The sequence below is a fragment of the Hyperolius riggenbachi genome, chromosome 5 (genome assembly GCF_040937935.1).
Source record: "Hyperolius riggenbachi isolate aHypRig1 chromosome 5, aHypRig1.pri, whole genome shotgun sequence".
NCBI classification, from domain to species: Eukaryota; Metazoa; Chordata; class Amphibia; order Anura; family Hyperoliidae; genus Hyperolius; species Hyperolius riggenbachi.
The window spans coordinates 378,241,817-378,385,995 of NC_090650.1; the positions used below are offsets into that span (position 1 = coordinate 378,241,817).

Here is a 144,179-nt window from a genome sequence, read left to right on the forward strand (position 1 = left end):
CTTCTTCAGGCACATATTTAAATATGCAAGTGACGCTTCTGCCAATAAAAATCCTCTCCTGAAATTTTGATTAAATAACCAAAAGCCGCAGAACCCATCAGAGCATTGAACAAGACTTTGGACATTTACCTCTATTACAATATGGCATAAAATAAAATAACAGGTTATATACATAAAACTAGGAAGCGGATACAGCAATAGTATGTAGAACTCCATTAAAGGCGTTAAAAGAAATCTGAGCATGTATACTTACCTGGGGCTTCCTCCACCTCCCTGTAGGACACGGGGCTTCCTTACCATTCTCTGCTCTGTTCTTTCATAGTCAGCTGCGGCAGATGTCGACTACTGCGCATGTGTAGCCGTGGCCGCACTTCCATGGCCAGGAGCATCCTGCGCCTGTGCAGTTACAGTCTTAATGAACTGCGCATGTACTGAACGCTATGCGAGTGCAATCATGGGGCATGTGCAGCCGGGACCCCGCGTGCACCGCAGAAGACTGCAGGAGAACAGAAAGGCCCGGGAGGACTGCGAGAGAGCCCACGGCCTACAGGGCGCAGGAGGAAGCGCCATATAAGTATAAACTCTTATACTTCTATCGTCTCAGGTACACTTCATCCTCTCAGGAACACTTTAAGAGGAGGGCTGTCATTTCTAATTCCTTTAAAAAATACCAGTTTCCTGGTTTCAGTGGTGTTTAGAGCCCATCTCCAGACAGATTTAGAGCGCATTCACACTAGCAATCGCAAAGCGCTAGCGTTTTGCGCAGGAAATTTTCTGCGATTAGCTCAGTAAAATCACCATACACTCTTGCGATTACCGAGTGATCACGTTCAGCACTTTTTAAAGCACTGAATCACGATTGCTCCAGAATCGCAGTAAAATGCTGCATGCAATGCGTTTTGCGACTGCCGCTAATTGCCCGTGATCGGTGGGAATCGATGTGCCCCCAGTATTGGTAGCCCCCCTCTCACTCTCTAGATCTGCAGCGAAATGCCAGACCACATCTAGGAAAACATTTGTGGCTGGAGAGGGACTTAAAAGCCAGAACAAAACACAACGGCCAGGAGAAATCAGCAGCGACAACCTCCATATTCTTCTCAATCCCATGGGCTTATGTAGTCCACCCAAAACAGATACTTCAATTCTGATGCCTCCTCATCAATGTTATCTTTGTACCCCTACTCCTTTTTTACATTATTACCAGCCATGTGGGGTGATCTTCGTCCTCCTTCCTCCTCCAAATATAACAAGAACTGAAAATCCATGGGACAGACCGATCATCCACCGATAATAGCGATGGAAGCTGAATGGAGCTGAGAACTTACTACTAAGCTCTATCATGTAGACGATGGACAGAACATTAAAAAATTAAGGTGTTAATCAGGTTGATTTCGAAGCCAAGAAACAGTCTGAAGGAGTTCTTCCACCTATGCCACAGAAGAAGGTAAGGCTATTCAGTACCAGATAAAATATTTATGCACCTTGTCTTCTGGGGTTCAACTAGTCTAAAGATGCAGGTGCAACAAGACAGAAGTGTTGGCAAACATCTAATACTGAAATACAAATTTTGGTGGCCTGAACTTTTAACGGAGGGCTTTTTATTTGGCTGCTGGGTTGTTGGGTGGTTTCAGCTTGTACATGCTGAAGTAGGAGACGACTTGCTGGGGAACCTCAGCCAGGACACTCTGGGCAAGGGCTTCTTTTGGAGCCTGAAATGAGAAAAAAGACAAGTTATTGGTTGAAAGGATGAGAACATAAAATGTATTCAGTAAATCATCATGGTAAACAGATACTTAAAACAAGGTACTATCTCAGTGTGAGAATTGAATGTTCGGGGCACAGTTTTGTGGTCACAAAGGAAAGATTAATGCAGTGGTGAAAATGGGAAACTGTCTTGAGAAAAGAAGTGTGTTAAAGTGTACCTTCGATAAATACAACAAAAAGATTTAAACTTACCTGGGGTTTCCTCCAGCCCCCTGTAGTCTGTTGGCTCCCTCTGTGTCCATCCGGTTCTGTCCATTCCACTGCAGTCAGTCCCGGTAAAGTACCTGACTGAGCCAGTTGGGGACTAATGTGCTTGTGTGGCCCTGGCCTCAGTCCTGTAGCATTCTGCATCTGCGCAGCCTCAACTAACTGCACAGGCGCAGAACAAGCCCAGTCACAGGAACGTGACCAATGAAGCTCACGACCAAAGCCGCGCATGCACAGTAGCCATCGACTACTGGGGCTGACAGCGGAAGAAGGACTGGACCAAAACGGACACCGAATGAGTCCACAGAGTTCAGGGGGCTGGAGGTAGCCCCAGGTAAGTATAAGTCCTCCTGTTGTATTTATTTCAAGTTTATTTTAAGTTTCCCTCAAAGAGACCCTAAAACTATTAAAAGAGGGAGGCACTTGGAGAAGTAACCAATGCAATTGTAATGCTTATGCAGAGTGATGCTGAATTTGTCACCAGTGGCTGGCATGGGCTCTAACGACCCAGTTCTTTAGTTCTCTCTAGAAGGTTGGGCAGCACCACACATACAGCTCTCTATGCTCTGGAGTGGTGACATCAGCACGGCTTGAGAATGGGAAGCACAGGTACTCTGGTCAGGGGAAGAGGGGAACCAGGACCAGCCAGCAACCTTGCGATGCGAGTTCAGTGGAAGGTGGAGTTTAGGGCACTAGAACTTCTGTGCCTATAGGCTCCCAAGATATAATTCTAGCCCTTTCTCTCATTAATCTAACAAGCAGATTTTTTTCCCAATGCATAGACCACACATGGCCAGACTAGGTGACAAATATGTCATCTCTATACTCATTCTCATCTCTCTGCATGGCTGCCACCAAACAAAGAGGCACAGAGGAAAGTGATTCATGAACTTAATTAACTTTCAGGTGTAAATGTTAGATAATTGTTAGATGATTGTGAATTGCTTTACAATTTGATGGGGTATGTGAGCACCACATTTAATTCTGTTAGTAATAAAATATTTCATTGACCTGTGCAAACTTCCTGAATGGCACAAACTGCACAATGTCTCGTACAGCCATCTCCCCGGTGGGGGACCGGAGACCTCCATTGTCACCATCCAGAAACTCCATGGCACTAAAGTCTGCTCCTCCAACGCCAATTATGATGATGGACATCGGAAGCTTGGCAGCATTAACGATGGATTGTCGGGTCTGATCGAGATCGGTGATCACCCCATCGGTGATGATGAGCAGCACAAAGTATTGCTACAAAACACAGTAAGAAATTAAAGGTGAGAAACAGATCAATTTACAGAACAAAAAGTAATACCATTCAGACACTACAGGTGGCCATACATCAGGCGACTTGGTGGCCGATCGACCATCCGATTCGATATTTATAATCGGTCCCGCCAAGTGTATGCTCAATCGACAATGCAACCAATTTCAGGCTGAAATTGGTCGCATTAATCGGTCACACAAGCTGCAAGATGTAGGGCTGACTTGCTCAATCGGGTGCACGACAGTAGCGTGAGCGATATCGGGACGAGCAACCACACTCCTGGCGCTGTTCCCGCAACGTATATAAGAGTGCTGTAGGTGTGTGTTTATACATTACCTGTCCTGTGTCGCGGTGCCCGTCTGGTTTCCCCCGCTCTTCTATTAGCCGCATACTTGCTATACGGGGTACAGAATGCTGGCGTGTGACGTTACACACGTGCCACGCCGGCAGCATGTATGCAGCTAACAGAAGCGCGGCGGAAGACAGACTGGCACCGCGAAGCAGGACAGGTAATTTATAAAATGCACACTAAGGGCTCAGCCACACTATAAGCGCTTTTCTGAGCGCTTGTGGTTGATTAGCTTTTTAAAAATCGCTCCCATTCACTTTCATAAAAATCATGGTAAAAATCAGGTACGCCGTGATCGCGTACGCATAAAATCGCTGCAATTTTTACCACGATTTTAATGAAAGTGAATGGGAGCGATTTTTAAAAAGCGCTCATCAATCACAAGTGCTCAGAAAAGCGCTTATAGTGTGGCTGAGCTCTAACAGCACATTTATACATCAGGGAACAGCAGCAAGGTGGCAGATGCATCTGATTCCCAAGAGATGAAATTGATCGGGAATCAGCCTGCAGTGTTTGGGCAGCCGACAGATCTTTCTCTAATCAGATTCGATTAAAGAGAGATTTGTCTCTTAGTCGAATCTGCCAATGTCTCAGCACTGCTTATGTCTGCCCATGTCTCAGTACTGCCTATGTCTGCCCATGTCTCAGCACTGCTCATGTCTGCCCATGTCTCAGCACTGCCCATGTCGCAGCACTGCCCATGTCTCAGCACTGCCCATGTCTCAGCACTGCCCATGTCTCAGCACTGCCCATGTCTCAGCACTGCCCATGTCTCAGCACTGCCCATGTCTCAGCACTGCCCATGTCTGAGTACTGCCCATGTCTCAGTACTGCCCATGTCTCAGTACTGCCTATGTCTGCCCATGTCTCAGCACTGCTCATGTCTGCCCATGTCTCAGCACTGCTCATGTCTGCCCATGTCTCAGCACTGCTCATGTCTGCCCATGTCTCAGCACTGCTCATGTCTGCCCATGTCTCAGCACTGCTCATGTCTGCCCATGTCTCAGCACTGCTCATGTCTGCCCATGTCTCAGCACTGCTCATGTCTGCCCATGTCTCAGCACTGCCCATGTCTCAGCACTGCCCATGTCTCAGCACTGCCCATGTCTCAGCACTGCCCATGTCTCAGCACTGCCCATGTCTCAGCACTGCCCATGTCTCAGCACTGCCCATGTCTCAGCACTGCCCATGTCTCAGCACTGCCCATGTCTCAGCACTGCCCATGTCTCAGCACTGCCCATGTCTCAGCACTGCCCATGTCTCAGCACTGCCCATGTCTCAGCACTGCCCATGTCTCAGCACTGCCCATGTCTCAGCACTGCCTATGTCTCAGCACTGCCCATGTCTCAGCACTGCCCATGTCTCAGTACTGCCTATGTCTCAGTACTGCCTATGTCTGCCCATGTCTCAGCACTGCCCATGTCTCAGCACTGCCCATGTCTCAGTACTGCCCATGTCTCAGTACTGCCCATGTCTCAGTACTGCCCATGTCTCAGTACTGCCCATGTCTCAGTACTGCCCATGTCTCAGTACTGCCCATGTCTCAGTACTGCCCATGTCTCAGTACTGCCCATGTCTCAGTACTACCTATGTCTAAGTACTACCTATGTCTCAGTACTACCTATGTCTGCCCATGTCTCAGTACTACCTATGTCTGCCCATGTCTCAGCACTGCCCATGTCTCAGTACTGAGATAAAGGTTTCCATTGAAACAGCCAGTGTTTAGACCAGTCGAGATGATGTGCTCCTGAAACCTTTTTGTTTTTTTAGCAAGTTAGGTGTCTTTATAAATGGCCACACACTGCAAGTCTTGTTAAATGGTAACAAGTACCCCGATTGTGGGGGAATCCCAGGAAAAAGCCTGTTTTTACGGGCGAAGCATGTGTGAGGTGGTCAGGTGTTCAATAAATTTTTTTCCAGCTCAAAGAGTGGAGCAATTCTCAAGGTCACGGGGTCACAGAACTTTGCCTGGGAGATAATGAATTGTATGTGTAGCACAGATAGGAAATACAACATTAGTAGCAAAGAAAATAAATTTTAGATAAGGTTCTAGTGCAGAATAGTTGAAAGGGTCATTATTTCTACTTTATTTTATAGTTTAAAGTGACACCGAAGTGAAAACATAAAACGTGATGTGATGAATTATATGTGCAGTACTGATAATTAACAATATTAGTAGCAAAGAAATAGTCTCATATTTTAATTTTTAGATATGTAGCTTTTTTTTATAGCATTACAAAGTTCTGTCATATTTGCAATTACAAACCACACTGTATTTTAAACTACAAAACAGGCAAGAGCTAATGACCCTTTCAACTTCCCTGCAGTAAAAAAAATCTTATCTAAATCAGTCTGACTGTTTCTTTGATGCATAAGTGCTCCAGAAAACAGGGATCCAAGTCTTTTGCATAGATAACAACTAAGGTTTCGTAGCTCTTCCTGTACTGGAAACAATATCAGACTCCTATCTCTGCTACTAATGTTCTGTTTCTTAGCTGTACTACACATAGAATTCATTATCTCATAAGTTTATTTCCACTTCAGATTGCCTTTAAAAGACAGAATGTGCTTTTAAAACTGCAACGGAGACAGAATGATGCAATGTTATAAAATAAAGCTATATAACTGAAAATAAAATATGAGACTCTTTGGAGTTGATTCACTATAACAAATAGCATGCCTTACCAGAGTTAGCGTGCCTTATCAGAGTAGCATAGCAAGCTCTACGAACTTATGCCTGCTAATTGGCAATGACGAGAGCTCCACTCGTCCTGCCCTGAGCCCCTGCGGGTCCAATCACTTTAAAGGACATTATCCCCGCACTTTGATTGGCCCAATAGGCGTGTTAACTCTGATAAGGCATGTTAACTCCGATAAGGCATGCTAACTCCGATAAGGCATGTCAACTCTGATAAGGCACTCTTTTTGTTATAGTGAATCAACCCCTTTATTTGCTAAAAATGTTCTATTCCTCATCTATCCTAAAGGTGGCCATACATTAGAACAAATATGGGCAGATTTGACCAAGAGACAAATTTATCTCTAATCAAATCTGATTAGAGATACATTTGTCTGTAATCGAATCTGCCCATACACTACAAGCCGATTTCAGCATGAAATCATCAGGGAATCGGCTGAGCCGTCGCTGCCCCCAAAATGTATAAATGTAGGTTGTGTAGTGCATTTATACATTACCTGTCCTGTAGCAGATTGCCGGGTCCATCCGTCCATCTCGCCGGGTAAGCCGCGTACACGCTAGCAGCGCATAGCGTCTGACGTCAGCCGCTATGTGCCTTTGTGACGTCAGAGCGCCGCCGGTGTGTATGCGGAACCCGGCAAGATGGACGGAAACCACGTGGAAGCTGACACCGGACAGGTAATGTATAAATACACTGCACACATTTATACATTGCGGCAGCAGCGATGGGGGTTTCGTCGTCGCGTCGCAATTCAGCCGCCATACCGCAGCGCACCCGACCAACTAACCTCAGGCCAACATTTTCCAACATGCGCGATCGACTGTGCGGCGAATTTCTGTCCTGAAATTGGTCCCTTTGTCGGTGGGGCATGCACTTGGCAGCACCAATTTTCATCCAATTCGATTATAATAATCGAATTTCATGGTCGGCTGGTTGGTCGACTAGTGTATGGCCCCCTTTACTATGCATACAATCCATGATATACTTTTTTTTCCGCTTCAAGTTTGCTTTAAAGCAATAAAATGGTGCCCATGCTCCCCTTCATGCACGAGTGCAGGTGTACTGTGCGAGAGTATGGCCACCGCTGCACAGGAGCTCATGAGTGGGCGGCTCCCCTTCATGCATGAGTGCAGGTGTACTGTGCGAGAGTACGGCCACCGCTGCACAGGAGCTCATGAGTGGGCGGCTCACCTTCATGCAAGAGTGCAGGTGTACTGTGCGAGAGTACGGTCACCGCTGCATAGAAGCTCATGAGTGGGCGGGTCCCCTTCATGCAAGAGTGCAGGTGTACTGTGCGAGAGTATGGCCACCGCTGCATAGGAGCTCATGAGTGGACGGGTCCCCTTCATGCATGAGTGCAGGTGTACTGTGCGAGAATAAGGCCACCCCTGCACAGGAGCCTATGAGTGGGCGGCTTCAGCTTACTTACACATGTGCAGTTCGGCCGCTCTCATACATAAAGGGGAGCATGGCCACAAGGACATATCTTGTCGGGTATGTTCAGAGGGGACAATGGTGGGGATGAAGAGGAGATGTGAAGCCTCTGGACTAGCTTCTTCTTAGTTAAGTATCTATCAGCTCAAGTACTGGAACAGCAATTCTCACAGAAGCATCTTCCATAAGACAGCAGAGTATATGGATGAATGAATCAACAAACCAATGAACTATCCCCATTAGGAATGCATCACAGCGCACTTACAGAAGCGGTCTTTTGCTGTGTGGCGGCTGCTGCGAATCTGGCGACATGGTTAATGATGGGCGAAAAGTTGGTGGGTCCATACAGCCGAACCTGAGGGAGACAGCTGCGGTATGCATCCACAATCCCATTAATCCCTGCAAGAGTGAGAGGAGGAAGGTTTAAAGAAACACATCTCTGGAACAGAGGAAGACAGGAGATTTCGGCGCCAGAAGTGCAGTTGAAGTATGGATGCCACCATAGGCGTTATACTAATATTGGCTAACTTGCACTTTGGCAATTAGTAGCTGCAGTTTGCATATTGGACGGCCCCGACGCACAGAACCCCATATTTCTTGTTGTTTTTTTTTGAGGCGTGGTGTGTGTGTGTGTGTGTGTAAAGTTGAGTGTTGGTGGGGGAAACAGAGATAAGATTAGGTGTCAGGGGGGTTTAAGGTTAGGGATCTGTGAGGGGTTGGTTAGGGTTAGGCATTGGCAGGGGGTAGTTAGTGTTAGCCATCGGAGGGGTGGTGGTTAGGGTTAAGCATTAGATGGGGGGTGATTAGGGTTAGACATTGGCAGGCGGTGGTTAGGCACTGGAGGGCTGTTGGTTATGCATCGGATAAAGGGTGGTTAGGATTTAACATTGTCAGGGGGTAGTTAGGAGTAGGCATCGGGTGGGTATGTTAGAATTAGAAACTGGCACAGGGGTGGAAAGGGTTAGGCATTGGCAGGGGGGTAGTTAGTATTAGCCATCAGAGGGGGGGTGGTTAGGGTTAAGCATTAGATGGGGGGTGATTAGGGTTAGACATTGGCAGGCGGTGATTAGGCACTGAAGGGGGGATGGTTATAAATCGGATAAGGGGTGGTTAGGATTAGACATTGTCAAGGGGTAGTTAGGAGTAGGCATCGGGTGGGTATGTTAGAATTAGAAACTGGCACAGGGGTGGTTAGGATTAAGCATCGGAGAGTGGTGGAGGTAGTTAGGATTAGGTATAGGGTGGTTAGGGTTAGGCTTTGGATGGGGGAGTATTTAGGTTAAGGCACTGGATGGTAGGTGGTTAGGGTTAGACAGAGGGGGTGTGGTTAGAGTTAGACATTGGCAGGGGGGTGGTTAGGGTTAGGCACTGGAGGGGGTGGTTGTGGTTAGGCATCGGTAGAGGGAGGGTTCTGTGTGAGAATAGGGTTAGGTTTAGCTGTAGTAAAATATAGGTATCATTTACTATTGTAATTTGCACTGCAAAATAGTAGAATATCAGTAAATGTACTAATAAAAGTGTGTAAGGGAATCACAATGGAATAGGCATAACTAGCGCTGCTTGACCTCCTCTATGCGTCACAGATGTCAAATGCTGCATCAGAAACAACAGGGAAATCTCATAAAGTGGATGTCTCAACATAAAAATATTGATCAATACTCAGATTAACCACTTCACCACTGAGGGGGTTTTACCTAGTGAGCACCAGAGCAATTTTCACCTTTCAGCGCTCCTTCCATTCATTTGTCTATAACTTTATCTTTACTTATCACAATGAAATGAACTATATCTTGTTTTTTCCGTCACCAATTAGGCTTTCTTTAGGTGGGACATTATGCCAAGAATTATTTTATTCTAAATGTGTTTTAATGGGAAAATAGGAAAAATGTGGGAAAAAATTAATTATTTTTCAGTTTTCGGCCATTATAGTTTTTAAATAATGCATGCTACTGTAATTAAAACCCATGAAATTTATTTGCCCTTTTGTCCCGGTTATAAAACCGTTTAAATTATGTCCCTATCACGATGTTTGGCGCCAATATTTTATTTGGAAATAAAGGTGCATTTTTTTCAGTTTTGCGTCCATCCCTAATTACAAGCCCATAGGCAAAGTAACAGTGTTGTACCCTCCTGACATAAATATTTAAAAAGTTCAGTACCTAAGGTAACTATTTATGGATTTTTTTTTATTGTAAATTTTAAATGTTTTTTTTAATTACAAAAATAAAATAAAATGGGGAGTGTGGGAGGTAATGAGTTAATTTTTTGTGTATAAGTAATTCATTTGTATGTGAAAAATGTTTAGGGTGTAGTTTTACTATTTGGCCACAAGATGGCAACAGTAACTTTTTGTTTAATGCGACCTCCAAGCGTCCCTCCGAAACACTGCAATTGAGCAGAGACTTTGAAACATTAAATCTGTGTTATAAATGTATTTTCACTCTGGGACTCTTGAAACACTGCAATTGAGCAGAGACTTTGAAACATTAAATCTGTGTTATAAATGTTTATACATAAAATAAAACCTTGAGATATCTCAAAGAGTAATTTTTAGGAATAGAAGGACAAATCCAATTGTATATCTGTTTATTTTCGTCTCTGGTTTTGTCGAAACATTGTGCAATCTCTGTCCCCTGTACCTCCTCTGTGGCTCTGTGTGCCTCCATCTGTGTCACCTGTTTCCCTGTGCATTCAGTGTCCCCCCACTGAGTCACCTCTGTCCCCATGATGCCCGCAGAGTACTGCAGCAAAATATCATTTTAACCAATTAAAACCCATTTTTCTAAGAATGTTTTTAAAATTAATTTTCTCAAAAATGAAAAGGACATATTTCATTTCAAAGAACATATTTTAACCATGTTGTTTGTAAGTCAGGTGTTCATAAGTCAGGGACCACCTGTATAGGGGCAGCTATAAAGAATAAGCAATTACCAGAATACTGACACCACCGATACAGGGAATGCTGTACATGAAAGCCAGTTAATATTTAAAAGGGGGGGATCTACATAAATATACAAACTCCATGCAGATAGTCTATCTATTGTCTGACCTGAGGCTTTAGTACTGCAAGGTAAGACTGCTGGCCACTTAGCTATAATACCCCATCAAAGATACTGCAATGGGCTGTGGTGGGGAGAGTACTGCGACGCTATAAAACACGGTAATTGTGAAAATAGCCTATAATACAGGATTTGCTTCTTCTAAGACACCATAGGTTTTTATAAATTACTCACAATGGTCACAAGGGTGGGGTGAGAGTGACATGGGATACACAGATCATTCCTTACCTGCACAGAATGGGTTTGCTGGGTTAAAGTTTAGTGGGAACTCGTGTGAAACCTAAAATACAAAAAAACACCTTCTGTTATTCACACCATGGCTGCAAGTATAAATCAGATATTATTTGATTACATTATTTTAAAACAGACTATCAGAAATGATGATATTTAATTCCTTAAAAGACCACTATCGCGAAAAATTGCAAAATGTAAAATATTTGTACACATACTTATATATATATATATATATAAAAAAAAATATATATATATATATATATATATATATATATATATACACATATATATATATACATATACACACATATATATATATATATATATATATACATACATATACATATACTGTATATATATATATACACACACACACACATACACACACACAGAGTATATTTATATATTAAGTGTACATCTCATGGGGGATTCTCAAGGGCTTTTTTTAATTTGTAAAAGCACTGAGGCCTCGTTCACATTGCGTTCTGATTGCATTAGTGTTCAACATCACTACTTAACTACTTGGGCATCTCCTCTCGCCACCCATCCGTGTGGGCTCAGCCATTTTCTCCACAGACTGACTACATCTGCCGCATTTTGTAGTTTCTGGTGAAGTCTTGAGTGCGGCCAGCACAATGAACAATGGTAGATGTAGTCCGTGGATGCGAGAGCATATCTGCATCCACAGACTACATCTCCCAGCATTAATTGCGGCAGGCATGTGCATGCTCGAGTTATGTTGGGGGCTACAAAATGTGTCATAGGAGGTCGGTCCATGAAGATGATGGCAGATGCCATACAGATTGGCGGCCAGAGAAGCAGCACCCCAGATGTAAGTAGTGCCGATCACCTCAACCCCCCTAATGGCACACTCTATCACATACCTCTATTATGAACAGGTTCCTTTAAAAAAATGAATTTCAGGTGCAGTTCCCTTTCAGGGATGACTAAATAAAAAAACAGTGCTTTTATCTTTGCAAACGAGGCACTCAAAATAGCAATGGAATGCAACAGCATCTATCCAGAAAAGTAAACAAAAGCCAAACACTTCTATCTGCCTGAACAAAGATTACATATGAGATTACAGATAACAGAATACTGCTGAAAAGTTCAAAAGGTTCATTGGGGGCCACTATACACACACATTAGGTTCTAGACAAAAGCAGCCTAGACCGGCTGATGTGAGAAAGAAGCATCTAGCATGCAGGAGGTGCTTTCATAAACTGCGGAGTCGGAGTCAGATTATTTTTTTCACCCACTGCATAGTCCTACAAGGGCCGTGGAGTCGGTGTCCAGATCGAGGAGTCAGAGTAATTTTTGTCCTGACTCCACAGCCCTGCTAGCGTGTATACAAGGTTTTACAGTTCCACTTTAGTCTTTACAACCCCAGCCCACGGAAACGATTTTAATTGTTACAAATACTGAAGAAAATATGTTATTACCTGTCCCGTTGGTGGAATTTGTGCTCCAAAACCAAAGGCAGGGAACATCTTATCTCTGCAAAAAAATAAAATAATAATTATACACACATATATTGAACAAAACAGTGTACACAAATTAAATAAACATGTATGTATGTACAGTGCCTAGCACAAAAATAACTATGCTGCCTGAAAAAGTTAAACATCAGGTATGCAAGTCGGGACTGGGTCAGACTACAGCATAACTCTCACCGATAAGTAATTACACCCATAAAATAATTTTCTGTCTGTAATGGCCCATACTCACGGGCAGCAAATGTTGCCTGTCGCCAGCACACGTGAGCGTGTGGGCGACAGCTCCTCGCCAGGTCCCTCCGCGTACACACGCGGAAGAGGGACCAGCGGCATGACGGAAGCTGTCGCCGATGTTCCTCCTCCCCCCGCCGGAAGCTCTGTGTACCTCAATGGAGGTTGCTGTCGCTAGTCCGCGTACTCACGCGGACTAGCGACAGCTGCGGCGGAGTTGCGGCGGCGACTGTCGCCAGGCGATTGAACTTTTCAATCGCCTGGCGACATCAGCGACGGGCGACAGTTCGGGGTGCGCGCCCGTTGCGGGCGACAGTTCGGGGTGCGCGCGGCCCATACTCACGGGCGACCTGTCGCCGCAACACGCGCGCGCCGCGTGTTGAGGCGACAAAAGTCCCTCGTGAGTATGGGCCATAAATGGCTTGAGAGCAGGAAAGAGATAACAAGGGTCAATAATTCATAGATTTGAGCTCTAGCATACTTCAATAAAGGTGTCATTGAGCAAAGCCAATTAAACAGCGTACGAGAGAGACCGGCACTGGAGACTTGGGCGCAGGACACAGCCGGTATATGGCTGATCCTGCTGCGGCACAAGTCCCGGCCGTGCTAAATACTATTCCCCCTCCAGGCCGACATGGATAGTGGGGAATGAAATACGCTGGAAGTCGAATTATTGTGTTTTAAAAGCAACTTCAGCTCCGTCTTCTGACGCCGCTGAAGTTACTCCCTGTGCCTGCGATAGCCGTAGTTACGGCCTATGGTAGCGCCGGCTGCGCCAAAGTGTCCAGCACTGGATTTACAGTGTTCGATTAAACAGTATAAACTTAAAAACTAGATTTAAATATAAAATAAAACCATGGAATATCTAAAAAAAAAGTCATTTTTAGGAGAAGAAGGATGGATACAATTGTTTTTCTCATCAGTTTTTTTTTCACCTCAGATGTCCTTTAAAGAGACTCCGTAACAAAAATTGCATCCTGTTTTTTATCATCCTACAAGTTCCAAAAGCTATTCTAATGTGTTCTGGCTTACTGCAGCACTTTGTACTATCACAGTCTCTGTAATAAATCAACTTATCTCTCTCTTGTCAGACTTGTCAGCCTGTGTCTGGAAGGCTGCCAAGTTCTTCAGTGTTGTGGTTCTGTGATGCATCTCCCCCCTCCAGGCCCCTCTCTGCACACTGCCTGTGTATTATTTAGATTAGGACAGCTTCTCTCTTCTCTCTTATCTTTTACAAGCTGGATAAATCCTCCTCTGAGCTGACTGGGCTTTCACATACTGAGGAATTACATACAGGCAGAGCTGTCTGCACTCTGCAGGAAGAAACAGCCTGACACTTCAGTGGAAGATAGCTGCAGGGGGAAAGAAACACACAAATGATCTCTTGAGATTCAAAAGGAAGGGTGTATACAGCCTGCTTGTGTATGGGTGTATTTTCTATGTGTGGACATGCTGTACATCAACCTACTTCCTGTTTTGGTGGCCATTTTGTTTGTTTATAAACAAACTTTTTAAAACTGTTTTTAACCACTTTTAATGCGGCGAGGAGCAGCGAAATTGTGACAGAGGGTAATAGGAGATGTCCCCTAACGCACTGGTATGTTTACTTTTGTGCGATTTTAACAATACAGATTCTCTTTAAGAATCATAGTTAATATTTCTGCCATTGCCCTCCCTGCTTAATCCAAAGAAACGTGAAATGTGGTTGTTTTTGTGGACTGCTACACATCTCACTACATTAGCATCCCTAATATGTACTCTGAATCATAGGCCTAATCTCAGCAGCATAAAGAAGAAAGGAAAAAGTGCTTACGAGTCATAATCCTGGATGACCTGGCCTACAGACCAGATGGCATGCAGATACTCATTGACACCATTAGGACTGATGTAGTGCAGAGATTCAGGGGAGCGAGGGTCACCATTGGATCCGGTGAAGTCGATGCCAACCTACGATAGACACAGGGAAAAGCTGAATTTATACCAGTGGAATAGTTTGATTAAATGGGCAGTATTTATTAGAGATGGCAAATGCATAATTATCCCTTAACTTAGCCACTAATATCTTTTCAATTGCAATGACCTCATAGGGGGACACAGGAACAGCCATTGGCTGTTCCTGTGTCCCTCTATGTGGTCAGTGTAATGATTGGCTGTTCCCATGTCGCCTGCCTGTGTCCCCTATGTGGTCAGTGTAATGATTGGCTGTTCCCACGTCGCCTGCCTGTGTCCCCTATGTGGTCAGTGTAATGATTGGCTGTTCCCACGTCGCCTGCCTGTGTCCCCTATGTGGTCAGTGTAATGATTGGTTGTGCCTGTGTCCCCTATGTGGTCAGTGTAATGATTGGCTGTTCCCATGTCGCCTGCCTGTGTCCCCTATGTGGTCAGTGTAAGGATTGGCTGTTCCCACGTCGCCTGCCTGTGTCCCCTATGTGGTCAGTGTAATGATTGGCTGTTCCCACGTCGCCTGCCTGTGTCCCCTATGTGGTCAGTGTAATGATTGGCTGTTCCCACGTCGCCTGCCTGTGTCCCCTATGTGGTCAGTGTAATGATTGGCTGTTCCCACGTCGCCTGCCTGTGTCCCCTATGTGGTCAGTGTAATGATTGGCTGTTCCCACGTCGCCTGCCTGTGTCCCCTATGTGGTCAGTGTAATGATTGGCTGTTCCCACGTCGCCTGCCAGTGTCCCCTATGTGGTCAGTGTAATGATTGGCTGTTCCCATGTCGCCTGCCTGTGTCCCCCTATGAGGTCAGTGTAATGATTGGCTGTTCCCACGTCGCCTGCCTGTGTCCCCTATGTGGTCAGTGTAATGATTGGCTGTTCCCATGTCGCCTGCCTGTGTCCCCCTATGAGGTCAGTGTAATGATTGGCTGTTCCCACGTCGCCTGCCTGTGTCCCCTATGTGGTCAGTGTAATGATTGGCTGTTCCCATGTCGCCTGCCTGTGTCCCCCTATGAGGTCAGTGTAATGATTGGCTGTTCCCACGTCGCCTGCCTGTGTCCCCTATGTGGTCAGTGTAATGACTGGTTGTTTCTGTGTATCCCTACATCCTCAGTGTAATGATTGGTTGTCCCTGTGTCCCCCTATGTGGTCGATGTAATGATTCACTGTGCATACAGTTCTACTGGCCAGTTCACAGTACTACATTGTAACGGATTGCGTTATTCTAACTTGCTGCATGCAGGCTTTGCTTTAAAGTGAACCAGAGATGGTACACTAGGCCTAATTTATATCTACCCGGGGCTTCCTTCAGCCCCATGAGCAGCGCTGAATCCCTGGCCGTCCTCCTCGGCCCCTCCGTTCTGTCGCTACGACTGCTGGTAATCCGGCTAGTCACTGCCAGTCGAGGGCTTCTATGCATGTGTGGCTCGGCTGTATATGCGCCCCTTGTCGTGCTCCCATCCCCTGGAGCATTCTGCACCTGCGTACTAGTACTGTGCAGATGCAGAACGCTCTGGGGACGGAAGCACGGCGACAGGCATGCGCGTGGCTGAGCCGCGCATGCGCAGAAGGCCGCGACTACCCGGATTACTGGGAGACATAGTGGCTTAACGGAGAGGGTGCAGAGGACGGCGAGGGATTCAGCGCTGCTCATGGGGCTAAAGGAAGCCCCAGGTAAGTATAAATTAAACCTAGTGAACCACTTTGAAGTTCATATCCAGTCTCCATTGCAGTTCACACTTATAACGTGTGCCTCATGCAACTGACCACTGTGAACATAGCCTTAGTAGTTGCTATGAGCGAAAAGAGTGGGCTTCATTTATCAGTCAGACTAAAATGTAAAGAACTGCTCTGTAAAAAAAAAAAAAAAAAACAAGGAAACTCGATGTCCACTGATTCATTTTCCAGTGCTGGTTGTAATCTACTTATTGGCTCTGAAGTGTAATGGGCAGTTCATGTGCAAGATATTTTGCCCGAGGTCCATTTTCTGCCTTTTGTGAGTGTTCAATATAGTTTGAAGTTTTCCAGGTCCAGCTTATTGCTATGCAATGTGAAGAATGACTGCAGGGAATTTTATATTTGTCAAATGTAGCTGAGAGACTCCTGTGAGTGCAGCACAAAAGAATAATCTTATGACTCAGAGTTTGCAGAAGCACACTGGCTGGAGACATCAGAAAATAGTGATTCCCAGCAACAGATACATGTCAGTGACAGCAGGGAGACGGGCGGGGCTCTACTGGTGCCCAGTAATGATGCAATCCTTTCTGTACAGTCTTACCAAATCTATGTAGTAGAAGGGTATATACTTTGAATGCATAATTTAGGTAGTCCCTCATATATGGTAAGATTGCATTAAAAAGATTGTGACATTAGTGGGCACCTTAAAGGGAACCTAAACTGAGAGGGATATGAATGTTTCCTTTTTAACAATACCAGTTGCCTGGCAGTCCTGCTGATCTCTGACTGCAGTAGTGGCTGAATTATAGACCTGAAACAAGCATGCAGCTAATCCAGTCTGACATCAGTCAGGGCACCTGACTGCATGCTCGTTCAGGGGCTGTGGCTGAAAGTATTAGAGACATAGGAACAGCAGGAGAGTCAGGCAACTGGTATTATTTTAAAAGGAAAAAGCCATAACCTTCTCAGTTTAGGTTCCCTTTAAGGTGGGATTACACTCACAATTACATTTCCCCCCAATGTATTAAAGAGAAACAGTAACCAAGAATTGAACTTCCCCACAATCAGTAGCTGATAACCCCTTTTACATGAGAAATCTATTCCTTTTCACAAACAGATCATCAGGGGGCTCTGTATGGCTAATATTGTGGTGAACCCCTCCCACAGTGTGATGTCAGCGCCTCACAGCTCTGAGGTCCTGACATCACACTGTGGGAGCTTTGTTGCATTGTGGTAAATAAAAGCTGTTTCCAACTGCAAAAAAACCCAGCAACATCTCCTTCCACTGACATCACCTGCCAGCAGTAAAATGTCACCATGTGATAAATGTCTGAAAGTAAATCAGGGAGAGGAAATATTTTACAATGGGAAAACCCTGACTAAATCATTTATACATAATTATTGTAAAAATTAAGTACTTTTTATTACATTATTTTCACTGGAGTTCCACTTTAAACAGTAAAAATTAATATGAAACACTATAAAGGTGCCCATACATCAGGCAACTTTGGCGGCCGATCGACTAACCAATTAAATAATTGTCATCAAATTGGTTGAAAATCAGTGCCGCCAAGTGCAGGCCCGATTGATGATGCGACCAATTTCGGGCCCAAATTGGTCGCATTTGTTGAACGTGCCAGGTGCAAGATGTTGGGCCGAAGTTGGTTGATCGGGTCTGCGGCACTACGGCGGCCGATTTCTGAACGAGCGACTAAAACCCCACCGCTAACTCCGTAATGTATAAATGTGCCCCCTCGTGTGTGCATTGTACATTACCTGTCCTTGTGTCAGCCTCCACGCGGTGTCCATAACCTCCGGGCGGCTCTCCATACATGCCACTTGTGCATAGCGTCTAATGTCAGATGCTATGCGCCAGCGGCGTATATGGAGAGCCGCCCAGAGGTTACGGACATCACATTGAAGGCTGACACAGGACAGGTAATGTACAATGCACACACGGGGGGGGGGGGGAAATTTATACATTAGGGGGGCAGTGGCTGGGTGGATGCGGAGGGGTCAGCCGATTCCCTTAAGATTTCAAATTCAATTAGAGATCAATTTGTCTCTTTGTCGAATCTGCCCATAATCTTCTGATGTCATTAAGACTATTCTGATGTCATTTCAATGCATATTTACACCACACTAAAGCTAAGATATCATTGCCTGCTGGGGGACAAATTATCAGACTGACTCCTAATTAAGTAATTACTGTGCAAATAAAGGAGAGAAAGTTATCTGCTTCTCCCCCCCTCCCCCCCAGATACAGTAGGAACTTTTCTACCTTGTCGGTCAGCAAAGGCAAGCTTATCAATTAGCAGCTTAATGGAGGTAAAAAGCTTGAGTCTTTATGCTTAGCACACACAATGCAATTTTCTGTCAGATTTACGGTCGAATCAATTTCCAACAGGTCTGATCTGATTTTTTAACGTTTTTCTGATTGATTTTCCGATCGCTTCTACACAAAAACGATCAGAAGAACAATTAGAAATAAGATCGAACCTGTCGGAAATAATCAATTCGACTGTCAATCTGAGAGAGAATTGCACCGTGTGTACCAGGCATTATGCTGGGAATACACAGTTCGTTTCTGCCGTGTGTTTCTGCTCTCGATCGTTTCTTCCGCTCGATTTCAGCTCTCGATTCAGATCTTCTTCTGGTTTTTCTTATGTTTTTCCATTCACTTCTTTCAGAAAACGAGCAGCCATAGAGTCGAAAGGGAGATCGGACATGTTGGAAATTATCTATCGAACCATCTTATCAGCTTAAAAACAAACCGTGTATTCCCAGCATTAGGCTCAATTGCCACTTGAGCCAGACCACATGCGGCCACAGGGAGCGGACAGACTACTGTCCTGTCGAATGGTTTGCAGTAGCCAGGGGAAAATGCGCTGCCACCATAGGCTATATGAGGGAACGCATCCGTCTTCCCAGACTGCATACAAGCGCGACCCGCTTACCGAAACAGATCTCACAGATCTGACCTGACCTACGGAATGTCTGGCAACCGGTGCAGGTGCTCTGTATTTCCTCTTCCATAACCCATACTGAGCTTACCCCAGTGTGTCAGTATGGCACCCCCTCTGCCTGGATCCATATGTACCTATGCATTTTGCATATGGACCCAAAATGTGGGCTATGGACTGATATATGCTGGGCCCACATTCCCATTGGAAGTACTAAATGCATGGATGCCTTCCCCTATACTTTGCCGACCACACACATTAGCTTATCAGAAAGCCAGCAAAAGTAGTCATAGTTTTATTTCTATTATGGAAGCATTCAGGGATCTTTTTAACCACTTGCCGTTTGTGTCACGTCGACGGGCGTGGCCGCGGCGGCAGCCCCAGGACCACCCAACGCTGATCGGCGTAAAGTCCTGGGGTGGGGTTTTGCAGGAGATCGCGTGTGCATCTCCGCTTGGATGATGGAGCTCCACTACGTCATCAGTCTCCGAGCAGCGAGCAGGAGACCGTTAGACGGCAAAACCGCCATCTGTTTACACAGTACAGCTCTGCGATCTACAGCAGCGCTGTACTGGGGACAGCTGTGTGACATGGCTGTCCCCCTGGGAGGCAGGAGGGCAATCCGCTCTCATTGGCTGAAGCCTATGACAGACGATCACTGTCATAGGCTGGCTAGGGGAGGGAGTGGGAAATAATAAAATAATAAGTAATTTATTATAAAAATAACCAGTAAATATTAGAAAAAAAATAAACAAACATTGGGGGAGCGATCACAGCCTACCAACAGAAAGCTCTGTTGGTGGGCAGAAAAGGGGGGGGGGGGAATCACTTGTGTGCTGAGTTGTACGGCCCCACAGCGAGGCCTTAAAGCTGCAGTGGCCTATTTTGTAAAAAATGGCCTGGTCGCTAGAGGGGTTTAAGCCCAGGGTCCTTAAGTGGTTAACTGTATATGTTCCACTTAAATGCACTTCAAGCGCAGAACAAGATGAAGGACTTGTGAAGTTTACAGCGTGTTGGCAAAACATTGTGGCCTGGTTGGTAAGAAATTTGAACTTTGTTGCTCAGCGACGGCCTGTGGTGCAATGTACAGCTTTGCATGCAAAGAAACCGGATAACAAATATGGATTAAGAGACAAAAAGGAAAATGAAAAATGCCATACTTACAACAAAATTCATCTGGCATCCTCCCATTATATAATCAAGGAATGTGTATTCCACTATGATCTTAAAGAAAACAAATATACATTAAAATAAATTAAAAAAAAATCCTACATATACCACTCATTGCATGAAAATAACTAGCATGCATAGGCTGCCATCTGCAGGACAATTACTGTAATAACTGCCTATTGATTAGGCCCACAGGCTCAGAATGCAGGGAAGTTTAGGCACTTTTGCATAACATCAGTAACAACAATGCATTAGCCTTCAGATTCAGCTCTGCAATTTTGCATATTCAAGCAGAACAGAGAGAAAATTGCACAGATGGAAGGAACTAGGAGCACCAACCCCCCCAGCAGCACCAACCCCCCCAGCAGCACCACCCCCCCCAGCACACCACAAAGACTGCCCCTCCCTATAAGCAGCAACAGTCCAATCCTCAATTAGAAAAAGCGGAGGGCACGTTAAAGTTGCTGTTCCAAGTGTATTCAATTAAAAAAATGTCAAAAAAAGCACTCACATGGAATGATGGAGGTTGCCAGTGCAGAGGTTGACAGCTGTTTCGCCATATAAAAGTTTGTCAGGACCGACACGCCTTCTTGTAAGGCAAACGAGCTGTCAACGTCTCTGCACTGGCAGCCTCTCTCATTCCATGTGAGTGCTTTCTTTGCCATTTTTTTGAATTGAATACATGTGAAATAGCAACCTCAGAAAAATAGATCTGAATACTGTTCTCCTGAGGTATGCTAGTGCCTGCAGTCACCTTGTACACTTATTAACCTGAGCATGCATGTTATTGTAACAGCTGCAACACATGACTGAATGTAGCTTAATCATGCTTGAAGGGGTCAGACCACCTTTGCCCCTACAAGGTCTGCAGTCCCATCCCTCACACTGCGACATTGCTGAGCTGATTTCAACAATGCATCTCAGCGTGTGATACGCTAGGACAGCATACAGAGCACAGACATTGCTGTCCAAACAAAATTCACAAGCCCACCTCTGCTTGTCTCTCTGGTCCTCTGTCCAAGTTTACCCGTGCTCAGTCTCAACAGGGACAACATCCCATTAAGACAACTCGCAAAAGAAAGATGTAGAGGGTACACCACAGGTTCAGCAATAGCTGTATTGGAGCAATGTCAAGGAACACACATTTTGGGCAAAGCCCTCGCCTCAGGACAGCACTGTCTGATGGGCACACTTATGTGCTGCATAGCAGTGTGTTCTGACAATTCACTACCGCATACATTTTGTGCATAACACATTACGGCCCCAAGCAATATAGTTGAATGGAGTTAGCACTGCAACAGAGAGAAATGAAGATGCTGTGCATATTACAAAAAGAGTGTGACATGAGTGTGCCTAGGCCATGACATCACTTCCCTCCCTGCAGATCTAAGGCCATGTCCATGTCTACAAGTCTGAGGCTATATTCCTACCTATGAGTATGGGTGTGTGTCCCTACCTGCATAAATGAGGCTATGTGCTTTCTGGAAGGTTTGAGCTCATGTCCCTACAGCCACATAAGAGGCTATGTCCTTGCTGGAAGGTTTGAGTTCATGTCCTTACAGCCACATTAGAGGCTATGTCCTTGCTGGAAGGTTTCAGTTCATGTCCTTACAGCCACATAAGTGGCTGGAAGGGTTGGGTTCATGTCCTTACCGGCATATGTAAGACTACATCCTTGCTGGAAGGTTTCAGTTCCTGTCCCTGCCTGCAGACCAAGGGCAGCGTCTATGGCTAAATCTGAGGCCAAGTCCCTACCTTGCAAGTCCACATCTGGACCTGCAGATTTGGAGCCACATTCATGACTCCAGGCCTAAGCTCACATCAATGACCACAGGTCTGACATCACGTTCTTCCTTCAGATCCTACAGACCCCTTTTACACTTGCATTACAAGTGTGTGTTGCATTATCGTTTTACCGCAGGGTAACGCAACAGCAATGCAAGTGTATGGGGCTTCGGAATCGTCGCCGAACCAACATAAAGTCTGCAGCGCGTTACAGTATGACTTCTGTGGAGACAGAAGTAATTGGAGTCAATGGGTGACTCAGGAACTTATTTGATGGGAGCGCGGACCGACTGGAATCCCAGTGACGCACTTCCTGCTCAGCAGGATGTACATCACTGAGCGGGGGCGGAGATATGCATATAACCCTGCCTGTGCACTCTGCCGCAGGGTCACATGTTTGTGATTTTTTTCTTTGCGATGGGATGCGGCAGGAGCAACGCATCCCCACCGCCACGCCAAAAAACAAGTAAAACCGGCCTTATCTACCCCTGCAGGTCTGGGTTCCACATCTTTGGCTGCAGGATCTCTGAGCTCCATAGCCAGCTTCAGGAAGTTGTTTTTGTAACCTGGGATCGTTACTCGTTAACTCAACTTCTAAGTTACCAACCTGGCACTGTTTCACACTCACAACCCCAGAGTTCCGGTAGCTCTTCTTCTTCTGCTTTTTCTTTTCATTGATGCACTCAAACTCTGCCTATAAAGACAAGAATACAGTTAATCGTCAAATCACAAAGAAGGACTTTTCAGCTTGTTCTTATTCCTTCAGCCCGGATTATACTGTAATCAGGGCCGGTTCTAGACTTTTTGCTGCCCGAGGCAAACTTGTAAGGATGTGCCCTCCTCTCAGCCCTCCAATTTGGAATGATCGCACATAAAATGCTGCAGCTCCACACAAAAGCACACTGGCTGGCCGTGAGTCTGTGACAAATAAACTGCTCACCCTCAGCCAATCCATTCCTCCTCAGGAAAGTACACACAGTACAAAAATGCTGCCCCTGAAATCTCTGCGCCTGATGCAAATGTTTCACCTTGCTTCATGAGAGAACCAGCCCTGACTGTAACTTCTGTGATTTAGAAAATCTTTATGGGATCTAAAACAAATTTTGTGCCATGAAGTTTCCCAAAATCCTGTTTCTGTTTTGGATGGCTAAACAAGATAAATACAGTGGGATGCAAAAGTTTGGGCAACCTTGTTAATTGTCATGATTTGCCTGTATAAATCGTTGGTTGTTACGATAAAAAATGTCAGTTAAATATATCATATAGGACGGGGATCCCCAACCTGTGGTCCGCGGCCCACTGGTGGTCCGCGGGACGTTACCAGTTGTGCTGCAGGACTGTCCTCTTCCCCCTCCCCCCCCTGCACGTCCCCGCTGTTATTACCTTAGCAGCGGCCGCTCTCCCCTCTCCGGCGCGTGTACTTTCCAGCAACGTACCTCCCGGCTGCTGTGTGTGATGCGACAGGAAGCAGGGCTCGGTTCCCATAGTAACGGCGATGCACATCGCCTCTACAGGAAGCCGCTGCCCTGCTTCCTGTCGCATCACACATAGCAGCTGGGAGATACGCTGCTGGAAAGTACACGCACCGAAGAGGGAAGAGCGGTCGCTATTAAGGTAATAACAGCGGCGGGGGCGGGCACCACCTACCTATACTGGGGCACTATTCTGGCCACTATACTAGCTATACTGGGGCACTATACTGGCTATACAGGGGCACTATACTGCCTGTACTGGGGCACTATACTGGCTGTACTGGGGCACTATACTGGCTGTACTGGGGCACTATACTGGCTGTACTGGGGCACTATACTAACTATACTGGGGCACTATACTAGCTATACTGGGCCACTATACTAGCTATACTGGGCACTATACTAGCTATACTGGGCACTATACTAGCTATACTGGGCACTATACTAGCTATACTGGGGCACTATACTGGCTATACTGGGCACTATACTAGCTATACTGGGCACTACCTACCTATACTGAGCACTATTCTAGCTATACTGGGCACTATTCTAGCCATACTGGGGCACTATACTAGCTATACTGGGCACTACCTACCTATACTGAGCACTATACTAGCTATACTGGGCACTATTCTAGCCATACTGGGCACTATTCTAGCCATACTGGGCACTATTCTAGCCATACTGGGCACTATACTAGCTATACTGGGCACTATACTGGCTATACTGGGGCACTATACTAGCTATACTGGGCACTACCTACCTATACTGAGCACTATTCTAGCCATACTGGACACTATTCTAGCCATACTGGGCACTATACTAGCTATACTGGGGCACTATACTAGCTTTATTGGGCACTATACTGGGGCACTATACTAGCTATACTGGGCACTACCTAGCCATACTGGGCACTACCTAGCCATACTGGGGCACTATACTAGCTATACTGGGGCACTATACTAGCTATACTGGGGCACTACACTGGCTATACTGGGGCACTACACTGGCTATACTGGGGCACTATACTAGCCATACTGGGGCAACTAAACTCCCTATACTGGGGAAACTATGCTAGCTATGCCACTGCCCCCTAGCCCCCCCCCCCCGTAACCCGCTCCACTGTCCACAAGGACGCGCACCCAACGTCCACAACTTCCCAACCCCCCCACCCCCCGGCGGTCCCCGGAAAAAAAATTGGTCAGAAAGTGGTCCCCGGGCCGGAAAAGGTTGGGGACCCCTGATATAGGAGACACATACAGTGATATTTGAGAAGTGAAATGAAGTTTATTGGATTTACAGAAAGTGTGCAATAATTGTTTGAATAAAATTAGGCAGGTGCAAAAATGTGGGAACATTATCATTTTATTGATTCCCAAATCTTTAGAACTAATTATTGAACTTAAATTGGTTTGGTAAGCTCAGTGACCCCTGACCTACATACACAGGTGAATCCAATTATGAAAAAAAATATTTAAGGGGGTCAACTACGTTTCCCTCCTCTTTTAATTTTCTCTAAAGAGTAGCAACATGGAGATCTCAAAACAACTCCAAATGACCTGAAGACAAAGAATGTTCCCCATCATGGTTTAGGGGAAGGATACAGAAAGCTATCTCAGACATTTCAGCTCTCTGTTTTCACAGTTAGGAACATATTGAGGAAATGGAAGACCACAGGCTCAGTTCAAGTTAAGGCTCGAAGTGGCAGACCAAGAAAAATGTTGGATAAACAGAAGCAACGAGTGGTGAGAACAGTCACAGTCAATAAACAGACCCGCACCAAAGGCCTACAACATCATCTTGCTGCGGATGAGTCACTGTGCATCATTCAACCATTCGGCGTACTTTACTGTAACGAACGGTGTAGCACAGAGAGGATCTGATTACCGGTGATCTGCAGTATCACTGGGAATACAGATATATACCAGATTATAGATGATCTGCAGTATCACTGATAATCCGATATACTAGCTAACCTCTGGACACCTGAGTAGAGTGTAGTGTTTGGTGTAACTGTAACACTAAGAGGCCTAGGCCTCAAGGCAGTAAGGAGTACTGCACGGATTCCTTCCGAAGGCCTGAACTCTCCTAGGAGGGAGGAGTCAAGCTAAGATAGGAAGGACCCTCTGATAGTGACACTCAGGGGGAGGTGTCACTAACAGGACTGGGAACCGCCTATAACAGTAAGGTCGGTTCTCGAGGTCGGACAAGCCAGGTCGTAAACATACAGACAGATAAAGTACAGATTCAGAAGGCAGATGCGGAGTCTGATAAACAGGCAGGGTTCGGCAACAGGGTATCAGAAATATCGAGGTACAGAATCAGGAGACAGAAGCAGAGTCTTAGGGCGAGCCGGGGTTCGGCAACAGAGTATCAGAAATATCGAGGTACAGAATCAGAGTTCAGGAGATAGTCAGGCAAGCCAAAAGGTCATAACAGATATCACAATCAAACTAGTACTTTAAGCTATCAACAGAATCTAGCTAAGTGTAGGATTACAGCTCCAGCTGGTCCCGGCACACTTTAGGATCTGACTAGGGTCTGAGTGCTAGCACGTTGTGTTCGCAACGCCAGACAACCAGTAACTGAACAGCCGGCAGTATATATACACAGGCATCTCTTCAGCACCTCTCTAAGTGCTGGACCAATGAGATGTGGAGCCAGTGTCAGCTGACCAGCCTGGTCAGCTGACTCACTTCTGGCTGTCATATAATCCCTGCCTCAGTGCGTGCGCGCGCATCACTCTAAGCCTAGAGGGACTACGTGTCCCAGCCACACCAGCACCGCTCTGCGGTGCCTCAGCAATGGGGCCATGCGCGCTAACCGCCGCGTCCAACGCCGCGGTTTCTCCGCGCTCCGCCATGCCCCGTATGAAGACAGCCGCCTCACACTGAGTGGAGGCGGCTGCCTCTCCGTGCTCGGCCATGCCGTGTGCGGAAAGAGCCTCCTCCCGCCGACTCATGGAGGCGGCTCTTCCGCGTTTCCTTACATTTACACAAGGAGATGCTGTATGTGAGAGTGATGCAGAGGAAGCCTTTTCTACGTCCACAGCACAAGCTGCGCCGGGGCTGGATCTTTCAAAAAGACAACGACCCTAAACACTGCTAAAAATCCATTAAGGCATTCATGCAGAGGAACAAGTACAACGTTCTGGAATGGCCATCTCAGTCTCCAGACCTGAATATAATTGAAAATCTGTGGTGTGAGTTAAAGAGAGCTGTCCATGCTCGGAAGCCATCAAACCTGTATGAACTAGAGATGTTTTGTAAAGAGGAATGGTCCAAAATACCTTCAATAAAAATCCAGACTCTCATTGGAACCTACAGGAAGCGTTTAGAGGCTGTAATTTCTTCAAAAGGAGGATCTACTAAATATTGATTTCATTTCTTTTTTGTGGTGCCCAAGTTTATGCACCTGCCTAATCTTGTTTAAATTATTACGCACTTTCTGTAAATCCAATAAACTTAATTTCACTTCTCAATTATCACTGTGTGTGTCTCCTACATGATATATTTAATTGACATTTTTTATCATAACAACCAACGATTTATACAGGAAAATCATGACGATTAACAAGGTTGCCCAAACTTTCGCATCCCACTGTAATGGCATCAAGAGGACAAAAAAATAAATGGATTATAAAAATCTTCTTAGATAAGCTAGATTAGCTACTACATAATGAATAGTGATTGCAGCCAACATCTATTTGGAGACAATCGGCTATAAATATACAAACAGCGATCGTTTGTCCGCCGGGATTAGTGTTAAGTAGAAAGAGAGGCACGTTAGTGTTAGCACTATGATGGAGGGTTAGTTTTGGGCATTAAATGGGGGTGGTGGGGGGGAGGTAGGGTTAGGCACTAGTAGGGAGCGGTTTGTGTGAGAATGGGGACTGGGTTAGTCTGTAGTAAAATATCAGTAATGTACCGGCACCACCCGGCACAAAAATCAAATGGTGGCAGCACTACACGTACTCAGTGACCGCCAATCAGGAAAATGAAATGAGTCAGGCAGATGATGTCACAGGAGCTGCACGAGTTGCAGTCTTCTGGTCACTTACTGGTGAAGAGCGACTGGCTTCTTTTAGCTTAGACATGGTTGTTTCAAAAATTCCGATAAGATCATGTGATCCGTCGTTGTCATAGTCATAACAGTCCACCTGGAAAACAGAAAACAAGCTTCAGGACACAGTTGGGCAGTGCAAAGAGCAGCCAGCTAATGCATGCAGTGTGCAATGGTCACATGCATCTTCTGACAATGCCTGCCAATTGATATTGTTTGGAAACTGCTCCACCCACTCTGTAAAGTGGGATAAAACTTAACATAACATTCAAGAAAAATGTGTTTTCCTACTTTTTATTACCCATTCAGTTATCATATTTGCTTTTGTGCACAAGTAACATCCTCTGTTTACAAATGACAAATTCCCAAAGTACAGTGGATCTTCTCAGAAAGCTGCCATTGCATTTTATTGCATAGCTGCTGTATCTATATTATTAAAACCTATCTAGTGATCACTTCTCAGCTCTTTTTGCTTCTCATTTCAGTACAGCTTAGTTTTGGCTGTTTGCTAATATTTACTAAATGTATCTGACAAAGGAATGTAAACAAAATATAATGTTATCTCCTCTTGAAATGCAGCCAGAAGCTGCCCACTGAAGCAAGGAGCTTTCCACTGAAGAATAGAGTGCTGTATTTAACTGTTTGAATGCTGTTCTGCTACTTTTTTGTGGCAGTAGATTTTATGCTGTGAATAAACCTTTAGAACAAATAGGAAATGCTGAGTTTCTTATCCCTTTGAGGTCCATCTCAGCTTTGCAGCAGAGATGACATGAATGATTATACAGTAGTGTGGGCATAAGTGGTTGAAAACTAAAATATTTTATAAAACTGGGCTTGAACAACTTTCTTCCTAGATACCAATTAGGATATGGGTCTGTCCTTGCAAATTTGCTGGCATATGGTAGCAGATAATGGAACTCTACATATGTATTTTGATTGGCAACCCTGCATTGTAGTAAGAAACATGTGTAAGCATCATGTATCTCACAAAAGTGCATACACCTCTCACATTTTAGTAAATCCTACTAATATTATAAATGGGAAAGTTCGGATGTTTGGATGTTTGTTACTCACGCAAAAATGGCTGATCGGATTTGAAAGAAGTTTGGCACACACATAGTACACTACCTGGAATAAAGTATAGGATACTTTTTATTCCCAGAACCAAAAAGGAGGCGGAGACATATACAAATTTCACTGGGAAATTCTTAATTTGTAGAGCTGTACAGAGGCGCCAGTAGGATAAAAGTCACTAAAACGTTTAAACCGTTCGGGATGCGCTGGTGGACCAGCCAACCCAAAACAGACACAGGTACTGTCGATTCAAGTAATAAATAATTTATTTATATACTCCAAAGACAAGTTGCAACGCGTTTCACGGGCAAAATCCCGCTTCCTTAGGCCCCGTTCACACTGCACGCGTTTGTGTCCGTTTTTAAGGTACGCGTTTTGTGTGCGTTTTGCGAGGGCCAGAAAAATCAATGCAAAGGTATGGCCCTCGTTCACATATACGCGTGGCAAACGTATGCGTGGCAGAAACGCATAGTTGGATGCATTTCTGTGCGTCGCGCACAGAAACGCATTATAATGAAAGTCAATGGGCGCGCACTAAAAACGCATGGCATGCGTTTTTGTATGCGTATTCGGAGGTGCGTTTCTCGTCGGAAGTAGCTGACTCTTCCAGGTATGATCAAAAACGCATAAGGAAAAAACGCATACAAACGCATTACAAAAACGCGTACAAACGCGTACAAACGCATGCGTTTTTCCAGTGCGTTTACTACATGCGTTCTGCACGTTTTCCACACGCACATAATATGAACAGGGCCTTAGGCAATAAACAACTGGAGTAATACACAGCACGGAGTCCAAAATACGCTTGTCACCTCTGTGTGTGTGTCTGTGTTGTGCAGCCATTCTTACACTGTTAATGCCAGGGTTCTCAAACTTTGCACAGTTGGTCACTGGGTGACTGGGATTAATATTCAGAAAAGTGGGTGGAGCCTATAAAAGCCAATCAAAATCCACCTATTTATTTTCAAGGAGAATATTTACATTGCTGCCATTCTTGCACTGTTAATGGCACGAGCCTCAAACCTGGTACAGTTGATCATTGGGTGACTGGAGTTTAAATTGATAAAAGGGGGTGGAGCCACAAACAGCCAATCTGATTTGTTTCATTTTAATGCAGATTATTGATGCCAAAGACAGCAAAGTTTACAAACTTGGTCATTGAGTAATTGACCAATTTTGTGTTAGGGTTAGGAAAAGTGGGCGCAGCCAACACCAGCCAAATACATAATCGGGCAATGCCGGGTCATCAGTGGGCGGAGACAAATACAAATTTCACTGAGAAAATGTAAACTGCAGCAATTCTTACACTGTTAATGGTAGGGTTCTCAAACTTTGCACAATTGGTCACTGGGTGTCTGGGATTAATATTCAGAAAAGTGGGAGGAGCCTACAAAAGTCAATCAAAATTCACCTATTGATTTTCAAGGGGAATATGTAATTGCTGCCATCCTTGCACTGTTGGCACAAGCCTTAAACCTGGTACAGTTGGTCATTGGGTTCAAATTCAGAAAAAGGGTGGAGCAACAAACAGCCAATCAGATTTGTTTAATCTCAATGCAAATTATTTATGCCAAAGACCACAAAGCTCATAACTTGGTCATTGAGTAATTGTGTGTTAGGGTTAGAAAAAGTGGGCGGAGCCAACACCAGCCAAATACATACCAGGGCAATATCAGGTCATCAGTGGGTGGAGAAAAATACAAATGTCATTGGGAAAATGTAAACTGCAGCCATTCTTACACTGTTAATGGTAGGGTCCTCAAACTTCGCACAGTTGGTCACTGGATGACTGGGATTAATATTCAGAAAAGTGGGTGGAGTCTACAAAAGCCAATCAAAACCCACCTATTGGATTTTTAAGGGGAATATTTAATTGCTGCTATTCTTGCACTGTTAATCGCCTGTACCTGGTACAGCCATTGGGTGATTGGGGTTCAATTTCAGAAAAGGGGTGGAGCCAAATCCAATCAGATTTGTTTTATTTCAATGCAAATTATTGATGCCAAAGACCGCAAAGCTCACACACTTGGTCATTAAGTAATTGAGTAATTGTGTGTTAGGGTTAGGAAAAGTGGGTGGAGCCAACACAGGCCAAATACATACCCGGGCAACGCTGGGCCACCAGCTAGTATATTAATATATGTTTCTATGGGACAACACCGAAGATATGACACTTTGATACAATGTAAAGTAGTCAGTGTACTAAGGTGGTCAATGTCTAACTGGGTAGAATTTTGATACTCTCCTCTTAAGCAGGGCTGTGGAGTCGGTACAGAAATCTTCTGACTCCAACTCCTCAGTTTCTGAAACCACGACTCCGACTCCGGGTGCCCAAAATTGCTCCGACTCCTCGACTCCAACTCCACAGCCCTGCTCTTAAGGGTGTACTCGATCAGTAGAAGAGACATCTGATAGGTCACAGCTACTGATCGAGTGCAGAGATTGGCCAAATGACGGTGCTGTGGCCCTGCCCGTGAGACCATCGGCACCGGTTAGCAAAAGTATCAGCGGCTGGCTGTAATTGGCCGGTTTGGTACCAGCACTCCCGCCTGATTGGTCGCGTGCCAAAGCATCCCCTCTGACTGGCCATAGTGATCTTTTGCCAGTGGATTTCTATAGATTGATAGGATATCGGTCTATCCTGCATGCATCTTAGTGGATAGTTTCGGATTGATAATTATAATCATCCTCCGGTATTACAAAATCAAACTGAGAATAAACCAGTACATACTTAGCCTGTTCTAATGACAATACAGCCTTCAGATGCAAGTGTTTATGAGTAAATAGCCCCAGCAGTTACCTGGATCCATAAATCAGGACTGACACACAGCTAAGGCTGTAAGGGAATCAGTATTACCATCACACAGGCAGTCATGCATGAAACACGGAATAGATGGCCTTGCTCCAATAGTGTGTCCTGGTCCCTGCATTGTTTATGCTACACCTACATCACATAGTCACATGGGAATAGCAAGTTTATGAAGCAAAACATTTTCCATAATTATAATGCACCTTCTATGCTTTTACGTTTTACATTTTAGATGCCTACTTTGAACTAGTTTTATGTCAGTATTTTAAATGCAATTCTCGTGACTGTTAATGACACTTACATGGGGCTGAGAAGGAGATAGAAGCCATGGATCAAAGCCATTTATACACAGCACATATATAATTCACAGCCTATTATATATGGCAGATATTTAAAGGGGATCTGAAGTGAAAATAAACTTATGAGATAATGAATTGTACGTGTAGTACAGCTAAGGAATAGAACACTAGCAGCAAAGAACAGAGTCTAATATTGTTTCCAGTACAGGAAGAGTTAACTTCAGTTGTTATCAATGAAAAAGAGCTTCTCTGAGCTCTTCGACCTGAAGACAGTCCTATTTTCTGAAGCAATTATACAAAGAAACAGTGAGGGACAGCTTCGAATAAGGTTTTACTGCAGGGGAGTTCAAAGGGTCATTAGCTCTACTCTGTTTTATAGTTTAAAGAGAAACTCCAACCAAGAATTGAACTTCATCCCAATCCGTAGCTGATACCCCCCTTTACATGAAAAATATAATGCTTTTCACAAACAGACCATCAGGGGGCGCTGTATGACTGATTTTGTGCTGAAACCCCTCCCACAAGAAGCTCTGAGTACCGCGTTGCCACAATGTAACAATGTTCACAGACAGGAATTAGCTGTTTACAGCTGTCTCTAACAGCCAAAACAGCTAGGAGCAGCTACATAACCTGCCCACAGTAACAATGTCACCATGTAATAAATGTCAGAATGTAAATTAGGGAGAGGAAAGATTTTACAATGAGCAAACACTGACTAAATCATTTATACATAATTATGGTAAAAAATGAAGCACTTTTTAACTACATTATTTTCACTGGAGTTCCTCTTTAGAGGGGAACTTCAGCCTAAACAAACATACTGTCATCAAGTTGCTTTAGTTATGTTAATTAGAATAGATAGGTAATATAATCGCTTACCCACCCTGTTTTAAAAGAACAGGCAAATGTTTGTGATTCATGGGGGCTGCCATCTTTGTCACGGGGGCAGCCATCTTTTTGGTTGAAGGGAGGCGACAGGTAGCAGGAGACACAGTTCCAACTGTCCTGTGTCCTGATAACCCCTCCCAGCTGCACACACTAGGCTTCAAATGTCAAATTCAAAATGTAAAAAAAAAAAAAAAAAATTGAACAAGACAAACAAGAACAACAAAATCAGAAATCCCATCATGCTTTGCACAGCATCAGGGGAAAAAAGCCCGGGCAGTTTTCTTCTGTGCAGCTAAAAATGAGGCTTGTATAAGAGAAACAAAGTTCTGATGCTGTGAAACTGTTAAAGAAACACCAAGCCTTTTCAGTGCTGCTAAGTCGATTTTTAGTCCGAAAGTTCACTTTAAGATACATAGTATGGTTTGTAATTTCAAATATGATAGAATGATGCAATGTTATAAAAAAAACCCTATATAACTAAAAAGAAAAATATGACTATTTTCTTTGCTACCAATGTTCTATTAATTACATATTGCACATATAATTAATTATATCATAAGTTGTTTTTTTCACTTCAGAGTCACTTAAAGATAACCCGAGATGGGTTCTAAGAACACAAATTAGCACACAGAGGCTGGGTCTGCATATACTGCCCAGCTTTTGTTGCTATACTGATCCCCCACAGGCCCCCCTGCGCTCTGCTGTGCCCCCCCATAAATCATACGCCGAGCTGTCGACACGCAGCCGGCTGTTTACCTTCTGTCACTCTCGCCGCTCTCCTGCCTTCTCCAGAGCGTCGGTCCCCGCCCGCGTCCCTTCCCTCCAATCCTTCCCTCCTGCTGATTGGAGGGAAGGGACGCGGACCAGAGCTATGGAGGAGGCAGGGGAGCCGCGAGAGTGACAGGCGGAAGCTAAACAGCCGGCTGCGACATGCTGCGTGTCGACAGCTCGGCGTATGATTTATGGGAGGTAAGCAGAGCGCAGGGGGGCCTGTGGGGGGGATCAGTATAGCAACAGAGGCTGGGCAGTATATGCAGACCCAGCCTCTGTGTGCAATTAGCGTTCTTAGAACCCACCTCGGGTTCTCTTTAAATGTAATGTGATAATGTGGTCGTTCAGAATGGTAGATTTAGACAGGAACAGTGAAAATGGTTCCAAACAATATGATCATGTGCACTACACAACATATATCAAAAACTTACCACATCACAAGATATAAATCCAATGAGTATTTTTCTGGATATAAAGAAACCATTCTATAATATATACACTGTATGTCTACCATTGTCCATATATGTCTACTATTGTATTCAACATTCATAACCTTTCACAGTTCAGGTCTTGAATAGCTCAATGATTTCAATGGGATCTAATAACTTGGTCACCCACAGAATCCACCCTAAAACATTTGGAGCTAAAGCCTTCAATCATGCTGCCTCTACCCTTTGGAACTCCTTACCATAATCAAGCAGGACAGCTCCATTCCTGGTGGTGTTTAAATGCAGACTGAAAGATCACCTGTTTAGTCTGGCATTTACACACATGTAGGCTCGCGTAGGTGCGCACATGCACAGCAGGGAGCATGGGTGCGAATTTACAGAGCAGTGGCAGTGCTCTCGAGTGGGACATTGGAAGCATCTGGAAGATTTAGAGGCTTCCCTCTTCATAGATAAGTATCTGTTTTTTTTTTTAAATTAGGTTTGCCTTGGGTTTGCTTTAACCACTTCACCCCAAAGGTGTTTTTACCCTAACGGACAAGAGCGATTTTCACCTTTCAGTGCTCATCCCTTTCATTTGCCAATAGCTTAATTACTACTAATCACAATGAAATTATCTATATCTAGTTTTTTTCACCCCAATTGGGCTTTTTGGGGTTGATACTTGTTTTCAGTAATTACTTCTATTATTTTCTATGCATTGTAAAGGGGAAAACAAGGAAAAAAATGAAAATATACACTATTTCTCCAATTTCATCCAGTTTTATACAGTTTTAATATAAACACTGCTACTGTACATAAAACCCACACATTGGCCCTGATTCACAAAGCGGTGATAACTCAGTTATCACGCCTAAAAGACTTTAGGCGTGATAAGCCGTGCAAAGCTGAGTTATCACCGATTTGTGCTGCTCTTCGCGCGAAGCTCCCGCGCGCAAAGTTTTGCGCACCGCGCTGCGCGCGCAAAGTCCCATAGGGCTCAATGGACGCGGTGCGCTACGCGCGCAAAACTTTGCGCGCGGGAGATCGCGCGAGTTTCTTCTTATCACGCCTAAACTGAGTTTAGGCGTGATAAAGGGCTTTTCACAGGCGTGCAAACACTTTGCACCGCTTTGTGAATCAAGCCCATTGTATCTGCCTATTTGTTCTGGTTATCACAAGATTTTAATTATGTCCCTAGTACAAAGTATGGTGACAATATAGTATTTGGAAATAAAAGGTGTATTTTTTCTTTGGTGTTTTTTTTTCACTATTTTCACGGGGATGCACGTGCGGGAGTGCGCACATTCACGCGCGGGGCCGCGCACGTGCACAGCAGCACTGTCTGACTTATAAAAACATCCTGGAGCAATTAAGAGGCTCTAGCAGGACGTTTTTATAAGTCAACTCGTCACAAAGTGGTTAAAGGATACCTGGGGTGACATGTGACATGATGAGATAGACATGGGTATGTACAGTGCCTAGCACACAAATAACTATGCTGTGTTCCTTTTTTTTCTGTCTGTCTGAAAGAGTTAAACATCAGGTATGTAAGTGGCAGTTCCTGTCTGAGTCAGGACTGGGTCAGACTACAGTGTGACCCTCACTGATAAGTAATTCCAACTATAAAACACTTTCCTAGCAGAAAATGCCTTCTGAGAGCAGGAAAGAGATAAAAAGGGTCAATAGTTCATAGATTTTAGCTCTGGCATACTTCAATGAATGTGTCATTAAGCAAAAACAATAAAACAGTAAAAACTAAAAAAAGTAGATTTAAATATAAAATAAAACTGTGGAATATATCTTAAAAAAATCATTTTTAGGAGAAGGAGGATAGATACAATTGCTGGTTTCATTAGTTTAATTTTCACCTCGGGTGTCCTTTAAAGGCCAAAGAGATGCAAGGTTAATCAACAGATATAACACTGTGACTTTTTAGAATAATAAATCATTATATTGCCCAGGAAATTTGAAGTGTGCCCTTATGCATACAAATAGGCATCTGCCAACCCATGCAATTGATAGGATTGTTGTCTAAGGGTCCAGTAACTTGTTGTAGTGGGAAAAGCATGCGATTATCTGCATGCACTTCTGCGTTTGTGACTTCTGTACTATTTTTGAACCAACATGCGTGTGCGTTTTTGCGATTTTTACATGCATTTTTAAGCAAAAATTCATGAAGCTATTTTACAAGAAGATACAGCTAAACCTGAAAAATACTCCAGCATTTTTGTGTAAAACGGGAGTGTGTGTGTGCTGATTTTCTGCAGGTCTGCCATTTGAAATTTAAAATGCAGACGATTCACATTCGGAATTTTGCAAAAAAATTGCTGTTGAAACACATGACAATTGTGGCAAATGCGGTTTCACAATTTTGCATGCAAATTCTAATAAGGCTGACTCCTGCCTTACACAACAATTGCCACCATTGCAAGTCCTCTTTGATTACAATTCAAAATAAAAATTCCATCTAGGTTTGCTACATCACTGATATTCACTATTATTCTCCAGCTGTAATAAATCCACTTCATACATAATGGGCTCTATTCTCAATCACACATGCTTTAAAGTTTTTTTTTACTGCTAAATTTCCGCATTTTCCCTCATTCACTAAAAATTTTCTGCAAACATGCAGGTATATGGCGGTATATAAAAATGCAGAAACATGCGGAAACAGTGTAAAACGGCCTATAAACTGCGGTAAAAAAAATGACAAATTACGTGTTTAAGGCTACGTTCAAAGAAAGTGCAGCATGCTGTGCGTTATACGCGGTTTTAGCCGCGTTAGACTGTTTGCACATGCTCAGTGATGTGTATTGTGAGTAGCCACATGACTAATTAATATTCACTGCACTGTGCGGACGTCACTGGCGGGACCACGTGATGCGGAGTGTTCCGATCACATGGTCTCCAGTCTTTTGGCGCATGCGCCGGTTTCATCCGGTAGTATGCGTCAAAAAGTATGCATCACGGACGCATCAAGAGCCGCATAACGCGGCTCTATATAACGTCCAACTCCAAAGCTCACATGCGTTGCGTTAGGGGCACGTTATGCGACCTTAACATCGCATCTAACGCAACGTCTTAGTGGGAAAGAGCCCTTAAAGTCCAGCAAACACAGTGGGTGCTAGACTCGATTTTATTTATTGGGAAGTGAAAAATATCACCAGGTACTTGTAGGTGAAAATTATTCTTATTTACTGACTTTTGCGGACATTTTTAACAAAGTTTTTCCGCATGCCGAAAATTTCGTGAATGTCAAGATGGTCTTAATTCTGTCGAAAATTTACCAACAGTTAGTTACCGCATGCAGAAAATGATTGTGAATAGAGCCCAATCTGGCAACCCTGGCAAATATTCCTTACCCGGATTGGCTTGTCCATGTTCCCATTGCAGAGGGACTGTAGTGGTATCTTGAAAGGTCTCCAGACAGGATTCAAATTGTTTTTAACCACCTGGAAAAGAAACATAAGTGGTCAACATTTTTATGGGGTATTTAAAGTATACCTGACCCGAGGGAACTCTTCCTGAGCTAAGCCCAGAGCTATGTTCATATTGGATCCACATACCTCTGTGCGCTGTATGCTCTTCTCCTCTTTTTATTAATTGAAGAAAATGGGGCGGGAAGAGGAGGGAAAGGGAGGGGACATCACCACAAGCCTGCCTCTTCCTGTCTGAAGGTTTGACTATAGCCGAAAGTCATATGTTTCAAGGAGTGTTTATGGAGACCAGGGGGAATAAGGAGAGGAGCGGACAATACAAAGAGATATGTAGATCCAGCATGAACATACCTGTATGCTTACCTTAGGTAGCTTTGTCTCCAGTCAGGTACCCTTTAAAGGAAACCAGAGCTAACAAATTAAAAGTTTTATACATACATGGGGCTTCCTCCAGCCCCATCCACACGGATCGCTCCCATCCTCAGTCTTCTCCAGCTCCGGTACCGGGTCCCGTAACTTCAGCCAGTCGCGGCCAGTCTGTGCAAAAGAAGTGCGCCCTCTACGTATCTCTGCAGCCGGGTATGTGTAAAACTTTTAATTGATGTCAGCTCTGGTACACTTTAAACTTTTCACAGCCAGCAAAGGGAATTAAAAAATGATAAATTATATCTAAATAAGCCTGAATACACTTTTAATTAAGAATTAAGGAATATATGAATAACATTTCAAAAGTAATATGGAATACTCTGACATATTTGTGTCAAAGGGATATTTGAGATGGTGCACTCTACCTGTTTATGTACTTACCTCTGTTCTGTGGGCCAACTGCCATCTTCCATCCTCTGTCTGTCTGTGAAACTCCAGGTAAGGGTCTGATTTACCAAATAAATCCTGCAACATATACATGAGGTGTCTATTAATGATACATACTGGGTCATTATGCACTAACTAGACCTGTCAAATCAAGCTGAGCTGCACTGTACAAGCCATCTTAACCTCTATGCAGGTGACATATCTCATCAACCAATAAAAAGGAGCCAGGGCAGAAAACTGAACACACTAGGAGAAGCTGTTTTACCTTTTTGTCCAGTTTTCTTGCTTCCATTTCAAACTGTACAGCTCTGTTATCCTTAATTTCTTCCGCATACATCTGAAATATAATCATACAAAGCAATGAAACATCGGCTGCGCTCTTTAAAGGAAAGCTGTAATGAATAAACCTTTAGTCCTTGCTCGTTCCGTTCGTGTGTCCGCCCGCGACTGTTTTTTTTTTTTTTTTTGAGGTCGTCTTTTTTTTCCGATTACCGGCGCTTGGGTGGGCGATTCGTTTTTGTGCTTAGCGGTTTTCTAAGTGTTTTTTTCCAAGCGGTTTTATTCATTCACTCCCTGAGGCAAGTCAGGAAGTGAACTCTTTGACCTGGAAAAGAATAAATACAATGTATTTATTCTTAAAAAACCGGAAACGTAATTTGCACGTTTTTTGTACGTGTTCGCCGATTTTCCTCTACCTTCCATTGAGGTGGAATCGCCCCAAAAATGGAGCACACACCGCTTTCTTAGCCGCACCGCGCACATCCCGCGCTGATATGATCCTTCTCATAGACATTCATTGGCCACGTGGTCGGGGGGGCGTTTTGAAAAACTGCAGGCGGATGAAAAAAAAAAACAAAACCGCCTGCAGTGCGAACAAGCCCTAAAGGTTGATAATAGTTCCCCATGTTAGTTCCATGCTCGGAGCAGTGCTTTTCAGCGCTGCTAGATTTGGGCGCAGCCAGCGCCGCCATAGACTATAATGGGAATCAGTCTATAGCGGCGCTCAGTGAGTAACGTCGGCGCCGTCAGAAGGCAGAGCTGAAGTTGCTTAAAAAACACAATAATTCGGCCTCCAGCAATCGCTGGAAGCCGAATTATATCATTCCCCACCATCCATGGCAGCCTGGAGGGGGAATAGTAATTAGCGCTGGCAGGACTTGTGCAGCAGCAGGATAAGCCATATACCGGCTGTATCCTGTGCCCAAGTCTCCCGGCGCCAATTTCATATGTATGCTTCCAAGCTTGAGCTGATGGGCTCTGGTTTAAAATTGCTAGTCAGAAAGTAGACCACATACACTTCCAATAACAGTTGCCTCTTTGCAGAAAAATGAGGAATAGTGATCAAAGTGCAGGAAACATGCATTGGGTAATCACAACAGAGTTTAAAGTGGACCTGAACTCAGAACTTCCGCTCTGCTCTAAAAGTAAAACAATATCATAATAACCTTTAAAGAAAAACATTTCTTGTTACAGCTGATACAAAGCCTGCAATAAATCTGAAGTGTGTCTACTTCCCACTTTCATGGAAGCAGACATATTGTTAACATCCTGTGTTTACTAATTAGCTGCTCTGCTGTGGCAGCCAGCTGACTCAGCTGAGAGATCAAATTACAACTTGTGATGAGTGACAGATGAAGGGGAATTGGACAGGCTAAACTCCCTAAGTACATACAGGGTGCATTTCTCTAGGTTTTCCTTCTGTCCTGTGCAAGCGTTCAGGTCCACTTTTTCTTTTTTTTTTTTTTTTTTTTTAAAAAGGGGGCCCGTGAAGTGAATTACCACAGTGAAGCAGTGTCACACTCACCTATCTGGCTGCCGGCTGGCACACTCCTTCCTGCGTTCTCGTGTTAACTCCCAAGGCCCATACTCCAGGCACCGGGAGATGATGGAAGAACACAGGAAGGAGTGTGCCTGCAGGAGAGGTGAGTGTGGCTGCAGGAGAGGCGAGTGTGACTGCAGGAGAGGCGAGTGTGGCTGCAGGAGAGGCGAGTGTGACTGCAGGAGAGGCGAGTGTGGCTGCAGGAGAGGTGAGTGTGGCTGCAGGAGAGGCGAGTGTGACTGCAGGAGAGGCGAGTGTGGCTGCAGGAGAGGCGAGTGTGACTGCAGGAGAGGCGAGTGTGACTGCAGGAGAGGCGAGTGTGGCTGCAGGAGAGGTGAGTGTGGCTGCAGGAGAGGTGAGTGTGGCTGCAGGAGAGGTGAGTGTGGCTGCAGGAGAGGCGAGTGTGGCTGCAGGAGAGGCGAGTGTGGCTGCAGGAGAGGCGAGTGTGACTGCAGGAGAGGCGAGTGTGGCTGCAGGAGAGGCGAGTGTGACTGCAGGAGAGGTGAGTGTGGCTGCAGGACAGGTGAGTGTGGCTGCAGGACAGGTGAGTGTGGCTGCAGCAGGAGGTGAGTGTGGCTGCAGGAGAGGGGAGTGTAGCTGCAGCAGGAGGGGAGTGTGGCTGCAGGACAGGTGAGTGTAGCTGCAGGACAGGTGAGTGTAGCTGCAGGACAGGTGAGTGTAGCTGCAGGACAGGTGAGTGTAGCTGCAGGACAGGTGAGTGTAGCTGCAGGACAGGTGAGTGTAGCTGCAGGACAGGTGAGTGTAGCTGCAGGAGAGGTGAGTGTAGCTGCAGGACAGGTGAGTGTAGCTGCAGGACAGGTGAGTGTGGCTGCAGGAGAGGCGAGTGTGACTGCAGGAGAGGTGAGTGTGCCTGCAGGAGAGGTGAGTGTGCCTGCAGGAGAGGTGAGTGTGTCTGCAGGAGGTGAGTGTGGCTGCAGCAGGAGGGGAGTGTGGCTGCAGGAGAGGTGAGTGTGGCTGAAGGAGAGGTGAGTGTAGCTGCAGGAGAGGTGAGTGTAGCTGCAGGAGAGGTGAGTGTAGCTGCAGGACAGGTGAGTGTAGCTGCAGGACAGGTGAGTGTAGCTGCAGGACAGGTGAGTGTGGCTGCAGGAGAGGTGAGTGTGGCTGCAGGAGAGGTGAGTGTGGCTGCAGGACAGGTGAGTGTGGCTGCAGGACAGGTGAGTGTGGCTGCAGCAGGGGGTGAGTGTGGCTGCAGCAGGGGGTGAGTGTGGCTGCAGCAGGGGGTGAGTGTGGCTGCAGCAGGAGGCGAGTGTGGCTGCAGCAGGAGGCGAGTGTGGCTGCAGCAGGAGGCGAGTGTGGCTGCAGCAGGAGGCGAGTGTGGCTGCAGCAGGAGGCGAGTGTGGCTGCAGCAGGAGGCGAGTGTGGCTGCAGCAGGAGGCGAGTGTGGCTGCAGCAGGAGGCGAGTGTGGCTGCAGCAGGAGGCGAGTGTGACTTCACTCCGCTGCACTTATACTCTGCATGGGGTACCGGGGAGAGCAGTTTTAGCAGGAGGGACACCTGGGGTAGTGGCGGTAATTGATTTTAACAAATTTTAGCATGATATTAAAAATCAACATGCAGTATATGGCAGCAACAGACCTCTGATCAGAGAAGTCTGCCAGTGTATGGCAAGCTTTAGTTTTCATCAAGCAGAAAAAGGATGGAGCTTTGAGGGATCAGATGTCAAACTGCTTAGTACAGCATTCAGCTATACAATGGTAGAGGGTGCAGAGGTGCCATCTATTCCTTCTATGCTTTGCTTCAGTGTTGCGTTTGTTTTCTACATACAATTCTCATGTGTGCTCAGATCTATATGCAGATTTGTAGGTGACCAGAGATGTATGGAGAGGCCCTCTCCCCATTACAGTTAGGGCTTATTCACACTGCAGGCGTTTTCAGCTTTGTTTTTTTACAAGCAGGCGATTTTTAAAATCCCCCCCCCCCCAAAGTGAACTATGAATGTCTATGAGAAGGTTCATATTTGCATGGGTTGTCCGTTGTCCATTCAGTAAAGCGATGCCTGTGCCATTTTTGAGGCGATTCCTCCTCAGTGGAAAGTATAGAAGAAACGCAAAATGCTCATAAAATCGCTTTGTGTAGTGATTGTGTTCGCGTTTTTAAGAATAAATACAATGTATTTATTATTTTCCGGGTCAAAGAGTTAATTTCCTGGCTTGCGTCAGGGAGCGAATTACAAAACCGCTCGGAAAAAATGCTTAGAAAACCGCTAAGCACAAAAACAAATCTCCCACCCAAGCGCCGGGAATCAGAAAAAAAAATGCGTCGAAAAACGCCCAACGCATACGGCCACTCAAACGGAACGCAATGTGAACAAGGCCTTACAGAAGAACATGGGGAGATTTACTATAAAATCCACACCAGGGACCAAAGCAACAGTTAAAGAGTAACTGTTAGGCATAAAATCTAAAATCAATTCTCTATTAGTACCGTATATTCCGGCGTATAAGACGACTGGGCGCATAAGACGACCCCCCAACTTTTCCAGTTAAAATATAGAGTTTGGGATATACTCGCCCTATAAGACTACCCCTCTTCCAACACACAGCAAATAAAAAAAAAATTATAATCATATACTGGTGCTATGTATGAACAAATACTGGTGCTGTACTGTATGTGGTACCTAGTATATAACAGTATATAGTCAATAGACTGGTTGGATTGGTCAACTCTCCCTCTCCCTAAGTGGATTAGTCAGCTCTCCCTGTCTTCCTGTTTATCAGAGCGGTATGGAAGAATAGCTTGCGCTGTGCCCATAAAACACGCCTCTTTCACCCTTCTGGCCCACCCTTGTATCCTATTTACCACCTCCTCTGCCTCTCCGATCTTGCACATGTGCACCTGCACCGCTTCACTACAGTACTCAGCAGCGAGATCTGAAAGGCGGTAACAGGATAGGGTGTATCCCCCGGCATCAATGACATCTGGCGTATAAGACGATCCCTGACTTTTCAGAAGATTTTCAAGGGTTAAAAAGTAGTCTTATACGCAGGAATATACAGTAGCTGTTATACAAGTAAACTGGATGCTAACCAGGCAATTTAAAAGTTTAAAATCAAACTCACTTTTTATTCCTAATTGATTTCCATTCCTCATACCCCCTGGCTCTCATCTCGTGCACAGCTGTAAAAGGGAAGTTGCGTTACATACTAATTCAGCCTTGATTGGCTGAAGTCTCTGTCCCTCTCATTTTCCCCTCCCACACCTATGTGATTGGCCACTTTTTCTCCTTTACAGCGATGGCCACTGCCAGCTGCTAGGGCGCACGAAGGGGGGGGGGGGCAGAAGCTGTCCCTTGTCACTGTCCTCGGATCCCCTCCTGTAGTGTGCCATGTCCATACTCCTGCCGCATTTGTCTCATCCCCTGCATCCCCTCTCCTCTCCGCACTATTAGGGCTGGAACCCACAGGAGTGCTTTTGGCAGCGTTTTGGCAGCACTGCGATACGCTAGCAGTTTGCCAAAACGCTGGGCTAATGTTAATGGATGGGGCAACTTCCACAGGAGCGTTTGCGTTTCTCAGAAACGCAAACGCAGGACATGCAGCATTTTGGGAGCGTTAGCGCTTCAATGTAAAGTATTGAAACGCTAGTGGAAACGCTCAGCAAAACCTAAACTGAGCAGTTTTGCTAGCGTTTTGCGGTTCAGCACACTGTAACAAAATGAAAAATAATTCACAGGACCAATCAGGATAAAAATGCAAAACGCAAAACGCTACGCACCCGCTGGGCAAAAAAATACAATGTTGCAAAACACGACCAAAAACGCGCATGAATCCGCTTGCAAACCGCTCAGACAAATTGCTAGCGGTTGCGTTTTGCGTTTGCGGATTTCAGTGGGTTCCACGCCTAACAGAGCACAGCGGGGAGGGATAAAAGCAGTGCACACAGACTCACCTACTAATGGTTCCAGGCGCTGGAGTTCCCATCTATACTCTCTGTACTACCACCGCTACCGCCGGTGGTAGTACAGAGAGTATAGATGGGAATTCCAGCGCTAGGAACCATTAGTAGGTCGGTCTGTATGCACTGCCTTTGGGTCCTTTTCCACTACACAGCTGGATCGCAAAATCACAAATCGCTAGTGATTATTAAATAGCTAGGGTTGCTATTTTACCATAGAAATCATGAGAAGTATTTTCCACTATAGTGATTCGATTTGTAAATCGCAATCGCTTTCTGGAGCGATTTTCAGAGGGATAATGCAATGCAAACGCAAATCGCATGGCAAAATTAATAAAAGATCGCAATCGCTTGCGTTTGTGATTGCGATTCCTAGTGGAAAAGGGCCCTTTATCCCTCCCAGCTCTGCGCTGTAATAGTGCGGGGAGAAGAGGCGATGCCGGAGGGGGAAATGCTTTAGCCTATGGGACCCAAGATGGCTCCTACCAGGAACAGAATTCTCTGGATTTCAGTAATGTTTTTAATGTTGAATGAAAATGTGCACTGTGCAATACATCTGTTATGTAAGTAGAGCAAGTAATTATCTACTTGCTTATGCATTTTTTTTATACCTGGCATTGTATGGCTAATAGTTGCTCTTTAGAGGGAACCTAAAGCGAAAGGGATATGGAGGCTGCCATATTTATTTCCTTTTAAACAATGCATATTGCCTGGCTACCCTGCTGATCCTTTGCCTCTAATACTTTTAGCCATGGACCGTGAACAAGCATGCAGCAGATCAGGTGTTTCTGCCATTAGGCTACTTACACACCAGGACGTTGCGTTTAGGGGACGTTATAGGGCACATAACGTGCCCCCAACACAACGCCTGGTGCTCTCTGATGTGGACGTCAGAGTGAGCCGCGTTGTACAGCTCACTCTGGCGTCCGTGATGCGTACTCTTGGACGCATGCGGCATCACGTGGTCCCGCCCGGCCAATCGCCGCACAGAGCGGCCGCTCCAGGAAGTAAACACTGCACGTCACACCGTGCAGTGAATATTAATTAGCCATGTGCCTGGCCGCTCCCCACTCCTCCTCAACACTACTGAGCATGTGCGCATAGTCTAACGCGGCTTAGTCGCGCATAACGCACAGCATGCAGCACTCTCAACGGATGTGCTGCGTTACAATGTAACGCAACGTGGGCACTGTGAATGGGCTGATTAATTTTTCATTACTGTGCGGTGGGGCTGCATTACAGGCTGCACTAACGTGCGCCTGCAACGTCTTACTGTGAAAGCAGCCTTAATGTCAGTTCTGACAAGATTAGCTGCATGCTTGTTTCTGGTGTTATTCAGACACTACTGCAGCCAAAGAGATCAGCAAGGCTGCCAGGCAACTGGGATTGTTTAAAAGGAAATAAATATGGAAGTGGCTTCCATAGGTTCCCTTTACGAAAACCATCAAAACATGAGTCCGTAAGATGTACCGTTATAGTTCCTCGTCCTGCAGGGCGGCCATTTTTCATCACAAGTGGCTTCGTCAGCTTCTTACTGGCCACAATCTTAAAAACAAACAAAACAAAAACTTTTGCAGCTGTCAGGACTGATATTTATAGATAATATACATGTTACAGGTATAGTAATCCCATTTATAATATCTACACAAACAAACTTTACCAATAATAATAATAATAATAATAATAATAATAATAATAATAATAATAATCAGAATGTGCTTCTAGCCAAAAGAAATCTCATGAAAAAAAACAAAATTAGATAACCAGCAAGGTTATTAGACAGTTAGTTTGGTTGAAAGAGATCACTCCACCAAGTCCAACCAGAATAAAAGTAAAACCTTGGATTACAAGTATAGACTGCCATACACTGGTCGATTGCCACCAGATCGACGAACAGATAGATGGCTCTCTGATCAAATCTGATCAGAGAGGGATCTATTGGCTGCCCATACACTGCACACAGATTTTGAATCGATTTCAGCATGAAATCGATTCACAACCTGTGGAGCTGCCGCTGCCACTGCGCCTCTGCCTGCCGCGCCTCCCCCAACCAGCAGCAATGATGTTACCTGTCTGCCAGCGCGAGTCCCTGGGTCCGCACTGTCCCTTTCTCCGGCTGGCCTTCTTCTGCATCTCTTCATCACTTCCTGTCCCGAGCAGAAATTTTAACAGTAGAGGGCGCTCTACTGTTTGAACTTCCCATTCTCACAGGACGGGACAGGAAGTGAAGAGGAGACAGAGAAGAAGGCCAGCCGGAGAAAGGGACAGCGTGGACCCAGGGACTCGCGCCGGCAGACAGATTATGTGTCAGTCGGCGTTGAATCGAACACCGCTAACAACGCGCTCCGACCCGTCGGTGATCGAACAAAAATTTCCACCTGAAAAGATTAACTAAATTGATTGATTTCGGATGGAAATCGGTTGATCGGACAGCGCTTGTGTTGTCGATTTCACAGCAGATTCGATCACAGTGATCGATTCTGCTGTATATTGGCAGGAAATCAACATAGTCTATGGGCACCTTAAAGAGAGAGGTATACGGAGGCTGCCATATTGATTTCCTTTTAATCAATCCCAGTTGCCTGGCAGCCCTGCTGGTCTATTTCTCTGCAGTAGTATCTGAATAACACCAGAAACAAGCATGCAGCTAGTCTTGTCAGATCTGACTTTAAAGTCTGAAACACCTGATCTGCTGCATGCTTGTTCAGGGGCTATGGCTAATAGTATTAGAGGCAGAGGATCAGCAGGGCTGCCAGGCAACTGGTATTGCTTAAAAGGAAATAAACATGGCAGCCTCCATATACCTCGCTCTTCAGTTCCCCTTTAAAGAGAACCCGAGGTGGCTTTTAAGAATCCTATTAGCACACAGAGGCTGGTTCTGCATATAATCACCAGCCTCTGTTACTATACTGAATCCCATAGAGACTTGCCACGTTCTTCTTGCCCTTGTGTTGCTTTTGTTGCTCATCAGAACCCTCAAGAAGATCCAGGCTGCGCTCCACTTCATGTGGCCACGCTGCACCCACACAATTACGGCAACGTTCACGCAGTAGCACAGAGCTGCTTGCCCTTGTGTGGGCATGAGTGGGCACCAGCTTACTGTGCAGGTATGGCCCTACTTACACAAGCACAGTACGGCCGTACTGCGTGAAGAGGAGTGCAGGCTAGATCTAAAATCTGACATCCAATTACTTTTGGGGGTCCGCGAGCGGCAGCGGGGACCAGAAGACACGTGTGGAGCCTCTACAGCATACATGTCAAACTCTGGCCCGCGGGCCAAATCTGACCCTCGGCGCCATACAATTTGGACCGCCAGTGATTCAGGAATTAAACACCGAATTTGGCCCGTGGTCATGCTCGTGCTCTGTTCCGCCCACCTGCCTATGCTCCGCCCACCTGACCTATTGCTATAACTTGCTGCTTGCCTCTTCTGTTGCAGGCTGAATGACTGCGCCTGACTCCGCCTTCTTCCTATGCTCTGCTCACTCCCGACACCTGCGTCTCAGTGGGGACTGTGGCACGTGGCAGTCTTTCTCCTCCGCTATCAAAAAACACTTCCCAAAGGAGCTGTGCGGTAGCAAAGGGAAGAGAAAGCCGCATGGGGGAACATGGGATGGGACATGATTTCCCGGCCCAATGGGGGAGCAGCGTGAGGAGACTGAGTGTCCACATGGGAAAACACTAAGGGGCAGGTGAGGTGACAGGATGTTCCCTCCCCACTCAAAAAGACAATTTACAAATACATTTATATTTCATTACACATGGAGCCTCCGTTGTCACCTTCCTGCACCCACTCTCAGTAGCCGCTACCACCCAGGGTGGATTACCCGATCTACATGTATATATTCAGAGCGCAGCTGTCAGTGGACCAGAGGTTTATACCCCCCTAGTGACCAGGCCATTTTTTACAGTTCAAGACTTCTCAACTTTAGCAGTTTATTGATTGGTCATACAACTTAGCACCCAAATTAATTTTATCTCCTTGTCTTCTCACAAATAGAGCTTTCTTTTGGTGGTCTCTGATTGCTGCTACAATTTGTAGGTTTTTTTTTTATTATTTAAAAAAAAAAAGAGAGATACATTTTTCCATTTTTTATTTTTTTTTAATTTAATCCCACGCCCTCCCCCCAAATTAGCCCTACACTACTTTACATTCACTACACTATACATATACTGTATATACATTTGGCTATGATAGGGATTAGATTGTGAGCCCCTCTGAGGGATAGCCTGCTCTCTGTACAGAGCTGCGTAAGATGCCAGCACTATTTAAATGTTTTTATTTTAATACGGCGTCATGGAGGAACAACAGAGCCACTCTGCCGCCGCCAATTGGCGTTAGGCAAGTGGTTAAGGAGCCCATTAACGGTACAAATTTTCAATAAATGCCATCTTTCGATGCAATTTGTACGATTGAAGATAATCGGAAGGTAATAATCGATTGTTCACATTTACTGAACAATTCTTTCTTCACATTCGATCATAAAATTGGCTGAGCTCTCATTCCCTCACCTGCATCAGTCAGGCTACAATCAGGCCTGCTAAGCATAGGCTTATCAGGCTTACTATATAAATGCAACTCTCAGTCGATTAGACCTTGGTCGATTTATGCACCGGTATTTCAAAGTACACCGGTTTCTAAGTACAAAGAGAACGACCGAATTACACCAGAATTAAGACATTCACCATGCACCTCTACCCTCACTCTACTTCTCTGGACTGACATCATGTTTTTGTGTTACAGGTATGATCTGCGCTTATTTGAACTATCGATTTTACTGCAATCCTTCTGTGAACGCAATCTAACTCTTATGGTATGATCTGCGCTTATTTGAACTATCGATTTTACTGCAATCCTTCTGTGAACGCAATCTAACTCTTATGGTATGATCTGCGCTTATTTGAACTATCGATTTTACTGCAATCCTTCTGTGAACGCAATCTAACTCTTATGGTATGATCTGCGCTTATTTGAACTATCGATTTTACTGCAATCCTTCTGTGAACGCAATCTAACTCTTATGGTATGATCTGCGCTTATTTGAACTATCGATTTTACTGCAATCCTTCTGTGAACGCAATCTAACTCTTATGGTATGATCTGCGCTTATTTGAACTATCGATTTTACTGCAATCCTTCTGTGAACGCAATCTAACTCTTATGGTATGATCTGCGCTTATTTGAACTATCGATTTTACTGCAATCCTTCTGTGAACGCAATCTAACTCTTATGGTATGATCTGCGCTTATTTGAACTATCGATTTTACTGCAATCCTTCTGTGAACGCAATCTAACTCTTATGGTATGATCTGCGCTTATTTGAACTATCGATTTTACTGCAATCTGTGAATATTCTGAAGTTCTGTAATACTTTGCATTTTACTATAGCTAAGTGACTGGCTTTGTATATTCCATGAATTAGTCTGCTCTCCTCTGGCTCCATGCTAATTTGGCCCCAACACCTATAGACAATCAAGCAGCTCCCTGCTTAATTACCTGAGTTACTGTGATCTGCTACAGGCTGAACTCTCATTCCCTCACCTGCATCAGTCAGGGCCCTTTTCCACCTGCAATCGCTAGCGTTCACGCTGAACGCTAGCGATTGCTGAATCGCAAAACCGGCGATTCCCCCGACGTTTGCGGCCGCGATTTTGCTATGCTATGCACTGCATAGCAAAATCGCGGCAATTATCGCTCCGCCGCGCGTTCGCGTTCCCGACAAGCGAATCGCGGTAGTGGAAATGACCTACCGCGATTCCTATGTTAAAAAGCAAACCGTAGCGATTGTAAAATCGCTAGCGGTTTGCGGTTTTGCGATTCAGCCAGCGCAAACGCGCTGGTGGAAAAGGGCCCTTAGGCTACAATCAGGCCTGCTAAGCATAGGCTTATCAGGCTTACTATATAAATGCAACTCTCAGTCGATTATTAGACCTTGGTCGATTTATGCACCGGTATTTCAAAGTACACCGGTTTCTAAGTACAAAGAGAACGACCAAATTACACCAGAATTAAGCCAGAAGAGACCAGAAGGAACAGACACAAGACTTTAGCAATCTGATTCACGGTTAGTGCAATAATGTTGTCTCTGCTCTTCATGATTAGCCTGCTTTACCCTGCTATTCTCAAATCTGTACACTCACTGCATCCTCCTGCTGTCAGCAACACGCTCTACATTTCTCCCTCTCTTTTATCATCTCCACAGGTTGCTTCCCACGAAACTTTCTTATTTATACAACCGCGCTATACATTTCATACTCCAACTACTCATAAATCTAAATCCCACCCTATCCTTCGCTCTCTCTGCCTCCTATTACTCCTTGCTGCAGGTGACATTTCACCAAACCCCGGACCCTCTCTGCCGGTTCGCTCCTCACTCTTGCACACTAATCGCTCTGCTAACAGCCAACCACATGCACACCGAAACTGCCACAACCTTATTAATATTCCTCTTCTCCCCCCTCCTCCCCCACCTATCTCTGCTGCTCTCTGGAATGCCTGCTCAGTCTGCAACAAACTTCCTTTCATCCATGACCTTTTCAATTCCAACGCCTTCACCTTCTTTGGGGTCACAGAAACATGGCTGACGCCTTCTGACACGGTCTCACCTGCCGCCCTCTCTTATGGGGGATTCCACTTTAGTCACACGCCTAGAAGTGGGAATAAACATGGCGGTGGTGTGGGCATTCTTTTCTCTGATAGATGCTCCTTCAAGCCACTCACCCCCATTCCTTCTCTTTCTTTACCTTCCTTTGAAGTCCATGCAGTCCGTCTATACTCTCCCTCTAACCTCCAGATCGCAATAATCTACCGCCCTCCTGGCCTTCCTTCCTTCTTCCTAGATCACTTCTCTGCATGGCTCCTCCAGTTCCTGTCCTCCGATATCCCTGCCATCATTATGGGCGACTTTAACATTCATGTTGACACCAACAATTCTGCCGCCACTAAACTTCTGTCACTTACTTCCTCCTACGGCCTGTCTCAGTGGTCCACTGCTCCAACTCACTCTAATGGTCATACACTAGACCTCATATTCACTCGTCTCTGTTCTATCACTGATTTCACTAATTCTCCTCTCCCGCTCTCTGATCATAACCTACTAAACTTCTCTCTCTCCTCCTCTCTTCCTACCACCCTGCCTCAAGCACGCTCATATACACGCAGGAACTACCGCAACATAGACATGCAATCTGTCTCTGATGCCTTGGCACCTCTCCTCACACAACCATTCACTGACCCTGACTCAGCAGCTGCACACTATCATTGCTCAATCACGCAAGTCATGGATGAAATCGCACCCCTCACCAATGTCCGCCCGCACCGTGTCAGTCGCCAACCCTGGCTGACCAAAGCTACTAAACAGCTAAAGGGGTGCTCTAGGGTAGCTGAACGCCGTTGGAGAAAAACTAATACTAATGAGGATTTCATTACTTACAAAAAAGAGTTGAACAAGTTTAAAACCGCTCTCTCTTCTGCAAAACAATCATACTTCTCCTCCCTCATATCCTCCCACTTGCACAATCCAAAGCGCCTGTTCAGTACTTTCAACTCCCTTCTCCGTCCACCCCCTCCTCCTCCTTCTTCATGCTTATCAGCTGAAGAATTTGCAACATACTTTACAGATAAAATTGCAAAAATCCGTAGTGTGTTTTCCACGCAGACATCAAACTCCATCTCCACTCCTCTTGTTGGCTGCTCTCTTTCCAGTTTCTCTCCACTCTCTGAACATTCGCTCTCTTCCCTTATCTCCAAATCCCATCTAACCACCTGTTCTTTGGATCCTATCCCATCACATCTCATTCCACAGCTATCCACATCCCTCATCCCTGCCCTAACATCGCTGTTTAACCTATCCCTCTCCTCCGGAATTTTTCCATCCTCACTCAAGAGGGCTGTTGTAACACCACTACTTAAAAAACCATCTCTAGACCCCACCGAACTTGCTAACTACCGCCCAGTGTCACTGCTTCCATTTGCATCTAAATTACTTGAACGCCACATCCATGCTGAACTAAGTCAGTATTTATCTGCAAATTCCTTGCTCGATCAGTTCCAATCTGGCTTCCAGCCAAACCACTCCACAGAAACAGCACTCACCAAAGTAGCTAATGATCTCCTCACAGCTAAATCCAAAGGCTATTATTCCATACTCATCCTTCTAGATCTGTCATCAGCATTCGACACTGTCGACCACACTCTACTCCTACAGATCCTTTCATCTATAGGAATAAAGGACCTCTCTCTCTCCTGGATATCTTCCTACCTGTCTGGAAGGTCTTTCACTGTTTCCTATTCAGATCAGGCCTCCTCTTCACATCCTCTGTCTGTAGGGGTACCTCAAGGCTCTGTCCTCGGTCCCCTCCTCTTCTCCATCTACATGCACGGTCTTGGTAACTTAATCAGCTCATTTGGTTTCCAATACCACATATATGCAGACGATACACAGCTGTACCTCTCGGCCCCAGACCTTAACTCCCTCCTCACACGGGTTCCCGACTGCCTGTCCGCTATCTTCTCTTTCATGTCCTCTCGCTTCTTAAAACTCAATATGAATAAAACTGAACTAATAGTCTTTCCACCATCCCTGTCCACCCCTTTGCCTGATATTACAATAAATGTTAACAACACGTCTATAACATCAGTTCCCAAAGCACGGTGCCTGGGGGTAATATTTGATTCTTCTCTCTCATTTACTCCTCACATTAACTCCCTAACCAGCTCCTGCCATTTCCAACTGAAAAACATAGCACGTATCCGACCTTTTCTCTCCCATGACACAACCAAAATGTTAGTACATGCTCTTATTATATCTCGATTGGACTATTGCAATATATTGCTTGGTGGACTTCCAACTAACCGACTATCACCGCTCAATTCTGTACTGAACTCTGCTGCTCGACTCATTCATCTCTCCTCTCGCTCTTCCTCTGCTGACCCTCTCTGTCAAGCTCTTCACTGGCTACCAATTAATGAGAGGATTCAGTTCAAACTCTTAACCATAACCTACAAAGCTCTCCACAATCTCTCTCCCCTGTACATCTCCTCACTAGTCTCCAGATACCAACCCAACCGCAATCTCAGATCTGCACACGAGCTTCTTCTATCCTCTTCTACAATTACCTCCTCACATTCACGTGTACAAGACTTCTCACGTGCCTCACCCCTCCTCTGGAATGCCCTTCCACAACACATCCGCCACTCTGCAACCTTTAAAATCTTTAAACGCTCCCTCAAAACCCACCTTTTCCGACAAGCATATTCTCTAGCTTAGGCCATGCACCCACTAAATAACCTAATTACGCACTGCCTGTACATATACTGTATACCTCCCCCACCTCTTGTTTCCACCCCATTCCTTCAGATTGTAAGCTCGCAAGGGCAGGGCTCTCACCCTTTTGTGTCATGGAATGTTATTAATTCAATTGCTTGCACACTGTTAGAAATTTATACATTTTAGTCATCCTGTTAAATCAAATTGTAATCAGCAGTGCTGTATCTTGTATCAGTGTTCATATTTCCATGTATATCATTGTCTGTATCATTATGTATCCCTTGTTTGTTTTCTTACATTGTACAGCGCCACGGAATACGTTGGCGCTTTATAAATAAATAATAATAATAATAATAATAAAATCCAACATTTAGATTGATTTTATTCTATTTAGAAATCGACCAAAGAATGTCCCTTAAAGAGACTCTGTAACAATTTTTTCAGCCTTAGTTCTTCTATCCTATGAGTTCCTATGCCTGTTCTAATGTGCTGGGGCTTACTGCAGCTCTTCCTAATTACACTGTCTCTGTAATAAATCAATGTATCTTTCCTCTGTCCTGTTTGTCGGGCTAAGGCTTTGATTGTGTGGAATGTGCAGGGCTGCTTGTGATTGGTAGAAGCGATACACACCCTCTGCAGGCCCCCTGCATACTCACACACTATGCTTAGCTGAGCCTATTAGAAGCTGGTTAGTTTGTTTGTAAACATTGCCTAAAACTGTTAATTACAAGCCAGGATTGCAGCAGAGAGCGGCAGAAACAGCACAGAGGGGCACAGGAGAAAATAAGGAATAGAATGGTATGCCTTTTAGTGTAAGAATATTAGAGTACAGATTCTCTTTAACGATTGCCTTCATAAACGGTGAATTTTCTATACAATTCGATCATTAAAATCGCACCAAAAGATCGCATTTGGTGAAAAAAATAGTACCATTAATGGGCACCTATATACAGGCACCGCTCCTGCCAATCCACTGCAGCTACTACAGCCCAGCCAGTCTCTAGCCAGGTGACACGTCTCTCAGCATAAAAAGAAAAAGAGAAAGTACAGCCCTGCCTGAGTCTGGCAAAGGTGGCCAAAAGGAACAGTCTGATCCAGTACACAGTAAGTGGGCTGTATGATTACAGCAGCCAGAGCTTGTGTACGTCCCACTTAACACTGTGGACTAGGCGCTGGTAGGTAATGGCCTCAATTCACTAAGCTTATCTCCTGTCTTTAATAACTCTTCTAGAGTTGTTACCATGGTGATAAGGCATGTAGTATTCAGGAACCATTTTACCTCAGGCTAACCTAAAGTTAACTCTTCTGTCTTTAAGTTAACTCTTTAACCTCCTTAGCGGTAACCCCGTGCCAGACACGGGGTAAGCCGCCGGAGGGTGCCGCTCAGGCCCTGCTGGGCCGATTTAAATAATTTTTTTTTTGCTGGACGCAGCTAGCACTTTGCTAGCTGCGCCAGCACCCCGATCGCCGCCACCGCCACCGCGCGCCCGATCGCCGCTATCCGGTGCGGCGCGCGCCCCCCCCCCCCAGACCCCGTGCGCTGCCTGGCCAATCAGTGCCAGGCAGCGCCGAGGGGTGGCCCGGGACGCCCAATGACGTCCCGACGTCAGTGACGTCATCCCGCCCCGTCGCCATGGCGACGGGGGAAGCCCTCCAGGAAATCCCGTTCTTTGAACGGGATTTTCTGATCGGAGATCGCTGAAGGCGATCGAAGAGGGCGGGGGGATGCCGCTGAGCAGCGGCCATCATGTAGCGAGTCCTCGGCTCGTTACATGATTAAAAAAAAAAAACAAAAAAAAAAAACTGCTGCGCTTCCCCCTGGCGGTATTTTTCATACCGCCAAGGGGGTTAATCCTTAAAATAACTCCAGAGTTAAAGACAGGCTGTTCATTAACTGCATGTGAAAATAACTACAGAGGAGGTAAATTAACTACAGAGGAGGTAAATTAACTACAGAAGAGGTAACGTAAGGAATGAAGAGATAAGACAACTCTCTTACTGTGTGGAGGTAAGTTTTCTCTTGCCTTATTATCTCCAGCATGATCTTAGTGAATTGAGGCCAATGTGTTCTGCTGCACCAGCAACATTACATCCTTGATGGATGGTTCTGTCAGTGTGCTGTGCATGTGACAGCTTACAAGACACTAACAGAGCCAATCATCCTGGATCTAATGCTGGACCAGCAGAGCAAAGCCTCACATGCTACCTACCAGTGACGGGTCCCCGGCATTAAGAGGTGCGCACACAAGCTCTGGCTTCTATAATCTTACAGCCCAGTGTATCAAAAAAAGTTCTAAATGTGAACCATTTTTTTAATAAATGCGACTGTTGGCCCTCGGCTTGGTGTAAGTTTTTAGTTTCGGCCCCCTGTCTATTTGAGTTTGACACCCCGGCTCTTCAGGATCCAGAGACTTCCTTCTTCTTTGGTAAATATTTGTTTTTCACGCGAGGGTCGTTTCGGGCACACGTTAATCTACATACACACTCAAGGTAAATTCCCCCCCCCAAAAAAAAAATGTCTTGTGTCATTAGTTTTATTATAAAAACCAGCCTGAAGGAAACTTTCCTCTACTTGACCCAATGCACAGACGGGCAGTGTCATGCTGAATCATCTCCCCTCGTTGGCCAAACCTACAAAATGTGCGGTCTCTATTTTATGGTGGCTACAATACTGCTTTTTGGAAAATCTGGAACTGTTCCCCATATTACTGAGTGACACCTGATAGCTGCCGCAGACACCAATGGGTTATCCCTGTCTTTACTGCTCTTCTGGAATTCATATACATCAGAGGGACACAGCAAGGTCAATCACTCAGCTAGTGCTGCTGAATTCACAGACTCCAGAGTTAGATTTCCCTTCAGCAGAGGAGCAGCTCTGCACTCTTGTAGCACATGTGTCTATGTCAAATATGTAAGAAGAATGAAAAGGACACTCACCTGTCCCAGGGTGCACTCCAGCTCTCCCAAGAAATCATCATCATCCAGCTGATAAGTGTTATTGTCAATGTCATAGATACTAAACTTCAGCTTCTGAACAACTTCAAAGTAGTAATCCACCATGAATTTCTTACAGAACTTTGGGTTTAGACAATTTGAAATTCTCTCTGTGCGATCAATCTGTACAAAATTTTAAAAAAAGGAACAGAATAAGTGGTTATCAGGGAAAAACATCTCAGAAACACATAATGCGTGGAAGCATTTCCCATACATTCCTGGTAACAAGGACAATGGCTCAATAGCAATGTATGAAGGCTGCACTCCAGAAGTGGCCACAGAATGTGAAAAGACAGTGCTGGTGTCACCAGGACAGGACATATAAGGGCACTCTAAAAGTGAACCTGAACTCTTCCACAGGACACAAGAAAAACAGAGAGAAATGCAAACTGTGTGTTTTTGGAAAGAAGAGCCTGTCTAATTCTCCCTCATCTTCAAGAAATCACAAGTGTAATTTGATCATCTCTTAGCTGCATGCTTATTTCTGGTGTGATTAAGACACTTCTGCAGAAAAATAGATTAGCAGGGCTGTCAGGCAACTGGTATTGCTTAAAAGGAAGTAAATATGTCAGCCTCCATATTCTTCTCACTTCAATTGCCCTTTAAGGCCTCTTTCACACCAAGACGTTGCGTTTTAGGGGACGTTAAGGTCGCATAACGTGCCCCTAGTGTAACGCATGGTGGTGTTGAAGTTGGACGTCAGATTGAGCCGCATTATGCAGCTCTTGGTGCACGATTTTCGTTCTATCTATACTGATAGAACAGCCGCTCCAGGATAGTGATGGGAAGTCCGGATCTTTTCAAGGATTCGGATGATTCGAATCAGATCATTAAAAAGATCCGGATCTTTGTACCGAATCATTTGAATCATTTTACTACGGAAGCAGACTGGGGGTGAAATGACTAGCAGGACAGGACTTTCCCTGCACTGTACATTCTGTATGTTCCTGTTTCTTCCAGACAGACATCCACTGTGAACCGAATAGTTCATTGTGATGATCCGGATGATTCGACTCACAAAAAAGATCCGGATCAAATGAACGACTCATTCATGATCCGGACAACACTATGAGTCCAGGTTAAGTCACCACAGTGCAGTGAATATTAATTAGCCATGTGGCTAGTCACTGAGCATGTGCAAGCAGTCTAACACAGCCAAAGCCCAGTATAACGCACAGCATGCTGCACTTTCATTCAACGTGTAGCGTTACAATGTAACGCAACGTGGGCACTGTGAACAGCACATTGATTTTTCATTACTGTGAGTTGGGCTGCGTTACAGGCTGCTCTAACGTGGGACTTTCACGTCCCACTGTGAAAGCAGCCTAAAGGGAACTAAGTGGTACTTTTCCTTTTCCTGGTTTCTAATAGCTAACTGCCCCTTATTTACCCAGGGGAAGGTGTGAATATAGCATCTGTGACTTCTGTAAACCATTTAAAGCACAGTGTTCTGTGCAATAAAATAATTACATCAGTCCTTATCTGCCTGAAACTTCGGTGGTTGGACGGGCTGTGGGAATGATACCAAAACCTTCTGCTAAACTTTTAAATGTAAAGAGGAGAGGTACAATTGAAGTTTTTTTTAGTAATGAGCCACATTGTTTGCATGCACATTTAATGTGCTATTGAGAAGCCCTGTGTGCAAAAATTGTAGTTGGTCTACTTTAACCACTTGATGACCGCTGATTGGCCGGGGATCGCTGATCTGGTACAACGCTGCTACTGTTAGCAGCGTTGTACAAATGTAAACAAAGCGGATTATTTCCGCTTGTGTTTACATTTAGCCTGCAAGCCGCGATCGGCGGCCCGCAGGCTATTCACGGAGCTCCCCGCCGTGAATTGACAGGAAGCAGCCGCTCGCGTGAGCAGCTGCTTCCTGATTAATTAGCCTGCAGCCAGCGACGCAGATGTGCGTCGCTGGTCCTGCAGCTACCACTTTGCCGTCGCGCGTTATGAGTGCGCGGTCGGCAAGTGGTTAAGGAAGATTCCCATATATTAACACATTTTTATGTACTTGCAACCTACATATTTATCTAAGTGGTTATTAGATATGATCCATAAGATGCTCATTTTCTAAACCAGTGATCTGCAAACTTGGCCCTCCAGCTGTTAAAGGAACTACAAGTCCTACAATACATTTGCCTTTATGAATCATGACTGTGGCTGTCAGACTCCCGCAATGCATTGTGGGACTTGTAGTTCCTTAAAGGAGTGATCAGGCATTTATTACTAAAAAAAGTGCTACTTACCCAGGGCTTCGCCCAGGCCCAAGCTCCCAGCATGTTCCTCGCCGCAGCTCTGCACGTAGCCGTTCGTCGCCTCCAGGTCAACCTGACGTCATCAGCGCCACCGGGAGGCAGAGGCGACGAATGGCTGCAGGACGAGCTGCGGCGAGGGACATGCTGGGAGCTTGGGGCTGGGCGAAGCCCCGGGTAAGAAGCACTTATTTTAGTAATAATTGCCTGATAACTCCTTTAACAGCTGGAGAGCCAAGTTTGCAGATCACTGTTCTAAACTGTAAGAAATCACATGCTGCAAAACTGGCCAATGAAAGCCGCATCTACAGCGTACGATTGGTGCAGCAGGATACAATTTGCAACCACATCGGAAACTTCTTAGAAAATGGAGCGTATGAATGATGTCCTGCAGTTATCACAGAGATTAATAAGACCTACCTCCACCCAGTGCTGGCCGCTGGGGTTCATGAGCAGAACGCACAACGGGTCAGATTTGGAGCTGACATCTTTGTCTAGAAGGTTTTCACAGGCAATGCTCAGTTCTACTTTGGTCACACATTGTGCAGCCATTTGTAGCTGTAGAGAAAGAAAAAGGAAAAACAATAACACATTTTGCTCAAATAATTTTAAATCTGAATGCTGGTAAATGCATCAATAATAAGTTCCTGGTATCCAAATAAAACCCAATTCCACATTGAAAATTGCAACTGCAATCAAGGTGCACTGCGATCTACATTTGTTTTTGAACATGCTTTTCACCGCGATTGTGGGCATGATCAGCAGACACAATTATGATTCCTGATGCGTAGAAAACAAAACTGCTCGCTATCTCCACACTACTCCGACTAACCCAGCTCACTCCATCTTCCAGCGCATGCCTTCAGGAGTAAGATTCCGGTCAATCGCTACCAAAACCTCCAGACACAGGAACAGCTTTTTTCCTCAAGCGGTAGCCATACTTAATGCTGAACCACGTTAGAGCTGCTAGGACTGAAAGTAATCAGCACAGAACTAAACATGAACAATTCTCACATTGCTTACTGCCACTATACTTATAATGTCCTTAACTTGTAATATTCACACTGTCTGTCCTTGTATTGTTTTTTGTTTGTGTTTGTTAAGCAACTGCCAAGACAAATTCCTTGTAGGTGCAAACTTACTTGGCGAAAATAAATTGATTCTGATTCTAACGTATGACGGATGTGCCCACCCACTTTCCACTATAGCTGGATACAGAATACGGCAGGGGACAAAAACAGGTTTACTATCAGGGCTGTGGAGCTGGAGCCGAGGAGTCGATTGGTTCATAAACTGTGGGATCAGAGTTGGATGAATTTTGTACCCACTCCATAACCATGCATGGGCTGTGGAGTCGGTACAAAACTCAGACTCCTCAGTTTATGAAACCATCGACTCCGACTCCAACTCAGACTCCTCAGTTTATGAAACCACTGACTCCAACTCCAACTCAGACTCTGGGTACCCAAAATGGCTCCGACTCATCGACTCTGACTCCTTAGTCTAATACTTACCAGGGCTGTGGATTTTGTACAAAATCATCTGACTCCGACTCCCACTCCTCAGTTTATAAAATCCCTGACTCCGGGTACCACAGCCTTGGTGGAGTCGAAGCAATTTTGGGTACTTGGAGTCAGAAGTTTCATCAACTGAGGAGTCAGAGTCGGATAATTTTTGTACCGACTCCATAGCCCTGCTTACTATAACAGAAGCTCTGTTATTTAAGGGTTTTCTATGCCAGGCATTTAGACTAATGCTGGGTACACACGGTGCGTTCCCGCACTTGATGCCCCGCTGCTCGATTATTTCCGACATGTCCGATTCGCGTTTCGATGATTGTTAGGATGATTCTCATGTAAAGTATGCCAAATTGACCTAACAATCATCGAAATGGGATCGGAAACGCTCGGAAATAATCACGCGGCCGGGAATCGAGCGGGGCATCGAGTGCGGGAACGCACCGTGTGTACCCAGCATTATAATGGAGATTGGCCGGTTTCTGGAGAGATAAGTTTACTATACCCAAATGTTTACTATATAAGAGCTTACTGTAATGAGATTATACTGTATTGGGAAAACAAAAACACAAAAAAACCCCCAGGTGTTTGCTGTTAACATACAATCATGACTATAAAATGAATAACATTGTACTTTCCGAGACTCCGAGTTTTACAGTAAGGTCCAATATACCAACTGTATCCCTCTCTGTAAAAAGATAACATTGTTTCTCAGATCTGGCCTCACAATCCTTGCCCCGCCCCCTTGTTTCTATTGTAAACTATCATTACTCACAACCATTACTGTGTTACCATTGCTCACAATGCGGATAATGCCGCTTCTTATAATCATTGACCAGCGGGAATTAGAAGCATGGCAATTTTACGGACAATAAAAGGGACTGAAAAGGGTTAAGACACACTGGAGAAGATGTGTATCAACAGGAGGTTAATATGTGACAAAACACATTAAGCTTGTAGCCCCCAGCCCTGCTGTGTGCATGGTGCTATGTCACCAGGCATGCACCTCACTCAGATGTGGCAATCTACCTCACAGTTTCACCAGAAGAAAAAAGAACCACAGAGGAAACCGGGTTACATAATCACAATGGCAAATCCTTAATTACCACTGAATGAAAGGGAATCCTGGAATAATGACCACCAAACAAAGATGAACACTGATTGGCAATTATTTCTGTGAGAAGGATGAAACTGCAGAATTCCTTTTTAAAGCGGACCTGAACTCTTGCGCAGGACAGAAGGAAAACAGAGAGTAATGTTCCTCCTGCATGAAGAGAGTTTAGCCTGTCTTATTCCACCTCATCCGTGAGTAATCACCACTGTAATCTGATCTCTCACACAGGATGTTAACAATATGTCTGCTTCCATGAAAACAGCAAGTAGACACACTGCAGATTTATTGCAGGATTTGTATCAGCTGTAACAAAACAAATAATTTTTTTTCTTTAACCACTTGAGGACCCACCCTTTACCCCCCTTAAGGACCAGCGCTGTTTTAGCTGATCTGTGCTGGGTGGGCTCTGCAACCCCCAGCACAGATCAGCGTGCAGGCAGAGCGAGCAGATCGCCCCCCTTTTTTCCCTACTAGGGGGATGATGTGCTGGGGGGGTCTGATCGCTCCTGCCTGCCGGGTGTTGCGGGGGGGGGGGGGCACCTCAAAGCCCCCCTCCGCGGCGAAATCCTCCCCCTCCCTCTCCTACCTGGCCCCCCCTGGTAAGCCGGGCTGCACAGGACGCTATCCGTCCTGTGCAGCCAGTGACAGGCTGTCTCCGGTCACATGGCGGCGATCCCCGGCCGCTGATCGCCGATCTGCCTTACGGCGCTGCTGCGCAGCAGCGCCGTACAATGTAAACAAAGCAGATTATTTCCGCTTGTGTTTACATTTAGCCTGCGAGCCGCCATCGGCGGCCCGCAGGCTATTCACGGAGCCCCCCGCCGTGAATTGACAGGAAGCTGCTTCCTGATTAATCAGCCTGCAGCTGGCGACGCAATACTGCATCGCTGGTCCTGCAGCTGCCACTTTGCCGACGCACGGTATAAGCGTGCGGTCGGCAAGTGGTTAAAGGTGATTATACGGTTTATCTTTTAGAGCAGAGCGGAAGTCCTGAGTTCAGGTCCCCTTTAATGCACTATAGAAGACCACATACTTCATAAAGTGCAGTGGAAGATGTCAGTGCTCTATAAATACTGTACTATAAGGGCTCGTTCACACTAGGGGCGTTTTTGAAATTTTTTTAAGCGCTGGCGATTTTCAAAATCACCCTGAAAGCGCTTGTGCAATGATTCTCTATGAGAAAGTTCACATCTGAGCGGTTTGTTTCCGATCCGCTCAAAGAAGCGGTGCATGGACCATTTTTGAGGCGATTCCACCTCAATGGAAGGTATAGGAAAATGCAAAACGCTCACAAAATCACTTTTGCGATTGCAAAGGCGTTTAATAATAAACACATTGGGCTTGATTCACAAAGCGGTGCTAACTGTTAGCACGCTTGTGAAAAGCCCCTCTTCTCGTCGCACCGCGATGCGCCGATTTTGCGCGCAATACTTTGCGCACGAGTTCATTTTTACACGCCTAAACTCAGTTTAGGCGTGCAAAAATGAACTCGTGCGCAAAGTATTGCGCGCAAAATCGGCGCATCGCGGTGCGACGAGAATGGTGCAATTGACGCGCCTATAAAGTCGCATGGGGTGCGAGCTTAACGTCGCATAGTGATGATAAGGTCGCATCCCATGCAACCTTATAGGCGCATCGGGTGAGCCGTTTTCATCGCACCGCACGCGCAGTACTTTTCGCGCAAGTTCATTTTAAAAACGGTGCTAACCTAGTTAGCACCCTACTTTACACGCCCAAAGTCTTTAGGCGTGCTAACTAGGTTAGCACCGCTTTGTGAATCAAGCCCATTGTATTTATTCTTTTCCATGTCAAAGAGGAGTAGTGCAGTGACCCCCCACACCTCCCTTGCCCCAGCGTCAACCTCCGTTGTCATGAAAATCCACCCGTTGTAAATCCCTGGTCAGCGCATGCGCAGTATGTCTGCTGGAGTACGTGGCAAGGGAGGTGCGGCAAGTCACTGAACTACTCCCGACACACACAGATGGTACCATTTTATGAATATTTTGAGAACCAAGGTATCCTTTAAGCCTGGTACACACTTATAGGCCTAGTGCACACCGGAGCGTTTCCGCTGCTGTTTGCGATCTGCTTGCGGGTGCGGATCCGCTAGGGTAATGTATTTCAATGGGCTGGTGCACACCAGAGCGGGAGGCGTTTTGCAGAAACGCATACTCCCGGGCTGCTGCAGATTTTGGATTGCGGATGCGTTTCTGCCTCAATGTTAAGTATAGGAAAACCGCAAACCGCTCTGAAAAACGGCACTTCAGAGCGGTTTGCCAGGCGTTTTTTGTTACAGTAGCTGTTCAGTAACAGCTTTACTGTAACAATACATGCAATCTACTATACCAAAACCGCAAAACGCTAGCTGAAACGCTGCAGAAAAAGAAGAAAAAGCGTTTCAAAATCTGCTAGCATTTTGCGGATCTGCTAGCGGTTTTTGGTGTGCACTAGGCCTCAATTATGATCGGCCAATCACTGACCAATTTTACCACCCCAAGTAGGGTGAGCGTTTACCTACACAATCTACTCATAGTTTTCAATATCTGTTGACCCTCATACAACATGGAGGTGGTAAAATTGGTCAGCGATTGGCCAATCATAATTGAAAGTGTGTACAAATGAAACACACAACAGTGTTATACTAGGTACACAACATACACTTTTCTGGCAGATTTACCAGGTAGATCGATTATTTTCATTATGTCCGATCTAAATTTCAATCGATTTTTCTGATCTATTTCCGTTCACTTTTATGCAAATCGATCGAAAAATTGATCGAAATTCAGATCGGACATGTTGGAAATAACACTCTGCCAGGAAACTGTATGGTGTGCACCTAGCATTAGGATTCCTTTTCTAATCTCACCACCCCTCCCCCTTGTTTTCTTTGCATGACTTTCTTGGGCTCAACACAGCAGAGAGGTTTTTAAGGTCAGGACTGTACTGGGAAGAGGGGGTGGGATGCAGAAAATATGACTCTCCTCTCTCCTTATCACCCCTGGATGAGAAAGACACAGCAGGATATAGTGTTTGCTCTCATTTGCATAGCTGTGTCCCAACCTCTGTTCCCAGAACACTTGTACTCAGATATGCTCAGCTCTGGTATGCCGACCGCCTGGGACTTCCACTTTATACAGCATTAGGAAAGAAAAGTCACTGCAAAAAAGATCAGTTTCTCAAGTTTTGTCTTCTATAGGTGCAATTACAGAAGTGCCTAATATGTTATAGCTGTATACATAAAGTTTGATGCAAGATCGTTAAAAAACAAAAATCTACTTACCCGGGGCTTCCTCCCGCCCCTGGCAGCCGTCCTGTGCCCTCGCCGCAGCTTAAAGGGAAGGTCTGAGGTAATCAAGCCGTTGGCTCCCGGTCCCCTCTGCTGCAGAGGCCGACCTCGCCAGGTCAGCATCTACTGCACCTGCACGAGCGACACTCGTGGTCGCGCTGACGTCATCTGGAGTGTACTGTGCAGATTCAGTAGTTCTTCGTCTGTGCGGTACACTCCAGGTGACGTTTTTGCAACCACAAGGCACGGTAGATGCCGACCTGGCGAGGTCGGCCTGTGCACCAGAGGCGACCTCAGGTCACTGGCTGGGAACGGAGCTGCGGTGAGGGCACAGGACGGCTAGTAGGGGCTGTAGGAAGCCCCGGGTAAGTCGATTTTTGATTACCTCAGACCTTCCCTTTAAGAAAGAAGTTTTGATTCAGGATGATACAATTTATTGGCTAACCTAGAGGTAAACAGTAAGCTTTTAGCTAATAAGCCTTCTTCAGACTTTGTGTATATTAACAAGATGTTAAACACACACAGTTTAGATACTGTACACTGGACATTCAGAGGAGAAACATTATTTTGCAAACATAAATAAATGTCAATAGATAACTTAAAGGGGTTCTCTGGGGGGGGCTTGAAAACCTGCGCAGTAAGCTCTCGATGACGCGTGCGGAAGCGAGCACTATACGTCTTGTTAGACAAATATCAGACTGGGACCGGTGGCGGGGAACGGCGGATCGTTGGGGGATGGAGTGGGACATTACAGCTGCAGGGGGCCGGTAGAATCACCAGGTGTTTATTTTCAAACCCAAGCCCCCCCCCCCCCCCCCCCCACAGAGAACCCCTTTAATTACAACTTCAAGAGGGTCTTATGCTGGGCATACACAGCTCGATTTTGACCGCTCGATTCTTCCGCGCGATCGAATCCCCGCTCGATTCTGCAGGCGATTCTCTTATCTTCTGCCCGTTTTTATCTTTTTCCATTGTGCTCAATGCAGAATCGAGCGGCGAAACGATCGGGTGGGAGATCGGACATGTTGGAAATTATCTATCGAGCCATCTAAATCCTAGGTTCTCAACGTGTGGTTCGCGTACCCCAGGGGGTACTTCTGATGGTTCCAGGGGGTACTCGGGCCTTATATACTTAACCAAGAATAACAAATTTAGAGTTGTAGAAAATGATAAATCCTATTTAAACAACACCAAATTAGTGTTTTAGCTATTTAAAAGCAATAGTAAAGGCTTGGAAATAGTTTAGAACCAATTATCATGTACTAGCTTTAAATATATATTTGTCAAGTTGTACTTGTGATAAGGTTTACTATGCTAAGGGGTACTTGGTGAGTACAGGGTTTTAAAAGGGGTACATACCAATAAAATTTTGAGAAACACTGATCTAAATGACTCAGAATTGAGCTGTAAATTCCCAGAATTACATGGATGCTAGCTATTTATGACAAATAGTTAAGACCATTAATGACATTTATTAAAACTCGTCAAAGAATCTGACCTTAAAGAGGACCTCCATGCAGAAAATAAAAATCAGTCACCGCTGCTGTAATGAAAAGTAAATAGCTTGGCGTTTTATTTTCAGAGGAGAGAGGGGAGGCGAGGCCAAGCGGCGGAAGTGTAATGATGCGGGGTCTTCAGGGCAGCTTCGTGGGACGAGACTCTGGAGATAAATAGAACTTTTCATTACAGCAGCGCTGACATCTATTTTCTGCATGGAGGTCCTCTTTAACCTAAGGCTCTGTTCCCACTTGTTGACAGATCATGTGAGGCCAGCGGGAGCAGACAGTATAAGGTCTGCCCTGATGGTCCGCCTGGAGCGGCTGCGCTCCCCCATATACTATATGGGGGAATGCATACGCCTGGCCCGGGATTATAGTGGACTGCACAGAAACGTGACAAGTGTGAACCATTCCTATTTAAAAACCAGGAGCTGTTCACTGTCTGTTTAGCGATGAGCGGAGAACAGACAAGGAGAACAGACAACAAATGTGCATTCCCAGTGGGAACACAGCCTTATCCTCTACAGTACAATTTCTGTGGTGCTCAGCAAACCTCAGCCTGACTCTTTGCTGCTCATTGATGAATGCATTTTTTTTCTGGCGTTGCACGACTCCAGCCCTATCTGTAGCCTTTTACAAATGTCTTTTTTTAACCAAACTGTAACTATGAACTGTTCTCGTCATGCACCTCACCCCAGTCTCAGTTTGCCATTGTGTTTGAAGGTCACTTGATTTCAGCCTATGACATTTGAATGAGTTTGTGGTTGTTCCTCAGTGCTGATTCCTTATCACCTTTTGGCAGGATGTAGCTTTTGTTGTCCCCAGTGCCTGTTGCTTCACTTTGTTTATGTCTACTGCCATCTTTACATTTTAAGGAGCCTCACTATACTAGTAATACCAAGGTTGTGCCTTTCTTTTCCTAATTTAAACCCTCTCTTTTCACCTGTTTTGGTATGGACAATAGTTATTTTAAAATTTCCGATTGCCTTAGATGTACTTCTAGTAGTGTTTTATCCAACTGGTCACACTGCAAGAGGAGAGTGTTGATTAAAGCAGTGTTTTTTTGTTTTTGTTTTTTTAAATACGTTTCCTCAATAATTAAGATTTAGTTCAAGTGATCACCTGATCAGTACCTCATGAAGCAGAATGAGGAGGGCTTATGTAGGAATTTAACATAAACTGACATGGAATGGTTGTCATACTCCTAGAGATGCCTAGAGATGCTAATTACATACATACAGGTGAAACTCGAAAAAATTAGAATATCGTGCTAAAGTCCATTTATTTTAGTAATTAAACTGAAAAGGTGACACCAACTTATGAAATAGACTCATTACATGCATAGAGGGATAGGTACTTTTCCGTTAGACGGGCGCATCCACTAGGTGGCGATAAAACTCCACCAGAATTACATCTTTCCCTACTATCCATGGCGGCCTGGAGGAGGGGGAATAGTAATTATCGCCACCTAGTGGAGGTGCCCGGCTAACGGAAAAGTACCGAGGGATATTTCAAGCCTTTGTTATAAATTTTGATGATTATGGCTTACAGCTTATGAAAACCCCAAAATCTAAATTTCGGACATTAGAATATTGTGAAAATGTTGAATATTCTAGGCACAAAGTGTCAGACTCTAATCAGCTAATTAATCCAAAACACCTGCAAAGGGTTCCTATTTCATATATTACCGTAGTTTCACCTTTTAAAGTGTAGCCGAGCCGAAGCTCGGGTACAAAATCAGATACTTACGGAAAGAGAGGGAAGCCTCGGGATCCTATGGAAACTTCCCTTGCTATTTTGATGTCCCGCATCGCTGAGCGAGGCCTCCAGAAAGTTTAGCAACAAGGCATTCTCGCTAATCACATTGGGGATGCGCAGCTCCTCTTCCTGTACCATGGCCGTACAATAGCCGACTGAGCCCACCCATGCGCAGTAAGCCGAAGCCAAGAGCTCCGCGCCACTACGCATGCGAGAGGCCATGATTTAGGAAGAGGAGCTGCATAGCCTCGATGTGGAGGGGGGAAGCACTCTGCAAAGGGGGGCTTCAGATGAGCGAGGGCTTCCCTCTCTTCAGGGTAAGTAGCTTATTTTGAACCCGAGCTTCGGCTCGGGTTCACTTTAAATTGAATTACTGAAATAAATGGACTTTTTCACGATATTCACATTTTTCGAGTTTCACCTGTAAATCACAGTGGTCTCTGATTTAGGGCTGAGCCGAGCATTAAAATCACGGTAAAAATGCCGCAATCATGATTTTTAAAAATATTTTAATGCAAGTCAGTCAACGAGAGCATGTTTTTCAAAGACTTGCATGTCAAGGTTAGAAAAAGTGGGCACAGCCATCAACCACATTTTTAAATGGGAGAATTCAGGGGAGGGGGTTGGGGGAAGCTATGCATATTACCCTGTCAGCGCACTTTGCCGCGAGGTAAGATGGACGAAGACGTGGTGCGATGCCATTATCCTGTCTATCCCCAGGGTCTCATGTTGCAGGACAATCCCACCGCACCATATATGAAATTAGCCTCAAAGAGAAAGCTACTTGCATCACCGTCAGCTGTTACTGAGGTGGAAGTGATTACCTCAAAAGCTGGGGGTGCCTAGCCAGTATTCCTAAAGATGTGAGGATTCCTCCTCCCTGCAGAATGAAGGCATCATTGCAGTCAGGGCTGGAACCCAAAAGAGCGATTTTGTGAGCGTTTAGGGAGCGATTCAAACCGCTAGCGATTACCCTAAACGCTCAGCTAATGTTAATGGATGTGCCAAATTCCACTGGAGCGATTGCGATTACCAGAATCGCAAACGCAGGACATGCAGCATTTCTGAGCATTAGCGCTACTGCAATGTAAAGTATATAAACACTGGCGTAATCGCTCATCAAAACCTACACACAGCGATTTTGCTAGCGTTTTAACATTACTGTACACTGTAAGAAAATTAGGTACTTTTCCGTTAGCCGGGCGCAACCTCTAGGGGGCGATAATTACTATTCCCCCTCCAGGCCACCATGGATAGTAGGGAAAGATGTAACTCTGCTGGAGTTTTAATCGCCACCTAGAGGATGCACCCGGCTAACGGAAAATAACTGAAAATTAATTAAAAGGACCAATTACATTTAAAAACGCTAATCGCTACACAACCGCTGGCAAATTGATTACACTTTTTAAAAACGCTACCGAAAACGCTCATGAAATCGCTTACAAACCGCTCATACAAAACGATAGCGATTGCGATTAACGATAGCGTTTTGTAGTGGTTTCCAGCCCTAAGAGTGTGAAGGGAGCAATACATTTTACCTGATTCTCTGCTCATTTCAGGTGACAGTCGGCTGTGTATACAACTGTCCTCAGGCATACATATGAAATTGGCGCCGGTAGACTTGGGCGCAGGATACTGCCAGTATATGGCTGATCCTGCTTCTGCACAAGTCCGGGCCGTGTTAATTACTATTTTCCCTCCAGGCCGCCGTGGATAGTGGGGGAATGATAGAATTCGGCTTCCAGCAATTGCTGGAGGCCGAATCATTGTTTTTTAAGCAGCCTCGGCTCCTTCTTCTGACGGCGCCGACGTTACTCACTGAGCGCCGCTCAGTTGTGATTCCTATTGTAGTCTATGGTGGCACCGGCTGCGCCCAAATCTAGCAGCGCCGAAAAGCACTGCCCCGTTTCCTCAGATGTCAGTCTATTTCTCTTCAGTAAGCCACAGTTGGAAAAATCCAGGGCTGTGGAGTCGGTCCAAAAATCCACCGACTCCGACTCCTCAGTTTAGGATTCCACCGACTCCGACTCCACGACTCCTCTAATTTGCATATTACAATTTTGTTGATTAAAAGTATGTAACATGAAATTCGTCTCATAACGGCCAACGCTTAGGAATTTTACAAGACAACTGAAGTGAGAAGGATATGTAGACTACTATATTTATTCCCTTTAGACTAAAACTAGTCCTTAGTAATAGTACTTGTAAAAGGTACAAACCGGAACAAAGAACATCTATCAGGCCCTAGGCAATGTAAGTGTGGGTACATGTAAGAATGATGTGCAGGTACTCTGCAGGGGAATGAGGAGATTGTAAACAGACAACACCTCTGTGTTCAATGTGCACAGCATTCTCAGTGGATTCCCTGCAGCTCTGTGAGGAGTGCATATGTAGAGTATAGTACTACTGTGTAACAAAGTAAACCTGAGACAGATGAAATTAAAAGTTTTATACATACCTGGGGCTTCCTCCAGCCGCCTTCAGGATAATCAGTCCCTCGTTGTCCTCCTCCACCACCTGGATCTTCTGCTATGAGTCCAGGTACTTGAGCCAGTCTGGCGTAGTGCGCATGAACACACTCCACCGCTAGGAGCATACTACACCTGTGCAGCACTATTGCGCAGGTGCAGAATGTTCCTGGCTGTGGGAGTGGCATGCGGCCGGACTGAGCTGACTGGCTGAATTACCAGGACTCATAGCAGAAGATCCGGGTGGTGGAGGACAGTGAGGGACTGATTAGCCTGAAGGGGGCTGGAGGAAGCCCCAGGTATGTATAAAACTTTACTTTTCATCCGTCTCAGGTACCCTTTAATTTGTAGTCACCAAACCAAATTTTAATAACATATCAAATTATTTGATTTCATCAGCAAAGGGAGTGCATACATTTGCATAAATCAGCATCAGTGCAGAATTATTTCCATCTCATTGACCATCTCTATTAGTGACACAGCTACACATCAGGCTTTATTCTTACAGCATAGATGTTATTTAGTATATATAAGAGATTCCTGTGTACACATCATATATACAGTCACAATCAGATATGTATATCTGACCTTAAAAATACGGAGACTGCTTTATTGAAGCAGCACAAGTAACTAATTTTGATTGGTTTATTTCATTTTTGTGGACTAAGCACAGCTATTACTGTATATATACATTATTTTTAATGACTATTATCTGAGAAATAGAACATTTTATCATATTTTCTATTTTAATTACAGTTACAAATTCAATAGGAGTCGGAGTCGGTGCATTTTTTCTCGACTCCGACTCCAGGCACCCAAAATTGCCCGACTCCACGACTCCGACTCCACAGCCCTGGAAAAATCACCGGCCAGGTGTTACTGAATTTCTTGCTGACACAGTCTATGTAATCCCCCCCCTCACAGGATTACATAGACAGCATCAGCAGAAAAACACCTGGCCGGTGATTTTCCTACTGTGGCTTACAGAAGAGAAATAGACTGGCATCTGAGGACACTTGAGGACACGTGCTCCCTGCTGGACAGGAAGTACATCACCGTTTTCAGGCCAATCTGCGCACGTGCACCGCTAGATTGTTGTGGTGCCATTGAGTCCGGACGCACCGCTGGAAGTGAGGCCAGTCTCATAGAGGCTAATGGGCACTGCAACAGGGGAGCGTAACGCATCACAAAGCGAAGCATTATGTGTGGAAAGGGCCTTTAGCATATGAAGGGTTTCAGAGGAAGGATCAGGAGTACAACAAGTAATCACATGTACGGAAGTGAAATGCAGCTTACTAAACTATGATAATTTGATAAGAATGTGCCTCAACATAGGGCTCCTGTACAGATATTTATTTATTCTAAGTATTTTTAAAGCACCGACATATTACACAGCGCTGTACAGAGTATATTGTCTTGTCACTTAACTGTCCCTCAGAGGCGCTCACAATCTAGTTCCTACCATAGTCACATATCTCTGTATGTTTTGTGTAGTGTTTGTATCATATTCTAGGGCCAATTTAGGGGGAAGCCCATTCACTTATCTGTATGTTTTTGGGATGTGGGATGAAACCGGAGTGCCCAGAGGAAACCCACACAGACACGGGGAGAATATACAAACTCCTTGCAGATGTTGACCTGGCTGGGATTCGAACCAGGGACCCAGAGCTGCAAGGCGAGAGCACTAACAACTTTGCCACCGTGCTGCCCAATATACTAATACCCAAGTAATAACAATGGTAACCGGTTTTCAAATAATTATTACAGGATCTAGGTAACGTGAACCTGAGGCAAACCTCCGGTCAAAAAGCAGAACTTACCTGAGAACAGAGAAGCCTCTGAATACTGTGTACTCCTTGGTGCCGCCACAGCTCATCAGGACACTCTGGAAGATCTGGGCCATGCCCACGCCCTCCTGCGTAACGGAGCCACTTGTGCACGAGGAGCTCCAGCATACTGCGCAGGTACGGCTGCACTCGCGCACAAGCCAGATGTTCAAACAGTCAAGCTCTGGTAGTTTTTTCAAGGGGGTCCACGAGCGGCAACTGAAGTATGGGGGACGGAGTGGGAAGCATCTATAGGATCCACAGGCATCCTTCTTCTTCAGGTGGCCATACACTTATAGATTTACAGCAGATTCGACCATCAGATAGATTTCTGTCAAGTCGAATCTGATAGGAATCTGATGTGTGCCACACACTAGGAACAGATTTCCAATAGATTTCAGAATGAAATCTATTGGAAATCGATCTAAATGCAGATCAACCTAGATTTTCCATCCAGTCAGATAGATCAAATTGATCGAAATCAGGCGCAAATCGATTGATGGGCTGATTTGATAGAATAAATTTCCAATCAATGGATTCGATCGATGGCTGAAATCGACCAGTGTATGGGCCCTTTAGGCAATTATGTGTTTTATGACCAGAGGTTTGCCTCCGGTACACTTTTAAACAACTCCATCTTTGGGCCTTTGATATCAGAATGGCCACACTGAAAGCTGTACAGGCCATTTTCTGTAGCTGAGGCTACGAGGTAAACAATCACAGTCCTGCAGGTTTATATAGTTTTGCATAATCTGTGCCACACCCAGCACCCTGCTGAGGAATGCCAGCTGATTTTCATGGCTGGCAGAGCTGTTGGAAGAGCGATCACTTTCACATTAGTTCAGTGCAGAGTCCTTGCATCACCTCTTCCCTGTAATTACCAAGTCTGAGCACTTCTTCCAAATCAGCACACCAACCAGTGATTTCCAGAGCAGCATTTTATCTGCACAATAATAATTCAGTAGTGTTGAATAATGGAAAACACGGAGCGATAATGCCCTACAGGAAGTGATAATGGCCAGCAGGGAGAGATAATGGCCAGCAGGAGAGATATGACACAGTAGCAGTTGGCTGTGCAATAAACAATACATAATATAGGAAATGAAATGATGTAAAGGCCACCACATGCACCAGAGTCTTTTCAGCCGAGGCAGCTGGTCATTGTTGTCTCTGAGGGCTGTAGCACACCAAGAGCGCTTCTGAGTGCTTTTAAAAATACTAGCGCTTTGAAAAGCGCCTGGCTAATGTGTTTGTATGGGATGGATCACACCAGAGCGATGTGATTTTTTTCCCAAATGCAAATGTGGGTCCTGCAGTATTTTTGAGGTTATAACGCCTCAATGTTAAGTGTAGGTAAAATTGCTCTAAAAATGGTAGAATAGAGCGATTTTCCTAAGGTTTTTTAAAAAATTTTTTAGAAGAAGAAAGATAAAACCACTACACATAACGCTCTAAAAATCGCTAGGCACATGCCTGGATTCGCTTTTAAAATCGCTTAAAAAAGCAAAGCGTTTGCGATTACGCTCTGACAAGTATGTACGGTAGCCCCAATGCACTGCTGAGAGATCCTGAGCACCAGATTGTCTCGGCCAAATCTTGTTACCTTCTTCACCTATAAAAGCTCCTCCATTGGGCACTGTGCCATTTTCCTTCCACCTCCTTCATAGCAACAGAATGTGTTGCTAGGCTATAGCATTACCAAGCATCTGTACAATACTTAGCATCAAACTGTCACTGAGGAATTGAGTCCCAATCCTTGCAAGCAGCAATCTTTGTGCGCAGGTGTGGAGGACAGTGTCGGGCGCTTCTGGAGGATCCAATGGCTTACCTCTTCTTAGGTAAAAATTTGATTTTTTGACTGTTTAGACCAGTGGTCTTCAAACTAAGGCCCACAGGCCGAATGCGCCCCCTGAGGCTTTTTTACCGGCCCCCCACACGCAAAAAGTATTACTTGTAGAGGTGGTCAGCTACATGTTTAAATATTGGTGGTCCGCATATAGAATAGCAGTGCACCACCCATCCACATGGAAGCCAGAAAGCAGTAATTTGCTGGTTTCCAATCACATTCCACATCAGGTGACATTGCTGTCCAATTGGACTGCAGGTTGTCACGTGGGTATGCTTCACTGTCTGGCCCGCAAAGACTTCTACATCATTTTATGTATAATCCGTGCTGATAAGTTTTTTGGGAGAAAAATCATCTCTTGAGAGAAATCTCAAAGGAAAAATTGAATAAGTCCATTCAGTGGTTGCTGGGTAACAGCTGAATGCTTGTTGGGATGCTGCACTGCATACTGGCAAGAGCATAACAAGAACCCATAGGGCCTGCTAGTGAAAATGGCATGGTCCTCCCCGCTAAAATCCAACCTCCCCATTTTTTTACTCAGGTTCAGGTATCCCTTAAACTGTCAGTTTTGGAAAAATCTTAACTGCCTGCAGATTGGAATGGAAAGATCATTTTTATTAACATTACACTGACGAAAGACTTGTGCACCTCTGAGTCATGTTTATTGTCATTTTCTATGGCAGTAGGATTTCCTTTTAATGTGGACCTGAACTCTTGCAGAGGATACAAGCAAAACCGAGAGAAATGTACCCTGTGTGTTTTCAGAGAGAGGAGCCTGTCTAATCCCCCCTCATCTGTAAGTAATCACAACTGTAAATTTGATCTCACAACTGAAATTCAGCAGTCCTCGGTCGACACAGCTAATGTGTAAACACAGGACGTTAACCCTTTGTTTGCTCCCATGAAAGCAGGAAGTAGACACACTGCAGATTTACTGCAGGAGTTCTCTAAGCTTTGACAAAGAAATGTTTTTCTTTAACGGTCATTATACTGTTGCTTATCTTTTAGAGCGGAGAGGAAGCTCTGAGTTCAGGTCCGCTTTAAACTGACTTACGTGAACCGCAGGATGAGACAAACTGCATACAATGACAAAACAAAACAGTGAAGCATTCTTTCAGATCTCTCTGATTCGGTACTCGTTGAACTTGCCATTCCTGACTTCAAATGCTCTGAATATTTGCAGAGCAGTGACTCACGAGACAGGTGTAGCGTCACAGCCTTGATCTAGTGGCAGCTACAATCCCTGTATAGCTGCTCATGTGAGTATATAGATACACAGGTGTGTTACCGGATATGATTTGCCATGGCAAGGCAATGAGATGTGATGTCTGCACAGTAGAGGCCGGTTCACACTGGCACTTTCTGGGAAACGGATCTGTGAAAACAGATCTGATTTCCGTTCGAATGGATCCATTCAGTTTTGTTTTCCCCGTATCCCCCCAGACCCCATCACCAAAGTAGATCTTTGCTTGCTAGAGCAATCCATTTTCTAGCTAGTGTGATTAAAGGATCCATTTCTCATTACCCTCAATGCAACGTTTCAGCATCCGCTTCCGTTCCACTGGGCTCAGCGGTCCAAACAAATTGCTGCAGCACCAAACTTGCAATCCGTTTAGCGGAGCATGCGGAACAGAATCCATTCTAACAGACCAATGCGAGCAGATCCACAGGTTAACATTGGATCCATTCGCATCTGTTCCTTTATGATTTGCAAATGGACTGTTTTTTTACTGCTAATGTGAACCCGGCCTTCCTTTAGTAACTACATCTAGTGATCAGCTTTCACCAATCAAGCAATAAATGATTATTACTTTGCAATGAAAGGCTCTGTGGTACCCTGCTCATTATACACTGTAAGCAACAGTTTACAGCAGGGGTCCCCAAACGTTTTGGGTCGAGGGCCGGGTCAACATAGTTCAGACTTCTGGGGGGCCGGAGTATACATAAAATGATGTCTTTGCGGGCCAGACAGTAAAGCATACCAAGGTGACAACCTGCAGTCCAATCGGACAGCAGTGTCACCTGATGTGGAATGTGATTGGAAACCAGCGAATTACTGCTTTCTGGCTTCCATGTGGATGGGTGATGCCAGCACTGCTATTCTGTATGCGGACCACCAATATTTAGAGATGTAGCTGACCGCATCTATAAGTAATGCATTATGTGTGTGGGGGGCCGGTATAAAAGCCTCAGGGGGCCGCATTCGGCCCGCGGGCCTTAGTTTGAGGACCACTGGTTTACAGCCTTCCTACCAGCCAGGCATGCCTAGAGGAAATGTCTGCCTCAATTGCATTACAAGAATGACCACATCACCAGCCAGTGTGTAGCCTGCAGGCCTAGCAGACACGTCTAGCAGAGGTCTCATAAGGTAATGCCTGTCTTTAGTTAATGGATGTGTTGCTAAGAAACCACTAAAAAGCTAATCATATCATTATATTATAAAGTAATGAAATCTTAATGCAAATTAGACAATCCTCAGCAGATAATGCCAGTTGTTAATTTAATACAGTGTGACTAAAAACCCAAGCTAAACTCCAGGCAACATCAACATTAGTAAGGAGTAAATGCCTCTTCCCCACTTGTGTGTAGCTGGTCACTTTTTCAGCAAGAAACAGTGTGTGCGATACACAAGACATCAGGGGTGCATAGACTGCACTGTCTGATGATTCCACCCATGTGTTGCTCTTCAGCATGGTAACACAACGCATGGTTGCATACAATTTTGTGCAAATGCAATTGCATTGAGGAAAATTGAAGTGCAATGCAAGTGCCATCCATGTTTCAGGTCAGTAATAAGCGTCAGGCAGGTTTACCGGTATGCAGGAGAAAGCTTAATATTTGTAGACACCAGGCTAAACAAGTGGTCTTAACCTCTACAGGACCGCTCCACGCCAATTGGTGTGGACACCAGGGCTGTGGAGTCGGTCCAAAAATCCACCGACGCCGACTCTGACTCCTCAGTTTAGGATTCCTCCGACTCCTCTAATTTGCATATTACAATTTTGTTGATTAAAAGTATGTAACATGAAATTTGTCTCTTAACTGCCAACGCTTAGGAATTTTACAAGACAACTGAAGTGAGAAGGATATGTAGACTACTATATTTATTCCCTTTAGACTAAAACTAGTCCTTGGTAAGAGTACTTGTAAAAGGTACAAACCGGAACAAAGAACATCTATCAGGCGCTAGGCAATGTAAAGCAGCGTACACACGCCGGACTTTAGGCAACGACGGGTCCGTCGTTGCCTCCCGCTGGGTGGGCGTGCCAGCGACAGTCCGGCGTGTGTACGCTCTGTCGTCAGACTGATACGGCTGTTTCTGAGCGATCCGCCCGGCGGATCGCTCAGAAACAGCCGTATCAGTCTGACGACAGAGCGTACACACGCTGGACTGTCGCTGGCACGCCCACCCAGCGGGAGGCAACGACGGACCCGTCGTTGCCTAAAGTCCGGCGTGTGTACGGACCTTTAGTGTGGGTACATGTAAGAATGATGTGCAGGTACTCTGCAGGGGAATGAGGAGATTGTAAACAGCAACACCTCTGTGTTCAATGTGCACAGCATTCTCAGTGGATTCCCTGCAGCTCTGTGGGGAGTGCATATGTAGAGTATAGTACTACTGTGTAACAAAGTAAACCTGAGACAGATGAAATTAAAGTTTTATACATACCTGGGGCTTCCTCCAGCCGCCTTCAGGATAATCAGTCCCTCGTTGTCCTCCTCCACCACCTGGATCTTCTGCTATGAGTCCAGGTACTTGAGCCAGTCGGGCGTAGTGCGCATGCACACACTCCGCCGCCAGGAGCATACTACACCTGTGCAGCACTATTGCGCAGGTGCAGAATGTTCCTGGCTGTGGGAGCAGCATGCGGCCGGACAGCGCTGACTGGCTGAATTACCAGGACTCATATCAGAAGATCCGGGTGGTGGAGGACAGCGAGGGACTGATTAGCCTGAAGGGGGCTGGAGGAAGCCCCAGGTATGTATAAAACTTTACTTTTCATCAGTCTCAGGTACCCTTTAATTTGTAGTCACCAAACCAAATTTTAACAACATATCAAATTATTTGATTTCATCAGCAAAGGGAGTGCTTACATTTGCATAAATCAGCATCAGTGCAGAATTATTTCCATCTCATAGACCATCTCTATTAGTGACACAGCTACACATCAGGCTTTATTCTTACAGCATAGATGTTATTTAGTATATATAAGAGATTCCTGTGTACACATCATATATACAGTCAGAATCAGATATGTATATCTGACCTTAAAAATACGGGGACTGCTTTATTGAAGCAGCACAAGTAACTAATTTTGATTGGTTTATCTCATTTTTGTGGACTAAGCACAGCTTTTACTGTATATATATATATATATATATATATATATATATATATATATATATATATATATATATATATATATACTGTATATATACATTATTTTTAATGACTATTATCTGAGAAATAGAAGATTTTATCATATTTTCTATTTTAATTACAGTTACAAATTCATTAGGAGTCGGAGTCGGTGCATTTTTTCCCGACTCCAGGCACCCAAAACTCCACCGCCCTGGTGGACACGGCGGCAGCCCCAGGACCACCTAATGCCGATCAGCATGCAGTCCTGGGGGCGTGTTTTGTAGGAGATTGTGCGTGCCGATGCGCGCGTACCTCAGCTGAAATGACGGAGCTCTGCTGTGTCATCAGTCTCCCATCGGCGATCGCCGCTAGGAGACTGTTAGTCCACAAAAACGCTGTCTATTTACTCCGTACAGCGCTGCGATCTAAGGCAGCTCTGTACTGATCAGGCTCAGGGGTGATCCGCTGTCATAGGCTGATGCCTATGACAGCCGATCACAGTGATTGGCTGGCATGGGGAGGGAGGGAATGTAAAAAAAATAATAATAATAGCAAAATATATTTAAAAATAAAAGAAATAAATATGTGTATAAAAATAAACATCCCAGAGGAGGGATCAGAGCCCACCAACAGAAAGGATTCATTGTGTGCTGAGTTGTACAGCCCTGCAGCGAACTCTCAAAGCTGCAGTGGGCTAATTTGTGAAAAATAGCCTGGTCACTAGGGGCTCTGGTTCCAAATGATTACAAGTAGACTTGGTGGCCTCCGGGGATGATGAGCAATTATATCCTGTGGATCTGAGGTCATATGAGGTGTGGCACAGGTGCTACAATTCCTTCAGACAGCCAGGGCCTAAAGTATGTAGTGATATAAATGGTAGGTCATTTAAAGTCTTAAAGCAAACCTGAACCAAACTTTCCTTCCCTTGCCAAAATCAAATACAATTTACCCACGGATCTGCGTTTATTATGTAGCCTGGAACCTTACCCTGCATTGCAAGCACTCAAATCTATTCAGAAATGGTTCTACTATAATAAATCTTATCTCAGTCAGACTGGCTCTATTTGGTACATTGCTGACGAGAAGGAAGCTTGTCAAAGAGCCGAGCGCCGAAACTGGGCACCCATAGCAGCAATGCTATGCTGCGCGGGGTGCTTAGCGGTAATTCGGGGCTCTGTCGGCTGCCAGACCCAGACTTACATCTCCCTCCAAGTTGCGACAACTCGGAGGGGGAATAGTATTTACCGCCGCCTCGGAGTTTAGCGGCATCGGTGAGAGCCGTCATTCGGCTCTCACTGAGCCGAACTGAGCGGCGCCGAAATAATATGCGCCCATCATCCCCCATCCTACATTCCTGCTCCTCACTGATTGGCTGAGTGCAGTTCAGTGTGAAGCTGAAATATAATTTATGCCTGTGCTCTCATGTGTTTACAAAGCAAGCTAGCTTTGACGTTGCAGATTCTAAGAGAAAAAAAAAGTAAACATTGAAAGATTATAGTACTTTTAAAATGTGTCCATCTTACCATTCTCATGATCAGTATATACTGTGATATAGTGAGACACCAGTAAAGCTAGCCATATATAGATCAATAGTGGCCCAGTCAGGCAAATAATCCCCTACACTGGAATTTAGACTGAGAATTGATGAAACTGCTGTTCTATTATTTTTTTTACTGTTCGATGCCATAAATACCTATGCAATCTTAAAGGGAACCTAAACGAGAGGAGGGATATGGAGGCTGCCATATTTATTTCCTTTTAAGCAATACCAGTTGCACGGCTGTTCTGCTGACCCTTTGCCTTTAATACATTTAGCCAAAGACCCTGAACAAGCATGCAGCAGATCAGGTGTTTCTGACAAGATTAGCTGCATGCTTGTTTCTGGTGTGTGATTCAGGCACTACTGCAGCCAAATAGCTCAGCAGGGCTGCCAGGCAACTGGTACTATTTAAAACAGTGGTCCTCAAACTAAGGCCCGCGGGCCAAATGTGGCGCCCTGAGGCTTTTTTACCGCCCCCCCCCCCACACACACAAAATGTATTACTTATAGATGTGGTCAGCTACATCTTTAAATATTGGCTGTCTGCATATAGAATAGCAATGCTGGCACCACCCATCCACATGGAAACCAGAAAGCAGTCATTCGCTGGTTTCCAATCAAATTCCACATCAGGTGACACTGCTGTCCAACTGGGTGCACTGCACTGTCTGGCCCGCAAAGACTTGTACATAATTTTATGTATACTCCGGCCCCCCAACTGTCTGAAGTTGTGAAGAAACGCGGAAAAGCCGCCGCATGGATGCAGGATGAGGCGGCTGTTTCCGCGGCTGGCATAGCGGAACGCGGAGAAACCGCCGCGTCTGGCGCGGCAGTTTGCGCGCACAGGCCTGCTACTGACAGTCTGACCAGGCGCGGGGAGACCACCGCATGTGAAGATAGCGGTGCGTCTCACCCCGTGTGCAGGCCAGCAGAGACATTGCAAAGCGTGACTGGTGTGGCTGGGACTGATAGTCCACACAGGTTTAGAATGACGCGCGCGCGCTGAGAGGCAGAGTTTATATGACAACCAGAAGAAGGTCAGCTGACCAAGCTGGTCATTGGTCCAGCACTTAAGGGTGGCGCTGGAGAGCGCTATAGTATATATACTGGGTGCTGGTCATTGCTCTGGTGTCTGGCGTTGCGATCACTACGTGGTAGCACTCAGGCCTTGTCTGTTTCTGTGTTCTAGCATAGTTTCCAAAGGTGTTGACATCAAGGAGCTCACACCTTAGCATTAGGAATATTGAATTGTATTATTTGTTATGACCTTCTGCCTGCCTGACTATTCCTCTGAACTCTGATCTTGTACCTTGCTATTTCTGATATCCTGTTGCCAATCTCTGCTCGTTCCTGGACTCTGTACCTGCCTCCTGATTCTGTACCTCGTTATTCTGATTCTCCGTTGCCTGACCCTGCCTGTTATTGGATTCCGTATCTGCCTTCTGATTCTGTACTTTATCTGTCTGTGTGTTGACGACCTGGCTTGGCCGACCTCGAGAACTAGCCTTACTGTTAGAGGCAGTTCCCAGATCTGTTAGTGACACCCGCTCATTGGTGTCACTCACGCTCTGTCCTTCCCACATTCTGCTTAGCTCCTCCCCCGGAAGAGTCTAGGCTTACGGAAGGAGCATACTTCTGTGCAGTATCCCTTACTGCCTCTGTACCTACTCCTTAGGTACAGTCTACTGTGTTACTGTTACACCCAATCACTCACTTCTCTCTCAGGTGTCCAGAGGTTAGTAGATATATCTGATTATCGGTGATACTGCAGATCATCAATAATCGGGTATATTCTGCATTCTCGGTGATACTGCAGATCACCGGTAATCAGACCCTCTCTGTGTTACACCGATCGTTACAGAAGTATATTGACCCGGCCCTCGACCCAAAACATTTGGGGACCCACGATTTACAAGGAAATAAATTTGGCAGCCTCCATTTCCCTCCCATTACAGTTGTCCTTTAAATTGCCCACTGCTCTTACCCCAACAAAATATATTGCTGCTCAAGATGATGCTTTTTTATATATGATATTTTTATTTAAGTTTTAAAGATGCTGATATACATATCATATATAACAGGAATATAACTTTACAGAAATAAGATCAATGTGTATGAAAATCGTACACGTCCGTACCAAAGTACATAGTAAAATTGCATAATACATCAACAGAAAAGCAATTGTGCAATAGAAAGTTTAAATAAAGTCAGATCAACCTTTCCCAAGGGCAGTCCGTTAATATGAGATAAAAAAAAAATGTGCAAAATGAACAAAAAGAAAGAAGGGAACAAAGAACTCCATTAGTCTAAGCCCAATGGTCAAAATGGTGGCAAGCAAGATTTCCATATTCATTTGTAATCCTCCACAATTCCCAAAGTTGCCAAATATTATTAAAGCCTCAGTAGAACTGCCATCCACAGCCGTCAGGCTACTTGTGCCCTGCACCCAACAACTCACTGACTGCTCACCAGGACCACTCATTCTTGTAGCCCTGCACAGGCTCGCACTGGTGTATTATATGCTGTTGCATTTTTGCTTCATAAATAAATCCAGTCACTTGCTCTGCCAACTCTCATGGTTCTCTCTGCAGTACTGCGAAATATTACTAAACTTATTAAAGGAATTATTCAGTCTGACTGTTCATTATTCCATTTCCATGTGTTTAACTTCTAGAACTTTGTTAACCAAGATATCTCTTGTTAGGGGAGATTAGGAGTTCCACAGTAGGCCTGAACGATAAATCAAATTTAAACCAAAATCACAATCACCAAGATCACAATTTTGGAATTGTCAAATCGGCGAATTTCTTGATGACATCATTTCCACATGGGGAAGTTTGAAGAAGTGGCTTCCCCCAAGTTTCGGCACGTGTGCGGCCCGCAGCATCAGCAGTGTTGGACATACCTTTCTGAGACGAGTACAACGCTATCCATCCTCTTGTGCTGTCTGCCGATGTAATGTCTGATTGCGCTGCCCGGAAGCTCCCTTCCACACTGAGTAGCACGCATGCTCAGTGTGAAGTTAATGATGCTGCTGGAGGTAAAATACTAAATATCTCCGCTCCCACACCTCTTACACTCCCCAAATTTTCAGGGTAGGGAGGGGACCCCCCGAACGATCTCTATGCCAAATTGCAGCCCCGGAGACCCGCTGGTTCAGGAGATAGATTAGAGAAATCTATTTCGGGAACCAGCGGGTCTCGGGGGCTGTAATTTAGCATAGAAGTCGTTCGGGGGTCCCCTACCTACCCTGAAAATTTGGGGAGTGTAAGAGGTGTGGGAGCGGAGATATTTAGTATTTTACCTCCAGCAGCATCATTCTATAGGAAATGTGGCCGCACAGCCTCCTACTGCGCATGCGGGGCAGCGCAAATCCACAGGCAGCATAATCAGACACAACACCGGCTCTTATGCACGGCATACCTTCTGGTTCCTGTATGTCACATGGCATACAGGAAGTATGCCGTGCATTAGAGCCTTCAGGAGGTGAAGTGAATAGATGGGCGTTGCTGGACTCATGCTGGAAGCTATGTTCAGCACTGCCGCAGCTTGGGGACAGAGGGGGCACAGAGCGAGACAGAGAGACCCAGAGTGGGCACATAGAAACAAAAGGGGCACAAAGACACAAAGGGGGCAAGAGAGAAAACCAGAGGGAGCACAGACAAAGGGTGCACAAAGAGAGATGGAGCTAGAGGCACACAGGGAGGGGGAACAATGCTTAATTTGCAGGAAATCGTGAACCAAAATCACAATTTCGGACAGAAATCACTCAATTAAATTTTTTCTTAAAATCATTCAGGCCTATTCCACAGTATTGCAATGGATCTTACAGCAGTATTGAAAATAATAGTTTGCGAGATTTGAAGATCACATTTTTGATACAAAAATCCTCACGCAATCAGAATATTATCAATGTGAGGCTCAGTGGAACCCTGGCAGATATAAACTTGGTCAAATCCACTAGGAAACAGATCCCCGTGTATCTTGACATTTGTGTATGGCCACACATGCCAGTGCCCTTTCCTGCTGCAATCTATTAAAAATGGACGTGCTAACGCAACTTTCTCCTTTGACGACGATCAATCAATCCGAAACAAGCTGTATGCATGTTGGATTATTGTGGCTCTGCAATATTAACAAGCTAGCACATTATTGCACTGCAGCGGATCTGGAGGTGTGTTTAGCTTACATGGACAAAAATGGGTGATTTGCCTATTTCAGCAGTGATGCACTGGGAGGAATCTCGGAGCTAACTCCAACCTGAATTATTGCAAATACTTTCTGTTTTAAGAAAGCAAACTATTGGTTTTCCATAGCATTTTAGTAAGAGGGCTTTTTGGTCTATTGTAGCCCCTTACACACACCGATGAGTTCCGGTTCACCATGATCTTGCTGGGTACTCTGTAACTCCTTTGAAGAGGTAAAGGCAAAGGGAATCCTAATTCATGGTCCAGAAGCAGATGGCGAGTATACTGGAGGACCTCTCTGCCAAGGTAGACAAGATCCTGGACCCTTGACGGAGGATGGAAGCGAATGGTTGAGCAGGGGTTAGGGTTGGCTGCCCAGATGTAAGATTTCTAATGACTTGCCATTCCCCTCTCTTCATCCTTTTCTCTTTCTTATAACCCCTTTGGTCCCTTCTATTTATGACATACTGAGGTCACTAGGGGACCATAGCACAAAGCATAACTGAGCTTGATGCATTGGACTGTAAATTTTAGGTACAGCCTCTAGTGCAGTGGTCCGCAAACTAAGGCCCGCGGGCCGAATACGGCCCCCCAAGGTTTTTTTCACTGGCCCCCAAACACATAGGGGTTGATTCACTAAACTGTGCTAACTCATAGCACGGCTGCACTAGCGTTTTGTGCGCTTAAAGGTTTTTCTGTGTAATCGCAATTTTTTTTGTACGCAATTGCAAATTTTCCACGTGAAAATTTGTGATTGCACGCGTAAACCGTTACGTGCGTTATAATGCACGCAAACCGCTAGTGCGTCTGTGCTATGAGTTAGCACAGTTTAGTGAATCAACCCCCAAGTGTATAACTTATAGATGCAGCCCACTGCACCAATATTAGCGGCCTGCATATAGAATAGTAGTGCTGGCACTACCCATCCACATACTGTAGAAGCCAGTAATCACTCATTTGCTGACTTCCAATCCAATTCTGCATTAGATGACACTTCTGTCCAACTGGAGGGCAGGTTGTCACCTGGGTATGCTTCACTGTCTTGAGCACAAAAATGTTCTTAGGGTGCCGCATGACTGAACAGCTGCTGCTGGGAGTCCTCCTCTGGGCATGATTGGGGGAATTAATAGCTAGATTAAGGGCTTGTTCACAGTGGGACGTTAAAGTCGCACGTTATAAAATACTTTAACGCAGGGTAACGCACAGCAATGCAAAGTCTGTGCGACATTCACAGTGCACACGTGTAGCGTTGTTAGAAAGTGCTGCATGCTGTGTGTTTAGCAATGTATCTGCTGCGTTACTTGTGTTGCACATGCTCAGTAATGTTCTTTTTCCTTTTTTAAAATGTTCCGCATGCGCCGTTTTCGTTCTATAGTAAATACATTTTCTAACGTGCGACTTTAATGTCGCACTGTGAAAGTGTATATACGTTACGTTAGGACCGCGTTGTGCAACCTTAACGTCGCATCAAACGCAACGTCCTACTGTGAAAGTAGCCGCAATGTAATGTTTTTCAACATCATTTTATCTATGTTTCGGGCCCCCCAGCAGTCTGAAGTATATTGAATCGGCCCTTGACCAAAAAAGTTTGGGGACCCCTGCTCTAGTGTATTCAAGGGCCACAGAGATGCAGAACGCGCCCCTGACACATTACTGTGTACTCTGCCTATTGATACACGGGAAGAGTCATAACCATTCAATTCACTTTTTCTCCTAGGAGATAATTTTTTATCTTCTGCTTAGAATAACTTTTAAGCACTCTGAAATTGAAAAATTAATAAAAAGTCAGTGAAAAGGTACTATCAAAATTATCCTGAGTATTTTCTTGCTTGTTGGTGGCTTGAAAGGCATTTTATAAGTTGTGAAAAGATTACAAAAAAAGTAGAAAAGGTGAATTGCATATGGCCCACGGTTTGCTGTGAAATGTAAAACGGTTTCTCATTGCAAACTAAAAAAAACATGGAAGAGAACAAATTGCACCTACCGGTAGTCTAAATGTTTCCAGACTACTAGAGTGAGAAAATGTGAATAAGACATTTGTAAGGGCAGTACACAGCATAACACACCTACAACTAGCTTAGCAAGTTCAAGTTAAACAACCTGTCACAAAACACCCCAGCTTTACACAGCATAACACACCTACAACTAGCTTAGCAAGTTCAAGTTAAACAACCTGTCACAAAACACCCCAGCTTGCCCTGAGGCGTCTCACTGCTCTACACTCCCAACACATAACTATCCTCCTGGGAGGGGCTGTACTGTTTCACAGGCTTTCCAACAACTAATCTTCCTCATGTCTATAGTGAAAGTAATTACATAAGGTAACATAACAAGCAAATCTTTCCTAAGCCCAGCTCTTTCAGGCCCCTATTCAATTCACTTTTTCTCCTAAATTTTCTCCTAGGTTTATGCTTCCCAATCTTTTTAACCTGCTGAGCGGTCTGGACGAGCTCAGCTCGTCCAACACCGCCAGAGGCTGCCGCTCAGGCCCTGCTGGGCCGATTTCCACCAAATAAAAAGCAGCACACGCAGCCGGCACTTTGCCAGCCGCGTGTGCTGCCTGATCGCCGCTGCAGCGCGGCGATCCGCCGCGTGCAGCGGCGAAAGAGGGTCCCCCCAGCCGCCCGAGCCCAGCGTAGCCGGAACAAACAGTTCCGGCCAGCGCTAAGGGCTGGATCGGAGGCGGCTGACGTCAGGACGTCGGCTGACGTCCATGACGTCACTCCGCTCGTCGCCATGGCGACGAGGGAAGCGAAACACGGGGGGGCCGCTCATTGCGGCCTTCTGTGTTATTTCTTGCCGCCGGAGGCGATCGGAAGATCGCCTCCGGAGCGCCCTCTAGTGGGCTTTCATGCAGCCAACTTTCAGTTGGCTGCATGAAATAGTTTTTTTTTTATTTTAAAAAAAAACCCTCCCGCAGCCACCCTGGCGATTTAATCAGAACGCCAGGGTAGTTAAAGTCGTGACACATTACGCCAAACGCTCAGATCTCCATGACACATTACACATGCCCGCCAAATAAAACGCCCTCAGACTTAGTATAGGTGGGTGGCCAGGTATAGGTAGCCAGGCATAGGTGCCCCCAGTATAGGTAGCCAGGCATAGGTGCCCCCAGTATAGGTAGCCAGGCATAGGTGCCCCCAGTATAGGTAGCCAGGCATAGGTGCCCCCAGTATAGGTAGCCAGGCATAGGTGCCCCCAGTATAGATAGCCAGGCATAGGTGCCCCCAGTATAGCTTTTCAGGTGTAGGTGCCCTCAGTATAGGTAGCCAGCTGTAGGTTCCCTCAGGATAGGTAGCCAGGCATAGGTGCCCTCAATATAGGTAGCAAGGTGTAGATGCCCTCAATATAGGTAGCAAGGTGTAGGTGCCCTCAATATAGGTAGCAAGGTGTAGGTGCCCTCAATATAGGTAGCAAGGTGTAGGTGCCCTCAATATAGGTAGCAAGGTGTAGGTGCCCTCAATATAGGTAGCAAGGTGTAGGTGCCCTCAGGATAGGTAGCCAGGAGTAGGTGCCCTCAGGATAGGTAGAGAGGTGTAGGTGCCCTCAGGATAGGTAGCAAGGTGTAGGTGCCCTCAGGATAGGTAGAGAGGTGTAGGTGCCCTCAGGATAGGTAGCCAGGAGTAGGTGCCCTCAGGATAGGTAGAGAGGTGTAGGTGCCCTCAGGATAGGTAGCCAGGAGTAGGTGCCCTCAGGATAGGTAGAGAGGTGTAGGTGCCCTCAGGATAGGTAGCAAGGTGTAGGTGCCCTCAGGATAGGTAGAGAGGTGTAGGTGCCCTCAGGATAGGTAGCCAGGAGTAGGTGCCCTCAGGATAGGTAGCCAGGAGTAGGTGCCCTCAGGATAGGTAGCCAGGAGTTGGTGCCCTCAGGATAGGTAGCGAGGTGCAGGTGCCCTCAGGATAGGAAACCAGGAGTTGGTGCCCTCAGGATAGATAGCGAGGTGTAGGTGCCCTCAGTATAGGAAACCAGGAGTAGGTGTCCCCAGGATAGATAGCGAGGTGTAGGTGCCCTCAGGATCCATAGCCAGGAGTTGGTGCCCTCAGGATAGGTAGCGAGGTGTAGGTGCCCTCAGGATCCATAGCCAGGAGTAGGTGTCCCCAGGATAGATAGCGAGGTGTAGGTGCCCTCAGGATCCATAGCCAGGAGTTGGTGCCCTCAGGATAGATAGCGAGGTGTAGGTGCCCTCAGGATCCATAGCCAGGAGTTGGTGCCCTCAGGATAGGTAGCGAGGTGTAGGTGCCCTCAGGATCCATAGCCAGGAGTAGGTGTCCCCAGGATAGATAGCGAGGTGTAGGTGCCCTCAGGATCCATAGCCAGGAGTTGGTGCCCTCAGGATAGATAGCGAGGTGTAGGTGCCCTCAGGATCCATAGCCAGGAGTTGGTGCCCTCAGGATAGGTAGCGAGGTGTAGGTGCCCTCAGGATCCATAGCCAGGAGTAGGTATCCCCAGGATAGATAGCGAGGTGTAGGTGCCCTCAGGATCCATAGCCAGGAGTTGGTGCCCTCAGGATAGGTAGCGAGGTGTAGGTGCCCTCAGGATCCATAGCCAGGAGTAGGTGTCCCCAGGATAGGTAGCGAGGTGTAGGTGCGGCTATTTTCTTGTAGCCCTACTCTATATAGACGGAGCAGAGGTGGATCTCAGAAGCAGGGAGGGTACAGAGCGGAGGGACGTGGAGAGGGGGAAAGAGAAGGGGGACGTGGCGATCTGTGCGTGGCCACACATAGCCGGGGCAGCCGCGTCACACAAATGTGTTGCAGCACACAGGTTAGGTGATTATATTATTTAGTATTTATATAGCGCTGGCATCTTCCGCAGCGCTGTAAAGAGTGCACTGTCCTACCACTTAACTGTCCCTCAGAGGGGCTCACCATCTAATCTCTACTATATTCACATTTCTATGTGTAGTGAACAAATTGTAGTTTTGAGCCAATTTTTAGGAGTGTGTCCAATGTTTTGGAGATGTGGGAGGAAACTTGAGTACACAGAGGAAACCCCACGCAGACACACGTAGAGCATACAAACTGAATGCATATATTTCCCTGGCTGGGATTCGAACCAGGGACCAAGCCAGGGGTTAGCCCATGACACCGTCAGAACGTCTTGCATCAGGTGATGTCTTCAAAGGGGATTTTCATTCGATAAATAATTGAACCGGGTGGTCGATTGGCCGCCAAGTCACCTGATGTATGGTAACCTTTAGAGGTAGAGGATCAGCAGGATAGCCAGGCAACTGGTATGCGTCACTGAGGTCTGAGCGAGTCCCCCTCCTGATTGAGAGGTGGCTTCAATCTGGTGAGCCTCTCTGTTTGCGGGGTGGTGGGAAAACAGCATAACACCGTTTTGAGCACTAGCACAGTTGTGGTGAAGCACGAGTGGAGCGTTTATTCAAAACAGTATTACGCTATTTTGAGCGGTTTTCTCCGCAGGGTGTCCTGGAAGCGCGCTGTTGATTTCCTCTTTCTTAAATTAGGCAACTGGTATTGTTTAAAAGGAAACAAATATGGCAGCCTCCATATCCCTCTCGCTTCAGGTTCCCTTTAAAGTGTAACTGTCGTGCATAAAATAAAAAATCAATTCTTTATTTTTATCCGGTAAAAAGTAATGCTAACCAGGCAATCCAAAAGTTAAAATCTCTATTACTTTTCTTGTTTATAAATGATCATTCCCCAGTTTACCTGACTCTTATTTCGTACGTTGCCGCAAAAAAGGAAGTTGCAGGGCATGCTGGGTTGTCTTTTTTTGCTTCTTCATTTCCCCTCAGAATAAACTAATGTACAGAAGCAAAAAAGGACAACCCAGCATGCCCTGCAACTTCCTTTGTGCGGCAACGTACCAAATAAGAGTCAGGTAAACTGGGGGATGATCATTTATCAGCAAGAAAAGTAATAGTGATTTTAAACTTTGGATTGCCTGATTAGCATCCTTATTACTAGTTTACCAGATAAAAATAAAGAATTGATTTTTGATTTTTTGCCTGACCAGTTACACTTCAATGGAATTTGAATGCAGCAAAGCAATTGATGCCTGACTGACCTGAGCTCACATTTCCATATGATTCCTCTCAGATTACAGCGTGGAATTAATGAATTACTGAGGTCACTGCTTCAGCTTCTGAAATCCTAGCATGACTCATAAATGAAACAAATATATTTTCCATGCAACACTCTGTACTGCTCCATGCATCTTTCCATGAAATCATCAGTTCTCATGAGAAGATAACGGTTGTGTCACAATTCCAGGTGACAACATCTACAGAGTCTTTCGACAGTCGGAAATATTGTGTAACTGAGTAATGTGACCTGCAGAGGGCGGGGCCTGGCACTGCACTGTCACTTTCTGAACACACTGTGGATTGATTCCCACATCCCCTAGTAGCTGACAGCTGCTGATAAACTTTGAACTTGCAAACTAGAACGTCACTGGTGTGTGTGGCTGAATTCCTTCTTTCATAATATTCCTCATTCAAGGAAACATTCCAGTACTAATGCAATGAAAATACCATAGTTGTAATCATCTGCTGCCAAACTGCACAGATAACATTCAATAAATCCCTGAGGCTACGTTTCCACTGTAGCGTTAGATTTTCGCCTGCAAAAAAAATCGTATAAGATTTTTCTGATTGGTGAAAATTTGCATTTAAATTTGTACGCGTTTTTATGCAAATTTCCGTACGCGAAAATTCGCATTAGTTAAATATACATAATCTGCCTAGTAACAGCTTAGAGCCTGTACATACTGCTGCGCTTTTCAAATCACACGCGCTTTTTAAATCGCAAGGTCTTTTGAAAAATAATGAAAATCGTGGAGACCTGTACACACTGGTGCGATGCGCTTTTCCTATTCTCATGAAGGCTTGCGATTTAAAAATCGCATGCGATTTTAAAAGCGCAGCAGTGTGTACAGGCCCTTAGTCATGACTGCTGACAACTTCCTGTAACCATGGATCTAATGCAAATTTTCGCGCAAATGTACGCAAATCTTACGCAATGTCCGAAAATATGATGCAGGACCCCAGATTTTTTCATGGTTACGAACACGCACGAAAATTTGCATAGAGTGGAAACAGTTGCATTGACTAACATTACTTTTAAAGAGACTCTGTAACATCAAAAACATCCCCTGGGGGGTACTCACCTCGGGTGGGGGAAGCCTCTGGATCCTAATGAGGCTTCCCACACCGTCCTCTGTCCCACGGGGGTCTTGCTGCAGCCCTCCGAACAGCCGGCGACAGACCTGACTGTTAGTTCAATATTTACCTTTGCTGGCTCCAGCGGGGGCGCTGTGGCTGCTTTCGGCTCCAAAGTAGACGGAAATACCCGATCTCAGTGGGGTCCGCTCTACTGCGCAGGCGCCAGTAGCAGTAGAGCAGACCCGACGGCAGGAGCCGGGATGGTAAATATTGCCGTCATCTTGCACGGAGGGCTGCAGCGAGACCCCTCAGGGACGGAGGACGGCGTGGGAAGCCTCATTGGGATCCGGAGGCTTCCCCCACCCGAGGTGAGTACCCCCCAGGGGACGTTTTGAATCTATGCCAATTTTCTGAGCAAAAAAAACTGACACAAAACGCTTAAGCGGAAACATAGCCTGACGAAGAGATGGTCTAAAGGTCCCATACACTGGTCGATTTTAGCCATCTGTAGACGGACGATTCGACAGTTTTGATCGAATCGGCTAGAAATCAATGCAGCAGAAAGCATGATCGATCGGTAGATCGATCGATTTCCAGCCAAAAAAATTGATTTGCTGGATTATTCCGGATGGAAAATCTGGGTCGATCGGCTACTGGCAGCCAATCGATGGCCATAGGGTTGCATTGGATTGAATGGTGCAGCACTGCATTTCGATCGAATTTCAATAGATTTCATTCTGAAATCTATTGAAATTCGATTCCTACTGTGTGGCACCCATCAGATACATTCCTGTCAGATTCGACCTGATAGGCATCTAACAGAAATCCATCTGATAGTCCAATCTGCTGCAAATCTATAAGTGTATGGCCACCTTTAAAGTTAAAGTAGAATATCATTCAAGGTTAGGCATCTGTTTTTTTGTATCGACATCCAAACCGGTTCAATTATTATAATCGGGCCGAAATTGGTCGCATGTATCGATTGGACATGCTGCAAGATGTTGGGACGACGTGTTCAATCAGGTGTCTGGCAATAACGGCATGCGATATTGGGACGAGCGACAAGCACGATGGAATCCCCGGCGCTGTCCCCCAGTATAAAATGTGCCCCCCCCCCTCCCTCGTGTCTGTTGGTCGAATCTGCCCATCATCACTAGATGTATGGACACCTTAAGAGGTTTATATATGTGCCTCTCAGGCTATTTCTTGCATTGTTTTACAGATCTTGTTAAAGCTAGGCATACATCGTTAAACATTTTTAATAGCTTGGATTCATAGATTCAAGAATTCTGAAACTTGATTGATGTCAATTAAAAAGGGACTTTAACCCAGGACTAAACTTTATTCCAATCAGTAGCTGATCCCCCCTATTCCACAAGAAATCTATCTATCGGGGGGGGGGGGGGGGGGGGAATAACTGCTTCTTCCATCTGCCAAGCAAGCAGTATCTCCCTCTGTGCATAGAACTCAGTAATCAACATTTCGTACAGATCACCCGGCAGAACTAAGGATGTCACCACCAGTGATGCATTTCAGAAAGTAAATCAGGAATGAAGAGGAGTGATTTTACAATGGGCAAACACAGACTAAATCTATAAATGAATATTGTAAAAAATAAGAAATTCTATTCATTATGTCATTTTCACTGCAGGTCCTCTTTAAGTCTATTGATCGAAGAATGAGGGGCAAAAAGCAGTTCTGCCCCCAGATCCGTGTGGTCAGAGAGTGGTGGGACCACAGGTAGAAGTGGTACATGAGCAAGGCTCTATTAGCCTAGTGCTGCACCGGGCAGCACAAAGCTGGAGGCAATGGCGAGAGAAGGGCTAATATTAGCACAGATCACTGCTGAGATCCAATCTAAAGGCAGCCATACACTGGTCGATTGCCACCAGATCGACCTCCAGATAGATCCCTCTCTGATCGAATCTGATCATAAAAGGATCTATTGGCTGCCTATACTGCACACAGATATTGAATCTATTTCAGAGTGAAATCGATTCACAACCTGTGGAACTGCCGCTGGCTCGCCGCCCCCTGCCAGCAGCAATACATCACTTGTCCGCCTGCGCGAGTCCCTGTAGCCTCTCTTCTTTCACCATCCTCCTCCATCTCCTCATCACTTCCTGTCCCCTGTGACAAGGAAGTTGAAACAGTAGAGCGCCCTCTACTGTTTGAACGTTGCCTTCTCACAGGAAGGGACAGGAGGTGAAGACTAAATCGATCGATTTCTGGTGGAAAACGGTCGTTTGATCAAAATAACTATTTCACAGCAGATTCAATCACAGTGATCAAATCTGCTGTATTTGGACAGGCAATCGTTTAAGTGTATGGGTACCTTAAGGGTACAAGGTGGCACACTGGTAAAGGATCCTTATCAGGTAGATATTTAATTTTTTGTTCCCTGATCCCATAGTGCATGCCAGGAAACCTGAAATGACAGTCAGCGGGACACCCTTTAACCCTCTGGGGGATACCGTAATCCCGAGCTGAGCTCGGGGTAAGCCGCCACAGAGGATTTCTCAGGCCCTGGTGGGCCGATTTGCATAATTTTTTTTTTGTTGCACGCAGCTAGCACTTTGCTAGCTGCGTGTATATACCGATCGCCGCCGCTCCGCGCTGATTCGCCGCTACCCGCCGTGCCGCGCCGCTCCCCCCCCCCCCCCCCCCCCAAGACCCCGTGCGAAGCCTGGCCAATCAGTGCCAGGCAGCGCTGAGGGGTGGATTGGGACTCCCTCTGACGTCACGACGTCGTTGACGTCATCCCGATCGTCGCCATGGCGACGGGGGAAGCCAGACAGGAAATCCCGTTCTGAACGGGATTTCCTGTTTGCTTTGATTGCCGGAGGCGATCAGAGGGGGTGGGGGGATGCCGCTGCACAGCGGATATCATGTAGCGAGCCCTGGGCTCTGCTACATGATTTAAAAAATACAAAATTTTAAAAAATAGTGCTGCGCCACCTCCTGGGCGATATAATTGTATCCCCCAGGAGGTTAAAGTGAACCCGAGGTGAGAGTGATATGGAGGCTGTTGTTTTTATTTCCTTTTAAACAATACCAGTTGTCTGGCAGCCCTGCTGATCTATTTTGTCAAAAACACCTGATATGTTGTATACTTGTTCAGGGTCTAGGGATAAAAGTATTAGAGGCAGAGGATCAGCAGGATAGCCAGGCAACTGGTATTGCTTAAAAGGCAATAAATATGGCAGTCTCCATATCCCTCTCACCTCAAGTTCACTTTAAAAACGCTATTTGTCTGTAGATGTGTTGATTCTTTGGCTTTGATACTTTCTGATTCGCAGGTTGAGTCTGCAGATCACAGCCAAATATCCTGAATTCCTACACTGGAAACTGCCTAACATACTACATATAAATTTGCATTTGTAAAGCAGAATTTATTTGCATATATTCAGCAGGAAGGAAATCCCATAATGCATCACTTCTGCTCAGTGAGTGAATAAGCAAATCATACCTTTATGTCCCTTAACCTCCTGAGCGTTACGCCGCTCAGAAGGTTTTGCAGCCTCAGAGTCCCCCAGTAAAAAACTAATAGATCACATTCCTGTAAAAGATTTAGCTAGTATTGGTGGCCAGAACCCCCCGATCGCTTCTGATCCCCCCGATCCAGCTGCTAATACATTACTCAGCCTGGCACCAGCGATGGGCGCAGCCTCCCCGCACAGCTCCAGTCTTCACTATGGGGAGGATCGTACATGACGTCATGCGCAACCACGATCCTCCCCATAGAGAAGGCCGGAGCTGTGCAGGGAGGCTGCGCCAATCACTGGAGGATCGGGGGGATCAGAAGCGATCAGGGGGTTCTGGCCACCAATACTAACTAGCTTAGTGCTAGCTAAACTTTTTGCAGGCATGCGATCTATTAGTTCCTAAAGCAAGCAAGCGGCATGCCCGACACAGTTTCGGCATATCGCTAAGGAAGTTAAAAATTCAAACAAATAACCAGAGCTGCTGGTGTCTTGTATGCCTTTAGCCTATTAATTATATAATATTATTTGCAGACAGCTGTTTCAGGCTAAGCTGGTCTTCATCGGTGTCAGACAGGGATTGATATGGTTCTTCAGGTCATTCTTGGAAAGCGGGAGTTGTACAGATTTAAGGCCAGAAACCCTCTAGCGCTAGTGATTTGAAAAAGCTCTTGCTATTGCAATGCTATGGGGGATTTTTATAAAATCACATCGTTCCAATGGGATCCCACCCATAGCATTACATTATCAAGAGATTTTCAAATCACAAAGTGCTCATAAAAATGCTCCTAGTGTGTTTCTGGCCTCAAGCACACCTGAGCTCAATCAAAATTTATGAAGTGTCCATACATGGGGCTTGTTTAGTTTCCCTATAAACTGTGTGACCGCTCAGCTTCAATGGCCTACCCTCAGTGTTAAGCCCCATTCACACGCTCAACAGCGGTCTTTTATGCTTTCACAACTTTTGTTGTGAAACAAGTTGAAACACCTAACAAAAAAGTATTTTTCTATTGTTCAAAGAGCTGATAAGACTGATAAGAAGTCGATCCAACTGTTGAATTGACTTCTTATCAGTCTTATCAGTTGTTTGAACAATAGCAAAAGCCTTTTTTTTTTTTTTTAGGTGCTTCAACTTGTTTCACAACAAAAGTTGTGAAAGCATAAAAGACCGCTGTTGAGCGTGTGTATGGAGTTTTAGAGCTATGCACCCCCTCCCATTCGCTGCTAAAGGGCGCATACTTTGTCCACTCAGTGTGCCCTCCTTGTGTGATCTCCCCCATGGCTGTACGTACAGGCCTCGGCTAAGAGCGGTTACAAATCTTTCCAAACCTCTCATACCCAGAAGCACACTCAAAAAGGGAGTGTGTGTAGAAGATGGAGCATGCACTCTGCTCTGACTGGGTCCAGTTGGAGATTTGAATAGGGGGCATAGTTCCAATAGGGAGGGGAAGCTGAGGGGCCATACAGTATATAGGGACATTGAAGAAGACCCAGGTATGGCCACCTTGTGAATTCTGATTCAGTTCAAGTACCCTTTAAGTCATGGCAAACCAGATTTATAGCTTTTTTGTTGTTGCATCTGAGGGGGGAGTAGAGTGGGGGGCAGTGTTTAGATTCCTGTTGGTTCCCTTTACAATCCTAGTGGTTTTGGATTTTTTTGTACTTAGCTGGGCAATCTGAAACAGCTGTCTACAAACTGAATTAAAGCATGCCTGAAGTGTGAGGAATATGGAGGCTAACATATTTGTTTCCTTTTAAACAACGCAAGTTGTCTGGCTGTCCGGCTTACAACCTGCCTCTAATACTTTTAGTCATAGACTCGAAATAAGCATGCAGATCAGATGTTTCTGACTGAAGTCTCACTGGCTTAGCTGCATGCTTGTTGCACGTGTTTGATTCAGACACTACTGCAGCCAAATAGATCAGCAGGGCTGCCAGGTAACTGGTTTGGTTCAAAAGAAAATATGGCAGTATCCATAACCCTCTCACTTCAGGTTTCCTTTAACCTCCCCCCCCCAACCCCCCGCAGCCCCTGCTTCCACTCAGCTCCCTGGGCCCAATGCTGCAATTTTACTTCCGTCCTCCGGGTGGCACTGTAATTCTGTGGTGAGATCAATGACGGAGATCTCACCAGAGTGATTCAGAGGCTCAGAGGACAGGAAGGAGAACGGCTACTGACATCTGGATCCCCCGGGAGGTGAGTAAAGATGCCTGCTGCGCGCTACACTCTGCACAGAGCTCACGGCGGCTAGCCTGAGCTTAGCTCGAGATTACCGCCAGGGAGGTTAAAGGATATTTGTTGTAAAATGAAGAAGTTAAAGTGGACCTGAACTCATCCACAGGACACAAGGAAAACACAGATAAATCCACCCTGTCCGTGTTTAGAGTGAAAAGTCTCAGCTGTAAGTAATCACAAGCGTAAGTAATCAAGAGGTGTCCCTGATGAGTCCTGAGTCAGTGACAAAACATGTCGGGTGGAGCTTAGGAGGATTAGGAAGCGCACATGATCAACAGCCGAGACCAGCGGGTGAGAGACGCGGACTGTGACAAGAGAGAATGAAAGCTGTAAACTGAACCAGTGGCAGTGCCTGACGTCCCTAAAAAGCAGGAAGGGGACACACTGCAGATTTATTGCTGTTGCTTATCTTTTAGAGCAGAGAAGAAGTTCTGAGTTCAGGGTCCGCTTTAAAGAGAACCTGTACTGAAAAAAACGGCCCCTGGGGGGTACTTACCTCGGGAGGGGGAAGCCTCTGGATCCGATTGAGGCTTCCCCCGTCCTACGGGGGTCTCTCTAGGTCGCTCCGACCGACAGTCATGTAAATATTTACCAGCACAGGCGTAGTAGTGGCTCTCATCAGGCGGAACTAGCCGATCCCAGTCAGGTCCGCTCTACTGTGCAGGCACTAGTCACCTGGCAGTAGACCGGACCCGACTGGGTCACAGGAGGCACACGTGGCGGGCCCAGGCAGACGCTCACGACCCAGCCAGGGTCAGCAATCATACATAGAGGACAGCGGCAGCCCGGAGGACAGCAGCACTTCACCATTAGATCAGATAAACTTCTAAGGGTTGGAAGAGGCCCTGGTAAGTAATGCCTTGTACACACTATGCAATTTTCTGTTAAAAAGTCAATCGATAATTTCCAACAGGTTGGATCTGATTTCCGATGCATTTAGTACAGAAGTGATCGGAAAAATCGATCAGAAAAACGATTGGAAATCAGATCGGTCCTGTCGAAAATTATCAATTCAATCCATCTATGTGACGGAAAATTGCATGGTGTGCATCGGGCATTAAACTGAACGTCTTTATTTACCTCAGATATCCTTTAATTAACTTTCCTGCCTATGATGCATACAAAGCCTATTACATAAAAGTAATCCTTTTGATTTTCCTGTCAATAAAGGCGTGTACACACGCCGTACTTTAGCAAACTACGCAGATCTGTCAGAAACAGTCTTATCAGTCTGCCGACAGACTGTACACACGTCCTACAGTCGGCAGAACGTCCGCCCAGTGGGAGGGTCTGACGGATCTGTCGTTTGCTAAAGTATGGCGTGTGTACGCACCTTAAATAAACTTATAAAACTAATTTGCATTCACTGGGAAGGCTAGTCAGAGAAATACTGAAACTAAAGCCTCAAACACACGGGGTACGGCCGTCGCCGCAACCACGTGGCACGCGCGTGTTGCGGCGACGGTTCGCCCGTGTGTATGACGCGCGCGCCCCGAACCGTCGCCCGTCGGAGCTGTCGCCAGGCGATTGACATGTTCAATCGCCGGCTACAGCCGTCGCCGCAACCTCGCCGGAACTGTCGCTAGCCCCGCATGTGTATGCGGGCTAGCGACAGCTACCCACACACATTACACGGAGCATCCGGCGGGGGGGAGGAACCTCGGCGACAGCTTCCGCCGCATCGCTAATCCCTCTGCTGCCGTGTGTATGCAGAGGGACTTGGCGACGAGCTGTCGCCGAACTGCCGCCGAACTGTCGCGCACACGCTCCCGTGTGCGGCGACAGCTACAATTGTCCCCCCCGTGAGTACTTAGCTTAAAACAGCATGGCCCAGCCTTATGTCAACAAACACATAGCCTTGACATGCAATGACTCATCCTGTACAACAGCAGAAATGACAAAAGGCCCAAACAGGACATAAACATATAATTGGCTCCTGTGACTGCTCAAATCTATGTCCTGACTGCTCTACAATACAGCTGCGGATCTGTCAGACCTTAAGGGCCTTTTTACACAAGATGTGAATTTGTGCTTTTTTGTTTAGCACACAAATTCACACCCCAATGAATTCCTCGTTTTTTTGCAGGGCTGTGGAGTCGGTACAAAAATCATCAGACTCCTCAGTTTATGAAACCACCAGGGACCGACACCAGGTATCCAAAATTGCTCCGACTCCTCAGTCTAATACCAAAACTGCCAACTCCAGAAGCTGCATGCAGTGTCTTGGAAAACTCAATTGCGGTATTTGATAAATCGATGGTAAACAATACGAGATGAACGCTTCTATTCATCTCAAAACGCGACATGGGGGATGCCGGTAGTAAACTGAACTGAGCTAGCCCTAATGCCCGGTACACACCATGTAATTTCCCGTCAGATAGATGGGTTAAATCGATTATTTCCAACAGGTCCGATCTGATTTCCAATCATTTTTCTGATCGATTTTCCGATCACTTCTATACAAAACCAATCATAAAAATGATTGCAAACCAAATTGGACCTGTCGGAAAGAACCGATTTGACCATCAATCTGACGGAAATTTGCATCGTGTGTACCAGGCATTACTGCTAGTTCAGTTTACTACTGAGAATCACCGTATTGAGATGAATAGGAGCATTCACCTCACGATGTTTTCCATTGATTGCTCAAATGCCACAGTTGATCAATTTTTTTCTGATCAATTTTGTTTAAAAGTGATCAGAAATCAGAACGGATCAGACGGAAATATTCTGATGGAAAATTGCATGCAGTGAACAAGCCATAACAGTTCCAGATTTGCTTTACTGCTCCATTGCATCTCTCTCCATAAATGTGGCCCACTGCATATAAAAAGTACAACTGGACACTTTTAGACATAAGGTGGAAATGCAAAGGGGAAGGAAACAGCGTGATCCCAATATAATAAGTCAGTAACGTTACTCCCTTGGTTTCAGCCTGTAAAGTATATGAGATTGTCAGAGTAGGCAGTATTAGGATCCACAGAAGCATGACATGAATCTGAGCTGTAATCTCAGCCATAGACGGGAATGCGGATATAAAGAAAGCTGTTTTACTACAGCCAACACCCGGATCATCACTACTGTACGAGTATAGGAGAAGTTCCTACCTGCGTGTCTGCGGGCCTTTCCTCTTCCCGTTGTGACTGTAAAGTACAGTGTGCGAGTGTAATGATGACAGCCCAATCTGGCCGCCCCGCCCTCTGCCCCTCCCAGATTCCACACACACCAGTGACAGGATTTCCTACTTTCACCAGCACACTGATCCATATAGAGCTGGCATGACTCACAGCCAGGGGCTGTCTCTGCTGAGTCTGCACTAGTGATGGGAATTCCGACTCTTCTCAGAGAATCGGCTCTTCTGAATCGGCTCCCATTAAAAAGCCGGCTCTTACAGCTCTGAATCGGCTCTTCATTAAATATCACTAGACACCACTCAGAATCAGAGTAAAATCCCTGCCGCCGTCTCCATGACAACTCCAGACTGCTTCTCTGACTGGGGCAATCCCTCCTGCTACTGCTCTGCTCGATCCATGCACTCCTACAAGCTTAGAGTGACCAGATTTTTGTAGGCTCAACCTGGGACGGGGGGAATTGGGGGGGCGGCTGCGCCGCGTCGAAAAATAGGGGGTGCGCCGAAAAATTTGGTGTCTGCAGCGCGCGCGAAAAATGGGCGTGGTCATGACATTCTATGGGCGGAGCTAACAGAATGATGCAACAGCGAGGCATAAGAAAGCAGTGTTTACGCCGTGATGTGGTCAAACGTGGATTCACGTCATAGGTGTGCAGAAACTGTGTGATGCTATTTAACCACTTGCCGACCGCACACTCATAACGTGCGTCGGCAAAGTGGCAGCTGCAGGACCAGCGACGCAGTACTGCGTCGCCAGCTGCAGCCTAATTAATCAGGAAGCAGCCGCTCGCACGGCTGCTTCCTGTCAAATCACGGCGGGGGGCTCCGTGAATAGCCTGCGGGCCGCCGATGGCGGCTCGCAGGCTAGATGTAAACACAAGCGGAAATAATCCGCTTTGTTTACATTTGTACGGCGCTGCTGCGCAGCAGCGCCGTAAGGCAGATCGGCGATCCCCGGCCAATCAGCGGCCGGGGATCGCCGCCATGTGACAGGAGACAGCCTGTCACTGGCTGCACAGGACGGATAGCGTCCTGTGCAGCCTGGCTTACCACAGGGGGCCAGGTAGGAGAGGGAGGGGGAGCATTTCGCCGCGGAGGGGGGCTTTGAGGTGCCCCCCCCGCCAGCCACTCGCAGGCAGCAGAGATCAGACCCCCCCAGCACATCATCCCCATAGGGGGGAAAAAAGGGGGGCAATCTGATCTCCCTGCCTGCACCCTGATCTGTGCTGGGGGCTGCAGAGCCCACCCAGCACAGATCAATCAAACTAGCACTGGTCCTTAAGGGGGGGTAAAGGGTGGGTCCTCAAGTGGTTAATAGTATGCCATAACCCCAAAGCAGCAAACACAGCCAACTATGACCATTAAATAATAAATGCAGCAACAGTTACCCCAGACACCACAAAATAAACGCAATGGGCAACATTTCAGCACAAAATAAACACATTGCGGGCAACATTTCAGCACAAAACAATCGCATTGCGGGCAACATGTCAGCATAAAATAAACGCAATGGGGGCAAACATGTCAGTACAAAATAAACGCAATGGGGCAAACATGTCAGTACAAAATGAACGCACTGCGGGCAAACATGTCAGTACAAAATAAACGCACTGCGGGCAAACATGTCAGTACAAAATAAACGCACTGCGGGCAAACATGTCAGTACAAAATAAACGCACTGCGGGCAAACATGTCAGTACAAGATAAACGCACTGCGGGCAAACATGTCAGTACAAGATAAACGCACTGCGGGCAAACATGTCAGTACAAGATAAACGCACTGCGGGCAAACATGTCAGTACAAGATAAACGCACTGCGGGCAAACATGTCAGTACAAAATACACGCAATGCGGCCAAACGTGTCAGTACAAGATAAATGCACTGCGGGCAAACATGTCAGTACAAAATGAACACAATGTGGGCAAACACTTCACCTGCAAGAAAAAGCATTTACTCACCTGGCAGAAGACGTCCCCTCACGCAGCCGGCCTCTGGTGCCTCAGGTGCAGCTCCCCCTGGCCTGGACGATCTTCAATCTCCCGCTCAGCCTCTCACAGGCAGAGCAGGGCTACGGCAAGATGGCGTCCGGAGGCGGAGCCCTGTACTGGAGACAAATAGTCTCCAATACAGGGCTCCGCCTCCGGACGCCATATTCCCGTAGCCCTGCTCTGCCTGTGCCTGCCGGAGGAGAACATTGTAGGCTGGAGCGGGGCTGCGGGGAATGAACTAGCGCAGCGTCTAGTAGACGCTGCGGCTAGTTCATTGTACGGTGGCCAGAGTCCCGAGGCCGGGACGTCCCGCTGCTAAAAGCGGGACGTTTCCCGGGACCTCATGCAGCCTTAGTGTGCGTCCCCCCAAAGGCGGGACGCACACTAAGCCCCACCTACAAGATACGTCAACGAGCCGCCGCCTAGAGCAGGAAATATCACCACGACAACATAAGGCAGCGGTGAAATTAGTTGTTATAGTGACTTTCAAACAGCAATGCTCCCATCAACAACAACAACAACAACAAATAACATTTGTAAAGCGCTTTTCTCCCGTGGGACTCAAAGCGCATAAGCATGGCTCAGACCATCGTGGTACAGAGGAAGAAATTTTATAAATCTGGAAATGCCAGGCTAAACAGGTGGCTTTTCAGTCTGGATTTGAATAGCTCCAGGGATGGTGCTGTCTTTACTGGGTGTGGTAGGGAGTTCCAGAGAGTAGGGGCAGCATGGCAGAAGGCTCTATCTCCAGATTTTTTGAGGTGCACTCTGGGAGTGACCAAGTTTATAGAACTTGCTGATCTGAGGTTGTGAGAGGTGTGGTGCAGCTTCAGCAAGTCCTTCATGTATCCAGGGCCTAGACTGTGCAGGGATTTGAATGTCAGCAGTCCAATCTTGAAGAGTATTCTCCATTCTACTGGTAGCCAGTGCAGTGAGCGAAGGATCGGTGTAATATGACAGTGGCGAGGCTGGTTTGTTAGCAATCTGGCAGCAGAATTCTGCACTAATTGCAGGCGGCGCAGGTCCTTTTTGGGGAGGCCAACATAAAGGGCATTGCAGTAGTCCAGACGTGATGTGATGAAGGCGTGGACTAGGGTTGGAAGATCCTCTGGGGGAATCAGATGTTTAATCTTTGCAATGTTCTTCAGATCAAAGAAGGAGGATTTAACTACAGATGAAATTTGGTTTCTGAAATTCAATTCCCCATCGATTAGTACGCCAAGGCTGCGCACAAAGTTGGAGCTGTTTATGTCTGAATTCCCAATCCTGATTGGTGTTGCTTTAGGATAGAGCTGTTTTGATGGCGGGCACTGGCTTTGGACAAACAGGACCTCAGTTTTGTCAGCATTCAGTTTCAACCAGTTATCATTCATCCATGCCTGTAGCTCAGCTAAGCAAGAGTTTATTTTTGGGGTAGGGTCTGTTCCACCAGGTTTGAAGGACAGGTATAGCTGTGTGTCATCGGCGTAGCAGTGGTACGTCAGGCCATGTCGTTGGATAAGTGTGCCGAGTGGCAACATGTAGATTGCAAACAGCAGAGGGGATAGGATTGATCCTTGTGGCACTCCGAATTGTAGAGGTGCAGGTTTGGACATTATAGGTCCTAGGGATACTCTCTGTGTTCTGTCAGTCAGGAATGATCTGAACCACTGGAGGACTGATCCACTGATGCCACAGTACTCCTGCAGTCTGTTAAGCAGGATTTCAAGGTCGTTGTGGTGTGCACATGCTGGCTTTGGGTGGTGATGGCATTTGCGCTGTAGGTGGCATTAGTGATGTGCACGTCTGGAGGTTTTGGGTGGCGGTGGCATTCGCATTGTAGACAGCAGATTTGGTGCATGCGGACAATAACAATTATCACAATTGTTTGCAAGGCTTTAAAGGGGAACTGAAGAGAGAGGTATATGGAGGCTGTCATGTTTATTTCCTTTTAGACAATACCAGTTGCCTGGCAGCCCTGCTGATCCTCTGCCTCTAATACCATTAGCCATAGCCCCTGAACAAGCATACAGCAGATCAGGTGTTTCAGTGGTTCAGACTTATAAGTCTGATCTGACAAGACTAGCTCCATGCTTGTTTCTGGTTTTAATCAGATACTACTGCAGAGAAATAGACCAGCAGGGCTGCCAGGCAACTGGTATTGATTAAAAGGAAATAAACATGACACCCTCCATATACCTCTCTCTTCAGTTCCCCTTTAAGGCAGTGTTCCCTAAACCTGTCCTCAAGGCCCACCAACAGTGCATGTTTTGTGAAAAGCCGCACAGGTAGTTAATCAGCTCTGTTGAGACACTAATTACCCCAACTGTGATTGTGTGTGGTTTTATGCAAAACATGAACTGTTGTTGGGCCTTGAGGACAGGGTTGGGGAACTCTGATTTTGATAATTTTTTCTGATCGATGTTCTTATAGAAGTGAATCAAAATTGATCAGAAAAACGATCAGACAGTAAATCTGCTGAAAAATCTCATTGTGTATTCCCAACGTATGTACTGGATGGTTTGTGCAAAGGATTGACCACCATTATGTTACTTTATAATGCAAGAAAATCAGACTTATATATCAGTAGAGATGTAGCGAACGGTTCGCCGGCGAACGGTTCCAGGCGAACTTAGGGGGTTCGCGAACTTTTGCGGAAGTTCGATTCGCCCCATAATGCACTATGAGGGTCAACTTTGACCCTCTGCATCACAGTCAGCAGGCACATTGTAGCCATTCAGGCTACACTAAGCCCTGGAGCCCCACCCCCCCTTATATAAGGCAGGCTGCGGCGGCCATTAACCTCACTCGTGTGCCTGCTGAGACAGACTAGGGACAGCTGCTGCAGACTTGTTCTTCTAGGGACAGATTAGTTAGGTTCTTGGCTGCTTAGTTTGCTCCTGGCTTATTATTATTGCTTTTAAAGCACCCCTCAATAGCTCTTTTCAGAGCTCCTCCTGTAATTTTTTTTTTTTTACTGTGTGTCAAACTGACACTTTTGTTGCATGCACAGCCTTGCTAATTGATAGTGTGTGTGTGCCACTGCCAGCAGCCCAGCACATTCAGTGACTACCTGTGTGTGTGACAGGGAGCTGCACATTGTACTACCCAGTACTGCATATACCCCAGTACCTGTTGTGTTTACTTAACCCACCACATCACTGCATATACCTAGCTTTGCATGGATGAATGAAGAAGACGGACTCCGGCACTCCAAAGCAAGAGGTAGTTTATTTAAGCACGGTTACATAGCAACGAGTACAAGCCGCCTGTGTCAACAGCTGTTTCGCGTGTAGTCACGCCTCCTCAGGACACCAAGGCTCACCCCTTCCTCCCTCTAGCCCACCTATATACCTGGCCCAGAGGGCGGGCACATTCCTAAACAAATACACAGAACATTAACCCATTAATGGAGGGGTGTCCAATACACATACAATTCTATACAGATAAAACCCATACATTTATTTTAAAAAGGCTGAAATTTCGTTTCTATCGTTAAATCCTAGGTTCCCCAGTGCATTGGTCATTGAAATAATCGAGGCCTCCTTCTGTAATAACAACTCCTCCCTTGAACCCCCCCTAGACATATCTGTGATTTTTAATAGGCCTGCCACTTCCAAACAATCTGCATCACCCCCATGGCAAGAATTAATGTGGTCAATCAAGCGGCGTGAACCCACCCCACTTCTGATTGATCTTTTATGTTGCAAAAATCTGTCCTTGAGTGGCTGAGTGGTCTCCCCAATGTAGAATCTCCCACAGGGGCACCAGACGCAATACACCACATACCGGGATCTACAATTAATAAATTCTTTAATATGCCATGAAGTAGCTCCTATCTGGACTACCTTGCCCTTCCTCACAAATTTACATGCTGAACAGTGACTACACGGGAAGTTCCCCTCCCATTTTTTCTCCGTCAACCAGTTTGTCAATTTGGGTTTAATTGGTTTAAACTCACTCTTAACCAGCATTTTTTTGATGGTATTACCTCGTCTAAAACTCACTCTAGGCGGTTTACTGACAACTTCTCTTAAATGCTCATCCAGAGACAACATATGCCAATGTCTCCGTATCACCTGTTGGATCTGATTTGACATAGGAGTATAATCAAAAATAAAATTGAACCTTTTCTCCCGCACATTCCTTCTATTTCTTCTGTTAAGCAACTGGGATCGGGGCATGGATCTAGCTTTCTCCAAAGCCTGTTCAATGGACCTATTTTGATACCCTCTTTTTAGGAGGCGGTTGGTAAGCTCTAAAGCCTGTGTTTCAAATTCCTTCATATCTGAATTATTCCTCTTAAGTCTGAGGAATTGGCCGTACGGGATGGCATCCTTTACATGACTGGGGTGGTAGCTATCAAAATGCAGGAGAGTATTGGTGGCCGTGGCCTTCCTGTACCCTCTGGTGGTAAGACCCCCATTACCCACCTCTATCATGAGGTCCAGGAACTCCACTTTGGTGTCACCAAAATTGGCAGTAAATTCCATATTGATGTCATTAGAATTGATCCATTTAATGAATTCATCAAATTCTCCCTGGCTACCACCCTAGACAATCAGGATGTCATCCCCGTATCGTCGCCAAAGTTTAAGGGAATGTCTAAAAGGGTTAGTGGGTGCCCAGATTCTTTCATTTTCCCAGACTGCAACAAACACAATTGCTAACTTCCAGTCAGAGCAATATCCTGCCTCTATCTGGCCAGCAGACACTTGTCAGCCAATCAGGTGCACTGTCATACACCCTTTGCCTGCTGTACCATACCTAGCAGGAATTACATAGATTAGCATTCAGGTGGGAGGCTTCGGTTGGACGCAATCGTGAATTGCGTCGTTTAACAGGGACGCCCCGTGTAGGCACATCTCCCACACGGTCCCCTCCCTAACCACTCACCTGTCAACCGCATCGTAGAAGCTGTAAAAAATGGGCTGTCATGTGGACCAGTGTTTGTGATTTAAAATTTTATTTTTTGCAGCTTCTACGATGCGGTTGACAGGTGAGTGGTTAGGGAGGGGACCGTGTGGGAGATGTGCCTACACGGGGCGTCCCTGTTAAACGACGCAATTCACGATTGCGTCCAACCGAAGCCTCCCACCTGAATGCTAATCTATGTAATTCCTGCTAGGTATGGTACAGCAGGCAAAGGGTGTATGACAGTGCACCTGATTGGCTGACAAGCGTCTGCTGGCCAGATAGAGGCAGGATATTGCTCTGACTGGAAGTTAGCAATTGTGTTTGTTGCAGTTGGCATTCAGTTTAGAGGTGGTGGGGTGAGTTCCCTGGAGGTGAGAGGTCCAGGGCTTGCCCGCACTTCCCTCTAGGTGTCGCATGGTGGTTTGGGGGCCCCAGTGAGTGAGAGAGACCTGGGGCCCCTGGGCTGTCATGTGGACCAGTGTTTGTGATTTTAAATTTTATTTTTTGCAGCTTCTACGATGCGGTTGACAGGTGAGTGGTTAGGGAGGGGACCGTGTGGGAGATGTGCCTACACGGGGCGTCCCTGTTAAACGACGCAATTCACGATTGCGTCCAACCGAAGCCTCCCACCTGAATGCTAATCTATGTAATTCCTGCTAGGTATGGTACAGCAGGCAAAGGGTGTATGACAGTGCACCTGATTGGCTGACAAGCGTCTGCTGGCCAGATAGAGGCAGGATATTGCTCTGACTGGAAGTTAGCAATTGTGTTTGTTGCAGTTGGCATTCAGTTTAGAGGTGGTGGGGTGAGTTCCCTGGAGGTGAGAGGTCCAGGGCTTGCCCGCACTTCCCTCTAGGTGTCGCATGGTGGTTTGGGGGCCCCAGTGAGTGAGAGAGACCTGGGGCCCCTGGGCTGTCATGTGGACCAGTGTTTGTGATTTTAAATTTTATTTTTTGCAGCTTCTACGATGCGGTTGACAGGTGAGTGGTTAGGGAGGGGACCGTGTGGGAGATGTGCCTACACGGGGCGTCCCTGTTAAACGACGCAATTCACGATTGCGTCCAACCGAAGCCTCCCACCTGAATGCTAATCTATGTAATTCCTGCTAGGTATTGTACAGCAGGCAAAGGGTGTATGACAGTGCACCTGATTGGCTGACAAGCGTCTGCTGGCCAGATAGAGGCAGGATATTGCTCTGACTGGAAGTTAGCAATTGTGTTTGTTGCAGTTGGCATTCAGTTTAGAGGTGGTGGGGTGAGTTCCCTGGAGGTGAGAGGTCCAGGGCTTGCCCGCACTTCCCTCTAGGTGTCGCATGGTGGTTTGGGGGCCCCAGTGAGTGAGAGAGACCTGGGGCCCCTGGGCTGTCATGTGGACCAGTGTTTGTGATTTTCCCAGACTGACAGAAACAGGTTGGAATATGTGGGGGCCACCGGGGTCCCCATTGCTGTCCCTGATACCTGTCTATACCAATCCCCATTGAATTTAAAGGTGTTGTGTTCCAATACAAATTTGAGACACTTACACATGAACTCAACGTATTCTTCACTTTTGCCAAACTCGTTCAGAATGTGGTGAATTGCGTCTAGCCCCTTCCCATGGGGGATCCTACTATATAAACTGACAATGTCAATAGTAGCAAGGTGGAAACCACTCTGCCACCCAAAGGACTCTATGACCTGCAACACGTCCACTGTGTCCTGTAACAAGGACCTAATAGACCGAAGGCAGGGTCTCAATCTCAAGTCCAAAAACTTAGACAACATTTTAGTAAGTGAACCCACCCCGGAGACGATCGGTCTCCCGGGGGGGTTCACCAAGGTTTTGTGAACCTTAGGCAGGTAGTACCAGACAGGCAGCCTGGGGAACTCTACGAACAAATCTCCACATAACTTCTTGGACAAGAAACCTGACCTCATCCCCCTATTCAGGAGGTCCCGAAGCTCAGTCTTGTCCTTTTCAATAGGGTTCCCCCTTAATTTAACATATGTGGAAGTGTCCCCAAGCTGCCTACTGGCCTCCGCCACATACATAGTAGTCGGTATCACCACAATGTTGCCCCTTCTTGTCTGCGGGTTTACACACCAGGTCTCCACGAGACTTCAACCAGTTTAGAGCAAGTTTTTCTTTTACAGTGATGTTTGGTCGATCCTCGGGATAAAGGCAAGACCTGACCCCATTCAAAACTTCTTTCTGGAAAATATCCAAGGGGCTCCCAGGGGAGACCGGGGGGGAGAAGGTAGACCTCCGCAGGCGCGCATCGCTACCCGCACAGGTCTCCTCCCCCCCCTCCGCCCCCCCACTTTCCATGAGCAACTCCCTGAGTATGGTCAGAGTCTCCTCATCCCGTTCATCGAGTCCAGACACCTGGGTGGTCACTCCCCCCCCAGTAATTGCCCCCACATTCCCACTGGTTTCCACATTTCTGCAGGAAAAAAACCTGTGCACATTCATCTTACGTATTGCCTCATTAAGATCTGCTTCAAAAGTATTTATTCGAAATTTGCTAGTAAGACAAAAATTTAAACCCTTGGACAAAACAGAAACACAATCCTGAGATAATATCACATCTGACAAATTAATGACTTTGAAGTCCTTCACGTCGTGAGGTCCAATCTGGACTGGGGATGTGGGAATTCCCAAAGGAACTAGGTGGCCCCCTACTTCCTTGCTCCCTTCCAATGTACCTGTTTCCTTTTCTTGGGATTGCTTGGACCTGCGCCCCCTCCTCCTCCCTCTCCTCTTCCTACGTCTAAAGGGCGCTGCCCCCCTCTTCCCAGGCCAGGAACCCCTCCCGCCCCCATAAGGCCTTCATCCTCAGTGAGTCCATTTTCTGACCCCGAGTCCAAGTTGGCAACAGGTCCCCTAGGTTTGGGACTTCTAGGTTGTGGTTTGCGCCATTGTGGTTTTCTAGGTGTAACATTCCCTTTATTCCAGGTAAACACTCTATTTGCAAGATAGTCCTCTTTGTCTCGCAAACATTTCCTTTGTTTCCTATCTTTAATTTCATTCTGTATAGGGATCAACCTTTTCTCAACTTTATCCAGCATTTTTTGATACAACTCCTGATTGACTCTGGACTTAAGTTCATCTTTCAGTACCATCAATTTGCTCTCAACCAACCCGTACTCTTTCTGGTTGCGAGCCAATACAATAGCCATCTTGCGTTTAGCATGCTCAATATGTTCCTCTTGCCAAACTTTGACAAAATCCGTATTATCACTGTACTGGGCGGGTTCTGAATACATACGGAAGCCCCTAGTTACATAACCAAGTTCTTTGTACAGGGACAACGTTTGGACTGTCCAATATAATTTCACCTCCTGTTCAGACAAATCGAATAAGGTTTTCTCTAACGATTTGGTACTGTACATCTTAAACTCGGTTGCTATAGAGTTACCAGCTGGTAACAGGAGAGACATGTCGCCTCTAGCTGATAACAAGAGTCCTTTATCTGGAGTCTCTTCCATAATTGCTGTCATAAGCTCCTCTGCTGAACTAGCAGCAGAGCTACATTCCATCTTGACAGTCTGCGGGGGTATATGGCGTGCACTCTCGCTCCACACAATGAAGATGCCGTCAGGCCAGTTCATACAATCAAGAAAGAGAAAGGAACTGAGCGGAGCACCGCACTTACCCCTAATATGATGGATTAAACCGTGCTCTACCTCTGCATTGAAGCGATATCTGGAGCTTTGTTTCCTCGTGGATCCGCTACAGGCTTTGTTCAGAGACGGATCTCTCCACGTCCACTTCTCCGGCCGTAGCGTGTATAGCGTACTTCCGTGCTGCGGCGTCTCTCCGCCCACCTGCAGCGTCACTCGCTGTTCGTCATTCCCCACTGACTGTGGGAGCGAGGCTTGGGGCGCGTCTCCGCAATTCGCCTGCGCCCAACCAGGAAGTTCAATACGAATCTATTCAACGCTGTCCACGGAAGTCATTTACCCAAACTGGGGCTCCATCGCGGTGCCAGGAATCCAAAGATGAAAGAGTCCATGCATGGATGAATGAAGAAGACGGACTCCGGCACTCCAAAGCAAGAGGTAGTTTATTTAAGCACGGTTACATAGCAACGAGTACAAGTATACCTAGCTTTGTGTTGAGTGAACCCAGCTCACTGCATCTAACTACCTGTTGTGTTGAGTGAGAACCCACCTCACTGCATCTTAAGTACCTTTACTGTTCAGTGAACCCAGCTCACTGCATCTTACAACCTGTTGTGTTCAGTGAACCCAGCTCACTGCATCTAACTACCTGTTGTGTTCAGTGAACCCAGCTCACTGCATCTAACTACCCAGTACCTGTTGTGTTTACTTAACCCACCGTATCACTGCACATACCTAGCGTTGTGTTGAGTTAACCCAGCTCACTGCATCTAACTACCTGTTGTGTTCAGTGAACCCAGCTCACTGCATTTAACTACCTGTTGTGTTGAGTGAGAACCCACCTCACTGCATATAGCTAGCATCCCCCCGAGATGGACAAAATGGACAAACCAGGTAGAGGAAGAGGTAGACCCAGGGGAAGGCCACCAGGCACCGGCAGGTCTGTGCGAGGTGGTGTTGCTGTGATTTCGTGCGGACCTGCCCCAAAATACAGTGCTCAGAAGAAGGCACGTGCCATCACTTCCCAAAATCGTGAGGAGGTGATTTGAGTATTTAACACAGAACACCTCATCTCCCGCAGCCACCAGCGCTACAACAAGCACCACATCCGCTGCATTTGACACTTCGCAGGAGTTATTTGGTGGTGGTGGTGAAATCACTGATTCCTAGCCACTACTGCAACAACAAGAAGGCGCAGGTACACCACCTCATACATCTGAGTTAGGTGGCGATAGTATGGACGTAACGTGTGTGGATGGGGATGATGGTGGACCACCTGAAGTTGGTGCACTTGAGGAGGTGTCTGAGGAAAGCGCAGCTGGCCAGGAGGATTATGATGACGATTATACGGATACCACATATGTTCCCGGTAGAGGAGATGACCAGGGGGACAGTTCAGAGGAGGAGTCAGAGAGGAGTAGGAGGAGACGACTCCATGATAGAAGCAGAGGGAGCTCGTCCTCAGAAACAGCTGGGGGCAGTGTCCGGCGTCATGTATCGCCAGCTATGGCCAGCCAGCCAGCCAACATGCCCTTCAACGTCAGCTGCTGATGCCACCGTAGCGCCATCAACCCAAGGGGGCTCAGCGGTTTGGAAATGTTTTAACGTGTGTGTCTCAGATCGGAGCAAAGCCATCTGTTGTCTCTGCCAGCAAAAATTGAGCCGTGGAAAGGCCAACTCTCACGTAGGGACAAGTGCCTTACGAAGGCACCTGGAGAGAAGGCACAAACAGCTATGGCAAGAACACCTGAGGAAAAGCAGCACCCCTCAAAAGACAAGCCACCCTCCTTCTTCTCTTCCTCCTTCAGGTGCATCGTCTTCATCCACTTTCTCCCTTGCACCTTCACAGCCACCCTCCTCCACACCGCCTCTTCCCTTCAGCGGTTCCTTCTCCTCTGCCCACAGCAGTACCCAGCTATCCGTGAAGGAAGTATTTGAGCGGAAGAAGCAAATGTCTTCCAGTCACCCTCTTGCCCGGCGTCTGACAGCTGGCGTGGCGGAACTATTAGCTCGCCAGCTATTACCATACAAGCTGGTGGAGTCGGAGGCTTTCCGTAAGTTTGTGGCCATTGGTACACCGCAGTGGAAGATACCAGGCCGCAATTATTTTTCACAAAAGGCCATACCCAAACTGTACCGTGCAGTTGAGAGGCAAGTGGTGTCATCTCTGGCACACAGCGTTGGGTCAAGGGTCCACCTGACCACGGATGCCTGGTCTGCCAAGCACGGGCAGGGCCACTACATTACATACACAGCCCATTGGGTCAACCTGGTGACCGATGGCAGCAAGCAGAGAGTACGTGGCTGCGCAGCAGACCGACTTGTCACACCTCCACGGCTTGCAGGCAGGCCTCCAGCCACCTCCTCTTCACCTGCTACAACCGCTTCGCTGTCGTCATCCTCCTTCTCCTCCTTGGCTGGTGCCACGATCTCCTCTACAGCTACACAGCCCCAGCACCCCAGGGCCTATGCTGCATGCCAGGTACGACGGTGTCACGCAGTGTTAGACATGTCTTGCCTGAAAGCGGAGAGTCACACTGGAGCAGCTCTCCTGGCTGCTCTTAACAAACAGGTGGAGCAATGGCTGACCCCGCACAAGCTTGAGATCGGCAACGTGGTGTGTGACAACGGCAGCAATCTCATTGCTGCATTGAATTTGGGAAAGCTGACACACATACCCTGCATGGCACATGTGCTGAATCTGGTCGTGCAAAGATTTGTGTCCAAGTACCCAGGCTTAGAGGACGTCCTGAAGCAGGCCAGGAAGTTGTGTGGGCATTTCAGGAGCTCTTACAAGGCCATGGCACGCTTTGCGAACATTCAGCGTAGAAACAACTTGCCGGTGAGACGCCTGATTTGCGATAGCCTGACTCGCTGGAATTCCACCCTGCTGATGTTCTCTCGCCTGCTAGACCAGGAGAAAGCAGTCACCCAGTACCTGTATCATTACAGTACAAGGACACAATCTGGGAGGATGGGGATGTTGTGGCCCAACAACTGGACACTGATGCGAAATGCATGCAGGGTCATGGAGCCCTTTGAGGAGGTGACCAAACTAGTGAGTCGCGATGAGGGCACCATCAGCAACTTGATCCCCTACGCCTACTTCCTGGAGCGTGCCGTGCGTAGAGTGGTGGATACAGCTGTGGAGGAGCGTGAACGAGAAGAGTTACGGCAGCAGGAGTCGTGGGAGCCATTTACACCCGAACCCGATGTTCCCACAACACCTGCGGCAGCACAGAGGGGGGAGGAGGGGGAGGAAGAAGAGGAGTCGTGTGGGGAAGGAGAGGAGTCAGACTCTGATGATGGTGATGATGAGGAAGGTGTTTCTGTGGAGGAGGAAGAGGCGGCGGAAAAAGAACAACCGCGGCAGCCGTCACAGGGGGCTTCTGCTGCTCCACGTTCCCGTGGTATTGTTCGTGGCTGGGGGGAGGAAGAGGAGTTGCATCCCGTCACTGAGGAAGGCAAGAGGAGATGGAGAGTACGTCTGCATCTAGCTTTGTGCAGATGTCCTCTTTCATGTTGTCCAGCCTGTTACGGGACCCCCGTATCAAAAAACTCAAGACGAATGACCTGTACTGGGTGGCCACGCTACTAGACCCTCGGTACAGGCACAAAGTGGCGGACCTGTTACCAACTCAACAGAAGGCGGAAAGGATGCAGCACTTCCAGAAGAAGCTGTCGATGATGCTTTACAATGCGTTTAAGGGTGATGTGGCTGCACAACGCAATCAAGGTACCACTGGCAGTAACCCTCCTCCTCCCAAGTCCACGCAGGCAAGGACAGGACGCTCCAGCGATCTCAGGGTGATGTCGGACATGCGGACGTTCTTTAGTCCAACTCCTCGCCATAGTCCTTCCGGATCCACCCTCCACCAACGCCTGGACCGGCAGGTAGCCGACTACCTGGCCTTGAGTGTGGATGTAGACTCTGCAAAAAGCGACGATGAACCCTTGGACTACTGGTTGCGCAGGCTTGACCTGTGGCCAGAGCTGTCCCAATTTGCCATACAACTTCTCTCTTGCCCTGTCGCAAGCGTCCTGTCAGAAAGGACCTTCAGTGCAGCTGGAGGCATTGTTACTGAGAAGAGAAGTCGCCTAAGTCACGACAGTGTTCAGTACCTGACCTTTATCAAAATGAGTGAGGAATGGATCACGGAGGGCTACTGCACGACCGAAGACTAAGTCAGTCCCCACACACAGCATCTCTGCCTGCAGGCCGCTTGACTGCCTTCTCCGCCACCACCAACAGGGTCCAGGACTCTAGGCGGATTCCTGAATTTTTAAGGCCGCTGCTAGCAGCGGCTGCTACACAAATTTTTCTGGTGCGTGTACATGCCTGCCTAATTTTTCTGGCTGCACTGCGGGCGGCTGCAACAAAAAAACAAAAGGCATGTACATGTGCCCATCCCCCTTTCTGATCATTACCTTGCCACGGTGAAGGGGCTTGCGCATCACAATGAAGCAATGACCGCCGGCTATTTGAGTGTCTCGGGTGGGGGTGGCACACAAAAGATAATAAGGTCGTTGCTTCATTGTGGTCAGACCAAATTTGATCAGCTGGACAGTCACTGTTGTTCTATCATTGAGCTACCACAGCCCGGCGACCATATGGGCTTGAAAAACGCCACGGCCTACACTCTGGCCACGGTGCGCACCAGTCCAGCACGGCCGTCACTACGCAAACAGCTGTTTGCGGTGCGTTACACAGTGAGTTTGGTGTGTCAGTGTGAAGCAGAACTCTAATTACACCCCCTAATTGATGTATACCCATGCAAGATGTTTCAAAGCACTTTAGGCCTGCAATTTAGCATTCAATGTGATTTCTGCCCTTAAAACGCTGCTTTGCGTCAAATCCAGATTTTTCCCCGGGACTTTGGGCATGTATCCCACTCCGCTATGCCCCCTCCAGGTGTTAGACCTCTTGAAACATCTTTTCCATCACTTTTGTGGCCAGCATAATTTTTTCTATTTTTCAAAGTTCGCCTCCCCATTGAAGTCTATTGCGGTTCGCGAACTTTTGCGCGAACCGAACCTTCTGCGGAAGTTCGCGAACCGAAAATCGGAGGTTCGCGACATCTCTATATATCAGTCCTGTTCACTGCATTTTGCCTTTACTACAGTATGTTCTTAACGTTTGCTGCCCTCTTGAGGCTGAAATCAGAATTCCAAGAACATGTTTAAAGTGGACCTGAACTCAGAACTTCCTCTTTTCTCAACAGCATAATAACCTTTAAACAAAAAACATTTATTTCTTACAGCTTATACATATCCTAAAATAAATCTGCAGTATTTCTACTTCAAAATAATTTTAGACTGGACACTTTTTGCTCAAATGGAAATAAAAGCTGAGAAATGTTATTTTCCACAATAATGCCTCTTGTACATTGTCTTATCTTTTGGGAGACGCCTATGTCTTTTCCCGTGAAAACATTACTTGCTGAATGAATAAAAGTAACTTTAAATCAAAATTTGCCAGAGGTATGAATAATTATGGGCAGCACTGTATATACACTGGACATTAAGGCTACTTGCACACCAAGACATTGCATTAGGTGGCACGTTAAGGTCGGATAACGTGCACCTAACACAACGTATGGTGCTGCAAGAAAGGTAGGTATGGCTCTCATACTACATGGAAGGGGGTAAAATTGGTCTGTGATCTTTTCAAAAGACTATGGTCTGATGTGTGTATGTGGCCTTAAGAGTAGCAGTAGGGTATTGTACTGTGTTAGCCATCAGTAAACCCAATAAGTTTAGTAAAGTTGTATGAGTGGAGATGGTAGGAGCTGAAGCGAGCGCCAATGCCCGAAGCTCAGTGGTCGAAGGCCACGCGCGATAGTTTATTTCTTACAAATTAGTGGTCATGACCAAATTAGTGAGTTTGACACAATTTATTGCAGGGAGCAGAGCTAGTCCTCAACAGGGCTAGCTCCAACTCAACCTAGTCAGGAATGATTTCCTAAAGCAATGTGTATTACTGCAGCCCCATCTGATCAGTTACAGTCTGCTAGAAAAGCAGTCCGCTATCAGTAAGGAAATCTATCCTTCTAATTTAAAAGCGATCAATCAGCTTGGATTTCTTCAATCCAATCACTGTTGTTTTCCCTAGGAATTTTAGCAGTGTCTTAAAGTGGTCTGAAACTCCAACATAACATTCAATAAAAATGTGTTTTTCTACTTTTTATTACTCATACAGTCACCATATTTGGTTTTGTGCATAAGTAATATTGTCTGTTTACAAATTACTTGTTTCCAAAGTGTAGTTTATCGTGCCCTAAAAGCTGTCATTGCATTTTATTCAAACTGCTTTTTATTATATATTAACATCTTCTAATGAGCTATTCTGAACAATGTGTGCTGGGTGGTAAAGATGTGCAATATTGTGATCGACAAACTCACTAATATAGAAGCAGAGCCTAGACAAGGTCCTCCGGCACCCAAGGCTGAGACTCCAAAGTGCGCCCCCCATCCCTCACACTGATTGCTATTAGACTAAGAGGCGCCCCAGGGCCCCCAACGCATTAATCTCTAGTTATCTGGCTTGCAGTCACTGCCATGTATCCTTTTCTTATTTCTCTCTGCTTCAAACACAATAGGAGAATGATAGCTGAGTGAGTTGTACGCCCCTCCTACACTGCACCCTGAGGCTGGAACCTCTCCTGCCTCTGACCTGTGTAGAAGCACAATGGACACTGCGGCAGCGAACAAGTAAAGTATTTTAATGCCCGGGCAGCAATAATAAGAATTACGGCTATAGAAGCACACAGAGAGTGACTTCGGCGCCGTCAGAAGATGGAGCTGAAGTTACATTTAAAACACTATAATTCGGTTTTCAGCAATTGCTGGAAGCAGAATTATCTCATTCCCCACTATCCATGGCGGCCTGGAGGGGGAATAGAATTTAACGCGGCCAGAAACTCGTGCAGCAGCAGAATCAGCCATATACTTGCTGTATCCTGCGCCCATTCCTCTTGTAAGCGGCAGCAGGGCGGCACATATACTGTAAAAATTCAGGGATAGAGGCTAGTGGCGGCAACACAAGGCCAATTCTCTAAAGACTTAATTCTGAAAACGATTGGAAATCAGCCTACGTTGTTGGCCGTGTATGGGCTGCCAACAAATCACAGACAGATCTGTGTCTTGGCCAATCTGCCCATACATCTAGGGCTAGCTGAAATCTCATCTCTGCACTAATAAAAGCTGTCTCTGCCACTATATAGTACAATATACAAGGCATACGTGTGGCTGGAACTGTGCCAGTGCTTGAGGTTTATCCACTGTACATTTCATGATAAGCCCCTTGACACGCTCCACAATTAGCCCTGCTCCACCAGGAGGCGGAACTTATCCTGGCGCTACAGAAGTGTATTGCAGTGACGTCATTCTGAGGCGTCCAGATAAGCCTCATTCGGCTGAGCGTCAACACACGCATGCTCAGAATGTTACACCAGAAACAACGTGTGGCGGAAGAGGGGCAGGGTGGGAAGGGAAGCAGACACGGCGCGTAGAGATGACGCGGTAGGCGGGATTCAGGAAGGCACAGGAGAGTAGAGATGGGAAGTTCGGATCTTTTCAATGATCCGGATGATTCGAATCGGATCATTGAAAAGATCCGGATCTTTGATCCGAATCTCGGATCATTTTACTACCGAAGCATTCGGGGTGAAATGACTAGCAGGACAGGTCTTTCCCTGCTGTGGACAGGAGAAGGGGAGGGGGGTGGACACACAGAGAAGGGGAGAAGATGGACAGAGGGCAGGGAGTGAACAGAGAAAGGAGGAGGGACGAGCAGAGAGCAGAAATGTTTGCACACAATACCCACATGCAGCAATCATATGCTTTACATGTATTTCACCTATATGCTCATCTGTGTACTTTGACTGCAAACGTCGCACAGTGAAGGAAAGCATTCCCAGAAGATGAGTGCAGCTGTTTAGTGCCGAGTGCAGGAGGATTATATTGCCCTGCAATCACAGTGCCTGCAAAGTTACTGAGCTGTGCTGAGCCAAAAGCTTCCAATGTGATCACTGTGCACAACTACGGAACAGACAGCCTGTAATGGGCAGCACATTATAGCCAGTATGTGTGCTCTACACATATCTGGCAGTGGCACCCATGTCCCCTCTCTCTCTCATCTACCTGCTGTCCCTCCAAGGCTGCCTCCCACCCAACAGAGCGATCCATCTCAGCTCTGCTTCCAGGAGCCCGCTGAGATGGGGCGTGTCGCTTCTTGCCCCGCCCCTTTTGCGATCCGAATCGTTCATTTTGATGATTCGGATGATCGACTCATAAAATAGATTCGGATCAAAGATCCGAATCGTTCATGATCCGGACAACACTACAGGAGAGTCATGAGTGGTGGTTTAGTGCTGGGCTTAGTGTAGTGAAGTGTCAGGGAGGATGGCTGGACGGAAGATTCTGCATAGCTGGCTGCAGCGGCTTCACAGCCCTCTTCCCCGGGTCACTGCCAGGAGCCACCCCAGAGCTGCCTCCACTCATGTAAGGGGGATGTCTCTTCTGTAATGTCAGCACTATGTGACCTTGTGTCATATTGCTTAGCTATATCAGAACTCAGCTGTCCTGGAGTGCCCTGTTCTACTGCCAGAGGCTCAGGACATTATGCCATTGCTGGCACCAGCCTATTCTGGCATGTATGATTTTGGATAGGGGGAGATGGGTTATAGAGAGGTTATAACTTCTGTTTGTTTTATTCTTTGTCCACATTTATGAATTGCTTCCCAACTACCTGTTGTTACTGAAATGAATTATCTTCAGTAGTGTTTTCGCCTTAACTGTCCCCCAGAGGGACTCACAATGTTATCCCTAAGGCTTATTTTTAGGGGCAAGCCGATTATCTGTTTTGGGGGTGATGGAAGAAACTGGAGTGCTTGGAGGAAACCCACACAGATATGGGGAGAACATACAAACTCTATGCAGATATTTCCCTGGCTGGGGCTCAAACCAGGATCCAGCGTTGCAAGGCAAGAGTGCTATCCACTACACCAAGAATTTCTAAACTTGGACACAAGCAGATATTTTGTTTGTTTTTACTGTCAGTGCATTGGATTGGTAGGACTTTGTTCCTGTTCAGTAGCCTGGTCACTAAGATACTTAGGACACTAAGGGCAGTGTCACACATACAGAAATTCAGAATTTTTTTTTTTGCTGTTGCTTTTAGGTGATTAACCACTTCCCTACTAAGGGCCTCTTTCCACTAGCAACCTCAATCACAAACGCTCGTGATCGCGTTTTTTTTTTTTCCATTAATTTTGTTATGCGATTGTGATTTTTCATTTGAATTACATTATCCCTCTTCGGGCCCTCTTAATCAGTTGCTCTGTTATAACTGAAAGAAAACTGATAAAAGTAATGCTCATGTTTTCCTATGGCACCTTTCACACTTAACGCATTTTACTGAAATCATTTTCACAATGCACTGCTATGGAAAAAAATGCGTACCGATGCATACTAACGCGTACCAACTGATTAAGTGTAAATGGACCCTTAAAATTGCTCCAGAAAGCGATTGCGATTTACAAATTGAATCACTGTAGTGGAAAACACTAATCATGATTTCTATGATAAAGTAACAACACTAGCGTTTTTAAAATCAATAGCGATTTGCGATTCAGCTGTGCAGTAGAAAAAGGCCCTAAGGGGGGTTCTCCCCTATATAGCTGCTTATCACAAAGAACAAAGAAATTATAGCTTTTTTTTTCATCACCAATTAGACTTTCTTTGGGTGGTACATTTTGCCAAGAATTATTTTATTCTAAATGCATTTTAATGGGAATAATAATAAGAAAAAAATAAAAATAATTCATTATTTCTCAATTTTTGGCTATTATAGTTTTAATATTAAACATTTTACTGTGCATATAACTTCCACATTTTATTTGTCCTGGTTATTGCAATGTTTAAAATAAAGATGTATTTTTTTCTGTTTATCTTCCATCACTAATTACAAGCCCACACTTGCAAAAAATAACAGTAATATACCTCCATGACATGCATAATAAAAAAAAGTTCAGTCCCTAAGGTAACTATTTATGTTTTTTTTTTTTTAATTGTGTGTACGTACATACGTACAGACATACATACGTACATACATACGTTTTATTTGTGTACCTTTTGGGGAGGTAAGAACGATTCAAGGTCGGTCAGCACACCAATTCAAGTTTCTGACCGACCTTGAATAGTTTATACTGAACTGATGTTGCTTCTACATCAAGGTTGAGCACCCAACTACCCACGGCAAGGTGTGCCAATCCTAAATCTGATACTGCTTTGGGGAGGTAAGGGGTTAATTTTAATGGGGTATACAGTATGTATGTATGTATGTATGTATGTATGTATGTATGTATGTATGTATGTATGTATGTATGTATGTATGTATGTATGTATGTATGTATACAGTGTTCTCCCCAAGCTGTTTTAGCCAGGTGCTGCACCCGGCTAGTTTTGGTGAGCACCCGGCTGTTATCAGCTCACCTCCTCTTATGCTGTAAGCAGAGTTTGGCACAGAAACACCGGTCCAGCATTATCTTATCTCGCCCCACCTGGCTACTATCTATCTATCTATCTATCTATCTATCTATCTATCTATCTATCTATCTTAGAAAACAAAAATGTATGTATTTTTCTTCCTGCGCGTACTGTTACTGCAGGAAGTAATGCGTGTAAGTTTAACTTTGTTCCTTACAGTGGCCGCAGGCATCTCATTGATGCCAGCGATCATTGACACGGGGACTTAAAGTGAACGAGGGACGAAGCACCCTCATGTATTTTACCATATATATCAGTGGGGACATTAGAGAAAAAAACCTACCCTGCTCTTTCATTTTTCACTGCCCAGCCTGCTTCTTATCAGCCCCCTAAAATCCCTGACTGAGCATTGAGTCTGGCTTTGCTTGGGAGTCATTATAGCTGAGTCTGTCTTCTCTGATGTCTTTTCGAGCCCGACTCCTCCGGCTCTGCTATAATGACTCGGCTATAATGATTCCTGAGCAAAGTCAGACTGAATGCTCAGTCGGGGATTTTATCAGGGCTGATAATAAGCAGGCTGAACAGTGAAGAATTAAGCAGAGAGCAGGGTAGGTGTTTTCTCTAATGTTCCCACTGATGTATGGTAAAATACATGTGTGCTTCGTCTCTGGTTCACTTTAACTGCGTTCCCATTCACTGATCTCCCCACTAACGAGCGGCAATGAGAAAGAATGCGCGTGCAGCTGCGAGCAGGAGCGTGCGGCGGTCATTCACCCCAATAGATGAATATTTATGTCCCTGGGCAGGAACTGAAGTCCTGCAGGATGTAGATATACCGTATCGGACCACATAAGTGGTTTGCTATCCTTGCCTGGGTCACACCAGAACACTGCAAGTGTCACTGATTGGTTAGTGATTTACAATATGTTGTAGTTATAGGGAAATTTGCTTTCATATGAGTGATTTGGATTACAAGCATGTTTCCAAAATGAATTATGTTTGGAATCCAAGGCTCCTCTGTATTTGCATTTTTGATTAATGGCTACAGTTAAAGCTAACTAAGCACCTCTAATTAATAAACATTTTTTTTAAATGAACCTCCCCGTAATCAAGGCTGTAATGGTGTGCAGTTGGGGGGAACGGCATTACTCGCCCTTGGGGGCTGCTCCTTTGGCCTCTCGTCTTTACGGTGGTCTCCATCTCCTCTGCACAGAGCCACATTTTCATTTTCCTGGCATCGGCAGGTACTGGGAGATTTAATCTCCAGACTCATCTACAGACCCGCTGACGCTGGGAAAATGAAAATGCGGCACTGTGTGGAGGAGATTGGAAACCGCCATGCAGGCAAGAGGCCACAGAGGCAGCCTGCAGTAGGTAAGTAATAACTCTCACCTGAGCCCTCGCTGCCACCGCCCCCAACGGCACACTGTTAAGAACTTCCCTTATGGGGAGGTTCAAGTTCAGGTGAACTGGAGTTTGCCATCATTAAATTATGGTTGTTTATTTTCTCATCGGCAGATCCCAGTGAAGACCACCTTCTTGGGGAAAGGCCTTGTCTTGTCGTCTCTCTTGGCCTTCGGCTACTACCGTTGGAAGAGCAGACACGCTGTTGTGCACGCCAGCATTAAAGGTGCCTTTGTGTTTGGAGTGCAATCAATGAAACAAAAATCATTTACGGCCCATTCTCACTTAGGCGATTAGCGTCCGTTTACCGCTAATTGCCAAACCGCTATTGCTTTTTAAAGCGCTAGAGCAACATTAACTATATGGCAGTGATCTCACTGTCACGATTGCCGGTGATACACGGCAAGCATTTTACCGCAATTCTAGAGCGATCGTGAAACAGTGCTTAAAAACGCTGATCGTGATCGCTCGGGAATCGCAAGAGTGTACAGTGATTTTACAGTGCTAATTGTGGCAAAACTTTGGGTTTGCAAGTGTGAATGGGCCCTTTCCTGTGTTTTAAGTCATTAATAATTTGAGGATGACACAGCCTGGAAGCAGGGCTGTGGAGTCAGTCAGTGGTTTCAATAAACTGAGTGGGAAGTCGGATGATTTTTCTAACCAAATCCATAGCCTTTGTAAAAATTAGACTAAGGAGTCAGAGGAATTTTGGGTACCTGGAGTTGGAGTCGGTGGTTTCATAAACTGAGGAGTCGGAATCAGATTATTTTTGTACCGATTCCACAGCCTAGCCTGGAAGTGTGGTGTCACTTTCTATTTGGAATGACACCTGGCCTAGTTCCACTCAGTGAAGAAAAAGATTGCAAAACTTGACAACTCAAAAACATTTCAACGTATCAGGCTTTAGATTGGCTTGAGTTGCCACATGAGCGCTTGTATTTACTTATTTGTATTTACAGTGAAACCTTGGATTGAGAGTAACTTGGCTTGAAGGTGCTTTGCAATACAAGCAACAGTTTTTGTGACCTTTTGACTTGATCTGCAAGCAAAAGTATACTTGCGTCACGTCATCACAGCTGAGCCCATAGTTCTCCCTTTGACATGGCAGGATTGTACTTAATTGTACTTAATCTGAGTGTAGAGACTGTGCAGAGTCAAATCAAAGTTAGCTTTATTGGCATGACCAAAGTCACATTTCCATGAAATCCACAAAAGTAGGCAAACACTGTGATTGTTAAAATGGATCCGAGATGAACTTTTATTCATTGCATAATTGGGTTCCTTACATATAGTTTAGTGGGCATTCCTCAAGCCAAATACTTTTTTTGTTTGTTTGTTTGTTTTAATACTCTAATGCCCTATAAACTACACAAGCCTCGCCTACAGCTTCTCCAAAACGCCAAGGCACTCAGACCCTTGTAGCAAGGGCTTATGGGAGCTCAGTCTGGGCAGGAGGAGGAGGTTACTAGCCAGAGATTTCAGAGGGGAGGGGTGGAGATGCAGTTGCAGATTACCTGTGTAATGATGACAAACAGAACATGGCCGCTCTCATTGTATCACAGGAAAAATCATCATAAACTGTTGAAGCTGTATGCAGCCAGATTTGCTGTGTAAACCATCTAATCTTTAGATAAAATATATAGACAAGTTACTTATTATAGTTATTTTTCATCTCGGATCCGTTTTAAAGCCACACACAGAAAAAAGGTTGGGGTGAGCCACCAAATAGAAATTACTCTGTTAGTTATAGTGAAAGTCTTGTTTACACTTTTATTTTATACAGCGCAGAACTTTGTATTACTGTATATTCTGGCGTATGAGACTACTTTTTAACCCTTGAAAATCTTATGTAAAGTCGGGTGTCTCATGCCGAGTGATACGCTATGCTGATACGTGATGCGCATATGGGACATGCTGATGTTTACACGATGCTGATACGTGATGCGCGTATGCGACATGCTGATGATTAATTACCAGGTGCTGGAGATTCCGCGGTCACCTCATATGCTGGGGGGAGTTCATCGCTCACGCTGCAAGGTCTGGGACTCCCAGGGTATCGAAGAAAGAGCACTGTGCCCATAAAACACGCCTCTTCCACCTGTCTGTCCCTTCCTATCCTGTTACCGCCTCTCAGATCTCGCTGCTGAGGACTGTAGTAAAGCAGCGCAGGCGCACACGTGCGAGATCTGAGAGGCGGAGGAGGCGGTCCAACGAGTCAATCACCTGTATACTGTTATACACTGGGTACCACATACAGTATAACACCAGTATCTATTTATCCATAGCACTAGTATACAATGTCTTTCTAATTTTTATTTGGTGTATGTTGGAAAAGGGGTAGTCTAATATGGCGAGTATATCCCAAACTCTCTATTTTAACTGGAAAAGTTGGGGGGTCGTTTTATATGCCCAGTCGTCTTATACGCTGGAATATACAGTAAATATTTTTCAAGAACTGCTTTTGGATTGTGGAACAAATCATCTGAGTTTCCATTAATTCTTATTAGGAAATTCGCTTTGGGGAAATTCACTTTGATATGAGTGCTTTGGACTACAAGCATGTCTCCGGAACCAATTCAGCTCACAAACCAAGGTTCCACTGTATTTTATAATGGCTTGTGAAAAGGTGTTAGGCCAGTGTCACACCAGTAACTCTTTAGTAGCAGTTTATAGCGTGCTTCAGTTCAACTCTTTACAGCTAGAAGTTGCTGCTCGTGAAATGTAGTTGATAGCAATACGGTACTTAAACACATCTGATCTTGATTGGTCAATTTTACCTACACAGCATGTTTATAGTATTCAAAATCTGGCGGCCCTCATGCTACATAGAAGAGGTAAAAGTGGTCAGTCAAGATTTGGATGTGTGTGTGTGTAACAGAAAGGCAAAAAGGGCACCACTATAGACTGTAATGTGAATTACGCCCATAGCGGTGCTCAGAGGTTCATTTGGGCGCTGGTGAAAGACCGAGCCCAAATTACAAAAAACTGTACAATTCAGCCACCAGCATCATACTTCTATGCGGCCTGGAGGTGGAATAGTAATTAAAGGACAACTGTAGAGAGAGGTATATGAAGGCAGCCATATTTATTTCCTTTTAAGCAATACCAGTTGTCTGGCTGTGCTGCTGATCCTCTGCCTCTAATACTATTAGCCATAGACCCTGAACAAGCATGCAGCAGGCCAGGGGTTTCTGACAATATTTTCAGAACTGACAAGATTAGCTGCATGCTTGTTTCTGTTGTAATTCAGATCACTTCTGCAGCCAAATAGATCAGCAGGACTGCCAGGCAACTAGTATTGTTTAATAGGAAATAAATATCGCAGCCTCCAGATCACTCTCACCTCGGGTTCACTTTAAAAAAAAATCTTAGTTGCCTGGCTGTGCTGCTGATCTATTTGGCTGCAGTAGTGTCTAACACCAGAAACAAGCAGGCAGCTAATCTTGTCAGATCTGACAATGTCAGAACCACCTGATCTGCTGCATGGGTGTTTAGGGTCTATGGCTAAACGTATTAGAGGCAGAGGGTTAACAGGATAGACAGGCAACCGTTATTGCTTTTAAAGAGACACTGAAGCTGAAAAAAAAAGATATGATGAATTGGTTGTGTAGTACGGATAATTACTAGAAGATTAGTAGCAAAGAAAATATTCTCATATTTTTATTTTCAGTTATATTGTGTGTTTTATAACATTGCACAATTCTCTGTTTGCAGTTTATACACTACTCAGCATTCTAAATGATTTTTTCAGAGCAGTCTTGTGAACTATTGACCTGTCCTCTGGAAGAGAAAAAGAAAATTCTTCACTGACAGTTGAGATAATAAACTTCAGAGGACAACCCTCTACGACTTTGACAGTCGTAGAGCTTAATGGCTTTTTTTTGCATAGAGATAACTGGAGTTTAACTCTTCCTGTACTGGAAACAATTAGACTTTTGTCTCTGATCCTAATGTTTTATTTCTTAGCTGTACTATACATACAAATCATTGTATCATTTTTTTTCCGCTTCAGTGTCTCTTTAAGGAAATAAACATGTCAGCCTCCACATACCTCTTACTATATTTGTCCTTTTAAAGGAAAGCAGAGACGGTATAATACAAAGATTCAATACTTACATGGGACTTCCTCCGGTCCCATAAGCACGTCTGAGTCCCTCGCTGTCCTCCCGCGTCCCGTCTGCAGTTCAGCCGAATCTGACTGATGCGACTGAACCAGTTACCGCGGCTGAGTTGCAGACCGCAGGATGATGGCGAGGGACTCGCACATGCTTATGGACATGCTTATGGGGTTGGAGGAAGCCTCGGGTAAGTATTGAGTCTTTGTTTTATAACGTCTCTGGTACACCTTAACATCACCGGAAAATTTACAATAGCAGGATGAGCCGTTTTTTTGGCTTCACCCTGGGCCCAAATGTCCCGGTGCCCTTTTTTGCATGCGCTGTTTGTACCCACATTTAAAGGGAACCAGAGGCACCAGAAAAAAGATTCTATACATACCTGGGGCTTCCTCCAGCCCCATACGCACGGATCGCTCCCACGTCGCCGTCCTTCGCTTCCTGTATCCGGCGGTACCGGGTCCTGTAGTGTCGGCCAGTCGACGGCAGCATGCGGACAATTGTCCGCATCACAAGGGCTCCCGGCATACCCGTACGCGTGCAGCTGCATACTGCGCAGCCGCACGCATAAGGGTATGAAGGGAGCCCCTGCTCATGCGGACAATTGGCCACGTCCGCCGGAAGTGACGGGACCTGGTACCGGCGGATCCAGGTAGCGGAGGATGGCGGCGTGGGAGCGATCCATGCGTATGGGGCTGGAGGAAGCCCCAGGTACGTATAGAATCTTTTTTTCTGGGCCCTCTGGTTCCCTTTAAAAGTCCTCTGTAAGCTAATGTCTTTAAAATGGTGAATGTTTTGCAACAGATGTAATTTTTCTTTTTTTTTTTTTTTTTAAAGTTGAAGACATAACAGAGCAAGCAGATTATCTTTATGACAGTGGAGACACTGAGAAGTTGTATGAATTTCTGAACAAGTTCAACAACAGGTACAAAGATGGTGATTACTGTTGCCTTTTACATGTCGTGAATGGTAGCTATCTTATGCCAGAATATCATTCTCCTAAAGGAGAATGCCAGGCTTTGCAATTTAAGAACCACACAATGTTCATGAACCCCCTTAGGACAGGCAAGTCCAAAGTGTGGCCCCCAAAGCTCTCTAGAGTTAATTCCATGCGGCCCGCAGGCCATGGCTGCGCTGCTGAATGCAGGGGCCACCTTGTGTTGCCGCTCTGTATCCCCCTTTGCTTGCCTGTAGGTTATTAGCCACCACTGTAGTGCTAGCAGCCACTATGCCAGCAGCAGTAACAGCCACTGATTACCAACCAGCACTGTGCTAACTGCACACAGCATATGGGTTTTATCCCATGGAAATGTTTTATGTGACAAAATGTCACAGGTATAGTGTATCTAACTGCAATCAGTACAATTGTGTTTAATTTCGCTAGTTCAGCTCCCTAGCACTCTCAACAACGTCTATATGGCCACCTTGGCCTAAACATTTTGGACACACCTGCCTTAAGGTAGCCATACATCTAGCGATGATGGGCAGATTCGACTAAGTGACAGATCAAATCTGATGAGACATCTGTCAGCTGCCCATACGCCACAGGCCGATTCCCGATCAATTTCATACTGAATTTGACCTAGAATTGGCCTTGTGACACCGCATCCGACCGCCTCGCTGCTCCAACGCTTTCCCCCTAATGTAAGTACCCCACCCCTTCCCTCCGGTGCCCAGTGCATATTATACATTACCTGTCCACAAGCTCCGCTTGTCCCCGCAGCCTCCTTATTCTGTTTTGCATACACACGCGCCACATGGTTGCCTAGTAACGTGGACATGTGTACGTGGGGTGCACGTGTATGGAGAATAGAATGTTCCCGAAGCCTGTGGGGACAAGCGGAGGTCACAGACAGGTGATTTTACATGCACTGGGGGGCAACACTAACATTAGGGGGGATAGCTCCAATGGTATCGTCGCGTTTGTTGATCGCCCTGACGTCGCATGCATTGCAGCATGTGCAATTTACTTATGCGACCAATGTTGGCCTTAAATTGGTTGCATTGTTGGGTGGGCATGCACTTGGCGGCACCGATTTTCATCCGACTATAAAAACTGAATCGGATGGTCGATCGGCTGCCAAGTCGCTAGACTAGGGAAGATCGCTAGGCTGGATTGTAGGGGGGAAAAAAGCAAGTATTGCTGATACCATTAACTCTGGGAAGAAACCTTGTGGTGGAGATAGTGGTTGACCAGGGCTGCTCTGCACTCACAGACATTGAACTCTCTTGTCTGAGTGCTGTTATACTATCAGCAAATTACCTCATCCCTCTCCTGATAAGTTATGATTGTAATCTGTCTATACAACTGGTCTGGCTAATCCGCTGAGCTAGGGCAGGATGTACCACCTTTGCAGAGAATGGAAGTGCGCATGAATGCAGAGCATGTGTTGGGGAGCATAATGTCAGTTTATATTTGCCTAAGCAGGTGCCGCCAACAGTCTTTGCATTATCTGGCTCCTTATCACATGAGCTTTATGGCAGTAACTTTGGCCATGTCACATGACTGACATACTGACATACATCAAAAGATGTGGGGACTGTGGTTGGCGCTCAGAGATGGTGTTAAGGTGCCCATACACTCGTCAGATTGGCAGCAGATAGATAAGAAATGCATCTGATGATCTATCTGATGCGTTTTTAGAACATTTTTTACCAGGATAGAATTCCAATAGATTTCAGTTTGAAATCTATTGAAATTCGATCTGATGGCATTTTTTTGCCATCAGATTTCCATTAAGGCCAATGCAAACTGATAAGCAATCTCATCAGATCGACCTAAATTTTCCACCCTGCAAGTTCGATGGAAATCCATCGAAATCGGCCGTCGATCGGTCGATTGGCCAACCAATTTGCGATCGATCGGGATCGATCGGTCGGCCAGAAAATCGGCTGAGTGTATGGGCTGCTTTATTCCAGCTTCCAAAATGGTTTGCACACTATATAAATGGTATGTTCTGGTTTGCATATCATTTCGTTTAAAGTGGTCTGAAACTTAGCAATTCCTCTTTGGTCTAAAAAGATTATTTAAATCCTTATGATAGGTATACACAATACAATTTTCTGGCAGATTTACCTGCCAGAACATGTCCGTTCTGAATATCAATCGATTTTCATAAAAGTTAACAAATCAGTCGGAAAATCAATCGCAATTCATATCGGACATGTTGGAAAAAATCGACCTGGCAGTTAAAGAGACTCAGACCTCATAGATAGCAGGGGCATGTGTGCCCCTGCTAAAACTTCGCTATCACGCGGCTAAATGGGGGTCCCTTCACCCCCAAAACCGCCCCGCAAGACTTGGTCGTAAAGTTGGTCGCGAAATATCTCTTCCTGGAGGCAGGGCTAACGGCTGCAGCCCTGCCTCTAGTCGCGTCTATCAGACGCGCATCGCCGCCTCTCCCCCGCCCCTCTCAGTGAAGGAAGACTGAGAGGGGCGGGGAAGAGGCGGAGGTACGCGTCTGATAGACGCGCGTGAGGCAGGGCTGCGGCGGTAAGCCCTGCCTCAATGCGGAAGCGCTCCCCGGCTGCACGGAGGGGCTTTGGGGGTGAAGGGACCCCCGTTAAGCCGCGGGGTAGCGGCGTTTTAGCAGGGGCACACATGCCCCTGCTATCTATGAGGTCTGAAGCGAGATTTATTCTCACTTCAGACTCTTTAAATCTGTCAGAAACTTGTATCATGTGTACCTAGCATTGAATCAACTACCAGCAAAAACATTTTTTTAAGCTGAACAGCATTCAAACAGCACTTCATTCTGCAGTGGAAGCTTGTGATCTGAACTTTTAGCTTGTGATCCGAGGTGATAACATTAAGGGCCTTTTTCCACTAGCCTGCGATTTGCGATTTGCTTCTGATCGCAAATCGCAAGGTACATTAAACTAATGGAAACTGCAGCAGCAATTTCCATTAGTGCGATCCGATTGCGATGCGATTTTGGTAAAATCGCAATCGTTGTCCTGCCGCGTTTTGTATGCGATTGAGCTGGACTATAATGAGTATAGTAGCTCAATCGCAATCGCATGGTGGAAACTGAAACGCGATTGCGATTGGAATCGCGATCGCATTTCATAGTGGAAAAGAGCCCTGAATCTACAGAGGAATGTAAACAAGATAGTTACAGCCAGAAACTGCTGAAACTGAACTACACAGAGCTGACAAGCAGTGTGTGTGTGTGTGTGTGTGTGTGTGTGTGTGTGTGTGTGTGTGTGTGTGTGTGTGTGTGTGTGTGTGTGTGTGTGTGTGTGTGTGTGTGTGTGTGTGTGTGTGTGTGTGTGTGTGTGTGTGTGTATTAGTGTTAATAACATGCAGCTTTCAGAGCAGATAAACTGTACTTTGGGACCTTGTAATTTGTAAACAGGCAGTATTACTTGTGCACAAAAGCAAATATGGTGACTGAATAGGCAATGAAAAGTAGGAAAACACATTTTTATTGAATGTTATGTCAGTTTTATTTTGCTTTAAGCCTTCTGTTTAATTTAAAAAGCGTTCATATGCAACATATCACATGCTAATACAGAGAAATTGTATTTTTGTTCTTGTAAATATATTCTTGTTTTGGATCTTTATTCCAGCAACACACTTAGGGGCTAGTTCAGTACTCAGTTGCGTTGCAGAATAATTCTGCATGACAACTCGCTGCCCATACACTTCTATGGGCCTGTTTACAGTACTGCGCTGTAACTGATCATGTCCTTCTAACTCGCTGCATGCAGACTTTGTATTAAAGTCTATATCCAGTCTCCATTGCAGTTCACACACATTACTGTATAACGTGTGTGTTATGCAACTGACCACTGTGAATCCACCCTGTAAAAAAAGTTGAGACAGGGCAAACACAACGCAGGAAAAGGCGTGTAATGCGGCGGTGAATATCTCACATATACTAATTAGGTTATTTTGCAACAGGTCAGTAATGTAGCTATGCATTAAAAAGCATCCTGGGAAGTGGAGAGAATCTCAGAAGGAAAAATAGGGAGGAGTACACCGCTGTGTGTAAATCTGTGCAGGAAAATATTGCAATCATGAGCAAGTAAAGTTGCAAATAATTTGGTGATTTCATCATCTAAAGCAGGGGTCAGGAACATTTTTGGCTGAGAGCCATAAACGCCACATATTTTAAAATGTATTTTCGTAAGAGCCATACAATATGTTTGAAACTGGGACAGTGCGCATGCGCAGCAGAGGACTCATGTCCCTGTTGCCATGGTGATGTGTATACAGTTGATCTGCCGGGCAGCAGAAGTGTCAGAAACGTCTTCAGCTCCTCTTAGGTTTCAGCAACATCAACAATTTCCACGAGAGCCAGACAGGAGAAATAGCGACTAACAGCTTGTACAATTAGCTAGCTGACTTGGGGGTTGATTCACTTTGTAGGACGAGATCCCCGCACTTTGGCCCAATAGGCTGCCTGTCAAGTGACAGACAGCCTATTGGCCCAATCAAAGTGCAGGGATCTCGTCCTACAGAGTCACCTGACAGGATCCAGGGTGGGACAATTGGAGCAGATGTTCGTTTTGGGGGGAGCGTGAGTGAGTTAGTAGTGCATGCTACAGCAGTAGCATGCCTACTTTGAAAATTTTACTTGCGCTGCCACACTACCTTAGTGAATCAACCCCTACTGATTTGTCTGTGAGCCAGATGTAGCCATCAAAAGAGCCACGTCTGGCTCCCGAGCCATAGGTTCCCTACCCCTGATCTAAAGTAACAATAAAAGATTCTCCCTCTCTCCCTCTCTCTCCCTCTCTCCAGGCTGTGTGCTGGGGGAGTTCATAGCACTGCAAACAGAAGTAGCCAAGTGAGTGTAAAGCTACATACACAGTTTCGGTGAAGTTGCGGCGACAGCTGTAGCCGGTGATTGAACATGTCAGTCGCCTGGCGACAGCTCCGACGGGCGACGGTTCGGGGCGCGCGCGTTATACACACGGGCGACCTGTCGCCGCAACACGCGCGTGCCACGTGGTTGTGGCGACGGCCGTACAACGGACTGTAAAGTCATTTACTTTGCTTCTTTGTTTATCTAACATCTTCAACATTTCAGCTTCAGCAGAGAGAGGGAGAGAGCTGCTATAGAGCAGCCCCAGTCAGCAGAAGAAGGAAGGGGGGATGGGCAGGATCTCTGCATGAGCTCTGTGTAAACTTTTCAAGCATTTAAAAAAGCAAAAGCTGCTTGGTTTTTGATGCTCGTAATTTGAGTACATGCTAAGAGGGTTATGCCAGAAAAAACAATTTTCGTTAAAGTGCCCCTTTAACAATATACACTATTCCCTTGTGGAAATCACTGCATGGGCTCGCAAACACTTAAGATAATCATTGTGTCTGAGCAGGGGTGAGCCTGGGGTGCCTGGCACCTGGGTGCAAGATTTTTTCTGGCGCCTATGGGAGTGGTTAAATTAACCACGCCCAACCACATAACCACACCCATGTTCTTCCTAATCACACCCACACCTTCCACCTCTTTACGCATGCATGTGATACCCCATTCCTACCCCTCTTCCATGGGCTTGCTCCTGGCTGGCTTTGGCTTCCTGCGAGTGACAGTCTGCTAGTCTCTGGACTGACTCAGGCTGAGAGGCTCTGCGAGTGCGACGCAGTCACACACTGCGTATTTATGGCTGCCTGCGGCCACCCTACTCTCGCTCGTTGACGTCGGCTCCTCCCCCCTGCCAAGCCCAAGGTGGGCTGCCTGTATCTTTCCCGTTGCGCCATACAGCCTGCCAGTGTTGCCAACCTTTCACGTTATTTTTTACTGACAAATACCTAAAAATTTACTGACAAAAGATTATTTTTACTGACAAAAATTCCCCACTAAATGCACATAAGAGACAGCTTTTCCCCATGTAAATGCACATAACGAGAGACAGCTTTTCCCCATGTAAATGCACATAACAAGAGACTGCTTTTCACCAGCAAATGCACATAACAAGAGACTGCTTTTCACCAGCAAATGCACATAACAAGAGACTGCTTTTCACCAGCAAATGCACATAACAAGAGACTGCTTTTCACCAGCAAATGCACATAACAAGAGACTGCTTTTCACCAGCAAATGCACATAACAAGAGACTGCTTTTCACCAGCAAATGCACATAACAAGAGACTGCTTTTCACCAGCAAATGCACATAACAAGAGACTGCTTTTCACCAGCAAATGCACATAATGACAAACAGCCAGTGTCCCCAGGATAGGTAGCCAGGGGGTATATGTGCCCGGGATAGGTAGCCAGGGGGTATATGTGCCCGGGATAGGTAGCCAGAGGGTAATATGTGCCCGGGATAGGTAGCCAGAGGGTAATATGTGCCCGGGATAGGTAGCCAGAGGGTAATATGTGCCCGGGATAGGTAGCCAGAGGGTAATATGTGCCCGGGATAGGTAGCCAGAGGGTAATATGTGCCCGGGATAGGTAGCCAGAGGGTAATATGTGCCCGGGATAGGTAGCCAGAGGGTAATATGTGCCCGGGATAGGTAGCCAGAGGGTAATATGTGCCCGGGATAGGTAGCCAGAGGGTAATATGTGCCCGGGATAGGTAGCCAGAGGGTAATATGTGCCCGGGATAGGTAGCCAGAGGGTAATATGTGCCCGGGATAGGTAGCCAGAGGGTAATATGTGCCCGGGATAGGTAGCCAGAGGGTAATATGTGCCCGGGATAGGTAGCCAGAGGGTAATATGTGCCCGGGATAGGTAGCCAGAGGGTAATATGTGCCCGGGATAGGTAGCCAGAGGGTAATATGTGCCCGGGATAGGTAGCCAGGGGGTAATATGTGCCCGGGATAGGTAGCCAGGGGGTAATATGTGCCCGGGATAGGTAGCCAGGGGGTAATATGTGCCCGGGATAGGTAGCCAGGGGGTAATATGTGCCCGGGATAGGTAGCCAGGGGGTAATATGTGCCCGGGATAGGTAGCCAGGGGGTAATATGTGCCCGGGATAGGTAGCCAGGGGGTAATATGTGCCCGGGATAGGTAGCCAGGGGGTAATATGTGCCCAGGATAGGTAGCCAGGGGGTAATATGTGCCCAGGATAGGTAGCCAGGGGGTAATATGTGCCCAGGACAGGTAGCCAGGGGGTTTATGTGCCCAGGACAGGTAGCCAGGGGGTTTATGTGCCCAGGACAGGTAGCCAGGGGGTTTATGTGCCCAGGACAGGTAGCCAGGGGGTTTATGTGCCCAGGACAGGTAGCCAGGGGGTATATGTGCCCGGGATAGGTAGCCAGGGGGTATATGTGTCCGGGATAGGTAGCCAGGGGGTATATGTGCCCGGGATAGGTAGCCAGGGGGTATATGTGCCCGGGATAGGTAGCCAGGGGGTATATGTGCCCGGGATAGGTAGCCAGGGGGTATATGTGCCCGGGATAGGTAGCCAGGGGGTATATGTGCCCGGGATAGGTAGCCAGGGGGTATATGTGCCCGGGATAGGTAGCCAGGGGGTATATGTGCCCGGGATAGGTAGCCAGGGGGTATATGTGCCCGGGATAGGTAGCCAGGGGGTATATGTGCCCGGGATAGGTAGCCAGGGGGTATATGTGCCCGGGATAGGTAGCCAGGGGGTATATGTGCCCGGGATAGGTAGCCAGGGGGTATATGTGCCCGGGATAGGTAGCCAGGGGGTATATGTGCCCGGGATAGGTAGCCAGGGGGTATATGTGCCCGGGATAGGTAGCCAGGGGGTATTATGTGCCCAGGATAGGTAGCCAGGGGGTAATATGTGCCCAGGATAGGTAGCCAGAGGGTAATATGTGCCCAGGATAGGTAGCCAGGGGGTAATATGTGCCCAGGATAGGTAGCCAGGGGGTAATATGTGCCCAGGATAGGTAGCCAGGGGGTAATATGTGCCCAGGATAGGTAGCCAGGGGGTAATATGTGCCCAGGATAGGTAGCCAGGGGGTAATATGTGCCCAGGATAGGTAGCCAGGGGGTAATATGTGCCCAGGATAGGTAGCCAGAGGGTAATATGTGCCCAGGATAGGTAGCCAGGGGGTAATATGTGCCCAGGAAAGGTAGCCAGGGGGTAATATGTGCCCAGGAAAGGTAGCCAGGGGGTATAGGGTCCCCGTTTAGGTAGTGACAGGAGCGCACCCAACCCTCCCCTCCCGCCGCTGCTGCCTCTGCCGCCGCCGCTCCCTCCTCACCTTGCAGCAGCTTCAGACCTCAATCAGCGGGCGACCCGACCAGTAAGAAGGCGCCAGGCGCACCCGCTCTATATGCGGAAGTGATGTCACTTCCGCATATCAGTGCGGCGTGCTAGGTCCTAGCGCCCGCCCGCCTGATCGAGGTCTGACGCGGCGCCGGCGGCTAGAGGGAGGGAGGGAGCGAGCGGCGGCCACAGGGGGAGAGCGGCGGCCGGGCGGCGCCTCTCAGAGGCAGGCGCCTGGGTGCCTTGCACCCGCAGCACCCGCCCAGGCTCGGCCCTGTGTCTGAGCATAGTTCATCGCCACACTCGCCCTACTAGGATTGTCTGGTAGGTCTTGTTTTACATGCAGGTCATTGCAAAGGTGAAAAGTTTCTTTGCCAGCAGTACTAAAGAGGATATTCTGGGGGTGGATGCCTGAATCTTCCTCTTACCTATGTGTTCCCCTTGTTTCCATTACTTCAGAAAGTAATCTAGAAAACATGGATTGCAAAGACGTCAGTAATCCCATTTTAGCCCAGAAGAACTTTGTTTTCCCAGCTGCAGTTAATTTCCATAGCACCCCCATGGCTTCTACCATCCAGGAGGCTGAAAGGCATATCTATAAGAATTATGGCTCTTTAGATAACGTTTTTATAACTACCTTGGCCTGTAGAAAACTGACGTGGTATTTGTATTGAAATGGTATAGTGCATTTATTAAATCCAAAGGTCAGACTATTTACACTTTGGCCTCAGTATTAGGATTCCTACAGAAAGGTGCAGATATGGACCTCATTGTCAGCGCTTTCAAAGTCCAGCCTCAGCTCTGTCTTTATTCCTGGAATCCCAGCTTCCAGAAATCTATATAAACTCAAATGAGTTTCTTCCAAACCCGTTCCACCCTGGGATTTGCATTTTAGCTTTACAGTCTGTAGACAACTGTTAAATTAATTGTCTGCATGGTTGGTCATTTCTTTAAATAGTCATGTTAGTGGCCATGTGTAGAGCAAGGCAAGTGAGAGAAATACAGGCACTGTCTAGTAAAGACCCACGTTTAAAGCGGACCTGAACTCAGAACATCCTCTATGCTCTAAAACATAAGCAACAGCATAATAACCTTTAACCTCCCTAGCATTCAATTTCCCCAGGATTTCTGTGCAAAAGGTGATCCAATTAATTTTCATAACCTTTTTTTTCCTGTAACTTGCCAAAATGTGTCAAGCAAGGGTCTGGTGTACAGTGCAAGAGAGTATTGACATGTATAACCGTCAATACCGCTAGGGAGGTTAAAGAAAAACTTTTCTTTATTGCAGCTGATACAAATCCTGCACTAAATCTGCAGTGTGTCTACTTCCTTCTTTCATGAAAGCAGACATCTTGTTAACATCCTGTGTTTACAAATGAGCTCTCTCCCATGCCAGTCAGCTGACACAGCTAAGGGATCAAATTACAACTTGTGATTAGTCACAGATAAGGGGGGACTTATGCAGGGTACACACCATAAGTTTTTTCCTCTCAATAGATGGTTTCGATAGATCATTTCCGACATGTCCGATATTCCTTCCGATCGATTCTGTTCTGCTCGATTTCTCATAGAAGTGAATGGAAAAAGATAAGAAAAACGAGCGGAAGATAAGAGAATTGAGCGCAGAATCGAGTGGAAAAGACGATCGGGTGGAAAATCGAGTGGAAAAATTTATCATGTGTACCCAGCATTAGACAGTTTAAACTCTCTAAATACATACAGGGTGCATTTCTCTGTTTTCATTCTGTCCTTTGCAAGAGTTCAGGTCCACTTTTAATGGCAAAATCCTATTTACAGTACGCAGGATCCTGACCTTCTTCCCAGAAGACAATTTGTCTATAGGTCTCAACAAATTGTTATTCCATCCATCCAAGGGAGGAAAATTCTTGTGCTTTGGAAGTTAGACATTGGCCTCAATTCACTAAACTTATCTCCTGTCTTTAATAACTCTTCTAGAGTTGTTACCATGGTGATAAGGCATGTCGTATTCAGGAAACATCTTACCTCAGGCAAACCTAAAGTTAACTCTTCTGTCTTTAAATTAACTCTCCAATCCTTAAAATAACTCCAGAGTTAAAGACAGGCTGTTAATTAGCTGCATGTGAAAATAACTACAGAGGAGGTAAATTAACTACAGGAGAGGTAACGTAAGGAATGAAGAGGTAAGATAACTCTCTCACTGTGTGGAGGTAAGTTTTCTCTTGCCTTATCTCCAGCATGATCTTAGTGAATTGAGGCCATTGTCATATGAGATTTGGCGCGGTTACAGCTTCTTGTAAAAAGTGCTAATCTTTCTCCACCTTTTTCCAGGGATGTGAAGAAGAGTAAAGCTGGCCATACACCGTATGACATTGTAATTGAACTGTTGAGTTTGTCCTCACATGCCATCTTCTATGGTTTCTGATTTGGTGAAGCTCTCTGAAGAAAAGCAGAACCAGTCTAACACGTTTGCCTTGATTTTCAGTGAAGATGCTGAGATCTTGTGGCGACTGGCACGGGCTTCTCACGATCTGGCTCGCCTCAGCACGACTGCTCCCGATATGAAGAAGCGCCTGATGTATGAATCCCGAGATATCGCCCAGAAAGCATTGGACATCAATGAGTCCTGCTCGCCTGCTCACAAGGTTTGTCTAGGATTATATGGAGCTGGGAAGTTGTATTCTGCCAGGAACACTTTTATGGCTGTAATTTTGTTTATCAGTGATCTTTACTATGTTCCCGACAAGCTACCGACAAGACAGAAGTTGCCACTTCCATGCCTAGAAATGAACTCTATCAGGCAGCAAAATAAAACAAGTAAAACAGGCTGGTTTTAATGTGTTTTGCACTGTACTTACACATGTTTATCGCATGTCACATATTGCCTCGGGTACACTTTAAACCTTACTGGGAGGGCGGGTTACATACCAAAACAGTTTATTTATATAAAGGTTATAAGAAGTGTTTGATGCTGAAACCAGATTAAGTAACGTAAAAATGGGTAACCTGAATCATTTATTTTATGTTCTTCAGCATGACCCTCTTTCTATTGAAAAAACAAAAGTTGGATTCAAAATGGCCAACTTCAAAATGATCGCCATGGTCACCACCCATCTTGAAAAGTTTCCCCCCTCACATATACTAATGTGACACCAACAGGAAGTTAATATCACCAACCATTCCCATTTTAGGGCTGGTTCACACGGGCGTCTGCTGAGCTTTTGCTTGGCATTGCGTTCAAACGCCAGCGTTTAAAAGCTAGCTTTTGAAGGCTTTTGAAAAGCGTTCAAGGCTAGCAGTTCTGGTCTCTGCTATTGTTTCCTCGCGTTTACCGCCTCTGAAAGCAGCATGTTTCTTTTGAGACTAGACGCAACGCTGGGATCTACTGCCAGGCTTTCATAAAAGCCTGCAAAAGCCAGCTCTAAACGCTCCCATTCACTTGCATGGGATGGCAGTAGATCCCAAAAAACGCTGCGTTAAACGCCACAAAAACGCCCGTCTGAACCAGCCCTTAAGGCGTATCCATAGAAATGGCCCACCCTGTATAATATGACAATATGCTAAAGTATGGGCATTCGTGGCAATGAGGCACAGATGAATAAGAGTGAATAGTTTATAGTTGTAATTTAAGCAGTAAGTTGACTTATTTTACAGAGTCTGTGTGGTTTATGAAACCTCCTTCTTTGTTAGATATTAGAACACTAATTCTTTGTTTTCTTTACCAGTGGTTTGGAATATGCCTCAGTGGTGTGGGTGATTTTGAAGGCATTAAAGTAAAAATTGGAAATGCATACACCATAAGGGACCATTTTCAGGTACAGTCAAGCTGTGATCAAGTAATGCTAACTTCTGAGAGCATTGTTAGTATTTCCTATGTACACAGTGAGATGGGTGTTTTTATAGATTTACGTAGTATTTTTTTAATCAGTGAATTCGAGTTTGATAGTCTTTAATGTTCCTTACAGAGGGCCGTTGAGCTGAACCCCAAGGATGCCACCACCATTCACCTCCTGGGCCTCTGGTATGTAATCTTCCATTATAATACAGAGATGAGCTCACACACATAGGGCTCGATTCACTAAACCGTGATAAGTCATATCACGGGTGTATTTGCCCGCGTTTTCGTGCGATTGGAAATTTTCTTGCGAAAATTCGCGATTGCATGCAAAAATTCACGATTGTGCGCAAATGCAAAAACTTTTCCAAAAACTCCCGTGATATGAGTTATAACGGTTTAGTGAATCAAGCCTATAGTGAGAAACACCAGTAATAAGTTCAGGTTGTTTTGGATGTATTGCTGACTCTTATCACGAAAGCCCCATCTACACGATACAATTTTTTGTGCAATTCAATTGAATTCAATTGATCGATTAAATCCGACATGTCCGGGATTCGATTCGATAGTGTGGTCGATCATTGCAAAACAATGGCAAATCGACCACACTACCAATCGAATCGAATCCCGATCGGACATGTCAGATTTAATCGATCAATCAAACTCAATCCAATTGAATCACACAAAAAATTGTATGGTGTAGATGGGGCTTTAGGTGTGTGCGTGGGACTGCAGTCTCACTGCTTCTCCTGCTGGTTTATGGAAGAGTGCCATCCCTCAATCATGTGACCCAGAACATGTAAGTGTGACAACGCACACAATGGAGTTTTGGGAGGTAGTATTTAAGAGCACCTGTCACCTACCATGGAGTGTGCCTCTGCTGTAGCTGGTCCTATTTCCCTGTTGTCTGTGGAACTAGGTTCCTGTACCCCTCCGGTGTGTAGTCTCCCTTACTGTTTTTTGGGGAACTTCTTCTTCATCTTATTTGCTCCTTTTATACTCCTATCATCTTTGGTGTTTCTTTTGTTTGTCTGGTAAAGACCCAAAATCTGACTAGGCAGAAAAATGGAAGGTGTTTTTGTTGTGTAAAGGTGACTACACAGGCACAAATGTGTTTCCACGCAGGGATCGGTTCCTGATCCCTCAGGTGACGGTTCCTGGCTGAGTGACACACAGACAGGCCAGCAGCATGTTGTGTACAAGACACAGAACATTTATACAGTATGTCCTGGTGGACTGAGCCCCAGAGCTGCATCCACTAGTATGTGCCCAGTAGGTTGTAGCAGTATTAGGGAGTCTTGCCCAAGGTCTCCTTACTGAATAGGTGCTGGCTTACTCAACAGGAGGAGCTGAAACCTGGTCTCCTGTGTCAGTACACTATTCAGCCACTGTTCTGTAGCTGTGGATTGGGAAGGAGGAAGGAGTACAGTGCACAACGGAGTGGCTTCCAGCAGAAGTGGTAAAGAGGGTGACAATGCTGGCCCAAGACAATCCACCACTCCTGATATCTCAACAACACATTAGGAAGGCTGTACACATGCTAGATTGTCAGTACATATAGCCCCAACTGACCGGATCAACGGAGGACCCTGGCCTCAAAGCAGCCGGGTCAGCCATGCTATGCCAGGAAAAACCACATACAGTACGAGACGTGTAATAGTAGTTATGTGTATATATATATATATATATATATATATATATATATATATATATATATATATATATATATATATATATATATATATATATATATATATATATATATATATATATATATATATATATATATATATATATATATATATATATATATATATATATAGTGTGTAGAGAACTACTTGTTCTACCTACATAACAGATGTATTGTGCTGTCCATGTTTTGATTTAAGTGAATTTTATATAGTAAAGGGAATTCTTTTCCTGGCATTTGCCATTTTGATTCCCCCTTACTGAAGCCAATCCATGTCAAAGCTAGCTTGCTTTGTAAACGCACGTGAGCACAGGCATAGATGGTATTTCATCAGCACAGAACTGCCCTTAGCCAATCTGTGAGGAGCAAGAATGTGGGAGGGGAGATGACAAGCTTCCTTCTCGTTGGCAATGTACCAGATAAAGCCAGTCTGACCAAGATTTATTACAGCAGAAACATTTCTGATTAGATTGGAGTGCTTGCAATGCAGGGTCAGGTTCCAGCAGGGCTGTGGATTTGGAGTCGGAGCAATTATGGGTACCTGGAGTTCGGAGTTGGTGGTTTCATAAACTGAGGAGTCGGATGATTTTTGTACCCACTCCATAGGCATGCAAGGGCTGTGGAGTAGGAGTCAGAGCAATTCTGGGTACATGGAGTTCGGAGTTGGTGATTTCATAAACTGAGGAGTCGGAGTTGAAGCCTAATGATTTTTGTACCGACTCCACAGCCCTGGGCCCCAGGCTACATAATGAACACAGTGCAGTGGGTAAACCGAATTTGATTTTATGATGGACAATCCCTCTTTAAGTCACCTAGAAAAAGATGCATTGTGTGGTCGACTGGCTTGTCAAACTCCTCTGTAAAACCTATTAGTCATGCACTGGACAGATTGTTAAAGGAGTCCTCCGCTGTGTTTAATTCATGGCATGGGTTAAATCTTAAATGAGTACCACAATAAAAGATATTACACGTCTCGTGGGGATCCCTCTATCTCAGCACAACCTACGGTACCTCTTCTGCTACAGGCAAAAAAAAAACCTGTGATGCTATAAAGCCAGAGGACTCTGAGCTCTCTGCCATTGAAGTGATAACTCCTCTTCAGAAGTAAATTCCTCTTCTGATAAAGTAGATAGAAGTGATAAAGTTTCAAAGGTTCAGAAGTTGGCCTTTTTCATTGATAATATGGATAACCTCACCAAAGAAGTGCTGTCAACTATGTAAATTATAATGGAAGAGAAATAATTCTGTTCGCTATTTCACCTATTGATCTGATATGAAATTGCATGGTGTGTACCACCCATAAGGCTTAAGAAGATCAAACTGCTTCATTGCAATTTAAGAACTTAGACTTTTTATGCACAAATCCTAAATGTATGCATTTAAGGAAGATCAGTAATCCCTAATTTTAACCTAACTAAATAAAGGGACATCACAAAGGTACCTTCTTGTCAGAGAAGGAACTGTTCCTATTTGCCAGTTTTTTCTTATTCATAGACCTAAAGACTACAGGTTCCCGAATCTCTAACATCTCAACAGATCTATCAAGTATTGAAGGTTCTGAAGGGAGAACTTAGTTGTAAGTCTGTGGTGTCATTGGAATGGAAGAACGCATACTTGCACGTTCCTGTACACATCCTGTAGACATGAAGTACCGTAACAAATATAATTTAATATACAGCCATGGTGTAGGAGGTGGGCTGCTGACTTGGGGTCGGACCCCCCTCCCTCACCTGAGCCCCCCGATCTGCGCTCCCCCTCCGGCTATTAAGTGCAGCAGCGAGCATATATTGTCAGGCAGCGGGTGGGGATGACTCACCTCTTCCACGTTCCAGCATGCGTTCCACTCTCGTCACTTCCTGCAATGCCGCCCACTGTACTGTAAGTGGACGGCATTGCAGGAAGTGACGCGAGTGAAATGCATGTTGGAACGCGGAAAAGGTGAGTCATCCCCGCCCGCTGCCTGATATTACTACACTGCGGCACTTAGCGGGAGGGGGAACGCAGATCGGGGGAACCAGGTGAGGGAGAGGGGTCTGACACCGCCCCCCCCCCCCCCCCCTCCTGCTGCTGTGCCCAATACCCACTTCCTGCCCGCTACCCCCTCCAGGCTACCTATTCTGGGTGGAGGGTTATTATGCGGGGGGGGGGGGGGTGCAAGAATGGCAGCAATTAAATATTCCCCTTGAAAATCAGTGGGTGATTGGCTTTTGTAGGCTCAACCCACTTTTCAGAATATTAATCCCAGTCACCCAGTGACCAACTGCAAAGTTTGAGAACCCTGCCATTAACCGTGTAAGAATGGCTGCAGTTTATATTTAACCTGTGCAATTTGTATTTGTCTCCACCCACTTTTTGGTTATGGGGATACAAATTATCCTATATGTTCCGGGTAACATACTATGTGTGTGCCAAATTTCATTCAAATCCATTCCGCCATTGTTGTGTGATTAACAAACATCCAAACATCTAAACTTTTTTTATTTATAATATTAGTGAGATATATTAGGAACAGGGTGGGCAGCTGCACTTATCAATCAGGATTATGTTAGGAGGTAGATGGGTAAAGTGGATCTCTAATTACCCATAGTAGAATGTAAAAAAATAATTCAGGATGCCCTTTTTCTCCTGCGACCGGGTGCGTTATGTGCCTGTACTGCGCCCCGACTGGCTCAATTACCGGAACCAATAACTGAAGATCCAGGAGACGGAGGACGGCGGGGGACCGATTAGCCTGAAGCATCTCAGGGTCACTTTTAACTACTTTAGCACCACGCTTATTGAAATCTACGCCCTGTTTTGATGGCCATCTGGCTGCCAGAGTGTAGATTTCAATACACCGACGATCTCACCTCTGTCTCCCCACCGCGGCTCACTCGCTCTGCTGTCTCTATGATGGCAGAGCCTTGTGAGCAGGTCAGGAGCAGATTTCATTGGCTCCTAACCCTGTCTATCAACATAAGCCGCTCCCATTGGCTACATTGATAAGCCGGGTCAGGAGCCAATGAAAGTGGCTCCTGACCGGCTCACAGGAACTCTGCCGTCATAGAGACAGCAGAGTGGGTGGCCCAGGTCCTCGACGTGCGGCTGTGATAGC

At 45.9% G+C, this 144,179-nt stretch overlaps 2 protein-coding genes across 2 annotated transcripts in view; one reads left to right on the top strand and one right to left on the bottom strand.

The window, feature by feature from the left end:
• Positions 1-1,581: 1,581 nt before the first annotated feature.
• CPNE3 (copine 3) lies at positions 1,582-100,042 on the bottom strand. Its single transcript, XM_068237619.1, has 16 exons — positions 99,935-100,042; positions 58,997-59,134; positions 56,265-56,444; positions 45,528-45,602; positions 38,589-38,660; positions 38,318-38,401; positions 37,436-37,525; positions 27,803-27,901; positions 22,878-22,964; positions 20,480-20,539; positions 14,551-14,684; positions 12,453-12,507; positions 11,005-11,056; positions 7,983-8,116; positions 2,983-3,219; positions 1,582-1,709 (listed from the first exon to the last, which is right to left on the bottom strand). Exons 2-16 carry the CDS (start codon positions 59,126-59,128, stop codon positions 1,599-1,601), a joined length of 1,602 nt encoding a protein of 533 aa, XP_068093720.1. The 5' UTR covers positions 59,129-59,134; positions 99,935-100,042; the 3' UTR covers positions 1,582-1,598.
• Positions 100,043-118,772: 18,730 nt separating this feature from the next.
• Positions 118,773-144,179, top strand: part of RMDN1 (regulator of microtubule dynamics 1) — a 53,088-nt gene continuing 27,681 nt past the window's right edge. The window contains exons 1-6 of the mRNA XM_068237620.1: positions 118,773-118,946; positions 122,451-122,562; positions 127,289-127,376; positions 138,046-138,205; positions 139,286-139,375; positions 139,526-139,581. Coding sequence (XP_068093721.1) covers positions 118,848-118,946; positions 122,451-122,562; positions 127,289-127,376; positions 138,046-138,205; positions 139,286-139,375; positions 139,526-139,581 — 605 coding nt within the window. The 5' untranslated portion in view covers positions 118,773-118,847. The remainder of the gene's footprint in view (positions 118,947-122,450; positions 122,563-127,288; positions 127,377-138,045; positions 138,206-139,285; positions 139,376-139,525; positions 139,582-144,179) is intronic.

Excerpts from the sequence above, each read along its gene's own strand:
- CPNE3 (XM_068237619.1), bottom strand. The coding sequence starts at position 59,128 with ATGGCTGCACAATGTGTGACCAAAGTAGAACTGAGCATTGCCTGTGAA. Across the intron at positions 27,902-37,435 it reads ACATGGACAAGCCAATCCGG|GTGGACTGTTATGACTATGA; the intron begins GTAAGGAATATT and ends TCTGTTTTCCAG. Across the intron at positions 20,540-22,877 it reads TGAGTGTGAAACAGTGCCAG|ATCATAGTGGAATACACATT; the intron begins GTTGGTAACTTA and ends GTTTTCTTTAAG.